At 34.9% G+C, this 141,480-nt stretch overlaps 13 protein-coding genes and 2 long non-coding RNA genes across 26 annotated transcripts in view; 7 read left to right on the top strand and 8 right to left on the bottom strand.

The window, feature by feature from the left end:
- LOC113713487 (ergosterol biosynthetic protein 28-like) overlaps positions 1-360 on the top strand; it is a 3,211-nt gene extending 2,851 nt beyond the window's left edge. The window contains exon 3 of the mRNA XM_027237216.2: positions 1-360. This exon is cut by the window's left edge and continues 98 nt beyond it. The gene's annotated coding sequence lies outside the window, so the exon portion shown is untranslated.
- A 689-nt stretch (positions 361-1,049) lies between these two features.
- On the bottom strand, positions 1,050-3,881 carry LOC113713340 (uncharacterized). Its single transcript, XR_011822480.1, has 2 exons — positions 3,151-3,881; positions 1,050-2,398 (listed from the first exon to the last, which is right to left on the bottom strand). It is a non-coding gene; the product is annotated as an uncharacterized lncRNA (long non-coding RNA).
- Positions 3,882-7,437: 3,556 nt separating this feature from the next.
- Positions 7,438-8,844, bottom strand: LOC113715149 (EPIDERMAL PATTERNING FACTOR-like protein 2). The gene is made up of 3 exons (XM_027239364.2): positions 8,342-8,844; positions 8,190-8,236; positions 7,438-7,945 (listed from the first exon to the last, which is right to left on the bottom strand). Exons 1-3 carry the CDS (start codon positions 8,448-8,450, stop codon positions 7,688-7,690), a joined length of 414 nt encoding a protein of 137 aa, XP_027095165.1. The 5' UTR covers positions 8,451-8,844; the 3' UTR covers positions 7,438-7,687.
- A 2,482-nt stretch (positions 8,845-11,326) lies between these two features.
- Positions 11,327-16,571, bottom strand: LOC113714653 (putative lipase ROG1). Of its 2 annotated transcripts, XM_027238636.2 has the most exons (10): positions 16,065-16,570; positions 15,761-15,828; positions 15,499-15,569; positions 15,138-15,407; positions 14,570-14,730; positions 14,366-14,421; positions 14,133-14,185; positions 13,933-14,056; positions 12,605-12,702; positions 11,327-12,018 (listed from the first exon to the last, which is right to left on the bottom strand). In XM_027238636.2, the coding sequence occupies exons 1-10, from the start codon at positions 16,364-16,366 to the stop codon at positions 11,947-11,949; spliced, it is 1,275 nt and encodes a 424-aa protein (XP_027094437.1). In that variant the 5' UTR covers positions 16,367-16,570; the 3' UTR covers positions 11,327-11,946. The 2 variants fall into 2 exon arrangements, with proteins under 2 accessions (XP_027094437.1, XP_071925856.1); XM_072069755.1 differs by lacking the exon at positions 12,605-12,702 and having other exon boundaries at positions 16,065-16,571.
- Positions 16,572-21,351: 4,780 nt separating this feature from the next.
- On the bottom strand, positions 21,352-27,889 carry LOC113714651 (pentatricopeptide repeat-containing protein At1g03100, mitochondrial-like). Of its 4 annotated transcripts, XM_027238633.2 has the most exons (3): positions 27,703-27,889; positions 27,192-27,399; positions 21,352-24,363 (listed from the first exon to the last, which is right to left on the bottom strand). In XM_027238633.2, the coding sequence occupies exon 3, from the start codon at positions 24,204-24,206 to the stop codon at positions 21,837-21,839; it is 2,370 nt and encodes a 789-aa protein (XP_027094434.1). In that variant the 5' UTR covers positions 24,207-24,363; positions 27,192-27,399; positions 27,703-27,889; the 3' UTR covers positions 21,352-21,836. The 4 variants fall into 4 exon arrangements, with proteins under 4 accessions (XP_027094434.1, XP_027094435.1, XP_027094433.1 ...); XM_027238634.2 differs by lacking the exons at positions 27,192-27,399; positions 27,703-27,889 and adding an exon at positions 24,758-25,325; XM_027238632.2 differs by lacking the exons at positions 27,192-27,399; positions 27,703-27,889 and adding an exon at positions 24,843-25,325.
- On the top strand, positions 26,063-30,302 carry LOC113714654 (uncharacterized). Its single transcript, XR_003453761.2, has 2 exons — positions 26,063-26,543; positions 30,019-30,302. It is a non-coding gene; the product is annotated as an uncharacterized lncRNA (long non-coding RNA).
- An 8,140-nt stretch (positions 30,303-38,442) lies between these two features.
- On the top strand, positions 38,443-44,531 carry LOC113714596 (endo-1,4-beta-xylanase 1-like). The gene is made up of 8 exons (XM_027238518.2): positions 38,443-39,054; positions 39,134-39,196; positions 40,152-40,516; positions 40,599-40,758; positions 40,951-41,303; positions 41,940-42,117; positions 42,286-42,822; positions 43,219-44,531. The coding sequence occupies exons 1-8, from the start codon at positions 38,986-38,988 to the stop codon at positions 44,332-44,334; spliced, it is 2,841 nt and encodes a 946-aa protein (XP_027094319.1). The 5' UTR covers positions 38,443-38,985; the 3' UTR covers positions 44,335-44,531.
- A 16,519-nt stretch (positions 44,532-61,050) lies between these two features.
- On the top strand, positions 61,051-67,428 carry LOC113713519 (homeobox protein knotted-1-like 2). Its single transcript, XM_027237256.2, has 5 exons — positions 61,051-61,991; positions 62,084-62,209; positions 62,318-62,453; positions 66,393-66,646; positions 66,765-67,428. Exons 1-5 carry the CDS (start codon positions 61,569-61,571, stop codon positions 66,966-66,968), a joined length of 1,143 nt encoding a protein of 380 aa, XP_027093057.1. The 5' UTR covers positions 61,051-61,568; the 3' UTR covers positions 66,969-67,428.
- Positions 67,429-73,289: 5,861 nt separating this feature from the next.
- LOC113714334 (homeobox-leucine zipper protein HAT22) lies at positions 73,290-74,775 on the bottom strand. The gene is made up of 3 exons (XM_027238136.2): positions 74,055-74,775; positions 73,861-73,940; positions 73,290-73,713 (listed from the first exon to the last, which is right to left on the bottom strand). The coding sequence occupies exons 1-3, from the start codon at positions 74,505-74,507 to the stop codon at positions 73,416-73,418; spliced, it is 831 nt and encodes a 276-aa protein (XP_027093937.1). The 5' UTR covers positions 74,508-74,775; the 3' UTR covers positions 73,290-73,415.
- Positions 74,776-87,103: 12,328 nt separating this feature from the next.
- LOC113714807 (branched-chain-amino-acid aminotransferase 2, chloroplastic) lies at positions 87,104-92,364 on the top strand. Its single transcript, XM_027238886.2, has 11 exons — positions 87,104-87,158; positions 87,335-87,431; positions 88,671-88,744; positions 89,727-89,898; positions 89,985-90,161; positions 90,282-90,413; positions 90,546-90,644; positions 91,009-91,125; positions 91,396-91,491; positions 91,671-91,783; positions 92,023-92,364. Exons 2-11 carry the CDS (start codon positions 87,363-87,365, stop codon positions 92,135-92,137), a joined length of 1,164 nt encoding a protein of 387 aa, XP_027094687.1. The 5' UTR covers positions 87,104-87,158; positions 87,335-87,362; the 3' UTR covers positions 92,138-92,364.
- A 5,930-nt stretch (positions 92,365-98,294) lies between these two features.
- LOC113714808 (transcription factor RAX3-like) lies at positions 98,295-99,923 on the top strand. Its single transcript, XM_027238887.2, has 3 exons — positions 98,295-98,580; positions 98,726-98,855; positions 99,020-99,923. The coding sequence occupies exons 1-3, from the start codon at positions 98,445-98,447 to the stop codon at positions 99,810-99,812; spliced, it is 1,059 nt and encodes a 352-aa protein (XP_027094688.1). The 5' UTR covers positions 98,295-98,444; the 3' UTR covers positions 99,813-99,923.
- Positions 99,924-105,223: 5,300 nt separating this feature from the next.
- On the top strand, positions 105,224-108,321 carry LOC113713623 (uncharacterized). The gene is made up of 3 exons (XM_027237384.2): positions 105,224-105,507; positions 107,494-107,916; positions 107,999-108,321. The coding sequence occupies exons 1-3, from the start codon at positions 105,466-105,468 to the stop codon at positions 108,233-108,235; spliced, it is 702 nt and encodes a 233-aa protein (XP_027093185.1). The 5' UTR covers positions 105,224-105,465; the 3' UTR covers positions 108,236-108,321.
- Positions 108,322-108,615: 294 nt separating this feature from the next.
- On the bottom strand, positions 108,616-118,767 carry LOC113713622 (CSC1-like protein RXW8). 2 transcript variants are annotated; one of them, XM_072068293.1, is made up of 13 exons: positions 118,534-118,674; positions 117,895-117,979; positions 117,551-117,788; positions 115,083-115,229; positions 114,112-114,175; positions 113,789-113,998; positions 112,822-113,001; positions 111,526-111,824; positions 110,847-111,138; positions 110,170-110,448; positions 109,164-109,397; positions 108,899-109,079; positions 108,616-108,809 (listed from the first exon to the last, which is right to left on the bottom strand). In XM_072068293.1, the coding sequence occupies exons 3-13, from the start codon at positions 117,730-117,732 to the stop codon at positions 108,739-108,741; spliced, it is 2,139 nt and encodes a 712-aa protein (XP_071924394.1). In that variant the 5' UTR covers positions 117,733-117,788; positions 117,895-117,979; positions 118,534-118,674; the 3' UTR covers positions 108,616-108,738. The 2 variants fall into 2 exon arrangements, with proteins under 2 accessions (XP_071924394.1, XP_027093184.2); XM_027237383.2 differs by having other exon boundaries at positions 117,551-117,979; positions 118,534-118,767.
- A 7,246-nt stretch (positions 118,768-126,013) lies between these two features.
- LOC113715069 (1-aminocyclopropane-1-carboxylate synthase 3-like) lies at positions 126,014-128,210 on the bottom strand. Its single transcript, XM_027239222.2, has 4 exons — positions 127,981-128,210; positions 127,442-127,573; positions 127,182-127,342; positions 126,014-127,077 (listed from the first exon to the last, which is right to left on the bottom strand). Exons 1-4 carry the CDS (start codon positions 128,125-128,127, stop codon positions 126,153-126,155), a joined length of 1,365 nt encoding a protein of 454 aa, XP_027095023.2. The 5' UTR covers positions 128,128-128,210; the 3' UTR covers positions 126,014-126,152.
- A 5,747-nt stretch (positions 128,211-133,957) lies between these two features.
- On the bottom strand, positions 133,958-139,102 carry LOC113714769 (probable pectin methylesterase CGR3). 7 transcript variants are annotated; one of them, XM_027238833.2, is made up of 8 exons: positions 138,994-139,067; positions 138,850-138,898; positions 138,578-138,735; positions 138,452-138,491; positions 137,337-137,375; positions 136,264-136,638; positions 135,568-135,623; positions 133,958-134,568 (listed from the first exon to the last, which is right to left on the bottom strand). In XM_027238833.2, the coding sequence occupies exons 3-8, from the start codon at positions 138,713-138,715 to the stop codon at positions 134,416-134,418; spliced, it is 801 nt and encodes a 266-aa protein (XP_027094634.2). In that variant the 5' UTR covers positions 138,716-138,735; positions 138,850-138,898; positions 138,994-139,067; the 3' UTR covers positions 133,958-134,415. The 7 variants fall into 7 exon arrangements, with proteins under 7 accessions (XP_027094634.2, XP_027094632.2, XP_027094635.2 ...); XM_027238834.2 differs by having other exon boundaries at positions 134,203-134,568; positions 138,578-138,727; positions 138,850-138,893; positions 138,994-139,102; XM_027238832.2 differs by having other exon boundaries at positions 134,203-134,568; positions 138,850-138,893; positions 138,994-139,094.
- Between the last annotated feature and the right edge of the window lie 2,378 nt (positions 139,103-141,480).

Raw genomic sequence — 141,480 nt, 5'->3', positions numbered from 1 at the left:
CACATGAAGCAGATGAGTTCAAGTTACTTGCTCTGTGCTTTATCTTAGTTGCTGAAGGAAATACGTCATGGCTATGGCTGGGTAAAGTAGCTTTGATGGTTCAGCTCTCAAAGAATCTTTGATATTGGGTGTTTCTTGGCATTCAGCTTTCAATCTCATCATCTTTTTGCATCCCTTCTTTGGATAACCTTGTTGGCGTTAATTATTCTTTCTGTACTCGTGGTCCTTCAACATTTTTTCTGATATCTTGCGACAATTGGGGGCCATATTGTTCTTTAGTCAAACATTGATGGGCGTTAATCAAGTAGGGAATCATGATTTGTTTTGGTGGTAGTTGATGAATTTGCAGTTTATGAACTCTGTAGATCTCCAATGCCTTCATCATGATTTTATGTCACAAGTCTACCATCAAGTCTGGATCAGATTCTTGGGCTTGGGCTTGTGGTGAAGTGTAATATGTTCAAGCCCAAGTACACTCCCGGCAGCAGGGTAATAATGTTTAAGGGGATAAACTAATCAAAGATCATGATTTTATGCTGCATGAATATATGGAATATAACCAGCACAGGACGTTGCAATTAGTCTAAAAGGATTATAATGATGATCCACTTTAAATTAGCAAGCAATCCTATCTAGAGATGTTTCATTTCTTAAACTGTATATTCAGCCGCTCAAAATTGTTGAGAAAGTTAAAAACGTCAAATCTACTCTTGGGCTTGAAATCAGGAAAATGTCGTTGTTCCATGGATTAACTTTTCAGGCGCTGACCGCGTAGTGAATTTTTTTTTATTTTTTTTATACTAACAAGTTTGGATATATATCATGTGTATAATTTGAATTTATGTTACTAGGTACAATCAAAAGTGATCTGCCATCTTCTTTTCTCCTGATCCACAAATTCTTTTTATATTTTCTTTGGTTTATCCGGTCGGATGAGCCACCTGAAATCAAGACACTTTCTGTCGAGATGACAAATAAGCAAACACAATTTGAAGTCTAAAAAAGACAATTTCATGTCGTTTCAAGGACACAAGGACGCTTTATGTTGGTAACTTGGAATATAATAAATCCTTCATTAAAGTGCTAGAATTCTTGGTTTCAAGGTGCTTATAGATCAGCCAGCCAATACGAAGTTGAGCACTGCTACTTTATTCTTCTCTAAGAACCTCAATTCTAATATTTACTATCTCAAGCCGCCTTCTCTACATTATACAACACCAATGCACTTTTAATAACAAGAAGGTAATCCTAAATACTCAGTAGTGATCCAACAGTAAGATTTCCAAACACCACAGCTCAAAGCCACAAGAGGGTTCAAGAAGTATCTACGCTGAATCTTACCTCCATTTAGGTGCAGGGCTCTGGACTCTGGAGTATTATGATATCTTCTCGTGGAAAGTTCTAAAAGAGATGGTATTATAACACAGTGGACTGGTTGGCAATTGCAAGTTGAAAGAGAGGACGGTGTATCTTCTGGTGCAGTCAGATCTTTTCCCATTCCCACTTGTGTTTTATGATATATCCCTGCTGTTTCTGCTGATATATTAACTGATGAACAGCTGTAAGGATAAATGGATTCTGGATTCCTTCCATTGGCATGTTGTTTGTCAGCAAGTGCAACTTTCACATAGCTCTTTATTCCAAACTTTATATCAGAGCCCGGATCTTGTTGTTGCAATATTTTTCCAGCTAATTATTGATTCTTCCAAATTTTCGTACCTAACTTCTTCCTCTACTAAAGCTACTGTTTCTTTTTTTGATGTTGAACCTCAAAAGATACCTGCATTTGGAACCATTTAATGTTTCTGCTTTATTCTCTAATCAAGCTTTCAAGCATAATCACTTCATTCCAAGATATATAGGTATACTATAATTCCGTTTACATGCAACCTTTTAGTCACTTCCAACACTAACCTATTCCTCCTTGTCATCTTCATCAATCAAATCCTCTAATTGCTCATGCTCTCCTTCTTCAATCTTTTCCTGGCTGGTAACACTCATGTCACCGTTTCCACCTGCAATCTCATCTTCCTCGTTCCCCTGGAACTTGTTTTCTTCATCCTCAAATTCGAGCTCATCATCCTGATTTCTCCGAAACTCTGCAGCTAGTTCGTCTAGTCTAGGATTAAGATTCTTCCTCCCCATCTTCAATAATGGATACCCAATTTTCCCTTCTTCAGCTGCAACTTCGGAGCTCTCCACCAAAGCTACCTTCCTGGCATTGAATTGCTTGGCTTGATAAAGCAACCAAATGCATATGGCAAGCAGTAAACATATCTGAAGAGCTAGCTTCAATTTGGACCCTTTCACTCTTTGGTTCCTACTAGATGATTGCTTCAACATTATCAACTTAATACTTCCACCTTAACCTAGAACATTTGATTTGCCGGAGTTTCCCCTGTATCACCACCCAAATATACTACATCCAGTTAGTGGAAATGTGTCAAGAAAACATATAGACTGTAATCAGAAACTTGCACACAATTATTTTATTTTATTTTTTTTACGATATCTAAGTAGTACGGAATTCATAAAAGTATTGTAAAACATCAAAGAAACTCCCCCGCCCCCCTTTTCTTTGGGTACAAGCACATTCTTCTCAACTAATTGATGCACATCACAAGCAGGGAAGAGGTTGGAGAAAAATTTGTCAATTGCAATGTAAACCTTAGCTGGAAACTGAATTTGACATAGATAGCCACCAACCAGACTTCAGTCAAATTCAGTGCTTGCTGCAGAATCCGGGGGGTGGTTAAATACCAATCACAACAACAACTATCGATTCCTGCATTTATGCAGTAATGCTAAGAGAGAAACAAGGTCCATTGAAATCCTCTTCAAAACAAAATGAACGCAACTCACTGGCAAGGAACAAAAAAGCACACAACTTACACAAACTTCATTGGAGAGATAGAGAAACTAATTGACCAGATCAACAAAGATTTACATTCCTAGCCAGACAACAATCTTATAAAGTTCTTGATAAGCAGATTCCGGAGATGACGCCCTACCTCAAGAAAGATTGCTTCAAAGAATTCCAACCATCCCAAAAAAACAGCAACTAGCCACTAAGGGTTCCATTCCATATATAACAAAGCAAGATTACGATAAACTACTGTAAACCAAATAAACTGCTACGAAAGAACATACCAGTAAAGCAACTAGGCTGTTGCACTTGCAGGCGAGTGAGAATGCGTGTGGAAAATAATGCTACTAATGATACTTAATTAAGTTGCAGTCACATGTACTGCACTGGTTGAATTTATGAGATATTTTGGTAAGGAGTTAATAAGGTGATGGAGGACGGATGTGTCGGTGCCGTTTTTATTGCTATCATTATTATTTATGGTGGCCAAGGTAAAAAACAATATACTAACCACCTAGTTTTTTGGTTCAATGACCACCAAAAAAAGATATTTACGCTGTAGGTGAAACGTTATAACCCCATCTATCCAGGTACTTACTAATTCCTATTTAAAAGAAATGTCGGAACACTCTATGTTTTAGAGTCAGATATATATATATCCGTTAGGCTTTTTTGTAAAAAAAAAAAAGAAAATTAAATTATAAAAATATTATCATTACGACAAAAAAAAAAAATATCTTTTAGATTTGATCGAGTTTGTATGCCTGCTAGCAGCTTCTCTGTGTAGAATAAGATAGGCTTGTTATGGTTCCGACACAAAAAAGGTACAATACAATGCTAGTACCAGTAGCAGCAGGAAGACAAAACCAATGCAGCTCAGCTTTATCCATCCGTGTCGATCATAGAGCACCTACAGTAATCTACGATAGAGAAAGCTCTCAATAAATGTACGTGGAAAAATGGCTTCTTTCTATTTGGCCATTAGCGCATCTTGTAACAAACCGCCCAACAAAATGCTTATGCCGTGGGGTTTATGATTAGGCATTGGGAATCGTAGGATTCTGCTTTACCGACTCACCACCAGTTGCACACACACACACACTTATGGTATAGTTTAGCAAATTAAATTAGGCTGTCTTTTGCTATCCAGCCCAAAGTGTTGTACTGGTGCCAATATTTTGTTGTCGAGTTCATTTCAGTTCTTGTCCCAAGCAATGCGTAGCGACCAAGGTGAGTGACTAGTGACCATATTTTTTTGGTTTAGCGAGTGCTTGGATGGGATGGATTGGTTTGATATAATTTGTTGAACCATAAACATGCCTTACATTTACTTGAATTTAATGTAATTCGTGGTATGAGACTTTGAGGTGTCTTTTTTTTTATATATATAATTTTTGTTTACCTTCCATCCTCTCTGGCGCCTTTCTTACCCCTAATTCGAATCCTAAATCTGGTAGCAAAAAGAATTTTAAAAACCCTCCTCTTATCGTTAAACCAATTCCACTAGACCAACCTCGGTGGCTCTGAGAGACTTTGAGATGTCATTCATTCGTAAATGTGTATAGGTAGTACGGCTTTCTATGATTTTTTTCTCTTTTGGATATTTGGAGACCCTTTTTTTTTTTTAAATCACTTCTCTAGAATTTTGTGGCAAAATGGTTGGTGAGGCGAATTGAGGGATTTATGAAGGATTTTATATCCTTCCAAATATGTTTATACTGTTTGGATTACTTAGGAGGTATTTGAAACTGTAATTCATCAATTATTTTAGTGTTTAAATGTATTTAAATAATTATATAAAAATATATTTAAATAATTGATAAATGATCGAGGCAGATATCTTCCACGTAATCCAAACAACCTAAAGAGATTTGGGATGATTTCAAATATTTCCTCAAATTTCTTAGTCCAAACGTAACCCATATTTGATAATAATGGACAAAGAGAATAAAGGCTGCTCTATTCTTTCAACTAGATATTTTCAATTCAAAGTTAGCAATTTTATGTGCTTTAGAAGAAGAATAAAGACGGTATCATGGTGCAAATGAAAATTTATTTTAAGACAAAGAAAGATCTCTCAGCTATTGCACTTTGGCCTTTTGCATTTTTTTTTTTTTGGGATTGGTTTGCCTTTCAAGTACATCTTCTTCTTCTTCTTCTCTCTCTCTCTTTACATTTTTTTTCAAGTACGTAGACACCCAAAGTGCAAATTGAATCAGGCTGGAACTATCCATAACGGAGTCCAAATCGGAGCAACCCACTTTTGGATCCTGGGCTGACTACTGTTAAGGCTCAGGCAACTGCCCAACGAGTTGAAATTTGGGCCCATCTTTCCTTAACCATCTATTATTCTCTTTCTGTCCAATCCAATTCAACATTTATATTTCTTCAAACCTGTTTCACAACGCTTTCACAAATTTTTTTTTTTTAAAAAGTTTCACTGCCTCGCTTTTGAGAAGGATAACTGGAAAATTAGCAACTTCTACAGTGATAATGGGGTCGATTGTCTACATTTTATATCTTCCCATATTTTTTCCTCAGTCATGAATCATTTATATGAAAAGAACAAACTATCCTTAGAATTTATCGAGTCGATCTTGAGCATGAATATGGTCACAAGGTGCCTAAAATTGATGCGTCAAAAATTACATAGGTAACGATAATTAGTAACATTGATGCGTCAAAAATTGTACTAGGTGCCTAAATTCCCCCACTAATTAGGATCAATAGGATATAATACTTTATAGTACTGTTTTAGAAATACTACGAGTGTAACTAACTTTACTATCCTTTCATATACAAGGGTTGGATTATGTAGTCAGGTGAAAGGAATTGGTGAAAGGAATTGTAACTAAGAGGTATTAGATTTAAAATCTCTCACTTACCTAACATATATATACATTTAGCAATTGGAACTAGCTAAATGTTGTCCCTCCTATCCTTCTTCTTCTTTTTTTTATAAGTTGCAAATGTCCATCTATTTTACTTACAATTTGCGACTAATTTTGTTCGAATCGAATTTAACCCCTTATAGGAGAAGTTCTCCCATTATTCTCTTCATTCTAATAGGTTTCGAACCAAGACACTGTCAAGGACTTAGGCCATGCTTGGATTGTTTGTTTCCGTCGGAAAATATTATCATTTTCTGTAATCACATTTTCCTATCGCCTTTTGCCCTCACATATATCAAATCGCTACAGTAATTTTTTCATGAAAAATGACGAAAAATACAATCCAAACACAACCTTAAATTCCTTCCACTTGCGCCAACATCCATTGGTTTGTCCCTTCTATTCACAAACCAAACTGTGAAATTCACTCTTATAGTAATCATGTAGGGTGTCAAGAAAAACTGTAGTGATAGGAATAATATATCAAAGAAGGAAATGAGGCAGTAGCAGTAAGAGCAGCTAGCGTCCAAGCAGACCCATAGATTTATCCATTCGAGGAGGCCTGCAGGAGAGGACTCAGAACTCAGGAGCTCTTTTTCTGAATTCTGATGCAAAAAATATTTATATATGAAAATCTTGTATGATACGAAAACAGGACTGCAAAACTGACATGGTTGATACTCTCACATCTCTATCGCATTAAAAATAGTACTCCTACCAAATCTCCATTTCAATTCCAATATCCTCACATTCCCATCCATTCTTGATTGTACTAAACATCTTGATTAAGACATTAATAATATATCAAACAAAACTCCCCCTCCAAAAAAAATGCCCCTTCCTCAGTCCTATGCCTCATTCTTTTCCTTTTACAGCTCCCAAAAAGTGGTTCCATTTGTACTGGGACAGTGATCCATTTGGCAATTATCCACTATTAATTACTTGGGGAATCATCAATTCTCTAATCATTCAGAATAATGATCTTGCCATGATGTTTATCGTTCACTTGAGACAAATATTTGAGAATCATCAACTTTTGATCAGGCGTGAATTTGGATGATTCAACGCGTGCATGTGGGATTTACAAATTGGTGATCATGCTTGAAGTTCAAGAATATAAATAGAAATTGCAAGGAAAAAGTGCATTTAATATTTCTTGGATAAGGTAGCAATAGTTCTTGCCATTAATATTTAACAGATAAAAAGGAGATTAATGACTCCTAAAACACTTGCAAAGCTATCTATATATACTAGTACTCCCTCCCTTTTTTTATAACTGACGTTTAAGGTTTTGCACACCAATTAAGAAAAGTTTTTCATTGTTTAAATCTATACACTACTTTCCTTTTGTACCCTCATTAATTATCCAATTCACCCATGTTTTCTCTCACTAGAGTACTAAATGGTGCTGTTTTACTAGGTCAAAAGCAATGCAAACTAACTAGGAGTAGTAATTAAGAACCCTGTATTGGAAAAGAGAGATAAAAGGGTAAAATTGTGAAAAAATAATTAATGCTGCGTGGGGATAGTAAAACGACAAATAAAAGTACTTAAGAGCAAATTTCTTAAACGTCAGTTGTACAAAAAGGGAGGAAGTAATTGATAAGCTGGGGAACAGTACATACTGACTGTCAGGAGCTTGACAAGAATGTAACAACAAAGTGCATTTATGGTTGGATATGTAGGAAATAGATCTTGACATTAATAATTAAAAGATAAATGGGCATTAATGAATCCTAAAACACTTACAAAACTAGATATACAAATTGATATAAGCTTGGGAACAACACATATTAGAGGCCGGAACTAAATATTTTTGCCCAAGACTACATATATAGACAAGTGAAGAAACTTATTTTCTTCATACAAAAGGCTTGACTTGTGGGTCCTTTTTTTTTTTTTTTTTGGGTCTAATAATTGAAAAATACAATCAAGGATTGAAAATGAAGTTGCCACATTTACACTTCCAACACATAGGCTTATAGTTGGAGATATCATCACCTCTTGAATAAGCTATAGTAGGTGTTGCAAAGAACTGATTGCTCCTTGTTTTTTGGTGCTTTAGACTGGGAACAATTGGAACTTGAACTGCTTCACAGTGCCCACAAGACATGCATCTTCTCTCACATCTTGGTGGCCTTGATCCTATCAAAGACCTCACCATGACAACCTTCTCTTCAACTCTCTTCTGCCACCACCATCCACAATTTTCGACAAACACAAGAAAATTGTCAGAATTGTTTAAGACCTTAATGATCACAAAAACAAACAACAAATTACATTCCACTAATTAAGAATCCTCTCTGGATTTTCTTGAATGAAAATTGGATATAGTTTTGTTCTCATTTTTAACAGTTTTAAGACGAGGGTTCGATTCTAAACGTTAATTTCACCCTTCTGCAGAACCAGTAAAAGAAGAAAAAGCTCAGTACCTGATTAGCTTCAAGGCTCTGAACTTGCAATTTAGGAGTTGCTCTGCCTATAAAGTGAATGATAGCAGAGACTTCAGTAATAAATTCACTTGTAAATACTAACGTTGAGAGGGTTTTAAAAGAATTGGAGAAATGATAAAGTAGGAACTTACCTTCAGCAATGATTTTAAAAGGGTTCGATCTTGTAATCAGAAGAAAGAGCACAAAAGTGAGGAGATGTCGATTTCTATAGTGAAAAATGCGGCCAGCTCCTGAACCCATTGAGCTAAAAAGGTGAAAAGAGTTGGGGAAAGAGGGAGAGAGCAAGTCGGGAAGTCAGAAAGATGGAATATATATTGAGGTAAAAGAAGAAAGATTGGTCAATCAGAAGTGACTGCATGGCATCGCTGCCACCTGCTCTCCATTACTCTCAAAAGCTTCTATGCAGTTTGCAACTTTGTACACACCAGTTTTCTACAACAAGCAGTCCTTTTCTTGACAAAATAATAATAGAATGTGGAGTGCAAAGTTTTACCAAATGGAAGAAAAATACTTGAGAGACAAAAGTGTTTTGAAAGGGAAAGATCTCGAACCTCTTTAAATGAGCCCGAGACTCAGAAGCTCTGAGACTCTGATCCAGAAGGGGAAAAAGACCCAATTTTTATTACTAGTCTTATGGGACCAGGGGGAGAGGGGCGAAAAAAAAATTTAAAAACTAAAAAAGGGAACTCCAAACAAAATTAAGGATAGAGAGACTGAAGGTGGGAGAGAATTCAGATTTCAGAATGAGATTACTAGTATTTGCCTATTTGGAATGATGTGCAGTGCCGCTGAAAGGAACAAGGGAAGGTAGTTTACCAATTATTTGCACGCAGCACACGCACACTAAAGCACTCATAGCCGGTATGATACGTGACGATGGATAAAAGGGATTTGGCAAAAAGGACATTTGATATCAGACATGCGAACCACAAAGGATGTGGCTTTATGGGCTTTCCTTTTCCTTCATTTTCACTCATTTTGTCCCCTTCATTTATGCGTATATCGTAGGATCACTGTTTTGCTTGGCTATTGAGCAGTTCATTTATTATTAAATACTACTACTGCTTGTAGTAGATTTTTTGATTATTTAGAGGCCAATCAGCCATGCATGGTAAACTTCAATGGCGATCTCTAGCCTCTACTTTATGTATTTAACACGCAAAATTCTCTCGTCTTCTCCCCTCAGAACAGTATATCGAGTTTCCAAGAAAGATTATAGGTTAGGGCAGGTGGATACTACTATAGAGATGAGTCTTAGTAGATTTGATGTAGCTATGCATATAGCTAGCTTTGTGTCTGTGTCTCTGCAAGTAAACTATGATAATGATTCATGAATTTGATGAGAAAATTTTACCTCCGAATCCACGCAAACTCTTTTGTTTACGGGATCGTTATAGTGTAGGGTGATCCGATCTAGTGGTGGCATTCACGCCTATGGTCATATCACAGCCTCAAATCAATTTCTGTCTAGTCTTGTGATGAAAAAAAGGAAATGTCTAGTGGTGATCAAAAGTAGGAATGATGGAAGTCGTAAACAGACGTTACTGTAGTATTATCAAATTGATTGACCAATTTTTCTTCTCTTCTTATAATTACCATACCAAGAAGTACTCTGAAACAAATTATTATTGTAAATCTTGAAATTTTGAATATATTTTCCCAATTCTCTTATTTGTGTCAACTTGTACGTAGGAATTAGAAAAAGGAACCGACAAGCCATTTTAATGTGACAAAAAGATGGAACAAGAATTACTTCTTTGATCACTTCACCTCAAATGTCTGCAATTCTTTTGGCCTAGATGTATAAAATATGCTGAAACTTGAGTTGCATAAAAACTTTGAGCTTCTTTTTTTTCTTTTTTTAAATACTTATCTGTGTGCTTGAGGGACAATTGATATCCTTTATCATGTATAATTTGAGAAATTCATGAATAAAGAATTGGACTCGTCTGGTTGAAACTGGCTTGCAAATATGTATAGTATCTATCATTGGCGGCATTGGGTATGTCATAGAAAAAAAAAATTTTTTGGGGTGCGGTAAGTGTGGCAGGCACAGAATTATTTTGTACCGATTCTTTTCTTCTTTGATTTTCCTTCTCAGAGAACACAGAGCAATTATTGCACTTCTCCATAGGAGTAGATGAAAAGGTCATTTTCAAAGTTTGATTTTTTGGGCTTTTGTGAAACCACTCGTGTGTCTATGACCCTTTTTTTTTTCCCTCTACTATCTGAAAGGAGTATTTGAAAGCCAGATGCTCCTCGATGTTCCTATTGTATGCAATCTAATAGAGAATCATGTGGGGATTGATCATCTATTATGTTTTGGCACATCAGAGGTAGAAGAAGTGGGGTTCCCATCATCTTTACTGTTTTCTCCACAGAAAGTTGATTGCAATGGGCCAATGCCTCGTTCAGTTTGCTATGGTGTTTTGCTAGCTGTTTTTTTTTTCTCTCTCTCAATGGTAATGTAGTGATTTCAGATCCTTCGAACTTAAAAAGTACTAACAAATACAGGGCATTGGATTTTGTCAAATTTCAATTAAACTCACTCACATATTATGCAAAGGTACAATGATGAAAACTGAAAAGGGCTATTTCTACATTTTATTGAGCTGCTAACTACACCATGGTACTGTAAAACGGGCAGTTTCAGTTTGCCCTGCTGCAGATTCATCTTAGTTACTTCTACTACTAGTAGCATCCTTACGCCATCTTGATTCAACCAACTTCTGCAGAATTTAATTATCAAATCACCGAGTTAATAATGGAGATCCGGGGACAGTGGACACCTACCTACCCATAATTCTGTCAGCAGCGCTTCCTGCTGCAGGTACGTACCCTGCAAGGCTTTGTCCACATTGGCAATCTGGACACAAGTAGTAGATAAGGTCCCATCTCCCCACCATAGGCTTTACCCGTTTTCACCTGCTTTGGGGCACAGAGGACTCCATGTGGTGGGAGCTTCACCTATGCTCAACTGTATGCATTTTCATTTTCTTCCTCGTGCCAACGGTGACAACAGTATCTACTACTATTTAGGTACATATTGTACAGGGTGGCCAGAAAGAAACAATAATTGTACATGATCTACCTGATTATTTTCTCAAACAATCTAGTGAAAAAGAAAGGGATTTATGTAGTATACACGATCAAAAGAGTAGATTACAGTGGAAAATACCACCTCAAAGAATTAATGAAGTATGTACATATCGGACGGGTTAATTCCACTTTGTCCCCCCAAACTTTGGACGATTATCCACTTAAGTCTCTAAACTTCAAAATGGGACACTTAAGTCCCTAAACTTATAAATACCTCCCACTTAAGTCCTTGAACTTATAAAATGGGATACTTAAATCCTTAAACCCTTATAAAATGGGACACTTCGACCACCAACGGCATTCAGGATTTGTTAACAATTTTCCTTAAGTGGGAGGTATTTATAAGTTTAGGGACTTAAGTGTCCCATTTTGAAGTTTAGGGACTTAAGTGGATAATCGTCCAAAGTTTGGGGGGACAAAGTGGAATTAACCCCATATCGGACCTCTGATTTTTTGTTTTTGTTGCTGGCTCTTCTGGAATAAGACAATAAACAGCAAAAATTTGACTCCTCTAAATCCAGTTCCAAAAGCGTACATGGGTTGATAATGGTGCAAGACAGCAGGATTCTCAAGAATACGGTATATATGATGATATATCTAAGATATGTGCAGTGATAACAATACAAAATTTCGACTTCTACAGCTGGAAATTGTCAATCGTATGCTGTATTACATCGGCACCATCAGAATTCGTACAGTAGCTCTGTACCTGGAAAAAAGGTAACCGTAAGTCTTTCAAGTTATTATATGGAGATGAAGAGTAAGACAGAGTACTTGAATCGGCAAATTCTACAACATAAAGAAACTGTAAACCAGGTCTTGTATAACATCGGCACCATCAGAATTGGTGCGCCAATATATTACCCGAACAAGTAGGAAAACAAGAATAGTTTCTTGAACCACAGAACTTGCAGCAGTGGCAGAAAATAATTATATTAGTTGATTGCACCGTAGCAGCATTCAGCGTCATCCTAGATGGTTAACACCTCTAACATCATAAACAAGAAGATAGATGATGCCATTGTCAAGTGTTATCAGTAAGGCAGTAAGCATCTAACTACGGACTCAGAGCAATGGAAGAGATTTGTGTAAACTGGAATTCTAGTGCTTGGATGTTCATTTATTTGGCTGTTCAATGGAGAAACTCAAATTGGTAACTTTCACGCGTCTAACGTAAATGAGACAAAAATGACAGAATAAAAGACCTAAGCAAGCAAAAAACACATGATTTGGAAGTTCCTGCAGCGAGCAAAGGCATTATTGACTCGTTGTGGAGCTAGGGGTTGAATACATGCCTGAATGGTGTTGTGAGCAAAATATCTCTGTTTACTTCCTTTGAAACTGACGTCAACACGTTCCCAGCTCAATTTTGTTAAACTTCTCAGCATGACCTCTAAGATTTCGAAAATAGAGATTAAATGAATGAATCAAACATCACACGAAATCAAAATGGATGAACAATCTGTGAAAAATATTTAAGCAGATGCAAACAGCTCAATGCTAAGAAAATCGACAAGTGAGCGTGTCAATAAAATAATTGGCATATAATTCCAGATGTATATGTTCTCATGACATCATGCCATGTTTTGGGTCCTGATGTCACCAAAAGAAGTGGCTGTAGTTGCAAAGAACTAAAGTAGTTCATATGGTCCTCCACCATAGGATTAATTTCTGAATTTTCGACCATGCGATCGAAAGAAGATAACATGGCCTGTAAAATGGTCCGGTCCAACTTCCCACCAAAAGAATTTAAATTGTCCAACACTTGATAAGCCCACATTTTGACACAGAACTTCATTTTATCCAAGTCTGGTAAAACACGGGATTAAAAATGGAACTCTCAGTTACATGAAGACTACAGCAATCTCTAATCTCTTCTGAAATTTCCAAAATCCTTTCTAAGAATCTTGAATTGCTTTTTCATTCGACATCAATAGCATCATCTACTCTCTCATCAGACTATAATCTTCAGCCCGATTGGCAGTTCGGCACTGCCTAAAGACACATGGAGTTTATTTACCAGCTCAAGAATACAGAGAAGCCACTTAAAACACCATTTTAAACAGTTTAATTTACGGTAACATGAGATGGATTCGATAAATATAAATCACCGATCCGCATATAGGATGCTTTAAACTCAGTTCTCTCAATGTCACTGAGTGTACAGCACACTGTTGAGACGTGTCAAATTACCAAAATCTGGACGTTTTCTCATGCCACTAACATACAGATAGGATTAATGTTCTGGATAGTTTAATAAGAGGGATTATGTTTTCCGCCAAGAGTTCATAAAATTGATTTACTAAGACCAGCTTACACTTCAAAGTCACATTTAATTGCTCATGCAACATTGCATATCATTGGCTCTCAATCCTGGTCTGAAAAGCTACATGGAAACTGCTACTTGTGTATCATCATGATGTGTAACCATAAATTTAACAGTGGTCTCTCCTGGATTTAGACCAAAATCATCAACATATTTCCACCAAAACTTAACTATTTACACTTTGCAGGATCAACACCATTATCTAATGATAAATGGATTGCAGGTCAAACTCCCAATTGAAGACCTCTGATAAAAAAGAGACTTTATCGGTTAAGGGAGTTATAGGAAAAAACAAACCTTCCATGTCCGCAATCCTAAATCCCTCGACTCGAACATCCGTCTCTTCTTGTGAAATGGCTGTTTTTGCAGTCTCTATGTTCACGATATGTGGGTACTTATCATTTTTTAACAGATTGCGCCGCTGAAAATATAATTGAACTGTCAGAAAATCATTTTAGATGAAAACATCTTTCTGACTTTAAATGCTAAATGTTTACCTTTGGAAGCTCATTCCGGCGTCGCAAAGATGATGTACTCCACCCAACAAGATCTGCACTTAGTTAAGTTTTTCAAGTATGGCAGAGATTTTAAAACAAATGAAAGTAATTAAACCTGCAGCAATGTTATACTTCAATATCTGTAACTTGAACAGTTTCTTGACTGCATAAGGTATCTAATAATTTCTACTAACGTGGAAAAGCTCCATCAATTCAAGGGTATAACAGGATACGGTCATGTCGTACATTTGCATAGGCCACGCGTCGCTTAAATGATTGCAATGCGGATCTGCAAATCCAGGAACAAGAAATAAATGGTAAAGAAATAGAAGAAAATTTTCAGATATTCTGTTGGACACATGAAAAAAGAAGTAATAAAAAGTTCATTCTTTTTTGTTTAATTCTTTGGGACAATAAGTTCACTCATGTTTGCTCACATAAATTGAAGATCTTCAGAATCATTGACCATTTGAAACAGAAGTGGAGGTTTCCCATCATGACCGTCAGTCAGAAATAAATGTTTTCCGGTTCTTCCAAGTATCCATGCTGTATGTGATGCTACTTTCTCCAAGGTGTACAATCCACAGAACAAAGGGACCTGCATGTCCATGAAATGATAAAAGAATCATTACTAGAGTACTGGAGTGCAAGAACACACAAAAGCAATGCATGCAGCCTATGAAAGTTCCAATTGTTGGCTACTTGGTGCTGCTACATTACCTTTAAACTAGGAGATATAATTCTAACAACATATGATAGAAATATTAAAGAACAAACTAGCAGATAAATCTCAGATCTTAAACCAGAAACACTGCAGCCATGATGGCACTGCTACATTGTTGGAGTGGTTAAGTAAAACAGAAGGTGCATACAGAAAAGGTTCATACTGTAGTATATGAGCACTTCTCCCTGCTCGTCATTTGTACGCACATATAATGCTTAATCTGTTAGAGGTCATAATCATCAAAATCAAAATCCAGAAAATTGATGCTAGCAATTATTCACCTGTTTATGGCCCCTTGAACCAAGGTGAGGAGTTGCAGAGGTTATAAAATTCACAGGGTCCAGTCCAGCAATTTTGCCTTTATATTTGTCTTCAGATAATGATTCTTTGGATTCGTCAAGCTTACAATCTCCATTTTCTTCGTGGGATTTTCTGGTAAAATCTTTTCCATAAAGCACAGCTATAGCATACCTTGTTACCAGGCCACCAAGCGAATGACCTAGAAATGATATCTTCTGAAGGTTTGGATGCTTTTGAACAACAGATAACACCTGAAAATTTGGATAGATTTTGGTAATTAGCCCAATAATGAATTGCAAAAGCAATAGTTAAGCGCTAAGACAAAAGCCATGAACAACAAACCTCATCAGCCAGCCTCTTTCCCATTACATCAACCCCATCAAATGTCAGCATTGCTGAGTTAGACTCACTGCCTGAAAATAACACGTTAATTCGACATCATTTGTATGATTGTATAATGCATCTACACTGACTTGCTCCAGCTGAATTAAAATCAAATCAGATGGTCGACAAAGTTAAATTCAAGCTCATGTAGCTTAGTAAGTCACCATAACAAACAATGCAAATTTATCTAAGCACTACATTTATTGAAGATACAACTTACAATGCACTAGAACATCCTTGGGATATGCCTTCACAAACTGTTTTGCAACATACCTCCAATTCTGTGCACTGCAATACAAAAGGATCACAAATAAAAATCCAAGTGCTAAACACTAACACTAAGGCGCGCCGCCCGAAAAAAAAAAAAAAGAAGAGAAAAAAGCCAAGAGCTAAACATTAATTTTAGTTAACATTTAATACTTTGCCAATTTAATTTAATTCTTTGAAACTTTTAAACTTATGAATAACAACGTACCAAAAATATGAAAAACTAAAGTACCAAAAAAAAAAAACAAAAAGCTAACCTTCCAATAATACCGTTAACCATAACAATTAAGTGAGTCGGTGTACGATCCGTAACAGCCTGCATATTAAAACTTCCCTCGCCAGTCGGTTCATCAACCGTCGGATATTCATCGTCCATTCTGATACAACTGAATCTTCGCAGAATAAAATTTCGCCTCTGTTTCAACTTCTTCTTCCTTTTATCCTTGTTTCCTTTCTTCTGCATTTCTGCTCTGTTCTCCTTCTTTTCTGAACCCATTTCAAGGTTGCTATCTTCAACAGCTTTAGAATCTTCCTTCATCTCCTCCTCCACAGAACCCATCTCGCAATACCTCAAATATCGATCAACAATCTGTTCAATTAGTTTGATTGTAATAGAAGGTGTTTATGTTCGGAGCTACTGTGTGACTACGTGTAAACGAGAGGACTAATGGAGGAACGAATGAAATGTCAGCAGAAAGGGGCTCATTAAGTCAGGACTCAAGACTTTTGTTTGGAATAAGTATGCTGTCTGTTTCAGTTTGTTTTCGCCGGTGAGTAGTTAAAAAGGTTGGGACCACCCGCCTCGTCCTTCTAGTATTCATTTACCCGCAAAAACTTTTGTTCAGACAACAAATTTAATGCCATAACAAATTTTTTAATACTATCTTTCAATTTTAATTCAAGATGGGAATGATTTATTGAAAAGACAGATTTAATACTAATTGAGGTAAAAATTGCTGTGTCATTATTGAAATTCTAAATACCAATTTCCCAAAAAAAAAAGCAAAATTATACATATTTTTGTGTTTTGTGAGTGATATATTTTTGCCTTTGATATTATTTGAATGCACTAGAACACACCCAGGAATTAGAAGAATTTGTTAAGAATACTAATAATAAATTTTGATTAGGCCAATTAAATTGTTATTTTTTGAAATTTTTGTTAAAAAAGTAACGTAACAAGTTGGTATGCATGAAATAAAAAGATGATTAAAAAAATATATTTATGAAAAACATAAAGTTTGATTCAACCCAGTTTTCCACTAACTACCGGACACGTATAAATTTTTTTTTTGCCAAATGCTAAATTCAGCGCCTTTTGCAGGGTTGTAAAGTTCGAAGATGCTCCCAGATTCAGAATATTTGGGAGCTTGTGCATGGCAACTATTGCCGAATGCTACAATTCGTACAGTCAAAATAATAAGGCGGACAATTCGTAATAATTAGGGTTAATTGCACTTTGTATCCTTTAACTGGACCTGAATTCTCATTTTAGTTCCTAAACTTTAGAATGATTATAAAATTTGTCATACTTTAGTCTCTATAATATAAAACTTGTCCATTTTAGTTCCTAAAATATAAAATTTGTCTCAATCTAGTCCTCAAAATATACTCACTTAGACATAAAATCTGTCTCACTTCCTTAATCATGTTATTTAAGTGAGACAAATTTTATAGTTTAAAAACTAAAGAGTCTCATTTTAAAGTTAAAGGACCAAAGCAAAAATTTGAATATAGTTGAAGGGTGCAAAATGGAATTAATCATAATAATTAAGTACTACTAGATTTATTTTTTTATACTATAACAAGAACAATACTGTGTATATGGAGAGAGACGAGTTAGATGGTCCGAATGAGAGAGTGTAAGACCCTATTTGATAACCTAATTCATCACTTAAATGAATGGATTCAAATTTTAACATGTTCAAACATGTTTAATAATAAAAAAAATTGAACATTTGAATTAATTCAATGACATTGAATTTTCTAAACAAAATTCGCACTTATCACTTAATGTGATATACACTCAAATATATCATATTTAGTATTTAACAATTTAACAGTTTAATGGATTTAAACTTCAGATTTCATATCTCAATTTTCAAATTTCAGTTTTATCAAACTCACATTCCCAGACTCGAGACTTCCTGTTTATTCTTAAAAAAAAAAAAATTAACTACTGTATAATTAAATGCTTAGTTTAGCTTTCCACTTTGGGCTGATCCGTTTTCTTTTTCACCTAATTTTTTGGAGTCTTTCGAAATGCCATGTGGTACATTTGTTCAGATCCAGTTTTTCCTTTAGCAAAAAGGGCAAAAAGGGAAACGTCAATTTTGCAGGGCAGGTGCAAGTTTGGAGATGCTTTGAGATTCAGAAGAATAATGGTCGACAATCTTTTATTTGGTCCAACTAATGAAATGGAGAGTTAAATATAATTAGTACCCTCATTTAATAAATATAATACTGGTAGTAATGTGCTTGGTTTCTAGAATACGACAAAGTCAAAGGTTGGCTATTTTTGGTAGTCCGTTTGAATTGAATTTTCAAACTTCGGAGTCTTTGGAGCTGCCGTCATGGGATTTGACTACTAATCAATTTGTCGGGCATGACGAGGTCGAAATTGCGTTGCTATTCTGCTACCATTTTTTTAATAGTTGTTTTTTTTGTCACATGAGATTAGAGGAAGGAGAAAAAGAAGTGGGCGAGGAGACGAAAATTGCCGGGTTCTGTGGGTTCTCGAGGGGTTTAGGTTTGTCAAAATATTAAAAGTCCTTTGGACTTAGGAAAAAAAGAGGAGACGAAAATTGAATTGCGTACCATGATTTCTTTTAGTCATCTTATTCATTGGACTATGAAAACTTGATTGACACGAGTAGGTTTGCTGTTAATGTACATTGAATAATTGTTTTTTTTTTCATTAATGGAACCAAAAAAATAGAAGCAAATTTATATATGAAATTTTGGAATCCTTATCCTTACCTCAAAATTCCACTGTGGAGTTGATGATGGGAATGTTGTCTCAAAATTCTATTGTTGAATCAATCTAAGGTCTCATTTGGGATTATGACGGCATATAAAGAAGTCTTTCTGACACAAGTGTTTTTAATAAAAAGTACTTTTAAGTTATCAAAATTTGAGCCACTTAAGGTACGGAAAATTAATTACCAAAAACACTACTATAAGAACTTTTAATAGCGTTTATTCTAGCACCTCTAATTGATCAACATCCACAGGCTATTTTATGGGTCATTTGGAAAAGCTATTTTGTTGATCAAATTGATGAATTTGAATCTTAATCGGATTGGATTGAACATTAATCCAAGAGGCTGGTGGTTTCAATTAGTTTTAGCCAAATTCAAGAATGTTATGTTCTATTCATAATTAATTTGTATTTGAATTCGATGTTAAAATAGTTTTATCTCTCGTGACTTTGTCAAGTAAATCGTGACGGATGATTTTCAACTATCTCATTAATAAAATTGCTATTATTCTATCCCCCATAGAGAGAGAGAGAGAGAGAGAGAGAGAGAGAGAGAGAGAGAGGTGGTTTTATCCCCTAATTTTAAGAATTTCAAAATTCACGTTGTTATTGTATAAAAATGAGGGTGAGAATGGGTAAGCAGAACAAAATTATCAAACAATATAAATTGTTGAACTTTGTATATCAGAGTTGCTCTGATAAAGGGAAGAGAGAATAGGTTCCAGGAACATTCAAGAACTCCAACTCAATGGTCTCAGGAATATTGAATTTTTGTATGTTTTCCTGCTCTAGAATTGTTTGCTATTGTTGAAAGTCTATTTTTTACAAAATTTTGTTATTCAGCTTTTCTAAAACATATGCTGTGCAATCTAGTTTTATTTGGCCAAATTTATGTATGTTTGTTATTGATTAACTAATTAATTTGTTTTTGTTGTTGAAAGGAAAAAAAAAAAAAATGGCGCTCTAAGGGATGACTTAAAATTGTAGCGCATAAGTTTGGTCATTATTTCGCGACCCTATTTTTACATTATTGGACGGAAATTTCCATTTGTATAAGCCATCAAATGTTCAAAAAAAATTTTTGTTTTTGTTTTATTTTTGGCTTTGAAAGGAAACGGGTCCAAAAACTACAGTCCTAACTTCTCAAACTTAATTAAAATTGACATATAATTTTATTGTTTTCCTAGTACCTTTCCTTCAAAAATAGAAAAAAAATCTGGGTTTGCATCTAGTTAAGAAGCAAACTCTTTCCTTTGAGTTGTGAGGAATTTGTTTCCTAAAAAGTTTGTGTTTTATTTTTTACAAACACTGGGTTTGTTTGTTTGGATAGAGTATTATTTGAAATAAATACTGTTATACTTTTTGTGATGAGATAAAAATATTGTTGAGAATATAAAAAGGTGGGTTGGGAAATGTGTTTATGATGCAAGCCAAATATTATTTGACAAAATAGAGCTATCCAATATGTTAACTAAGCCAACATAAACCAGGCAGCGGTATGCTTTTCAAATAACATTTGCAATTTGCAAACAATTAATGAGTCAATAACAGGAGACAAGACCAGGTTTATAAAATTGGCAATAACAGATTTTTACCTCTTTCCTATCTTTGTTGTTTTTTTTCGATACAATAATTTTTATTATACATTAAGTAAAAAAGGTGGATCTAAAGGAGTCAATGAGAGATATAGAAAGAATTAAATCGCGACTGGACAAGTCCGAATACTTTCAAAAAAGTCCGAAAAAAATACAAATTAAGAGATTTGATTTCTTGACTCACATCCAGTAAGAGCTTTAAATCTTTTTCTTTGCGACTTACTCGCAATCTTTATTAATCTTCGCTCAAGGAGAGCTTTTAAGTAGTATTTCTTATCTTTGTTCGCTCATTCACAATCCATTTAAAAGTCTTCCATGGGTCAACGTGTGCAGAAATCGTTCCTTCCCTTCCTAGGCTGACTAGACTATTTCGTTAATGCCGACTCGTGTTAGCTCGTTATTGACTATTAGCGACGACTTGTCGCAGTCTAGTTCCCCGGGCTTCAGGTGACTATAGAACATGCAAAAATGAAGAACAACGAATAAATTCTCAAATCGACGGCTTTTTTGAAGCAATCAGATTAAAATTCAAATGGACGCTTCCCAAAATGCCTTTTACATATTCTTCACCCAGAAAAGAAGTTTTTCAATTATACTCCCCTTCGCTTTTTTTCAAATCTCCATAAAGGAGTAAGCCTTAGGTAGCACCTCAAATTTGACGCACAACACCTTGCTATCTTCTTTCGAAAATTTGCGGCAAAAAAGAGTCCCTTAAGTAACATGATTATACGTGTCATCAGAATAAGGAAAAGGAAAGGAGCAAGAGTCTAGCAAATAACAATTTCATCAAGGCACTGCTGCAGGTACAGCTGAGAAATATGAAAATTATTCATGCTTCTAGTGTTCTGGATTATTCTCCACCAAGTTCAGAAGGAAATTGTACTGCACACATAAATTCTCAAATGTATATAAAATGGATGCAGTAAAATGGTTTATCAGCAGATCAGGGCAGTCCTTTAGTTATCCATGTTGATATAAAATCAGATGATGTTATTGTCAATGAGAAGTTCAACAAGCGGTCCCATCATGAACCGAGTTCTACATATGTACAAATTTACATGTAATATGAAATGGAAACCATTGACAAATTAGTAGATCATTCACTACTGTCAAGTCAAATTTTTTAATGAAGAATTTGGAGAACTAAAATAACTGAACTCACAACTAGGTAATACAATTGCGGAGCGGACTCTGCGCAGGCACCAAGATGAGTACTTAGATTACATGGCAAGACTAATGGGAAGTGGTTTCAACCAACTCCACTCCTCCAAATAAGTGGAGTTCAAAGACCACAATCGGCAGTTGGGAACTTGGTATCTGCAAATCTTCTTTTTAAATTGTGGGAGCTTTGTTAACGGTTTTCTTTTCAATGGCCAGCTAAAACAAATTCATCAAAGCAGGAAAGCCTTGATGAAATAGTTAATTCCTAGAATATCACCACATTGATGTCTTCTTCAACTTAGACCAACCCACTTTTTGAAATTCAAAGCTGCTTCTCTTCTTTTCATTTGGTTTTCTGTCTGAAACTTTGGAGCCTTGCCCTTGTATAGTGTTTTATGGTACTTCAGGAACAGGGTTCGGTATCTATATTTGTCGATGAACAAGTTTCCCCTCTCAAGCATGTCAACAACTTCATTGGCTCGAACGAAGAACCCACCCCTCACAAATGTATAAAGCACAGCATCCAATAGTTCCTGATCAAACTTCATCTTGCTGGAAAAGGCAAGAGCCTTCATCTGACCCCATAATTCTGTAACCTCTGTATATTTTGTCCCAATAGCAGCATAGCCCATTACAAGAGAGTGGAAAGTTTGTGCATTCGGGGAGTGACCCAAGCTTTTCATTTTCTTATATGCATTTTCAGCATCCTGCATCAGCCTCTTCTTGCAGAAAAAGTGAATAACATTATTCCAGTCATGAACTCCACAATCAATTTTATGCCCTTCCTTAATTTCCTGCAAGAGTTTTGACATTAGATCAGTTTCACCACTCTCACTACATCCTTTAACCAGCATCTCAAAATCTTGATGACCACCTCTGCGTATTTTAGCCTCTTTCATCTCTTTGAACAGACAAAGGGCCCCTTGGGTATCCTTTTGGAGCACCTGTGACTCGATCAATGCTTCATAGCAGCTTGCATCTAGCTGTATTCCAGCTTTACGGGCATCCCTAAGCAATGATGTTACCTCTCCGGCTCGATTTTCTTTACAATATGCTTTTAGGAGGTCGGCATATACAGAAGAACCAGTTCTAATACCTGCCAAGCGCATTTCATCAAGCAGATCATGAGCCTGGTCTAACCATCCAAGGGATATGCATGATTTTATGACGTGTATTAAGGTAGAATTATCTGCAGAAACTGGAGAACCTTCTTTCTCGGCTTTGATTAGAAACTCTGCCAAATCTTTTGTCCTCTGTGATTCCAAGAAAGCCTTAACCAATTTCACATACAATCTCTCTGTTGGCTGGAGAATACCATGTTCAGTAGTTATTAATTGTACTTGTCTCTGTACCTTGAAAACCAAAACATCAAGTAATTCTTTGGCCTCTGCCTCAAGTTTCAAAAACTTCCTGTCTCTAGAGAAATTTTCAAAAGACAAAAGAGGGCGTAGTGTAGGATATTCCACTCCATCTGGTTCTCTGCAGTCTAAATCCTCTTTAGAAACATGTCCAGAGGATGATCTATTACCATTTGCTACCATTTTGAATGCTGAAGTGGTTGCCCCAAAAGAACTTTGCGCTTTCTTTGCCCTGTGAAGCATTTCCAGCACCATTTGAGATGCAGAATCTAGATCCCCGACTTTTAGATGACTTGAGAGTAAGCAATTATGAAACTGGAGAAACTGTAAGTCACTTACACCATAAGATTCGTCAATTTGCCTCTGAAGCTTCTTCAGCTCTTCTGTTCGTCCGTTATTTTCATACACATGAGCCATAATGATCAACAAGGTAGCATCCACTTTTAAACCGATCCGAGGCACCATGTCAAGTAGTTGCTCGGCTTTCCTAGCAGAATTGAATAGAAGACAACCGGCCACAGCAATGCTAAATGCAGTTGTATTGGGTTTCATGGCTATCAATGGTGCATTGACCTTTTTACGTGGGTCCACCCTTCCATCCTGGAATAAATAACCAATCTCAAGAACCAACTCAGCTGCAATGTATGCTCCAGGAGAGGTCTGTGACATATATGCCAGGATTGTAGCCCAAGCATTAATGGGTGGAAATTGCTCCATCTCAATAAGCTTTCTCAGAATAGTTGATGAAGGAACAGGCAGTCCACATCTAGCAAGTCCCAAAGAGAGATAAATTAGAGTCTCCTTTTCAAAGAGGTTCTGCTTGTGCTCTTCTGAGGCTTGTTCAAACAATGCATAAGCCTTCTCCAGCCATTGAACATCTAAACTTTCTACCAACGTAGCTACAAGCACATTGACAATTGATTTCCTAGGAAATCCCTCCATATGCATGTATTGCTTGTATAAATTCCAAGCATCACTTAGTCTGAGTTCCTCGATTGCAACTTCTAACTCCTGGCACAGTTTGCCTGGGTCTCGAGCCTGGACAAGAATTGTTCCTGCAACAGTAGAAAAAGGTAGTGAAGAACGAGTAAAGCCTGTCTGGAAATCCAAACAATTGCTTTTCTCTATTAAGTTGGTTGATTTGAATTCCCTGAACAGGGTGGAAGGCCTGCAACTCCATTCTGCTCCTGAAAATTTCTCATAAGTCCTCAAACCACCAGTAGCAAGTGATTGAAGTAATGCAGAAGATAGTCTTGGAGTATGGTAGGCCAGTTTCCGGAAAGACATCATATCTCCATGTAGCATAGTTCATCTACTCAAATTGATTAGAAATCAGACCATAATCCTTTCCAAGAATGAGATGATTCAGCAATCCACATAGCATTCTAATTCCAATTCTGGCAGCTATTCAGCAGCAATATTATAACCATGAAACGAGGGATGGCAACCACAGAATGCAAACCTGAAAAAGAATAAAGGTGCAATTTAATCAAAAACTCACCATCACGCAAATACACAAGAGAATTATGACATTGCAGAAGCCAGAGAGGTCTAAGCTGAAAAATGCTAAGCACAAAAAGAAACAATTAATTAGAAGTGATATTTTGTTAAGAAAATGTAATTAACAAATAAAATTCAATACGAACACCCTGTCCATCAGTTCAGTATCAGAATTGGGAGAATCTACTACAAAAACTTAATCCAAGAAAGTATAATTAAATAAAATTTTCTGATTCCTGAATATGTCGAGCTTTCTAGTAACCGTAAGTACCAGAAAGCCATGACCAAGATGTTTTCTTTTTTCCAATTTCAGCTAAATTTCTTCTTCGCTAATAACAAGGTTTTATGAAGCTAACATGAAAAGGATGCATCTAAACGCAGACTAGTTGTTCAGACAAATGCGCAAACACTTCATCGGCATATTCACAAAATCACGAGTACCATCAAACTTGCAACCAAAGACCAGCTCCAAATCACACAACAACAATGCTGACATCCATCTAGTCCTCAAGCGCATATAAAACAAGTTGGTGCTAAGGAAAATAGTGGACATATTCTTGTTGTCAATCCTGAATACTAGTGTATTATTCGTCGAGAATCATATGTTTCGACTGAGCCACAATATTCCAGCTGCGATTGAAAGAATACATGGGAAGAAACGGAGAGATGGCTAGAATCCACTTTCCAGACAGGTGCCAGCGAATTGAAGGAAGGATCTTAAATGACTCAGTATCCTGAAGAAAATTTGAATTAAACTACTTTTCGAGTCCCACAAGGCAAATTTAAACCAACATCTTGGCAAGTGTAGGTTTGTTTTTGACGAATCTCACGCTGTCAATTGGCCAAACAAGGGCTGGCCAATTATCTTATTTAGATTGTATTTTATGGAGAATTTACGAACTTTTCAATAATGTTATTTGGAGCACTTTTACTGGTTAAAGATCAATTACTTCTCATGACAGATTATACAGTTTGAATTAGCTATTTTTGGGGTGTTTTTGAAATATTTTATTATATTTATGTAGATGAAAAACTTTTACTGTAGATGAAGTTGTTTTTTATTTTTTTAGGTTATTTTTTTTTGTGTTTTTGAGGTTATTTTTGATGTTTTTAACGTTGTTTTTGATGTTTTTGATATTGTTTTTATTTGTGTATTACTGTAGTATTGTATATAAAATTGGAGTTTTTAAAAAAAGATCAATCCAAACGGAGCTAAATTTCTCGGCAACGGACCATCTTGAGTTAATTATAAAGAAATTGGGTAAAATCATTAAGAAACTCTCAAATAATAATAGTTAATTTTCGTGGCATTAGCATAGATTATGGAGTTATCTATTAAGTTCAAAAAACATGTAAAGGACTATGCTACAGTGCCTATAGTTATGGTAACGATATTAGGAAAACCTACTATTATAGGTTTCTATTATCTTTAGTGACAAATCAATTTTTTTGGCGACCTTTTTAAATATTATATGTTAATAATTAATATTAACTTTAGTAAGTTTTTAATTAAAACTAGTAAGTATATGTCTGAAAGATAAGTTTTAATCAGAAATAGAAATTTACACTTTGAGTAATTTAATTTACTTACTATTTGACAAAATTTACTTATATTTAAATTAAACTTACTAATACTAAAAGTAAAAAATGTACATATTCTAGTTAAAAAGTTACCAGTTTCTGAAAACGGTTTTGGGTTCCTGAAACACTTTTGGTTCATCTCTTTAAAGTCATCTGCCTTCTTCTTACTTAGTTCTCAGTTCCAACGATACGATTGAATTCCCAGACAAAGATTTTCACTTTGATCTACACTTTCTCTTGGTTACAATTGAATAAATTTTCTCACTTCAAAATTTTCATCTTTAGTTCAAACTTTCCCTATATCCTTTCTCATCGATCGACTGTTTTTGAGTGCTGCCATATGCAGACACAATAAAAGGGAGCATCTGTTACTTCGATTCAACTCATCATTTACGTTGGGAACAGGGTCCTCCGGGTGACCAATTAATAAATTCTCCGAATCTGATTCCGTTTTTTGGGTGTTGATCGGCTGTTTTTGGGTGCTGCCATATGCAGACACAACAAAAGGGTTTGCGACGGTGGTAGCCAATCAAAGAGTATATGAAAAAGAGCAGTGACGAGGTTAGACCATCATGTCCTCTTGAAATCGTTTGATTATATTGCTGTAATTTATTTATATTTTATTTGTTTTGTTTGTCAAGATTTTCTTGCGAAATCAAGGCTGAGAATTTGAAGATTTTATTGCAATTTTGGGGCTGAAAATGTCCACTGAAACATCTAGGAAATGGTTGTAGTTTTGATTGTCTACGGGTAAAATATGCTTAATAGTCATATGAAACATCTAGAAAAGGACTTGAGACTAGGCGTTTAAGTTAAATGTGATTAATTTGTGAATGCATATAAGATGTTTGGTGAAATGTCAAAGAGAAATTTCTGTGTTATGATTGCTACTCTGTGCGGGTGAGAAAATTAAAAGTTCTAATTGCCAAATAGAAATGGCAGTCAAATTGTTAAAAATCTGATGGGAGGCTTCTTAAATTACTCCTTTTTAAGCATATCATTCACTTTCAGCCGGCACATCCTACAAAATATCTGCACTGCAGTCCGCATTTGGGAAATTAATTCAAACCAAGATATCGGAAATATTTCCCCTAAGAATTACTCTGGATGCATATACTAAAACTCTAAACAGAGATGATGTTTATGATTCTTTAACAAGTCAAGAAATAGATGGACCAACCATTTTTATGGATCAGAGTTTGTACTTACCAGTAAGTTCAGCTTGCCGTCGAAGGTGGAAGAGACGTTCTTTATTAGTTCCTCTCTTTCTGTTCTTGAAGCCTTATCGCAAGTTGAACCATAAACTTTGAAACCCTTTGCTCCCCATTCTTGCAGCCTTTCATTAAGTTCCTTTTGGTTTCATGAACATGTGTATGCTATGGCTCCAAATCCTGCCAACTCTTCCACTATGGAATGCCTGAAATTTTGGGTCAAATAGTTAAAATGGGGACACGCATTTTGGATGTTGCATTAAAGCTACTAGGGACATAATCGCACATATATACTAGAACAAGTGAAGGAAGTAAGGATTTATGTATACGAAACGAGATATGACCGTGATTGAGTAGGTTTTTCTGCTCATTAAAAGTTGTCCAATTGGTTGTTAACAGTTAACATACCCTTTTGAGGAGTGAATGAGAAAACTAATGTTGAAATGATTTTACTAATTTTTGGATATAAATATAAATACCAGGAACTATATTTGAAGAAATTTGCTTACCCAATGCCTCTGGTGCCACCAGTAACAAGGGCAGTCATTCTATTAAGAGACCACCTACCACTCAATTGTTCACTGGCACTTGCCATGCTTTCAATGGCTTCCGACTGGGTTGAGAAAAACGCAAGCTGGAGGGAAAGAAATGACCAGATAGATTTCTTATCATGAAAAAGATGCAAGGATAGATGATACCTGCATATGTACGCTACTTGTTAAACCACAAAAAGTACTTTAAGATTTTGTGAGTTGGGAGGTCAGAGTTTTGAATCTTGCCTTCTATCAATTGTCACTTTATGTAATTTTTTTAAATCCAACAGGTGTCATAGGGCATCCGTCTAATTCAAAGGTAATTTAGTCTCTTTCTATTCCTAATAATCCAGTTAGAATTGTCCTTTTCCTCGTTATTTAGGAGCAAGAGTAGGTAAAGACATAGATTATTGACATTTGAAAAAAAATTTTGCCAAAAGTATAATAATCATTGAAATCTACAATCCATCACAATATTGCACTTAAGATAATGGTCAGCCGGCTGCAGCCCAATGGCGTAAATATATCAATGGATAAATGTGGTTTTATTGACTAAGATTCCACTGGGGCCCTCTAACATTGTCCTTCAATTAAACAAAGAAAGTGTATGTATATATGTGGTTTGAAGGTCATATTAATGATTTGGGTTACTTGGCTTGGATGTCTGTGGGAATCGGTCCAAGTTTCATCCATACATATTAATTACCACTGCTTACTTGCTAGGAAGGAGTCTTGCGCCACTCTCAATCATAAGATATGGACAATTAAGATGACTCCAAGCTCCATAATAAGACAAGCATAGTGATTGAAGTATTCATAAATACAATTATGTGTATTCTCTTTTTTTTTGTCCAAAAAATACGACTTTGTGTATTGAAGTCAAAAATTTGGGGGTTTACGCCAATGGGATAGGTAGCAAGTACAATCAAACTCATTTCTTGTAAACTTGTCATTACTAGCTAAAATACTCCAAATGAATGAATCCTGACTCCTGAGCAAGAAAGCACCGTCCTGGAGCTGCATGTTTGGTTCAATTACATTAGCATGTACACATCAATTAGAATGCATAATCTCTTGCCTAAATTAGAAGTATGTATGAATTTCATTAATATATGGAGTCTTCGTGAATCCCTGCCCTGCTGTCTAAAGAGTTTTTTTTTTGTGATGGGGGGGGGATCTCGTGGCTAGGAATCAGTTCTTTTTGGAATCTTCTGAAGGAAAATTCAGATAACATATGGTTAATTAAGGCTCAGCTAAGTGAACTAATCTCTGCTCTATATGTAGTATGATTTCCTTCATAAAATTTTCAGATAGTCTCCCTCAAAGTCAAGGAATTAAGCATCAATTTGTGTAAAAGTGACTTGGGAATACCATTATTTAGACCACTGATCAGTTCCGGTCGATTTATCATATATAGTCAAAAATGTGTAATTGCGTTGCTTATTATTGTAATTATTATTATTTTTATTTTTATTTTTATTGGTAAGCAAAGTTTTCAATTATTGAGGTTGAAGTAAAAACTGAGAATTTACGACTACTTTTCCTGTAGATAGATAGGAGTGACTTGCTTTAGCATTTGCAGGTGTTTATGGTGTGAAACATGTGTTAAATTTGCGCGATTTCAGTTTGGGTGGGCTGACTGGAAAATTAATTTTAAGATTCATAATTATTATGACATGTTAGTTGATGATCAGTCTTTTCCTTTAGGGACAATGCTACAGTGCCTATAGTTACAGTAACGATATTAGGGAAACCTACTATTATAGGTTTCTATTACCTTTAGTGACAGATCAAAATTTTTAGCGACTTTTTTAAATATTATATTAAAATAATTAATATTAACTTTAGTAAGTTTTTAATTAAAACTAGTAAGTATATGCCTGAAAGATAAGTTTTAGTCAGGAATAGAAATTTACACTTTGAATAATTTAATTTACTTATTATTTGACAAAATTTACTTATGGTTGAATCAAACTTACTAATACTAAAAGTAAAAAATGTACATATTTAAGTAAAAAAAAATTACTGGTTTCTCTGAGTTGTTCTTGTGGCTTACAGCCGTATTCTTGATTTTTATTCTTATGTTCTCAAATAAATGAATTATCTACTTCGATTGTTTCGAGCATTAAAATTGGTACAGGTGGTTTACTATAGAAATGTTTCTCACATGGCTTGTTCTGCTGCTAAAGCTTAGGGGCTTGAAGCACGCATACGTTTTACTGTTATTCTTGTCATCATTTGGTTATTTCCGCTTCCAGATATGCTAAAACTGAAAGTCATGTTTTTTTTCAGGACTGGATATCTCAACGGGATGGAATAAGTGAAAGGAAGCAGGGAAGATTAGCATTAATCATGAAATTCCATATGGATGGTTCTAGTCAAACATGGGGTGCATCGGACACAGTCTCTCTTTTTGTCTTAGTTGTTATAGGTGTTTTCTGATTGCGCTACTACTTTTGTAGTTGTGACCCTGTCACATTTTGTTCAGCTTAGTCAGGGACTATTATGCAGTAGTTGTTCTAATGCTTAACCACTTCTAAACCTCGGTAGTTTTATATAAGCAGCTACTTACTACATGCTACATTTTGCTATAAAGTACTATGGAGGATGCCCTTACCACATTAATAGCGGTGTAACATCCATTCTGTCGTAGGAGCACGTACTCTTATTTATTTCTGCGAGCATTAGAAGTTTTTACTCCGAAACGAATGTATCGTTTCGTTCCGACCCAAAAAAAAGTGTGTTGCTTTCCTATGTAGACTGACGGCACTTTTATGAGAGAGCATCGGCCTTTGTGAATTTAAGTGCCGCGATTTCCACCGTAAGCCATTAGCAGAGGTCCAAACAAATAGTATCTTCCCACGTCCTCTATAAATAAACAACTAATCCACCTTTCTATTTAATGACAATCTGCCATTAGGAATAATGGGACAAACTTTTAGCTCGGCTGCTGCATCATATTAACAGTTAATTCCTGCATCCATGGACATAGAAGAACCAAGCAGCTCAACTGTCCAATCCCGCCAAAAAAATGACAATGGATGGATCACTTTTCCTTTTATCACAGGTATATCCCATTAGTCTCGCAGCAAATTAGTGTTTGTCATATGCACTCAGGAGAATACCGCTTCTCTCTTCAAATATAAAGCACATTTAGTAAGATAGGAGAATAGCAAATATAAAGCACATTCTTCTGCCTTATAAAGTACTTGGCATTCAGCTAGAAATAGCCAAGATGAATTAGAATTTTTCCCAACTATGAATACTTTTATTGTTCATCTTCTCTGCAAATGATCTTGTAGAAGAAATCCCCATGCATTCTTACGGTGTAGGACCAATTCCATTGCAATGTTAAAACGTTCAGTCTCGGATTGAAACTGAAAATTCATGACACCATAATAGAATTAGTGAGTTAACCATGCAAGTAAAGATAACAGTTACACTGACATTTATAATTATTCACCACAAAAAATTACCATTATGGGGTGCATTACCATGAACGACCTGAAAACACGATATGAACCTAACACGAAATTAATTGATTCGGATTGAAGTTTCACGGGTTCGGGTCAGAATCGAGTCGAATCCGACAAACCCGAAAAGAAAACGGGTCGAATTCGGGTTAGACCGTGGGTGATCCGATACGACCCGAACACCTGTTTATGAATTAAAAATTATTTTACCTAACTAAACTAAGTTATTCTTTTTTTTTCAAATGCATTAATCACTTAATCCTAAATGAATTTATTTAACTTATTTGAAATTGAAATTATTATATTTGGACAAATAATGTATTATATTATTTTTTACTTTTATACTGCTTTTATTTATTTTATATTTGGTTTGGAATAAAACACTTTTACAGTGTTTTTAATTTATTTTAGATTTGGTTTGGGATTATTTATTTAAATTTTTATTACTTGATTATGTAATTAGTCTTGTGCGAATTAGAAATTACAGTGGTAAATAAATAAATTAAAATTAAGTTTTGGGTCATTCGGGTCGTCCCGCCAGTCCGACAACCTGGAATTTTCAGATTCTGGTTAGATATCCTGACCCGTTTTGGGTTGGGGGGTCAAGTTCGGGTCAACCACTTTTCTATTATACCTGGATCTCAACCTGACCCGCCACTCCGATTTGGACCCGATTGCCACCCGTAATTATATTGTTAAAAAAATAACATATTTTACAAATTATTCCAATTTATTTAGAAAATGTTACTAATTTCATTAGAAATTATGAAATGTAATCATGGTTTATTAATTTTTTACTAAATATAAATACTACATACAAAAGGAAAAGATATTTGACTTTGTTTTACTTTGATTAGAAAAACTTGTGGTAGAAATAACAAAATAGTGACGGGGGTGCAAATTTCAAATCAACAACCAACGTACACTTAATTACGATAATTTTTTAGTTGACCAAACTAATATATGCCATAAAGTAGTAAGATTTGATCATTTATAAATTGGCAATTTTAGCAGTTTATATACCATTCACCTATAAAAATTATGATTATTATAAAATGACATTTTATAATAATTTACATACTATTTGCCAATTAAAAGTAAGTTTGATAAAAAAAAATGTGCATATAAATCCATATTGTAAATGATACAAAATATATTTGAATCTCACAAAACTTAATATGTGGGTAAATTTACTATAGTTTTCAAAGATTATGCTACATTAGTACAAATTTAACTTTTATACTTGTGACCTAAAAAATAAATTTATTAGAACACATAACCTTTGTAAATGATACATACATTTATTAAAATGCTTAAAACACATAACATTGATGAATGATACATACAATCATATATTATACATTTACGTTACCAACAATTACTAACTATAATATTAAGTTGATTGTTATCAGAGCTGGGGGCCGATCTTAGCCACGTCTTTCGACAAGCCAATATGGTAGCGGATGCTTTAGCCGCATTGCAGCTGGGCCACGGTGTGGTATACACCGGAGAAGAGTCACTTCCACGCAAGATTAAAACTCTCCTTAGGATAGATCAGCTAGAGATGCCATATATTAGGCCTTAAACTGCGCAGGGCGCATTTTTGTAATTTTTACTTTTGGATAAATAAAAAAGTATAAGGTAAAAAAAAAAACTATAATATTAAGTTTCAATCATTAATAAAAAAATCTTTGCATTATTTTAAATAAACTTCCTAATACTTGTTTCATATAAGTTTCTTTAAGTAAAATAGTAAATTTATGCTACAAACTAGTAAGTCTTGATGATTAACCAAATTTACTATTCTATCAACAGGATTTACTATTAATCCGTGAAAACTTACTATTATTTGAACTAAACTTACTCTCTAAAAAGTAAGTTTTGAATATAGAGTAGTAATTTATTTTTTTTAAAAAAGTAACTTTCATTTTTATTTCAATTTACTTTTTTAGACATAAATAGGATAACACTTAGATGACCATTTTCGAATTATTTTTTATTTGCTTTTAGCGACCATTTGATTATTTGATAGGTTTATCCACCTAAATAGGATAACACTTAAAAATAAGAAAGTAAGTTTTCTATCTAAAATAATAAGGTAACAGTAATAAATTAGTAACTTTTATACTTCAAAAGGTAAGTTGGAATAAATATTAAGCTTACTTTTTAAATAAATAAATTACTACTTTATATCCCAAATTTACTTTTTAGAGAGTAAGTTTAATTCAAGTAATAGTAAGTTTTTATACATAAATAGTAACTCTTACTAATAACATGGTAAATTGATTAATAATCAAAACTTACTGATTTATGGGACACATGTACTATTTGATTAAAACATATTTCAAACTAGTATTAGGAAATTTATTTGAAATAACTATAAGATGTTTTATTAATGATTAATTCTTAATACCTTAGTTAGTAAGTACTCATAATATACCTGTATAATACATGATTATAGGTTTAATTTAAAAAAAATTATTTATATAGTTTAAAATACTATGAAAAATAGTTTGACTTTTCACATAATCTTGTGAAATATGTAAAAAAAATTTGTCATATTATAAGCTTTTAATCATTTTCAATTTTTTAAAACTTTGAAAGTTCGAATAACAATAACAACAAATCTTCCTAGTTATATATAGAATATTACTTGTTTATATATCAAAATTTTATAATTTAACACCTATGAATATAATAAGATGATAAAGTTTTAATAAATTTACATCTGAGACACAAGAAATAATAAGAGTAAAAGCCTAAACAAAATGAGAAATAATATAATAATAAAAATGACAAAATTAGTATAACAATTAATATAAGAAAATCAGTATGATCTGGATTTTTTCCCTTGGGAGATTGTTCATAAGAATAGGATCCAATAATTATAAATGAAAATCACATGCATGTATAATCTATTGTATAATTTAAATTAAATTTAGTTCACCTATAAAATGGTCCTAAAATAATTAGTACACTATGATATATGTTATTTTAACAACAAAATTTTTTTTTACTATAAGTCTGAAATATCCATGACATATGTATGAGGAATATTTTATCATATTTGTATCTCACATCTAATCATGAAGTTAATTTGAGAAAAACTATTTCTGACAATAGAATTATTTTGAATATAACCAACAAGTTGACATTTTTTAAACAATAAAAGTGAAATATTTTGGGAACTTAGTTGTTTATTTTCCCATAATTAAAAATTTAAAATATGACAAATTATTCTTACATATTTTATAAGGTCATATGCAAAAAAAAAAGTTTTCATAGTATATTTAAAATGCTTCGAACATATAACATTTATAAATGATACGTACAATTGTAAGTTTCTTTAAGTAAAATAGTAAATTTATGCCACAAACTATTAAGTTTTGATGATTAACCAAATTTACTATTCTATCAACAATATTTACTATTAATCTATAAAAACTTACTATTACTTGAACTAAATTAACTCTCCAAAAACTAAGTATCAGATATAGAGTAGTATTTTACTTCAAAAAAAAAGGTTAGTTCCATATTTATTCAAGTTTACTTTTTGAGACATAAAAGTTACTAATTTATAAGGATAACTTACTATTTTTAATGCGAAACTTACTACCCAAAATTTTAGGCATTATCTTGTTTAGATGACCAGTACAACAGGTAATCAAATGGTCGCTAAAAGTATTTTTACCTGTTATATCAGGTAAAAATAGTTTCGTTACCATAACTATCGTTACTTCAGACTTTTCCACATGTAAAATGTACAAGAAGTAAGCATATAAAATCCTGTGCAAAAGTGCAAAAACTGCCTTGTAGCCTAATGTACTTTTGCAATTATTTTAGTTTTATCTAAATTGGTATAACTAAAATTTTCCGTTTGGATTATAAGTTTTTGAAGTTTATATAAAAAATACAATGATGAGACGATGTATGTAATTTGAAAAAATAATTAAGAATGCGTGATAGGAATGTTCCCAAAATTTTTTGGCGAAAATTCATAATCCAAACCCCTTAGATTCTCCTTCCTTGGTTTACTTTTTACCATATTGAAGGTCATGACCACGTCTAGAAACCTTGGAATCCCAATCCTAAATTTGCCACATCAGGCTCAAGCCAATAACAGCCGTCACAAAGAAGAAAAATACTACACATATTCTTTTTTTTTTTAATTAATACTAAACATTTTCTTAATAATATATAGATTATGAAAGAATTTATCTTCTCAAGGCTGATTCGACTCCTTGAAATATGCTCATTGGTTGATTTAACTTCAAACAATGGCAAACTATCATAGGCTTCTTTACGGCACCGTAGCACTGCACTAAGCTAACTATTCAGAAATCATCTGCTACATCCAAAACCAAGCCAAAGTAATGCTATCAAAGGATCCCAAAAGTTAATGAATTTTTCAGTCCAATTTAAGCCCAAGTGGAAGAGATGAAGGGAAAAAAAAAACCAATTTTGGAAACTAAATTTGCAAATTTGCAAGTCAGGAGAACCAAAGAAACAAAAATGCTAGGTTTGTGAGTAAGATATTTGTCCCGCATTAGTTTGGGAAAGGAAAAACGAGTACTTAATACATAGGTAAAGATTCAAGACCTCTTATAACTTAAAATTTTGAAGTGAAATATGAGTTTGGACTTATCTATTGGGTCTCAACTTTCTTGTGTTTTGTCCTCGCAAGATCTTGGACAAAAGATATTTGTACTAAAAATATATGCTGTGATGGATGCTCCGTCTTTGGATTACCAAGATAAAAACAGCAAAGAGTTGCATGCAAGATCTTCATCCAAGGGCATTGTAGAATCAATGGATAACATATTTGTATAAAGAATAAACCTACTGCTGTCATGCACGGTTCTTGGATTTCCGAGACAAAATGTCGAAAACAGCAAAGAGTTGCATGTGACATCCCGCGCTTGGCGTCTAGTTAACTTGCAAAACTTCCAAACCCTCCAACAATCTTCATCACGGCTAGCTATAAATGAATCGCCCTCCTGCATGTTGCTTCTTACGCCGAGTCTTAGATTCTTCGAGCACTTTTCACAGCAGAGTCATTGATTTGCAGGTATGTGCGAGTCTTCAGAGTTTGTAGTATTAAGGCTGCTTGTTTATCTTATTATCCAAATTTTCGGGAGGGCATATGGAGAACCCATCAACGAGCAATGTCCACCGTGATGGCTTTGATCAACCTGATCAGACATCGGAGATTTTCCTTGTGAGTTTTCCTCCGGCTGGGATTTTCTATTGGCCTGATTTTCATCTTATACTGAACAAAGAAACAATGTGGTTGATTATCAGATGGTTTGCTTACATTGTTTTAGCATTCAGGCTTACAGTCCATATTCTAGCAAAGTTCATTGAAATAGTCCAACAGCTGGAGAAATGCTACATTTAATTTGTAAAGCAAATGGTACATATGGTCACTAAAGTATTTAAAATTTTATATCTCGGTCACTGACGAAATAGTCATTCGGCTAATTAAAAGCATATATCGATTAGCCGTTCAACCAAACAATGTACAGTTTTATTAGTTGAGTGACAAAAAAAATTACGTTTTTAAGTTGAAGAATGACGGTGACCATTTTGATTAACGAAAAAGTTTAGTTACCAAAATGAGGAATTTTAAATAGTTTAACCACCATAGACAATAACTACTGTATGCTCTAATTTGGAGCAATTGTCACCATTCTAGTGTACAATCAGGAGATATCAATATGTTACTCGGGCTGTACAGTACTAAGCACCTATTCAGCTTGTCAAAAAAACAAGACAACTTACTAGTACAGTGGATGGAAAATCAGCCCATATTAATGACAAGGACTTATTACTTGACAGAGCCAGAGCAAAGAACCTGCTTTCTCTGAAGATGAGAACATCATATCCAATCCCAACTTTGACGATGGCCTTAACAATTGGTCTGGAAGAGGCTGCCAGATTGTTTTGCATGAAGCCAAAATTGTTCCTCCGTCTGGCAAGTTCTTTGCATCTGCTACGAATCGCACTGGTAGCTGGAACGGCATTCAGCGGGACATTACAGGCAAAGTACAGCGAAAGCTTGCTTATCAGGTTGTAGCTGTAGTTTCTGTATTTGGTAACAATGGGGCTGATGCAGAGGTTCGTGCAACATTGTTAATTCAGGCTGCAGATGATCAGCGCGAGCATTACATTGGGCTTGCGAGGTAAGTTATCGCCTGCCATGTCTGATACTTTTTCTTGTAGTTTGAAATGCAGCATACAAGAGGTCTGTATAATGTATAGCACGAGTTGCAATCGTTAAATATGAATTTGAAAAGCTAATGGTCTCATCCAAGAGTCAAGGCATGCTTAATTACTTGGAGGAAAAAGTCTTCCTTTGTTAAGGCTCAATCATTTGGAGGAAGATCCTTAATTAGCTTCATTTTTTTTTTGTTTCTCTTTAATACAGGTTATACACCATATTCACCCAATTGACAATCTCCTTCATGTGAAGTAGACCTGTTTCGTGGGTTTATTCACATGAAAATAGATAAGGAGTTGACTGGTTAAAATAAAAAATTTTGTTGGCAATTCTTTGACATGCTCATGCACATTAAAACAAAAAAAACCCGTTCATTTGCATGAAGAAAGTGATATACAGTGGTCTTCAATTACTTGGCATGTGCTTTGAGTTTTCATCCTATGTCTTCTCATATAGATGCAACAAAGTGACTTGCAAGTGCATTATCTTTAATCAGGCTTATTCATCTTTATCTGTGTCAATTTTTGATTGTCTGGTCTAGGTAACATAAAATTGCGCTCTTTCACTGTCTTGTATTTTCTACTATTCATCATGACATGTTTTATATTTAAAATTTAAAATTTTATTTTTAGTGAAAGATGCAAGTTAGATGGATTGGTAGAATTTTAACGTCAGGTATGAGACCTAAAACTTGAAAAAACAAAGTTCAGTGGTTATAAAAAAGGGACTAAATCCCTCTTTGGACTGTGAGCCAAAGGTTCGAACTCCAACTGCAGTGAAAAAAATCTAAAAGAAGTGTCAGAATAACTCTTTAATTTAGTCAGATCTGTATACTTGCTAACCCACTATACAACCTCTTTAGATTCCCATTCCGGTAGAATATGATATATTATATTATATTATATAAATGCTATAGAATACACATTGTTATCGAAAAAAATGAGACTTAAAACTTGAAAGATGTGGACTCTAGGATAGACTAGTAAATGTTTTCATTACCCAAAAAAAAGCTTAAAGACCTAAAACTTGAAACTTGAAAGATGTGGGCTCTTAATAATCAGTTAAAGGAACAGACTCAACAGCACGCATCGCAAGAAAAGCCAGATTTCACCTAACCTGCAACTTGTTAAGAATGAAATCTGACTTGTAATCAAAGACCTAGAGACCCGTTGACAAAGAAAGGTATCGATGATATGATTTTACTTATAGAACACAGCATCCCTAAAACCGGTAATCTTCTATTTCAATTCAAGCATTCAAAATTGCAATTGGCCAACCCAGTCTGCAAGACAAAGAAATCCCCCGCCAACTCCAACTTGTACACAATTTAATGAAAAAATCTGGAAAATCAAGAGGAACAAGAGAAACCCATTTTTAAAATGCAGAAAGAAAATGTCCTAGAACAAATGTTCCTGCAATGCTGGCTGTCTAGATTATTGGGACAAGATATCAAACAGTTAGAAGGCAGAAGACTTCTGATTGGTCGGTAGGTTTAGTTGGTCCCGCCATATCCGATGACTTCACTTATAAAACTTCCGAACATACAGTAGTTTGTATCTGTATATAATGAAGCGGCTGTGTTGCTGCTTCAGACGTCGAATTCCGAAGCAATTTTCGGAGAACAGTCCCTCGCAGGTACTGAAATTTTTCTTAGAAGTCTATCTTTGTCTGATATTTTTGGTGTGGTTTAGTGATCTTGCTTAATGGGTTTTAGAGTTCGAAAGTAGATATGGAGAACCCATCAGAGGGCAATGCCAATAATGCGTTCCAATCTGAGGTATGCATTGCTTACCTTAAAGCTTTTCTCTTGTTCCTTCGTTTATTAAATTTTCTGCCGACCTCATTTCAATTTTGAAGGATCGCTCTGGACCGATGGGCATTATTAATTGTTTAAGTAATTGTTGTTTGTTAGTAGCTCCTAATTCTCAGACTTGGATCAATTGATGAGTCTCCCTTTGACACACAAAGAAAGTCACATTCTTATGTTGTACATCAATCCAAATTTTGCTTATGTATGTACATCTATCCACAATAGTGTATGTACTGTTAGTGTACATATGATAAACTCATATTCTTAATAAACAAACTTTGTGCACTATTATTATACTTATTTGGTGGATTTTGGAGAGCTTGGTGACCGGGGCGTGGGAGCTGGTGGCCAGAGAGTTGTACACTTGAGAACTGAATTGTTGAGTATTATGCTGACTAAAAACTCAATTTGTTATAAGAACGTCAGCTGCTAATTTTGAGTGAATGGCTACAGAGTGCCATTTTTTAGCTAATGTTGTCAATGATATCCGTGACAATGCATCATATTTGTTTTGATAAGTAGTGCAAGAATTGAGCAACTACAGAGTGCTAGTTTTGAGCTAATGTTGTCAATGACTCCAAGAACTATTAGGGGTACCAGGTAGGTAAGGAACATTTCCTGAACATTCATTTATTCTAAATTATTCGTGGTTTACATGGCCACCTTGTTTTGCTTCAAGAGGCATTATGAATTTGGATGCAAAAGGAGCTGCTGCCTTGGTGGTTAATAATCATCTGGATGTAACACCCTGTACTTGTGTAGTCAAACAAAGTTATATGTTAAGAGAGTTACCCTTTCGTTTTCCTTCTTTTGTGAGATCATATGACAGTGAATTGCGATGGAACCTTTTTATCTGTTGAGTTTTATGTATTAGCTTGCACAAATACATCCTAATATATACATTATGAATTTCTGACTGCAGAATTTAGAGGAAAATGTGAGGACTATGAGGAACAGTTCTGATATTAATATCATCCATAACCATGACTTCTCTAGGGGGCTTCATTCATGGCATCCGAATTGTTGTGAGGCCTATGTGATCTCAGCTTACTCAAGTAGCATTGAAGGAAACTCGCCCAAACCTGGCACTTATGCTGTCATTACAAACCGGAAGGAACCTTGGCAAGGCTTGGAGCAAGATATAACAAGCCAAGTCTCTACTGGTTCCACATATATGGTGTCTGCACGTGTTGGTGTATCAGGTGCTCTTCAGGGATATGCTGATGTCCTAGCAACATTAAAACTGGAATACAGGAACATGGATACTAGCTACTTGTTCATTGGAAGGCAATACATTTCTCTTTCTCATAGATTAGTTGCCCTGTTTTATTTTTAGAGCCATTGCTCTGATGGCAGTGTCCTTGTGCAGAAGGTCTGTTTCGAAAGATTGCTGGGAGAATTTAGAAGGCACATTCTTGCTGTCGACAATGCCTGATAGGGTGATATTTTATCTGGAAGGGCCTTTACCCGGTGTGGACCTGCTTATAGAATCAGTAGTAGTCTCTTGTTCTAGCTCCAGTTGGTGTAATGTAAGTTTATCTGATTCTCCCACGACACTTCTTCTAGGAATTTTGCATTTCATTGAGAACTAGCCAATAGTAGGATAAATGATTAGTATGATGGCGTGAAGGACAGCTGTATTTGTGTGTTTAAGGATAGTAAATGTGTCCATTGCTTCTGCAATCAGCTCAAGTTACTGACAAGGACTTGTTACTTGACAGAGCCAGAGCAAAGGATCTCCATTGTTTGAAGAAGAGAACATCATAACAAATTGGAAGTTTGACGATGGTCTTAATGGTTGGTCTGGTAGAGGCTGCAAGGTTGTTTTGCATGACACAATGGCAGATGGCAAAATTGTTCCACAATCTGGGAAATTGTTTGCATCTGCTACAGAACGTACTCAGAGCTGGAATGGCATTCAGCAGGAGATAACAGGGAAAGTAAACCGGAAGCTTGCTTATGAGGTTAGTGCAGTAGTTCGCATATATGGTAACAATATAACCAATGCAGATGTTCAGGCGACATTGTGGGTTCAGGCTGCAGACATGCGCGAGCAGTACATAGGCATTGCAAAGTAAGTTTGTGCTTGCCATATCTGATTTCTTTTGTTCCATGGTAAAGTGGAGCAGAGGATGTCATTATACTTAGCAAATAATCAGCTGAAGTTTATCTTTAAAAGCTAGTGATCTTTGTTGAAGATGTGCTTTTCTGGGAGAAGATTATCCTTTTGTGAGGATCAATCCTTAAAAAGAAGTTTTCCCTTCTTATTTTTATTTTGCAGCTATATGGGTTATACACCATATCATGTTAAAACAACCAGTGAGGCGGGATGTCTTACTAGTGTACTTAAAAGATACTGCTGCAATGGACATATTACTACCGAAAACTTTAATTTAGTATTTTGACTGATCATATTTAAAAATGTGTTGGTGCACATACAGTATGCTTGACAAAGCAATGAGATGAGCATCAATTACTTCAATAGTTATTATAGAATGGAACTTCATCTTCCTTGATATGTTATTTTAGGTCTCATATTGATACAACGAATTGATCTGAAGGGCATTATCCTGCATGAGGCCTAATGTTCTTGGTTGTGTGAACATTTTTAGTATATGCTTGAACATTTTTAGTAGACTTGTAGTATTCATCAGAAAAGATATCATGTATGGACATTATCCGAAAAATATGCTAAATGAATGACCTGCAGAGTGAAGGCAACAGACAAGGATTGGGTGCAGATGCAAGGAAAATTTCTTCTTAATGGTTCGCCATCGAGAGTAGTGATTTACTTAGAAGGTCCACCTCCGGGCACTGATATCCTTCTTAATAGCTTGGTGGTAAAACATGCGGCTAAAGTACCTCCTTCACCTCCTCCGGTAATCGAGGTTGGTTGAATAGGTCCTGTGATGTGGTGTTTCCAGTTCACATCCATGATGCGAAAATATTTCATATTTTACATCCTTTTTCTTGAATTATGTTAGTCAAGAAGAAATCTTCTGCATGCCTTCTCAATTGTGTTATGTTTTGCATGCTAATTTCATTAATGTTTTCAGGATGTAGCTTTCGGTGTTAATATCATTGCCAACAGTGACCTTAATGATGGCACAAATGGGTGGTTTCCACTTGGCAACTGCACTCTTAGCGTTGGAACTGGCTCACCACATATAATTCCTCCCATGGCTAGAGATTCTCTTGGAGCTCATCAGCCACTAAGTGGTCGCTACATCCTTGTGACAAAACGCACCCAAACATGGATGGGTCCTGCTCAGATGATTACTGACAAAGTAAAACTCTACGTGACATATCAAGTATCCGGGTGGATTCGAATTGCTCCTGGCCCTACTAGCCCCCAGAGTGTGAACGTTGCTCTTGGTGTGGATGACCAATGGGTTAACGGCGGACAAGTTGAGATTCGTGATGATAGATGGCATGAAATTGGTGGGTCATTTAGAATTGAAAAACAACCTGCTAAGGTGATGGTTTATGTTCAGGGTCCTGCTTCGGGCATTGACTTCATGGTTGCTGGACTGCAAATATTTCCAGTTGACAGGCATGCCAGGTTTAAATCCTTGAGGAGACAAACAGATAAGGTACATTTTTCTTCTGCTTTTCTTTATTTTCTACATGTATTGATGTATAGTAGCCACAGGGTGATCACTACGTGTCTAATCAGACATATCTCCATATGTTCTTTCCTTAAAATGCATTTTACAAGCTTTCTGAGATAAAGCTTTCTTCTTATGAGCAAATGATTTTACTGAATTTTTGTCATATATTCAATGAATCGTTTGGCCAAACTTATTGGGTCACACTAACACAAGCAAAAGATACTTGGTTCTTGTTCTGACATCGTGTTGTCTCACATCTTAATTTGCTTTATGCTTTACCTTACTGCATTAAAATACCAATGGTTATGTTGAATTTGGTGAATGTGTTATTATCAGATCCCTTAAAGACTACCAACTAAATCTTTTGCTAAAATGCAGATACGAAAGCGTGACATCATCTTGAAATTATCAGGATCAGATTCTGGCAGTTTGCTTGGTACCTTAATCAGAGTAAAACAAACTCAAAACAGCTTTCCCTTGGGATCATGTTTGATGAGAACAAATATGGACAATGAAGACTTTGTTGATTTCTTTGTCAAACATTTTAATTGGGCAGTCTTTGGAAATGAACTGAAGTGGTATTGGACGGAAGCACAGCAAGGAAACTTTAATTATAAGGATGCCGATGAACTCTTGAACCTCTGTACCAGCCACAACATTCAAGTCCGTGGGCATTGCATCTTCTGGGAGGTTGAGAACACAGTTCAGCAATGGATACGCAATTTGAGTCAAAGTGACTTGAAGACTGCCGTTCAAAACCGTCTTACAGGGCTTCTTACACGCTACAAGGGTAAATTCCGACACTATGATGTGAACAATGAGATGATGCATGGCTCATTCTATCAAGACCGGTTGGGCAAAGACATCCGGGCAGACATGTTCAAGACTGCAAACCAACTAGACCCATCTGCTATCCTATTTGTGAATGATTACCATGTCGAGGATGGTTGCGACACCCGGTCATCGCCAGAAAAGTACATAGAGCACATACTTGACCTCCAGGAGCAGGGTGCACCTGTTGGAGGAATAGGTATTCAGGGGCATATAGATAGTCCAGTGGGACCTGTTGTCTGCTCTGCACTTAATGATTTAGGTATTCTTGGGCTTCCAATCTGGTTCACGGAACTTGATGTGTCTTCTGACAACGAGCACATTAGGGCCGACGATTTGGAAGTAATGCTTCGGGAAGCTTTTGCTCATCCAGCAGTAGATGGTGTTATGTTGTGGGGATTCTGGGAACTGTTCACGAGCAGGGAAAACTCTCATCTAGTGAATGCAGAAGGTGACCTAAATGAAGCGGGTCGGAGATATCTTGCCCTTAAGGAGGAGTGGTTGTCCCATGCTCACGGCCATATTGATGAACAGGGACAATTCTCCTTCAGAGGATTTCAGGGATCATATCAAGTGGAAATTTTCAGCACCAAAGGAAAAGTCATCAAGACATTTGCTGTTGACAAGGGCGAGGAACCGCTGATAATATCCATAGACCTATAGTTTACTAATTCAGACAATTAAGATAACGACTGCTTGTGTTTGTAATACTGTAATACTGTGGTGTAAAGTACAAAAATGTGGTGGTGGTCTTGCTGTCTGTAAATGGTTGTAAATGTTCCTTTTGCAAAGGTTTGACATGTTGCTTCTGTTCCTACTTTTTACAGTCAAATAAATGAGTAAAGATCTATCTTTTCCTCTTTCTTTTTTAGCACGATCACAGTTTCATTCCATCAAAATTACTTAGCTAGTTCTCGTCGAGAATATCAAGTAGACTAGGCAAGGATCTGGGGGTCACATTTTGCCAGAATCGCGTGCCTGTTGTAAAGAAGAACATCTCCTGCCTAATCAAGAATCATTTTAAGAGACTAAATCTTAAATCCATCCTCAACGCTGCAATATGTTTTCATGGCTCTCAAAGTACCAGGAACAGCAGAAGCCACCTCATTAAGTGCTAACTGTGGAATTTCTGTTGGTTAATAGTAAATGGTATTGACAGGTTAAGCTAATACATTTTTGCTGGAGCAGGCTATACCTTCAGCTTAATTATTTTGTTGCAGGAGGTATTGTTCCGACCCTGGACCTGGTCCAGTACATAACCGAAAGGAAACCTTGGATAAAGATATTGGCAGTGTCCTCCAATCCATGTAACCCGTTCTCCTATATAATGATTATGGGCGTCTGTTGGGCCAAGAAGTGCAGTATTTCTCTATGATGGAGACATAACTATCCCGAAATTGTCTTGAAAGTTGAAAGCGATGGATGGTTGATGCTTACAACATTTGCAAGAATTCATTACAAACATGGGACTAGGGCCACAAAGCTCAGGCCCAGAATTTGCCGAACGTCTCATTAATCATATATCTAATTGTAGCGTCATCTCCTGATCTCCACCGAATACTTGATCCATGCATGAGGCTTAACAAAATTTTCTTGCTGTATAGGAAAAATACTTGGACTGTATGGGGAGAAGGGTCATATCTGCCAACATTCTAGCCAGTTCAGGTCAGATGAAGGATTACCAAACTGACCCGAAACCTTATAATCCACAATATGACTTCATTAGAACACGTCAAAGATGGGGTTTAGTTTATTCGTGATTAATGTAAGAAGGGTGTGTAATGTAATCTCTAGAATATGCTTTCTTCTGAGCGTTTGGTCAAATCGTGGATATAATAATGCGAGGGTGCACCACTTAAAAACTTAGCTCGAAAATTCAAGAAACTAGCTGTACAGTAGCGTCGTTCAATAATTACACCATGAACTTGTACAAATCATATGCTTCGAAGGTGTGAACAGCGGCATTTGTTTGTCGACCATCTTAGTATCTAGTGACAGTACACAAATGAGCGAGCAAGATTAGACGCTTGTGGTCTGATTATCTGAAGATTCTGCTTGGGTTTAGGTGGTCCAAAGACGTGGTTTAAAAATAAACGGACCGAAGAAGCTATCCATCTAATCAGTCCCCTTAAAGGCTGAACTACTGTGATCAAGTAAGAGAGCTTCATGGCGAATCAATTAACACTGCCTTCTTAATTGCTAACAGCTAGTATTTTTTACAATCATGATCTGATGGCGTTTGGAGGCTGCAAAATATAGTATTGGGACAAATGTGATGAGTGATTAAGCAGCTCCAAAAAGCAAAGGTATTATTAAGGATTTAACTAAAAACAGTATGGGAAATGGGGAGATGGACAGAGTTGGATCTCCAGCCTAAGTTCCCCACACGGAGCATATTATGTTATATTGTTATCAACAATCATTTGACACCTTTGCAATTTGCAAGGGTCCCATGGACTCCTGAGAAAGACATGGGAAGGACCTACAAATCACATCCATTGATAGACTCCCACCATCTGCTGGTATGATAGGACCCCATTTTACCTTGTCCAGGCACAGTCTCATCCGTGTCTCTTGTACCCTGGTTCCTCTGACCCTACTCTCACATGGCTACATGGCATCCTTGCCTGCCGGACCTCCTCCGCACTAGCACCAACTGGCTTGGATCAAAAGTTTTTAATTTTCACAACTCCTATTGGATATTAATTAAAGTTATATACTTTTAGTTTTTTTTTTAAATAAATAAATAAATTTTCATGTGTCCTATTGGATTAATAAAAGTTACGTACTTTTATTGATAAGCCCACCAAATTTTATTTTTTTAGTATAATTTATAATTTTCACATTTGAGTACTCAATTCAATTGACAGAGACATTAATCAAATGATCATGATGTTTTTGGTTCGATTATCAAACTTTTCTTTTTCATGTAAAGCTTGAAATCTTCTTGAAAAGGGGGGAAAAAGAGATTTCACGTGAACTCTGTTGTCAATAGAATTACGGGCATGCGTAGATTTGTATTTTATAATTGAGGGAAGTAGTACGTTTATGCATGTCAACTTAGATAGGTTACACTAACATTTTAGTATCCCGATGAAATTATTCAGCAACATACCAAGCTTGATTTTAGTTAATTGTGAAACGATTCCTAATTGATTAAGCAACTTAGTTACTTCCCTTGTATTTCACATGAGAGTTGTAATCAAATGAGTAAAAGAATATATGTATGAAGAATCAAAGGAAGATTCGAGTTAATTAATGTGTTATTGGTTGGGACGACGGAGATGGAATCCATTATATACAAATATAGAATCAATAATATCTCAAAAAGTTTAAAATAAAAGAATAAATACTAGAGATGGTATGTACATCTGTTCTCAAGACTCAACTTAAAGAGACATTAATCAGGAGGACTCGAGACTTCTCATTGGACCCTCAAACATTTCCCTTTCCCTCTTCTCTACGTCAAAGTTTGGAGTCTTCTTTGGATAAAAAAATACATACACAGGAATAAAGATCACTTCGCACCTCTAAGCTTGTGCTGTATACATATTACAATTCATCATTTTGTTCTAGTTGTGATCCTTTTGCTCATTCTGATCACTTTTAAAAAATTATTATCATACATTTGTACGGTCCTCTAGTTTGCTAACAATTAATACTGCTGATATTATCAGTTGGATTTGAGTGGGATAAATCTAAGAAGTCGGAACATAAATTATCTAAAATATAGAGTGCGAAATAAAAATGTGATACAAGTTCAGGGGCGCAAAATGAAACTGGTTCACACAAATCTCTGTGTGTGTGTGTAAGAGAGAGAGAGAGAAACAGAGAGATAAGACTCATAAGAGTGGTGGTGGTGACTGATGACAAAGTTAAAAGGACAGTGAGTGAGTATTGAGCGTGAGGAGGAGGAGGAGGAGGAGGATGATGAATGATGTGTCTATGTTCTGCGCATCGGGAAACAGCTCCCGCGCTGTTTTCGCGCGCCCTGAACCATACGACACCCTTCATTTGGGTCCCTCCTTTTAAAACCCCTCCAACCAATCTCAGATTTCTCTGGTCTCAGACCATGCGTCCCTCCTTCTCCAACACTCTGCCTTTTGCCATTGGGTTGGATGCGCAGTATTTCTATCTACTACTGTTAGCGTATGATATGACACAGATGTGTGATTACTAATAAATTATAGTATAACTTTCCATGCAGCATTCATTCATTAACAGTTAGTTTCTAACACCTACTACTGCTCTTTTGCCCATGTTAGATATATACTAGGACTAGGATACCCTCTCAACAAGTCTGATCAGTCATATTATTATTATCAAAAAAAAAAAAAAAAGTCTGATCATTCATGGCCTCGTGGGGCTTTGGGAGTGGATGCAGGCTGAACAATCAACCAATAAACCATGCTGCATAAGTCACCGCCAATATCAACCTTAGAAAGGGGCTTCCAATAATTGTTTACCGAGTAGTAGACTAAAGATCGACTTGCTTTATATTACTTACTTGGTAGGATATTAATTAATAAGGTGATTGCAGAATCTTTGATTTCATTCTTTACACTCTTTTATTGCCCATTGTTTTTTTTTTTATATAAAAAAAAAAATAAGAATCTCTCATAAAAACAAAACAAAAGGGATTTTTCTTAGTTATCAGCATGCAATTCCAGGGTCTAGCAAGTAGTGGTGGATGGTAGTATACAGCTGCTTTAGCTCTCTCTCGGTAGTGATACCATTGCACCGCTATACCTGGTACGTAGTAATATTTTTGTTGATGCTGGAAACAGAGGTTGAATTTTATCAGCTTCCAATTTTGGAACCACTTGACTTGACTGACACCAGTTTTAATACTTTTAACTTGAGATTACAGATGCCGGATGAAGAGAAAAATTTAAGAATCAAGACAAACGCTGTCACGTAGAACCTAACAACTTTTGACTCAATGAAAGCCTTTTGTTTTCTCAATTTGGATCAATGAAACTTCTTTCTTTTTCGAATGGATCAAGGAAATTCAATGGGAGTAGGATGTCAAGTGTCAACACCGTATCCCAAGTGAAAAAAAAAAAAAGAGATCAAATATTATGATGTGAAATTGAATATCGAATCATCGGGGGACTGACATTCCAATCAGGTGCACCGCCTTCAAGATAATCTTTGAACATCAGTCCATCAATTTCACGTGTAAACATTCCATTTGAGGCTATGATATTTGACATTTTTTTAAACAAAAGAATATTGTAATAAAACCGAAAAAGGACAAAAAAGTAGATTACCATCCCCTTTAACTTGCTTTGCGACATACCAACATTATTTTTTTTAAAAAAAAATTATGGTAAATAAAATAAAATTTGAGGCACATCACACTTAGTACAAGAATTGACATCTAAAAGTCATTGGCCAAAAATAATCTACACTACTGTTACCATGACTTGGAATTGGGGGAAAAGCCAGACAATTCTTCGTCGGACTAAGTGTCTATATGTACTTAAAATATGACTCAATTTGTATATTTAAATCATACAACGCTACTTATTAAGATTCTCTTGGTTGAGATATTGGCCGTCATTAGGGCCAATTGGTTCTAATTACGCACTTTCCAAGTGTTGAGTTGGATGGCGAACAGATTATCAAAAAGTTAAGTGGAGCATTATGGATTAGTAGTAATAATATAATCTCATCTAATTCAATTTCTTCGTGATCCTTGTTTCATTCAGCACACTGCATGCCCAATTGGTTGCCTTGAGTTTACAAAGATTTTCATGCAGTTCCAAAAGAATCATTGCTTAAGCTTTTGCTTCATTTCACAAAGATTCGTATATTTAATAAAGGATACTCGGGATTCAGTTCATCCATCCAAACCACGAATTTCTCTGGGATGAGAGGATAGGATCATTTTGAGGATCCGATCTCTTGCCATGACCTGCTCCCAAGAAAGTCAAATTGTGGGTGCCTCACGTCACTCAACATCCACAGAGGTCGATGCATTGATAATCAGGTTAATCTTTGTATATATATATATATATACAATGCACGATTGATTGCGTGTCATTTAATTCTAATTTGAATTTTGATTTTGTGTGTATATAACATGCATTTATGTTCAGTAATTATACACTGTCGATATATAAAAAATTAATTGAAATTAATAACCTCAGTTCGAAATAAGACAATAATTCTTTGCTCTTATGTAACATATAGCTGCAGAAGAAGAAGATAAACATGATGAATTTTGTCAAGAAAAAAAAAATAAAAAGAAGAAGAAGAAGGAACGAACTGCACTGCAGAAGATAGACAGATAGATATAATGCACAAAATAGATTTCAATAATATATGTGATTCTATACCACGAGGACTGACCCCTCAATTTTCTGTTGACTAAGGGGGCAGCAACAAATTGATGGTGAATGTCTTGAAATTACTGGTCCTAACTGTGTAACAAACAGGAAGATAAAACATTTTAATTCTTACTTTTGGAGCCAATTTTTTCCACAAACGATAAACTTTCCTGTCAAGACCTGATGTGATTAACAAATCTTCCTTCCTTAGGCAAAGGCAAAGGCTACTTTTTTGACTGACTTATATGATTCTGTAACTTTCTTAATTACTGTGTCACCAAATTATCTTAAAGCGAATGACAGTTGTCCTCGCTTTAGCTTTGATACGTAGTAATAATAATGCTTGGCAGCTGGAAGGAGGATTATCGTCAATTACTATATAATTAGTGGAAGAAGATAATCATATGAACCATGATAATCCACGTAGCTCCTCTTACCTTATAGACTAGTATTATTGATCTTCAATACAGCATCATAGATTTCCTTGGATTCTTGCTGTTATGACTGCTTGCCACGTCGCTTAAACCATCATTATTTAAGAGACAAAAATTAAACTATATCTAAATAAAAAGGTTGCGACTAGGTAGGTTTAATTATCTAACTGAATCGAGTTGACCAAAAATTACAGTGGATTAAAAAATAAAAATTTTTAAAAAAAAGGGTTCCACTTTATTCTGTGTTAAACATTTGAATATTCTTGCATGGCTTGGCTGCAGCAAAAGACTTTTTGGAGGTATCGCCAATAATCTTCCACGGTGGTGGTTCATTGCATTCCCATGAGATAAAAAAAATGTAATTTAACGACTAACCCTCTTTTATTATCTTGACTAGTAAAAGGTGATAATGATTGCAATCAGATAGATTATTGCTAATGAAGTGGCATTTTGTGGACGCAAATTAGGTAAGTAATTTGTTTGGCTGTGCCTCTCTGTCACGATAAGAAACTACGCACTGTTTTATTTTCAGTTTCCACCTACTAACTTCGTTGCTGCATGCACATGCAAATTAACAGCAACGCGATTTCCTGCCTATCTTTGTTGGAAATTCTCCCCAAGAACTAGAAGTAGCCGGCCGGCCGTAGGGTTTGATTTTCCACAAAAAAAAAAAAAAAAAAAAAAAAACTGGAGGCAGACCACACCACACGCTAGTTTGATTTGCCAGTCTGAATATGGACTTTGGGGAAAATATGTGCAGGCAGATGATTAGTCAGCTAGATTTGTACTATCAGATTCGTCAACTTTTTGGAACGTTGTTGGATACTTAAATAAATGAGAGCGGTGCGGAAGGCTTTTGTTCACTTTGGGTATTTGTATTGCGGAGTTTACAAAGAAGTATCCAGTTTCAAATGTATTCTAAAGAATCTAAAGATAATGCTCTCTTTTCAAACACTTTCATTCTCTTTTTAGTTCTTGCTTTCTTTTAATTAGTTCTTTTTCGAATTTGGTGGGTTTACTGTCTCGTCAAATCATCAAATCAATCAAATTTGGGAATGAAATGAGACTGCTGCGCACGTTGCTTTTCATGGGACTTGTTATAATTTGAACTTTGGAGGTTCGTTTTGTTATTGATATTTTTCGATTCAACAACACAACTTTTAGACAAAATGCCAAACTTGCTGTTTTCGAATGGACTTTAAAAGAGTAATTTATCATTTTAATGGAAATTGCTGCTGAAAATAAAATCTAATCTTGGCAATATCAATTTCCGTGAAAAAAATCAGTTCCCTTCTTTTTTTTAATCTAGGTTTTAGGCATTACTTGCATCAACTGTAATGACGGTAGAAACATATAGCACCAAAGGTAAACGCTGTTAAATTTGTTATACGTTGGATTGTTATGATCAGGAATTAATGAATTTAAAGGGAAGCAGTAAGGTAGACTAATTTAAAACTTGAAAAAATGCTAGATAATGTTACGATCGTATAATAAATATGTACACATTTATATTTGAGCTAATGTTCTATACACTATCACAATTGCATGAATGACATTATATATTAAAGATTAAAACTTGAAAAATGCTAAATAATGTGATAGATTTTACCATCGTATAATAAATTTTGTACATATTTATATTTGAACTAATCTTATATACACTGATAGTTTATATATTATCACAATTGTATGCTGAAGATTAAAATTGAAAAATGCTAAACATGTGATATATTTTACGATTGTATAATAAACATATGCACATTTATATTTAGATTAATTTTTAATATATTGACACTACAGAAGTGTCTTTCATCTGTGTCAATACACATAAGATTAACTTTGGATATATTTATTTATTAATCTTTACACACTCTGCCTAAGATTAGAATTAGCAGTAACTGAGGCACAATACGGAGAGAAAGATTGGAATAGTGTTTTGTCAGACGGACAGTGAGTGACAAGTGAATGTGGGCATAAGTGAGGCTGGGGCTACATAAGTTGTAGAAGTACCTGTTGGTCTGCGTTGGAAACGTCCAATCTCTCTTTCAACAGAACTTGCTTTGATAGACAGTCCTAAATAATAAAAATAAATTCACTGGAAAACCCACAGGACACCCCACCCCACAACCGTTTGTAGCGCGGGTATCCCGGGCGTATTCAGAGTTTGTAGGGTCCCCCTTCTCCTTGGCCCTTCGGCTCCTTATCGTGTCATCTCATGAATGATATGGGCCTCATCAATTTATCAGTCCAAAAAATGAATATTCAATGAATCAACTTATTAAAGCTATGTTAAGGTCTCAAATTCGCGTTCTGCGAATAGTAAAAGAGTAAAAATTGTGGGGAGCCACTAAATTATCGCCGTTATCCACTTTTGACTCTTTTATCTAAATTTTATTTTTAATTGATCATTAAACAATTAAAACTGTATATTTTAAGGATTTTTGATGACTTTAAGTATAATTTGACCTGATTTAAAGGGCATTTGTGTCCGTTCGTAAGAAAAAATCCTTGTACCATGCCTTGCATGTGGTGTTTTTTTCAATCATTTAAAAGTTTCACTATCAAAATCCTTTGGATAAAACTCAATTTTTAAATGATTTATGAAGAAAAATCTATTGGTGTGCTTAAAAAAATTGAAGAGTTACCTCTTTTAGGGTTTCTTATACTTGTCTCGATGCTTCAATTATGAATAGACAAAAATGTCCTTTAAATCCAGCTATATTTAAGTCTAAAGTCATCAAAGGTCCTTAAAGTATGCAGTTTTAATTGTTCAAACATCAATCGAAAACAAAATTTAGATAAATAACCAAAAGTTGCAATGGCGATAGTTTAGGAGTACCCCAAGTTTTTTACCCATTGCAAAAATAAAATGTTAGGAGAGCCACCTATGAAAGAGGTCCAATTATGAGTGATACTTAATGAAGCAACTTGACTAGAACTCACGAGCAGTTAGGTCAATTGCTCGACTCGAATTTGGTATTGATCAAATTTGAGGACAGATTTTGCAGATTCCACGGCTCAACGAGCTCCATTGAGTTTTTCATTAAATGTTTAATTCTTATATTCTTATTTCCCAATTTGCTAATTTAGATTTATTTTTTACGGTATTTAGCTATCATATATTTCATAACTCTTTATTAAATTTGAGTTCTCAAGTCTGGTATAATTTGAAAATCTTTCGAACTGTAACGAGTCAAGCTCAATCTCGACTTGGAATATTCATCGAGCTTGAGCATATCAATAGAGCATCAAGTTCGAGTTTGAGTATGATAATACCCGAATTCGATTTGGCTCGATATTATCTCTAGATCTAATAATGCTCAATATTCTGGAAAAGTTGAGACTCAATGCAATCATCAAATATCGGAAAATTTACATTGGGAGTTTGAATCTCGTGTTAGGTGATTAAAAAATTCAAATAAACTTGATAGATTGATTTTAAAAAATCACTAATACGTGCATATTTGCAAAGGATGGTAGGGGATAATTTGCACCAAAATTGCCGCAATAATACAAGAAAATTCACAACTTCATTCTTTTTGCATAAAAAAAATTTTAAATCTAGTTTAGAAATTTATAAAAGAAATTTGCCAAGTTTTATTTGGACCTACAGAAAGGACCAGCAAAACAAAAAATCCTGTCTTTATTGCATCTTTATAAATCGAAAAATTGAACATATGTGACGCTCATTGTGCTCTCTCACTCCCTCTGTCACTCGTTATTTTTTGAGATTGGGTTTGAACAGTTAGACTCTTGGCCATGATGAAGCCATACACCTATTTTTCCTTCAAAAAATCAATCATAATGTGAAATGAGTACCCTGTATACACCTCCAAAGATGTGTCTCAGTCTAAATTGTAGAAACTGTGCATTTGCAATCAAAGTATAATTTACGGCTTTAATCAGATAACATAAACTCGACTGGATCTTAGCTGCTAAATTTAAATTTTTTGCCGTACCAAAACCCCACCCGATACAGCCTTTCCTTACCTGGGGGCAGCTACATGCGGAAGTACTTGTTGCCATGATCGAAAAACATTGTGGGGGAAAGTTTGGTAATGGTCATCGCCGCCAGCTATATATCCTTTCTTGATTCAAAAAGCCGGGAGAGAGCCACAGAGGGCATGTCATCCAGCTTCATATGTCATTCTTGTCTCTCTTTTGAAACAAACAGGGCCTGGGGACTAGCACTAAACAAGTACTATTAGCCTGGCACTATTGCTACTGCCACTGGCTCTGATCTTAGTCTGTGCGCACGTGGTTGTTCTGTAACATGGGCTATCCTCAACAGTGACTGAGTGAAGTGTTGATATCAATACATGAACTTTACACTTAACGAGCAAAGTCTCAAGCACACCAAACAAAAAGTGTACTCTTGACACTGAGAATTAATCCATTTCTCCTCATGATGTATGCCAAAATCATAATTACTTATCAAATTACTTCCACTTGACTAATGCCTTGTTTGGATTGCTTGTTTTCGTCGGAAAATATTGTCGTTTTCCGTGATCACATTTTCCTATCACCTTTTTCCCTCACATATATCAAATCACTACAGTAATTTTTCCATGAAAAATGACGAAAAATGCAATCCAAACACAACCTAAATTTTCGTTGGTGGCCAGACAAAATGAGCATTTTTTTTTTTTATTACAATGAGCATTTCTGAAACAACAAGCTCAAACGTGAATGTCTTCAATCTGAGTAGATAATCTGAAGTCCCTGGTCTTCCTCGCTTTTTTTTTTTTTGTTTGGAGGTGGTCTTCCTAGCAGTTTGAGTGAAGGACTTGTACAGTTTTTTGTATAATAAGGTCTGGAGATAATTTCAGAAACCTCTCCCCTGAGGTTTCTAATAATTTCGTTGATCTTCTCTGAAGTTTGACAAATTACATTAACCTCCTTTGAGGTTATGATTTGGTAACAAAATTAGTCTAGTATAATAAAAAAATTTACTTTCGGGAGAGAGATGGAAATTTTGTTCCACAAATGTCCCTTTTATGCATCTGGTCAAGATGTATTAGCAAAAACAATTATCAGTCAAGGTGTGTTACAGTTATGATTGTCTCAAAAAATTTCATGATTTTCAATTTAAAGTATAACTTTTAAATATTAAACTGATAACAGTAGAGATTATTTACCTAATTTAGGCTATGTTTTTTGTGATTTTGCATAGAAAAGAATTTCTAATTTTGCCTTTTTTCTACCTCATTTCTTGGCCATTTCCACGAAAGTACTTTAATACAAAGGCTATTTGTTTGGTTTCTAAATTAAGGGGGAAAATGCTATAAAAAAAACTTGTTTTTTTATTTCTTTTCTCTGTACTTCCTTTGCTCTACTGGAGCCTTTCTTGAATATGATTGAAATATGGTCATGTCAAGTTCTGTCAATCATAAAATGACACCAATTGCTAACAAATTTGCGCCATTTTGTATATTCCACATTAATGTTCATGCTATTAACACAGATAATACCATTAATTAATTGATTTGTGCCATAATTACTTAATTCTCAAATTTTAGTTTCTAGTCTCAGATTATGTGTTGGGATACATGAGTAATTTCATGTTAGGTGATGTTAGCAAATGGGTCCTTTATTCTGTCAGGGAAGATCAACATAATTTTTCAAATTTTAAGGGAGGTCATTGAAATTATGAAAAACCTCAAGGGGGTTTTTGAAATTATACCCAAGGTCAGTCTGGATCTTTCCTTTTTTCACTGTTAACCGTTGAAATTGTCGTACTAATACCACGTATAATTGCATGCCCCATTGCCACTGGTTGTCTCCACTTCTTATTCAATAGTACCGCTAGCTTTTCACACTTACGTACAAGGTACCACCACGTTTTAGGTCTTACAATTTCTTTTCACTTACCGTGAGATTTGGGCTTTAAAAAGGCAGATAATTAGATAAGATGTTTCATAAAAATCCGATACTTATTAAATATCAACTAATTATATAAATTTTAATCAACAAATTGATGATCAAAGTTGAGAAGAAACTTGAAACTCTTCCAAAATTCAGAAGTTCCTGCAGTACTCTTTTTTGGTATTTTTTTAAAGATATGATGTATATGAGGTACAAAAGTAATTAAAAAATAAATAGAAAGAATATTTATAGAATGAGCAAAAAATTTTCTTCAAAAAATTACAATCCAAACAAGGTCGTAAAATGTATAGGTTAATAAACCACAAAGCTGTGAGGTTTTTCTTAATCATTGTATTACTTGTGAGGTTTTATAATTCTTTTTTTTCCATTTTCTCGTTGCAACAAACCGAATTAATCTGAGTCTCAAACTTCTCTATATTATTTGGGGCGTTTGAGAGCATTGGATTGCCTTGGGGCATTTCAAGTATGACTGTCTCAAGACGAAGCCTTCGACAAAGGTTTTTAAAACACTACTGCCTCCGAGAGTCAGTCCTCTTTCACAGTAACATATCTCTTCTTTCTTTCTTTCTGATCTTATTTTGCGGGTTGAAAATCTTAGAACCAACCCCCTTTGGGATAATAAATATTTGACAAGAAAAAAAAGATTTTAAGAAATAATTCTACCTCCAGAATTAGCTTATTTCTTAATTGCTTCTTTGCATTGTTACTCTCCACCTTACAACTCCCTGTCCATACTTTGTTTGCAATTAGGGGTACAAATGATTCGAGTCAAATCAAACTTTGGTTTAATCAAATTAAGTGTTAACTTAATTTTACCAAATTCGGATTTGATCTCGAATTCGACGAGCTCTTAATGTAAATCTCGAGCTTGAATTCAACCTCAAATTAAAGCTGAGTTGAGGTCGAACTCAAGTTTAAAAGAAATAATTAATTTTATTTCAAAAAATGAATAAAGTAGTATTTTTCTTAACAAATAATAAAATATTATGAATATATATATGTAATTTCACTATTAAAATAAAAAAAATCAAAATGCCGGATTTCTAAATTCTCATAAAGGCCTCATGAAATTCCTTATAGAGACTCGCGAGCTAACGAATTGAATATTTTTGAATTCGAATTTGATCTGATCAGTTAGAACTCGATTCGAAGTCGATATTGGTCGAACTTGAGTTGCTTGCAATCGATTTGCTAATGGCTCGACTCGTATGCAGTCTTACTTGCAATAACACGAATGAATGGCACGAGAAAGTGATGCATTTTATTGTATATTAGGTTGTCGGGTAGACGGGTGTAGGACATATGTATCGTTAAAATTGATTAGTGCAAGTGATTGTATAGAGTTTGTGCAGTGCTCATATAAAACAGAAGACTCCAATCTATATTGATTATTAAAATCGACCCGCCTATACCCTGTTCAAAAAACATCAAAAAATACATGTATGGAAGCTAAATTCTGTTTTTCTTTTAATTATTAGTAAAGACTATTTAAAATGGTTTCTTATGTAATTATATACAAAAATATTTGGACTGACTTCGTAACCAAAATATTAGTACTTGAGAGCTGCGAATTTTATATGTTTCCGTTGGGGGACACCATGATCAGGTTCTAGTTTTTAAAATCTTGAAACAAATGATTGATAGTTGATACTCCAATCCGAAACTCTGAAACAATGCGATGAGATGAAAGTGCGATATTGCGATCAATAGCGTGTAACCGTCTTTTTAGCTAAGGCTAGGCTTGCAAGATGAGACGGATAATTCCACTAGAAATGAAATGATAATAAAATGATGGAGTTGCATGAACAGAAACTCTGGTTGGGATTGATGAGGATCTAGATGCTTCAAGCTTCTTCGAGCATGTTGTCTGTCACAGTCCGAATGAATTATTTCAATGAGAATCAACCAGCGAGCTAGATGTTAATAGTCGTACCAGTGCAAATTTGGATTTAGAGTGTTTAATTACACTAATGATACGTCAAATTCCAGAAAGAAAATTTCGGCTTTAAACAATTTTAGAACCACTGGCATCCTGACATAACTTGCAATTTAATTTTACACTTTTAAAATATACTTACTTTTGTATCTTCAAAATAAAAGAACAACGTTTAAATGTTGTGATATAAATTTGGACTGAATGGTGTCAAAAAGTTTATAGTTGATTCCTATTCATCCTCTAAATTGAAAGGTGAAATTTGAAGCAAGAGAAAAGAAAAACGCATAACTCGCAATTTGGTTTAACATTTTTAGAATATTATTTAACTCTACCTTTCACAATATAAAAACTATATAAAACCAAGAATTGACCACAATGGTTGCAAGTACTAGCATTTGAAAGTACAAATAAAAAATTGATAATATCTTATAATACATTCGATAATCGCAAAATATAATAAAAATATACAAAATAATCATTAATGCTGAAGGTTAATATTAGTGGTTGGGTCAAATTTAAATCAGATATGTACAAATTGATTTAGATCTTTATCTTAAATTATATTGTTACTTATTTTTTTTTATTTTTGGCGAGGTTGGTGTTGTTTTTATTATTTGTTTATCAAAAATAATTTTTTTTCCCTTGAAGGGCTAGTAGGACTTTGTTTTCAATTTAGTGATTTCATAATTTAGGTTTCAAGAATAGTACCATTATTTATTTTTTTCATTTTTATATAATTTGCCTTTTTAATTAGTATTGCTGAGTTGAAGAGTAAAATATTTGTTCTTTACCGTTTTACTTTTAGTAGGACTTAGGATGCTTCATCTTTATTTATCCTCCGATGAATAAATTTCAAACTAAAAATTTCTATATTAGTGGAGTCATTTCTTAGTTTTTAAATTTAAAAGGCATGAAGGGATATTTAATAATTAAAAAAATCAAAATTTTATTGAAATAATAAATAGTTGGAAGCACGATCACTTGATCATTCTAAAAACCCCTTTTGCAATTTACATAGAGATAGATTTGAATGAAATAAATTTCAGAAAATCAAATTCCAACTTGAGTAAAGTAAACGTGTTAATCATTTACTCTTTAATTAAAACACTAAAAGGGTACTCAGTCATAGAGAGGTTTGCTAAACCTTAGATTGCTCCTCGTTAATGGATGGATTTAATAATGAATTTTTTTGGTTTAGACAAAAGCAAAGGAGGAAAAATGGATACATCACACGTCTGGAGTCTTGACAAGGGCCCGGTAAAATGGAATGCCAATTGGTTCAAGTCAAAATCAAAGATTCTAAAGGGCTGCTAATTGGGACGACATTTGCTACGACCTTTGGTTATATGTTTAAATAAAAAAAATTTGTGGTACTTTTCCTAGTAATATGGAAGGTCGTAAAGGTACCCCGTAAAACAAACTACCCAAAGCACTTGACGAAGCCAAACTTCATCTTGGCCCTTTCAATTCACTCATCTAAAGTTATTAGTTTTAGAGCTTGCTTAATAAATTGGAGTTTTGGGAGGTTTCGCATAAAAATATACTATACTATAATATATATATATGAAACAAAAAAATTAATTAAAAAATATATCAAGAAAGTATTTCTAGAAATTTTGTAAAAATTCACAAAAATTAGTTAGGTTGTCCAACTAGAATGTTTATACACTAAGCATGATTTTTTAATAATGGAGTCAGTGTTATAAAAAAATTGCAAAAGACAAAATTTTGAGGAATAAATGGAATGGAATGGAATGCTACTTTGGTGTAGGACTTGTTTGGATTGCTTGTTTCCGTCGGAAAATATTATCATTTTCCGTGATTACATTTTCCTATCACTTTTTTCCCTCACATATATCAAATCGCTACAGTAATTTTTCCATAAAAAATGACGAAAAATGCAATCCAAACACAAGTTGTCAACATAAGAATTGCTCGTGATGGCTTCCATCTGACATAGATGTGCTTAGTGATGTTAGAATATTCTTATGTTAAAGTAGCTGTGATCAAACAAAACTGTAAAAGCATGAATGTTGTCAACAGTCTGATAGATATCTCAAACGTAAGTGAAAAAAGAAGTAAAATCTTCCAACTTTTAAGTTTTTTTAATCAATAAAAACTTTTAAGTTTCTTTTGCTGTCTCACAAATCAAAGTGAATATTATTCAAAATTCTTTTTATGTTATTTAATATAGCACTTTTTTTTTTTATGTGATACTACAGAATGGAAATGTGGTTGAAATAAAATATAAAAAAAATTAAACAATAATATGTTTAGGGAAAGAATAAAAAAATTTTTAATGTTGAAATATTTGACCAGATCAAAACTACATGTCATGATGATAATCATGTCCAAATTGAACTTTATGTCAAAGGTTGTAGATTCATAACCACATTACCTATGGTTTGTCTATCACACAATTAATCTTTTTTTTTAATCCACAATTAATATCAATAGCGTGTGTTAAGAGTATCGATTCAAGTTTACCCCATGATGCTGGTAGATTCTTCATTATCCTCCACTGAATTTAACTACAATTCATGTGGTAGAAAATTATTTTTAAACAATTCAATAAAATAATTCAAGGAAAGAGAGTCAGAGAGACCGAGGGAATGAACAATCAGAAAAAGGAAGTAATTAAACAGACCTGAGGTGAAAGATGTAAAGCCCCATTAAAGTAATGGGAGGAAAGGGAAGAGAACAAAAAGGCCGCAAGAAAAGAAATTGGAAAAATCTACTCCGACTCCGACTGGTTTCCTTATCATCTTGTGGTCTTCTTTGCTTTTTTATACTATTCAGGAGTACGATACCCTGAAAATTTATTTCTTTAATTCTTCGACAACAAACAACGTCTTGTCACTCATTCAAGCCTCAGAGGCCTCCACAGTTTCCGGCCTAGAGCCACCCCCAAAGCCAACGCCGCCAGTCCCTTCTCAGCCCCCCTCTTGCCACCCATGTAACTATTATCCCTACCATGGAACAGACAATTCTATTAGTGCCTCAGGATCCTTTTTATGATGGTAAAGTTCAAGTGCAACAAGCTCAGCTCAAGGCCTCCTTGACCTCAACAGAAGAGATCATCATCGACTTTTTACCTGAAATTCAAATATAAACATCCACTCGCTACTCATGAGTGTATTAAACCTTCTTATCATTTGATAGTAAAAAGAAAAAAGAAACTTGTTCCTTCTTCACTCTTTAGGGTTTTTAACTTTTCCAACTCTTTTTTGAGTTCTTGATTCAGGGTTCAGGGGGTTTTCTCTATATTTGTAGCTTATTTTCAGCTTCAAACTTTGCTGCGAGAAAATGGAAGAATATAATCATCATCTGGGAGAAAACACTGGTCCAAGGGGAAGTTTCTTGTATGGAGGCCCAGTCCTAGCAGCACCAAGCTCATCAGTGTATGCAAGAGCCAGCAGCGGCTCTAACAATCAGTTACCAATCAGTAGCTTTCATCTTCAATCAAGTGCTGAATGTTATCAGCAATCCGAAGGCCAAGACCATCCCATCGTAAAAACAGAAGCTGGAGCCTCTTCTCATCACCAACACGGACAACACAAGTTTCAATATCCTTCCATAATCAGGAGCCATCAAACTGTCCAAGATCATCATCAGCAACCACACCATCAAGAGAGCGAAATTTCTGGTGAAGCAGAAGCTATAAAAGCAAAGATTATTGCTCATCCTCAGTATTCTAACCTCTTGGAAGCTTACATGGATTGTCAAAAGGTAGTACAACTTTACTGAAACAATAATGTCATTCCAATATTCATTCTTGTAATTTATTTTTTCAATCGATTTTCTACTTTTGTTTACCTTAGGTGGGAGCTCCGCCCGAGGTGGTTGCACGGCTCACGGCAGCCAGGCAGGAGTTTGAAGCAAGGCAACGCGCTTCCTTGGTGACCGGTAGAGATGTTAATAAGGATCCAGAACTAGACCAATTCATGGTGTGATCATTATTTTTAACTTTTTGCTAATTTAATTCGATAATATTCTCTAAATTTTGTAAAGGGTTTTCATGGGTTTGATCTCATAATCAGTGATTTGAAATTTAGGAAGCTTACTATGACATGTTGGTGAAGTATCGAGAGGAGCTAACTCGACCGTTACAAGAAGCTATGGAGTTCATGCGAAGAGTCGAAACACAGCTAAATATGCTTGGAAATGGTCCCGTCCGGATCTTCAACTCTGGTAGTACTTTCATTCATTCTTCATCAATTTAGAGTCTTTGAAATGGATAGAAGACGAGTGTTTCCATTTTATCGTCCAGCCTAGCAAGGAAAGAAATCAAAGGGATTGCACGGGATATTAGGAGAATAAATGTTCACCAGTATTGTTTATAGAGTAGCTGGGGGGCTCGGCTGGTCTGATATATAGGTGCGGTTTAACTTTCATTGTGCAGTATGGAACTGATAGTTCAGCTGTCGAGAGACTACGAATGTGGTGAGTGTCTTTAACTCTTTTGATGGTCTTACCACTTTGTTAGCTAGGCCTGCCCAGATTTTTGTGCAATCAATGCTGTCCCGTGCCATTTTTCCAATTTCCAGGGATAGTTTGACCGATATTAACAACACATTATCCTTTGCTAATGCTTCTTCCAAGCAAGAGAGGAGGACTTTTGTTAGAGTGGGAAAAACCCTAATCACGAGTCTACAGTAAGAAGATACTTGTGATGTTATTCCTTTTTGGCAATAAAGATTGCGAGGAGGGATCAGAGACAAATAATAGATCTTCTAGTGTAAAAAGAACGATGAAATCGCACGTTTGGGTTTGCTTCTATTATCAGTTAGCTTTTGTGTATTGCTTCTGAGTCTTCTGACAAAATCATTCTTAATGAGGTTTATTCCCAATGCTAATAATCCTTTACACAACCACTTCTCTCTCTCTCTCTCTCTCTCTCTCTCTCTCTCTGTCTGGTGGTCAGTGATGTGTATGTGTATAGATACCTCGAGTAAATATCAAATTATTGTTGTCATTTCCGATTCTGCTTTGCTTTTTCGGTGGGAACAATTTATATTTGGTTTTGGGTACCTTTTAGGCCTTGGAAATATGAAGCACATAGGATGCTGTTCATATCAGTGCCACTTCATGTAGCTCTGTATGGACACTGTCAGATTTCTGTTCACATTTATTTCTTACTGTTTAATTTTTTATGGCCTTTGTTTTCATTTGATTTTCTTATGAACAGTAGATTTGTAAAGGTGCATTTTCCTTCCAACTATTTTTGTTCTTGTTGTACTAATGAATTTTTTAATGTAATCTTACTTGCTTGACCCTTAAGATGCTAGAGGAATATGAAAATTGCTGATATTTAACCAAACCAAACAGAAAAAACAGAATGAACCATTCCAAACCACCAAACAGAAAAAACACCTTCCCATGATCATCTGATTTGTTTCCACTATATATTTTATAGGGCTTCATTATAAATTTTTTTGATCTGTGCAATGGCAGTCTACTTTGGCCATGAATGTGTTTGGTAAGGTTTTGTTACAATATTTAATGTAAGACTTAAGTCTAGTAACGTGTAAGATTATTTCTTCGGATTAAAAAAAAATTCTTCTCCCATTGCTTGATTTGATAGAAGAGATTTAATCATATGTCAATGTAGATTAGCTTCAGCAGTACTTTTAAGGCTGAATGCATGAACTGAAAATTTCCTAATATTTTGGGGTTTCTGGTTAGTTTGCTTTTGCATTTTTATGGCATTGAGAATTCTAGCGTACAGGATTAGTTGCCATTCATCCAATTGTAATTGACCCATGGATGTAAATCTTGGCTACTCTACCGTTCTAGTTTGCTGTCTTGTGAATGTGAAGTCATCTTTTGCTGTTCTAAATTGCATGGTCATTTTTTTGGTTGTGATTTCTTTTTGGCCCTTTGTCGTCCCCTTCTAGTTTATCAAGAAGAAACTTTTATTTTATCACATGATGTCGTTGCTCACAAGATTCTTAGCTTTTGATGAAAATGGGAAAGAAAGTAGTGTACATTCTATGACACTGCATAATTGCATATGGTTCACTAATAATTGTCGACATTTAGTTGTTACAACATGCAAGAAATTGAGAAGAAAAACGATGTTTCAGCATTTTTTTTTATAATCTAAAAAGAACTAAACTTCAAAAAGGACTCTACAAGCAGAGTTAACTGGGTATCATGAGTAATAGTGCCATCCATGCAGTACAAATGTAGCTTACATAAATTGTACGTGAGCAAATATGATATGTCCTATACTTTTCTCTGTATATTTTTCCTAAATTATTCAACAATGACTGAAATGATTTTGTTGAATTTGATATGACGTTTCATGGGGGTTCCTCCTAAATTGGACCTTAATCTAAAGGGATAACTCACAGATATGCTCTCTTCTTGCCAACTTGATGTTAGAGAGAAACACCTCGAGAGAACCTATCAAAGAGCACGCTTGGTGTTAGGCAGAAACACGTCGAAAGAACCCATCAAAGAGCCCAACATGTAAGGCAGGATCCCAACTCTAACCCAAAATCTTAAACTATTAGGTCTTGGGTCGAGAGAACCCATCAAAGAGCCCACTTGGTGCTAGAGAGAAACATGTCGAAAGAACCCTTCAAAGAATCCAACATGTAAAGTAGGAATCCAACTCTGATCCAAAAGATTAAACTATTAGGTTTCGGCTCCTTACTTACATATTAACAAATCTCCCCTTCATGAGTAACCTTTTACATTGAACCCAAGTTTACAAGCTTTTCTGCGAATCCACATTAACACTTAAGGTCATCTCTTCTTTCAATCATCGACCCACTCTTCTTCAACATCCAAACTAGATTTTGGACCCCTGCCGACACTTTGGTCCATCACCAAGAAGAGAATTTTCTCTGAGAAGAATCGACTTGCTCACGAGTAGCCTAGTGTCGCAACCAATAGTTTTGATACCACTTGTTAGGTAGCCACTTGTTAGGGAAAAAAACCTTGAGAGAGCCCACTAAAGAGCCCAATATGTAAGTCAAGAACCCAATTTTGACCTGAAAGTTGAAGCTACTGGGTTTTGAGTCCTTACTTACATATTAACCGCTCTTTTTTCGTCTCTCAAACTAATGTGGGACATAGTTATTTACTCATGAATCTAACAGTTTGGTTATAGCGGTGCGTTTGCTTAATGCTTGCTCAATCTTTTGTATTTCCTTTGTCTAATGATCGATATCATATGCAACACAATGGTTTAAAGTAAATCAAAGTAGAGATTATACTTTATTTACTGTGATTTGTGTGAAGGAATTAATATTGATGTGAGCTAATTACAATCTTCACTGAGTTTAGTTAGCTAATTTCAGATTTGTAGAAATTTTGGTCTCTTATATATGTAAAAATAGTGGTAGAGGACGAGATGGCCCTCCTTTTTTTCTTTTCCAATTATTCTGGCCAAATACATTGAGAAATTGATTGACTAATTCGGTATAATTTGCTTGAGACTGCTATCTTCATATAGCTATCTTCTTGTGCATAGATTCAACCTTTTACTTGTTCTACTATTATCACTTAAGGAATCTACTTAAGATGAAAGTCTAGAAAGACATAATAAAAGCCAAACTACTAATCCATATTTGAGAAGTGTTGGTGCTGTACACGTCTATCATTATGGTATGGTTTATAAGGCATTATTATTTCTTGCATCATAGTTTAAAAAGCAGTTGTATACCACGTATTTGTCAACCTAGCTAATGAATTTCCACACGACATTAAAGCTGTGCCTATGAGTGAAGAGGTCATTTCTGTGATGGATTATGTGTGTCTTGAACCAGTTGCAAAATTCTTACACAATTGCATAATGTTCTTTGTCTACTTCCTTTCTTGTTATACTTGTATATCTCTCTGTTGAGTAAAGAATTAGTTCTCCTTTGCTCTTGTTGGCTAGGTATGTAATGAAGGAGTTGCTCTTTTTGCATATATGTGTAGAATGCAAAGAATAGGCTTCAATTTTTTAACACAAATACTGTCCCTTATCACTGTTGTTTTGTCTTTGGAAAGTAATACAACTACACTGTTCTTCTTTCACCTTATGCAATTGTGCTATGCATTCATCTTTTGAATATTAAGTACCACTCGCTTGCACTCTTTTGCTAGTCTGTGTTTTCTAAACTAAGAAATTGGCAGATGAGAAATGTGAGGGTGTTGGATCATCTGAAGAGGACCAAGACAATAGTGGTGGAGAAACAGAACTGCCTGAGATTGATCCACGTGCAGAAGACCGGGAACTAAAGAACCACTTGTTGAGGAAGTATAGTGGCTACTTAAGCAGTCTCAAGCAAGAGCTTTCCAAGAAAAAAAAGAAAGGGAAACTTCCTAAAGATGCTCGGCAAAAGCTTCTTAGTTGGTGGGAGTTGCACTATAAATGGCCATATCCTTCGGTATGCTTATTTTACATTACTATCATCCCGTCTACTTAAAAGGAGTAGGAAATTCTATTGGATAGGTTAGTTATACTCACTTCTTGTTCTTATTTCCCGAATGTTTAACAAAAATCAGGAGACAGAGAAGGTGGCCTTGGCTGAATCGACTGGATTGGACCAAAAACAGATTAATAACTGGTTCATTAACCAAAGGAAAAGACATTGGAAGCCTTCTGAAGATATGCAATTTATGGTTATGGATGGCCTCCATGCACAGAATACAGCACTCTATATGGAAGGCCACTACATGGGCGAAGGCCCTTACAGATTGGGGCCGTGATGCATGTGCAGAATATGTTTCCAAGGTTGCAGAAATTCAGGTTGGTTAAGCTCTCAGTATAGAATGCAAGTTCTTAGTTACACTGTCTGATTCCTCGTTACAAGATTCAGTAAAGCCCTCTTGACAGCAAGAGCTCTTTTTATTAGTATGAAAGAGGTAATTTGTGTGTGTGTTTTTTCAAATCAACCAACATTTGGTAGTTTCTTTAAAGTCATATCTAGGCGCATTTAGAATGTGCCCATTCTGCCTGATCTTTAGAGGGTCTGGAATGCATTATCTATGCGCTTGACGCGTCTGCATCCAGGAAATTGCTTATGGTGGCTAGCCTCCACTGTTGTAATATATAGGTCCCTGCAAGCTATCATCTAGTTGTCAAGTGTATATGGTTAAGAGTGATTATGACTTGTAAACATGGATTTTGGTCCTTTGTTTTATATTCCTCCATCGCTATTGGCTGTTATTGTTGTTTTCTCGTTGTCTGGAGGAGGGTTTTTGAAGTTCTTGGCAATAAGTACTAGTACGAAATAAGCTACGCACAGTTTCAACGTGTGGCTGGAATATTTGAATAGCATCTCAAGGCATTGTGTCGATTAGGGAAAATGTTCAGATTAAAATGGCTCATTTCTCTGCTGTATGATTGGTGTTGATGCTATGACAAATTTTTGCCAAACGTTGCTGAGAAATGAGCGAAATCGAGGGCGTGTTTGCTCGGATTGACTAAATTCTCTATAAATAAGTGATAAAGATAAAATAGGTGCTACAAAACCATCATCTGATAATTTTGTCTTGGTACGGAAAGGCATACTTATAGAGCATGAGGTTGGTGCAGTTTGAATGATCCGACAAGGCATTGGCCTGCTATCTGTTTTGCAAATGGAAAAGTTGGTTTCATGTTTCAATACTATGATATTGCAGACTATTACTAGATTGGATTTGATAATTACTTTAAGCATCAAGTGGTCAAACTTGAGGATAATTTGGTCTTGCAAGAAGTTAAATGGATTCTTGGACTCTTAAACCTTTCTATCGCTTTTGCTTTGTCAGTAGAATTAGCATCTGACAGAAATTAATTTAATAGCAAGAAAGTTCATGCAAATTAAATGTTAAGCATCTATTTCTTCAATTTTAGATTGAAATCACTGAACTGAAAGTGTAGTCCAGAGCAAAACTGAAACTGGATTACCGCTTAAATGTCATAGTTCAAGTATTAACCTATGAAATTTTACAATGTGTTATGGTCTTTAATTCTTTTTCTTTATTTCCATTCACTGAAATCTATTACCTGAGTCTTGCCATTGATGCTCCTACAAAAATCCTGGCCTACTACTGCCTGCATTCTCCTCATTGAGACTATTCGCAGAACCTTGGAACGAAACTCCATAGATTCTGAACTTAGGAAATCAAATTCGTAGCTGAGAAGGTGCGACCAGTTTCCACAATTGCATGCACATTAAAGTCCGCTTCATATTTTCTCGACCATCCTCAAAGCTGCTTGCTATTTACCAAACGCTCGCGGATTTATAGCTATTCCTCAATGATTTCCAGTTGATTTTGTGTCCTCATTGACTAACGCCTAACTCAATTCAACTGGTAGGGATATTAACGGTTAATTTTGCAATTCTTGGTTCCAATGTTAATTTTGTGCCCTTTTTTTCTTCTCCTCATGAATTTTGGAGTCTCTTTCCAAAACACTAGAGGGGGAGGAGGTAGTGTTGCAAATGAGTTAAGTTTTGCTCAATCGAGTTAAGTCTTGACTCAATTTTATCAAACTCGAACTCGACGAACTTTCAATGTAAAATTTGAGTTCGACCTCAAATTCGAGTTTAGTCAAATTCAAGTTCGATCCTACTTGAGCTTAAAAAAATAACAAATAATTATTTTATTTTAAAAATAAATAAAATAGTAATTTTTTCTTAACAAATAATAAAATATTAAAAATATATATGTAATTTTACTCTATATATACATACATATATATATATTCAAATGATTCGCGATTTAACGAGTTAAGTTTTTTTGCGGTTGACCTTGAATCCGATTCGAGTTCGATGTTAACTGAACTCAAATTAAGTTTTGATCAAATCGAATCAAGAGCGCTCGCGAGCGGTTTGATTGGTTTGCGGCCTTGGAGAGAGAGAGGAAAGTTGAAAACCTACTCCATAGCGGGCAGCTCATAAGTCTAAAACCTCTGAGGATGCGCAGCAACCAGAGGTTGAAAGTAAGCCAGAAACAAGCCTGCCATAATTTTGGGTCCAGCTTCAAATTTCTAGGCCTCCAACATATTTTATGGCTAGTAAAAGACTGGAAGTTGAAAACTGTAAACGTTTCATTTTAAAAGGTCAAGAACAAAATCACAAAATTAATGGCAACGTTTGGATGGATGTCTAGAACTTGATTTTTCTGTGCAGAAAATTAGAAATGAGATTAGCCCTGATATGATACCTCACACCAGGATAGATACATGATTGATTCCCAAACAAAGAATCTGAGGTTTTCTAAATTACAAGGAAATTTATCCCAAAAAAATTACAAGGAAAATGCCATAATGCCTCACGCTGCATAAAGAAGTAAATAAACAATTAATTAGCAGATTTGGAGAAATAATGATCCAAATTGAATCAGATTTTTTTTCGCTAAAAAACCAATGAAGGTTATGAGTTGTACAAATATTTAAATTATTGACTAGTATACTTAGTATTAGCTTGCAATGGATCTTCTGTCCCATTTTTTTGTACCATTCTCTATCCCACTTTTTATTATATTATTATTTCTCCTTCATAAACATCATGCTTTATTTCTTTTTTGTTTCCTTAATATCCAATAGCTATTAACTAAGTAATGCACAAAATTTAACAAATTCAAAAAACCAAAATGCATAAAAAATGAGATTTTTTCTACTGTATTTTTAAATTTTCTATTATATATTGCTTTTTGAGGCTGTTGTATTTATTTTTAACTATGTTAATAGTTATTGGATTTTAAGGGAAAAAAATGAAATAAAACATGATATTTATGAAGGAGAAATAGCAATATAATAAAAATGGGACAGAAAGTGACACAGGAAATGGGATAGAAAATCAATTGCGATCCCCAACGCATGAAGTAGGAAGTAACGTTTTTCTTTTCTTTCTTTTTTGGTAAAAAGGTAAAGATACAACTATAATAGAATTAAAAATTGCAAGATTAATATGACTTTTGTACACTTCGTTTTTGGGCTATATATATATATATATATATAAAATAAGTAAAAAGTTTTGAATTTAGAATTTTCTCCGTACAATTCCTCCCCCTTACTATCCAACCTGACTCTCCCACGGCCGGACAAAATGTTCATCGTTTCTATACATAATACCAAACTAATGCTAAGCCGGGACAACACAAGCAGAGAGAATCAACCCTTTTTTATATAGTAATTAGAAAAAAAAACATTCTTCTTGATAGAAGTATCAGATGTTAACAATAGGATTATCTTTTGTGTTTAAAAATAACTTGCGTGGTGTTGGTATGTGGCCGGGCAGCCGACAATTATTTGTAAACTCGAACTTATTTATTGAATTCCGAGAGACTGATGCTTCGTGATTTAGATTTACTCAATTAACTTAGTACGCAATTATTACATTCTGATGTGGTTTACATATTAAATGTTTGAAATCCAATCCTAATAACTTTTCCAATTTTTTAATGGAAATTATCAACATAGCGGTCAAACCACGTTTGTCGCTAATTGAGTCACGTGCCTTTCATGTTACAGTTAATTATGTTCAAGTGGGATGTCAATTTATATAAGCACACGTTAGGTGCGTTTGATAAAATTGAAATTGCAAAATTTGAATCCATTCTGAATTGTTAAGTATTAAAAAATTTAATATATTTGAGTGTATATCATATTAAGTGATAAGTGAATATATTTATTACTTAGTTTTTGGAATAAATTTGACCTAGAGAATTCAGTGTTACATTAATTCAGATGTTCTATTTTTGATTAACAAATACTTTTAAATAAGATTTGAAATTTAAGTATTGGATTATCAAACAAGGCTTTTGTGTTCATCAACTTTTTTTTTAATGAACGTCATAATTTCATTAATATCCGCTTTTGTGTTTATCAAACAAGACTTTTGTGTTCATCAACTTTTTTTTTAATGAACATCATAATTTCATTAATATCCGCACTAATGGCCAAAGTTACATCATGAATCATACACAGATAACAAAGAACATATCTAAGAAGATTTTTATTACTTCTTTATGGATTATTTTTTGTCTTCATCAACTAGCACCATAAAACTTAATCATTTCCCTAATACACAAGTAAGAATTGAGAACAAAAACATTTATGTGATTAAAGTTAAGGTTTTTTCAGTTTACTTGAGAAATTTGTTTTATATTGAGGCGTGCAATTGCCGGATGTAAACAGACACATTTGGACGTGGATGATGACGAAAAGTTTGGTGATAAAATGATAATGATCACCTAAAAAGACAGGCTCTATGATTGTTAACAATGTTAGTTTGGTGCTAACACGATATGACGACTTAGATGGACATTTGCTAGAAAAATAGTACATTATTTGAGAGCATGAATGAGGAGGTACTAGATAGGAATATCATCTCCATCAAGTTGTAGATTGAATTAATTCTCAACATCCAAGCATATGCTACCAAGTTGCATGATTATCATATTGGATTTTCTACACAACTTGCCCCAAAAAATTCAAGTGTTTGGATTCCCACTTTTTTTATGTAAAAATTATTTTATTTGTATCATAAATATAATTTTCAATAATTTTTTTATGTTCAAAATTACTATTTTATCTCACATATATCATATTACAAAAAGTACTGCAATGTTATTTCAAAAAAAAAAAAATTTCCAAACATTCTTATACAATAATCAGTTGGAAATTGGGAGCTATTCAGGTATTCCACTAAATCACCACATAACTTTAGAGTTCAAATTAATCCAAAGACAAATTAGGAATTTGATTTTTTTTTTTTTGCCAATTAACTTCTCGAGGGCAACAAAATTTTGGAATACTAGTTCCTAGGTTCCAAGAAAGAAAACTTGGAGAGGTGATATCTTGCAGACAGTAGTACTGAAATCATATCTTTTGTTATTGCCTATTGGTATTATAGTTCCTCGTCAGGGTCTCATCTGTTTACTATTAATTAGATATTTAGTAGCGGTGCAGAAGAGATTTCCAAATAAAACACCAAAAGCATTTGTCAAAGATTTTCCACTGCAGGATATGACTTAAAATCTGGATGCTTCTGAATTGTGATAAATCACATGTATCTTTTAGGCATGCAGTTGTGGACGGTAAAAAAAAAAATGTCTCATCGTCAGATAATTAAACAATCTGCAAAGCAAAATAATTGCAGATGACATCTATACATCCTGAGATCAAATCAGAAGCAAGTACTAATTACCACACTTAAAGTTGTAAATCCATTATGAGGACCTCTATTTCTATTATTCGATACAGCAAATAATTAAGTTTTCGAATATTAAAGACAGGTTAGAGAAGGACAAAGATTTAGAAAAGATAGGTAGCCTCACGATATAATTTCAACAACCCTAGCAATCCACAAACCACTATGTGCATGCTCAAAAAGATGGTAGCCTAAAGATCGATGCTTTGAACAAAATCATACCGACATCTTTGAGCCAAAAATGCTACCCCAAGAAAATAAGGGATTTCTCTAGCATAGAAGAAGTGTGGATTTGCTTGAAACATTAGTGTTGTTGACATGTTGTTCCCATAGGAGGGCTGTTGCATATATAGATTTCCTGACCAATGTCCATCTTCAAATTCCGCGACAGGAGATTATTTGGAAAAAATAATTTTGAAATAATTTTGTGATGTAATGTATTTGAAATGAAAAAGGATTTAAAAAAACTTAATTATTATACAAGCGAAAAAAAATGTTTTGCAGATAATCCTCAATCCAACAAATTGCTACGTAGATACGGCCAAATGCAAATAAATTGAAAAAGAAGCACATGATAATCTTTATAAATTGGGAAAATTCATTCCCGAGGCATGATTACATCGAGAATCATCTTAAAAATTACTCGCATATTTAATGAAGTTGCAGTTGCAAATCCGCCTGATGAAAAATTCTCCCGTACGTCTTGATCCGGAATTACAATTGTTTTAGTCCTAATATTTCTTAAGAAAGAAAAACCCCATTTATACGTAAAAAAATGAATTGGAATCCTGATCTAATCCATCATGGTTAAAGGAACCATAACCATAAGTAAACTACTAATGGAAAAAAAATTCACAAATATATGTTATGTACAAAAGCTCCGGTAAGGTTGAAGGGAAAGAGACAACTCAATTTTCACACATTTTCACATAGGCACAAAGGATATACAATCTATTTAATATATGAGTATTGGCCAAATAATATTGGAGCCTAAGTGACTAATTAACTGAGTTGTCTAGCAAGCTGCAGAGGGATGATTGGCAAAGGGGCTATAATAGCGAGGCTTCGCTCCGATGGAGAAAGAAATTTTAGAAGACTTCTCACCAACATGACCACCACTGCTTATCCTCTCACAAGATGGGCACATGCTAAGAGTGGCTGCCGGTATCTGCATGTACAACGGCGGTGGCGCCGCCAGCTTCATTGCTTTTAGCTCTTGCAATTCTTTGTTTAGTCTTCTATTCTCTTCTTTTAGTGTCTCACAACATTTCTTTAATAACTCACAGTCCACTTCCGTTTGTTTCAGCTTCGTCCTGTTTGCAGATTAAACAGAAAAAAGAAAATCCGGTCAAGGGATTTTTTTCTCTCTTTGGTAAAATTCATCTCAACCATTTTTCTTTCATTTAACAAAAAAAAAAAAAATGAAATGATTAGATTAGAGGAAGTTAACGAGGAAATACCTGGCTCTTCTGTTCTGGAACCACACTTCTACCTGTCGTGGCCGTAAATTCAACCTATTTGCTAAGGCTTGCTTTTGTTTCTGGTTAAAAAATGTAAAGATGGTTCCATATCAGAAGGTTTCACCTTTAAAGACTAATCCCAAATATAAATACCGATAAATGGAGAAAAAGGAGAGAGTTCGAAAGAAAATTACAGGATTGAGAGTGCTGTGCTCTTTGAAACTGTCTTCTAAAATAAGAGACTGTTCTTTTGTCAATCTAAGTTTTTTCCTCGGACCCTCTTCGTCTTGATCTTCACAAATCTTTGGAGAAACTCGTTCTTCCTCTACTTCTTCAACGCTAGCCTCCCTTTCCCTTTTGACACTGGAATTGGAAAATGATGAAACCGCACTAACTGATGAGGCCTGCTGTCCATGTATATTACAAGATTGATCACCTTTGGCACCAGCATCAACACTAATGGTTTCAAGCTCTGATGGCAAGCCTAAAGTCAGAGAAAAGTGATCAATTTTGGGTGATGATTTATTCTTGAACTCTTCATGATGATCAAACTGAGGAAGATGATTTTGATCATTATTTCTGGTAGTAAAGGTGGAGCCTAGGCCAAGACTAAGTCTGGTGTTGCAAATATTGATATCAAATACCATGGTTTATTGAAAGATATTTGAGGTCAAATTGCAACACGGGGGTGAGATATATAAACAAGGGGGGTGGTTTGGTTGCTGATATCAGTGGAGGAGAATCGAATATATGAAGTTTTTTTATGGAGGGCAGTGGAGGGATAGCCTTATTTGCTTATTAATCAAAGGAAGGAATGAGTAGAGAAAACGAATCTAGACTCTGACATTATGAAAATCACCATCTCCCTTTGTCTTCTTAGGTTGACTAAATAAGAGAACCATATCCTCCCCACCTCCTCTTTCCCCTTTCCCCCTCTCTTGCGCTCTCTGTTGAAGTCTGCATCAAACCAATCTATCTTGTAATAAGATGATGTATGTAGAGAAGATGACATTCGTGGTACGTGGAATCACGTAAAAAAGTGGGTGCACACAAGAACACAAGGGAAGAGAATGGTTCGCCACCTTTACCTTTAGTGTTTACATTTAATACTGGTAATGGAAGAATAGGAGACAATTGAAGTAGGGCATACAACTTTTCCCTTTGCTTGTGAATTATATATGTTTGCAGCAACTTTAGTACACATTCTAGACTTCTTGTCGTTGGTATATCCTGTGCAGTTCCTGTTCCAAAATGTGTAATCCTACTCAAACAAGAAAGTTCCGTTTCATTATATTTTTAACTGAGAAGGGCTAAATTCACACCCCTCATTTTAAATTCACAAACGTTTTAATACTAATCGTAGAAGTTGCATGTTGATACGTTAAAGGTGTGAAATTAAAATGGAGTAGTGTGAATTTAGTCCAATAATCACTACTGATATGTAAATTAGTTATAAGTTGGCTTGAAATTAATTATATGCTTTTACCTTGTGCAATTAATAGGACCCAAATGAATTGGTCTGGCAAATGTCCATCTTTAAGTACTACTAATTAATAGTAAATTATTTGATTTCCGGCATTAATTATTATTATTATTAGTATAAAAATCCAGCTTCATCAGATTGAATTGGATGTGAATCATAGTGACATCCCATCCCATGCATAGGTTGTTATAATTTTCTAACTTTGATTCGAGTAGGTTGCTTCCCGGAGCTATATGTAGCATACCCTACATGCACTATTATAGCTAATTATCTTTATTCAATTATTGATTAAACAAATCAATCGACCGATTCAAGGACCGTGCCCCATTAATAAATCTCTGTTTGAACAAACATGGCGTCTATTGAATAGCAGATTTGTATTGTTCTTATGCGATGAGATTATCCTCCAGGACTGAATCCCACGTAACAGCTGAAGTACCCTAATTCGTTTTTTTTTTTTATTGTTCAGCTCAGGCAACGGCAGCTTTCTAAAGGTTAATTTAATTAGCCACTTTTCATGTACTTCTCCTTTTCTGCTTTAAGTTTTCGGGTACACCAACTGACAGGTTTGGACAGAACCAGTTTACTCTAATCATAAGTTTTAGGGTAAATCCTTTCAATGTATACACTAGTAGATCTACATGCTTGTGACTTTTATAAATTTTAGAATTCAAAATTCGAACTAATATGATATGGTATTCATTTAATCTTGTCAGTGATCAGACTTGTGCGTAAGAAAGATTAATCAATTCATCGAGTTTTACGACTTTATAACCCTTTTTCTTTAAGACCATACTATCTTATTCTTAGGTCGTGTTTGATTGATTACATATATACCAATTTCTACCTATTGAATGCAAGCCAAAAAAGATTTACTAAATATGTATATTTTTAATTAAATAACCTGTAGTTCTACGCTTGATATATCTCAGTTCTTGTAGCCCGCCCACCCTTTCATTAAATCCAAGATCAATTACTTCGCTGAGACGTAAGTAGATCTTGAGATTAAATGCGGTGCAACATTTGTCTTTGTCACATACTCTTTTAACAAAGCATATTTCTGAATGGCAAGTTACAAGAGAACCTGAATTTTCACGAACATCTTTTGCCATGAAGATAATTACCGAATGAGGTATATGCTTAATCTGTCACGGCTTATCCATCACCGACGATTTATTTCCATCCACTAGTTATAATTCAGCATTGATCGGGATAATGCAATCATGGTCATGTCTTGGAGGCTTTTGCAACCATTGATCTATACAGAATTGCAGAATCATATATTTTGTCTTGACAATAATTGTTCTTTTTCAAATGGTTTAACAGTAAAAAAAAAATTGTAAAGAACGCGGACAAGATGAAAAGTAGAAGAGATGAGGTCAGGACATTAGGCCATGAAAAGCTGTCGAGCACCATTAAATTAAGGTAAATAGAGTTATCCAGAGCTTAACTAACAAGTTTGCCTTACGTGGTCAATAGATAGACATTTGACTTCGACAAGAGTGGATAAAATCGAACGTTTGTAAGTGATTTCAGAATAATCAAATACCAAAGCTAATCATCATGCTTGTAATGTAAACCCATCTTTCCTTAATCCCACCTTAGCCAAGCCAAATTAAGGACAATTAATTTAAACAAACAGCAAAAGCAGCAGAAATCTGATTACTCCTTTATAGTAAGTATATATCCCTAACTTCAAAAAGATGTTCTTCTGTAATCTCCTCCTCATAATGCATGCCATTATGTGCATGCAAATTCTTTTCCCATTTATGTTGTGTATGGGCGGTGGGCCTGCGTATACGTGTCAAGCCTCTCTGCTTGACACGTGGACAGCAAATGCTGATGCTGAGAGGACAAGCCTCAGAGCAGCATGTAGAGCCCACCAATGATTTGGCATCATGGGCATTTGATTCTTGAGGAATCAGGAGGACGATTATTGAGCGTACAAGTTGGCAATGATGGGTGGGGATGATGTTGGAGATAAGGTTTCAAATTGTGTTCCGGGCTTTACGGCCAGACGACCACTGCTACTGCTGGTGTGATTTTGTGCTCTTTGTTTGGCTTTTGTGCATCCCACTTTCCGCTTTATACAAGTTAATAATAATAATGCTGTAACTTAGCCTATAGCCAATCGCACCATGCAATGCTAATGTCCCGTTTGGATTGGAGTTTATGGGAGTTTTTTATTTTAAAGAAAATCATAATGCATCGATGCGATGCGATGTATGTGAGATGAAGAAGAGAATTGAAATATACATGTTAAGAAAATATTTCAGAAACTAAAAAATCATACAGTAGCAGCAGTGCCAAACTCCAAGGTTTTTTCTTATTTTTTCTGCCTTACTAATAGCTAAGATGAAAATTGAATATTTTAATGTAACATGAAGTGTCGAGAGATATATTATTAATTCGTGAAGCTTGAATCGGAAATCATTTACTTGAAATAGGGTTTTTCTATTTTGTATGCTTAGAGCTCAGGATAAGTGCACAAAATATAGAGGGTGTGCCCACAATAAATTTTAAACATTATCATTCACCCCTTGAATTGAGAGAGCTTTAGCCAAAAAAAAAAAAATTAAGTTTTAGCAGACAACTAAATACTGGATCCATCTCTTATCCTGAGTAAATAACAGAAGAACCCTTTGAACTAAATATTGAGGCAGCCATTTTTGCAAGCTCTTTAGGTTTTTGAAGGCATTATGCATACAAGTTCTAATTTTTGCTTTGTCGGCATCTTAATTTATATTATTGAGCGTCAATTTATGCACGTGAGTGTATCACGAATCAATAAAAATGACAGCCATTTTCGCAATTTTTCAATGTGAAAGTTTATACCTTAATCACCATGGATTTAACTCCACTGACTAGATGTAAAGAAAGAATTAGTGAAACAAATTTCTCTCCACAATCATAGAAATGCTGAATGTAAGACTCACAAAAGATGGAATAAGCTCCATCTAGACAAAAAATGTCTAGTCAGAGCTACATTCTATCTGATATGAGAAATGAGATACCTTCCTTGATTTCATTATTATTTCCAAGAGAAAGCATCAGCAAGACACCGACTTTGTGAAAAAGTAAAACCTACTCTACCCCACAGAGATTGTCTTCCACTCTATGGAGACATCATAACACAAATTTAAAAAAGTTGAACTCCATGAAAGTTCGTGGGAAATTCATGAATAAACCTCCTCGTGATTGAGTGTCAGCTCACTCTTCATTGAAAGGCTAAAAAAATAGTGATTAATTATTTAAGTGGATTTGGCCCACAACCAATACGGATGAGAAAAATCAGTGACAATCATATCCTCACTAAGTATGGTGTAATGTAATATATGTAGCAAGCTTAGGGTGACATGTCCTGTTGGTCCTGGAGAGAGCAAAGGGTTATTGTGCTGCTGCCAAATCGGGTGGTTTAGTGTCTCGAAGATATGGCACAGGGGCCCCAACCTTCCATAAACCCCATATTTGATTGCTGGAACTTGGAATTCGGAAGCCAGAAACTACATGTCCTGTGGGATGATACGTGCATGATAGCAGTCTTGTATGGGTAAAGCATGCTTCAACCCTTTTGGTTTCACCCCTTAGTCCGAAGATCAAAGATACAAGGAAGAAGAAAGAAATTAAAGCAAAAGGTTTCGGGACCATATTTTGATGTGAATATTTGGATATTGATATGTTTGGAGTTAGGGCAGCAGGTACGACTATGGTTTCATGACCTAGTTATGTGCGATATGTATGTAGATGATGTATGTATAACACTGAACCAGAAGACACAAGACAGCCATACCTACCTCAAGTCCGATATATTCCTTTGGCCTGTTCTGTCTTTATGTGTATCTCTGGATCTGATAATTATGTACGTACGTCTAGAAGCTTTGCTCTAAAGCAAAAGGGATTAATGTATGCAGTGTGAAGTGTGAACGCAGCTTGAGGATACATTACTGAGGAATGAAGAATATGTTTGCTTTAGCTACTAGACAATGCGCCTTTTTGATTTTGACCTCCTCATGATATGATTTGATGATGATAAAGAAATCAGCCACACTCGGTTAATCAGACTGACTTCAGAGAATCATTCGGCACACAAGTGGATTCGAGCCACATATCTATATGATTGGAAAATCACGAGTATCTAGAATCTTTGATGTTCCACGTTTCAAGTTAAGCAGACATTGTGAGAGGATCCAGAATACTGTATCAGCTCTTGGCATCTTTTAGATTCTTGAGAAAAATTGAACCGTCTACACCTGCACTTATCAACTCGCAACTTGAAATTCGGTTGATTGAATGCAATATACTATTACAAAGTCAAACTTTCATAAAGAATTTTGCGAAAGATAGATGCACCACTAATCCACCTCTTGATTGAGCATGCATGCAATTGCAGCCGTTTATGATTTCTTAAACATCTAGAGACATGTATTAAAAGTTTTTCTTAAGGTACTTAATTTCCTGTTTCATGAGTTTTTGATGTGCCGGCTAGCTTGTGGAATAATTGATGTCATTTCAGTGTATATATAGAAGTAACTTTTTATACACTGACAGTGTAGTGTAGTGATCTTTTTACAATGACAGTTATGAATGTATGTCAACGTGCATGATTTGAATTTCGAATTTGAATTGATATTATGTGATATGATCTAAATCTATTTATATATTAAAAAAATTATATAGTGACATTACATTAAAAAAAAAAAAAAAAAACTTACTCATCTATATGTGAAACGAACTTTTGCCACAACAATACGATACGTGGTAAAATATTTGTTTTCTAGAGTGTCGCACCTAATTAATAGTTGATTAGCCTTTCCCCTTGACAAGATAAGATAATACTCTTCCCAAAAAGGCTCTCACGACGCAATAACATGTATACATAATTAACCACTTTTCTAGAAGAGATATAGATGCCCCTACTAATCATCAGCAGAGAGAATATGTTATCGTTTGATAGAAGTCATGACTGTGGGATAATTCATAATGTTTGATTCTCAGAAACCAAAATGCCAATTCATATTACCTACCCAAAATTCCAACTAATTCATGTCATTGTACAAAACATGTACTATTTGGCTATTATTGATTATTCTTGGCCGTCATCTTAGGTTCGAAATTCTTATTCAACATTTATCTTCAACGATTTGCACTGGTCATCACCAAGCCGACATCTAAAAGTTGCCGAAACTTTGGAATCACAACTCCCATATATGATATGACTTTAGCATTTACTTTACTGTAAAACCCAATTGAATAGCCTGATAAATGCATGCTCCCCACAACACATAGGCCGTTATTCTAAAACTTTCAATGTATTGTCATGTTGAGAGGTTTAGGCTATGTCGTTGGTGTTCCTTTTTATAACATAAGATACTTCAAAATTAATTGAGGTGAGGTTGACAAATTGAAAACAATAGCAGGTCCTCCATTAAAGAGTAGTGGTTTTACTAACATTAATTGCTTAAGTGATTAAAATTAAGTATAAATAGGAACAAAAATATATATATATATATATAAAAACTCTAGATATGTTCTTAATATATATATATATTGAAGTGATTTTTTATATAAAAACTCTAGATATATATATATACATTGATTAATGTACTTACCACACTTTCGATATACTTATTACAATGTTCTTAATGTAGATATGTTCTTAATGCTATATATATATATATATATATATATATATATATAGCATTGATTTTATATATATATATAAATAAAAAATATCTAACAGTCGAACTCTCTCATTTTTTTTCCTACTAATTTTTCTATGTTGAAGTGGCCCGTGGGGTCGTATCAAAAGTCAGTCGGATCAAGTTGTTGATCATTATTTTTTTCGGTTCAAAGAGACACTCTAAACCTATTTTCCCTCTTTGGACTCGAAACCTTAAATTATTATTATTCTCCATTAAATGTTTGAGGGGAAGAGAGATAGGGAAACATATGAGATCGGGGCATATATACACATATACAGTCCTATACAAATTGGGCATTGGCATACGATCCATTACTCTGACATGCTGGCCCAATTCACCCGTGCTTCTTGAAATCGGAGGCCCAGACTGACGAAAGTTGCTCCAGGGCGTATGATAATGACGCCTTCAAACTTGATCACGAGGCATTCTTAGTTATCGTCGTAGGTTTGTACCAAAGTTGGAATATCTTTTGGAATAATAATAATATTGTCAGTCACGAAATGTCGAATGATTGTCGGTGGCATCGACGGGAAATGTTTTCCTAGCTACCATCTCGTTATGTTCTAGGATGGATGGATGGATGGATGATTTTAAAAGTACCAATTACTCTATAAATTAAATCATTGCTTCATAAGCAAACTTGCACTACATATTAACACCGAAAACAAAAGAGCAAAGGGGCAGGCAGATTTGATTTGATTGATTGATTACGAAGGCCGAAAAGAAGAAGAAAATGTGCTACGAAGACAAGTGCTCGAGATGTGGTAAGACCACTTGGGTTGGCTGCGGGAAGCATGTAGCATCTGTGTATGCAAGAATTCCGCAAGGCAAACACTGTCAGTGCAAGGATTGGCCGGGAGTTAAAGCCAATGGTGGTTCTGAAAATTCCTCCTCCTCCTCCTCCTCCTCCTATTGTACTATTCTTTGAGAAAATCCTCTCGTCTTTGGCTTTTCCTGGTCACCAATTTGCATTTCACTTGGCCTTTCAAAATCCGCATCCAAAAAAGTCTGTACCTAATTGGCAGAGCTATGAGAATAAAGCCACCGTTATTTCGGTATTGTTCTTTTGAGAGCAATTTCTGCTTCACACCTCCTTGTTGACTTAATATACTACTATGTTGCATGCAGAAGTCCCCGTTACAAAACTATATGGATGGGATATTGTAACCTTTTATACCTGTGTACTTGTTTGCATTCCAGGTTGTAGGTTTTGGACTAAAACATTTTCCATTCAACGAAGCATGATGCCCTATTCTAGTAAAAGTTTCGAGGCACAAAAATTCGCCAAGAAGTGAAATGAAATTTATTGGGAAAAAAAAGTTTAACAAAATATAAATGAGTTCGAAGATACTAGTTTAATCAGACATGCGCTGCAGAAGAGTCGAGATTAATTTACGAGTCTACTTTATCAAAATTCGATCTCGAACTTTGCATTGATGGAGTTCGAGTTGAGTGTCTCAAAATAAGAATTACCATTTCAAATTCAATACATGCTTTCCAATCTTCTCATTTGAACAAAGCAACTTTTTAAAATCTCAATACACATTTAACATGGAAATATTTTAAATTCAATAGATGCATGTGTAGACTTCAATATTGGGATGGAGGGAGCATGTATTTTTAATTTTAAAAAAATTTCAGTAGGGGAAGGGTGGGATTTAAGAAGTAGGGAAAGGTAGGGGATTTGTCTATCTTGTTCCTTATTTAAAATTATATAAAACATTATTATAACATTTAAACTCGATTGACCTTGATTTAATTAGATCTATTTGAGTTTGAGTTAGATTAAGGTAAAATTGAATAGTTCAACGAGTTCGACCTCGAGTTCAAGCATTTTAACTCAAAATGAGGTTGAGTGGTCCACTAGAACTATTTGAATTCAACTTGGACTCATAAATTTAGGCTTAATCTTACCTAAAGACCATTATTGTCACAACATATATGGTTTGCAAGAGTTTTGTGGTGGAATTCACTAATTACACAAATAAGGTTGCCAATTGGGTTTCTTGAATTGAGTTTTGATAAACATATAATTTCGACTCAAAAAACAAATAGAATCTTTTGGCACGAGCTAGAGGCCATTTTGTAAGTTCCATACTCGACTTATAAAGACCTGTAGGTTCTGGATCTATTTCCGACTTAACCTATAATATAATATAATATATATTAACATTATACACCATTCTACAATTATCTATTAATTTTAAAATTTAAACATAATAATTCCAAACCAGGGTTTAATCAAAACTTAGCCTATTGAAGCCCAGACACAGATGACGACTGAATTGTGGTGTATATTTGGGTTTCAGCTCTGTTGGTCCAATAATAGAGCCGCTCGGTCCCAATTTTGTCAGACCAGTCTCCACCAGGAGTGGTCCACTGACAATCCATCATACAGTTGAATGTTGGGCCTGAGGCTAACATAGGGTAACTCTGTGGACCAACACTGCCTCATGTAAATTCGCTCTTTTAACGGATGAGGACTAACATCAAAATTTGGGTAGCAGCTGCTACCCTGCGGATTGGCAGAAATCTATTATTAACGACCCAAAAAAAAAAGGATGCTTGCATAGAAGGAGCACGGTTGTGCCTTGGACTGAATTGTACATCTTGTTGGAGGAGTGAAAACGAAAATGAGGAAAGAAGTTATTTTCATAACTTTAAGCTGATAAAAATTCTACAAAATTTTCTTTGTAGATCCCAATTTTTATTTTCATGACAATCAACCATTTCATTTGTTTTATGTAGTTGATTGTCTTTGGTTATATTAGAGGTGATGCTGAATCAACTAGCTCAATTCGAAGTCACAATCTACTCAGTCAACAGGTTGGTTCGAGGTCGCTTTGATTGAACTCGAACTTGAGTTCAAGCTGCTCGTTTGAGTTCATGAGTCGAGTTCAAGTTCCAAATTCTTGTACTCGGAGGCTCAACAAGCCTAATCAAGTTTTTTTATAGTATATTTTTTTTTAATCTTATATATTTATTATTGTGAAATATCAATTATATCCTTTATTTAAAATTATATGTAAAGTATTAATTTTTATTAGGTGAGTTTGATTAGACTTAGATTGGATTTAATTAAACTCAAATCCAATTAAGATACATTGAAGTCGAGTTTGAGGTTGAGTTTCAACTCAATTATTTTATCTCGAATCGAGCTCAAGTAATGCATTACTCGAAGTCTCAACTCCTCTCAAATGCATCCTTGGTTGTACAATTTTTGGGTATGATAGACTTGCACGCCTACAAAAGATTGTTTACTTGATTAAATTGATTATAATCAGCGCCACTAACTACCATTGATGCGTTGTTGTTTGAAAGCGAACAACCTGCTGACAGAAATCAATAAGTGCAGAACCATTTGTACGTTCTGTAATATTGTAATTGTAGATTGTTTGTATTGCACCTACCGTTAACAGATCTTTCTAATTCTATTTAAACAAGAAAAAAAATCCAATGAAATAGTGTATTTTATGCCTCATTTAAAATAGTAGTGGGGCATACTTTCTCTCAATTAAGTTGGTATCGTTTGGCAGGATGAGGGGGAAAATTTAATTTTTTTTTAAAAAATCGACTTGGTACACCTTCCCAACCTCCAGGCCATGTTCTCGAGTAGATTTGACCAAAATTGTTCCTTGATTTTTTGAAAATTCAAAAATCAATTTCATAGATTGATATTTTTTTAGGGCAAATGACTCAAATAGTCTTCCATCCAAATTTTTTCTTTAAAAAAAAAAATTTGAACTACATTTGGTCCTACCACTTTAATTTGGGACAACCTTATCTCTTAACTTTAATTATTAAATTGATTTAGTCCTATCACTTTAATTTGGAGCAAGGGCGTCGGTTAACTTTGAACAAGGAAAAAAAAATCACGTTCCCGAAGACTGGTCTCATGTCATTTTAGCTGAGGAGAAATTCTGTGAGTAGACTGCCATAACTATCAAAATCGTGCAGATTTGGCCCCACAATGTTAGCTGGCACATTTAAATTCCCGTTTGAATTGCTATTTTCTGAAATTTTTATAGAAATATGAACAGTAGCAATTTGTTTATGTGAAATAAAAAAAAATTTAAAAATTTAAAAAAAAATTAAAAAAAAAATGGTAATCCAAATTACATGGGATCCTCGGTGCTACTTTTGTGGTGATAATTCTGCGTCACTTCTATATTTATATCAAGTGACCTATTTATTTAACTTGTCATATGTTATTTATTTAAGTTTCTTCTATCCTTAGCGTGATAAATGGGATTGACATTAAATTTGGTATGGAACAGTGACACAGAGGATCTCAACTGAATCCAAATAAGGCAGCATACAATGGGTTAATCCAACAAGTATTGTCTCATAGGATAGTTTTTTGGAAAACATAAATCAGGAACATGAATAAATCCAAGGAGCACGATACAATGATTAATTGGATATACTTGTTACCACACTATGAGAGCCTATCTGATAGAATCCAAATTCAATGCTACTCCCTCCGTCCCACTTTGATAGTCCTGATTCTTTTTTCACACAGTTTAATAAAAAGTAGTTAACTTTGTTGGAACAATCAATTTAGGTAGCCATTTTCCTAAAATAACTCACATTAATTAGAGTACAACCTTATGAGAACTTGAATTGATGATAAAAAAAGAATCAATTCTCATTAAATGGGATTGGTTTATAGTAACAACAACTTACATTGAATAAGGGTATTTTAGGAAAATTAAAATACAACTACATTTTTCAATTGGAAAGTGGACTACAATTTGGGACAGACGAAAAAGGAAAACAGAACTATCAAAGTGGGACGGAGGGAGTATAAAAAGTTAAAAAGTTTATTTGTGTCTTTCATGAACCAAAGCCTTCACAACATAACACAAGTAATTAAACTATGACTAATTATTGTAGAAAATCATGAATCGCATTCCAGTCTTTATTAATCGCACTTCAGTAATTTCTTTTATCATATAGTCTAATAAATAAAAAATTGCATTATAAAATTGATCGTGAATGTGCGATTAACAAGCATTTCTCTTATTTTATAGTAATACATATGTTTCTTTCCTTTTTTGTCACGAAAGGAAAATGAAGGGTAGGTGAGAAGGAATCATCATCGCTCGGAGGTGACTGACGTGGAATTGTCGGCCTGGATTCACTCATGCTACGCATGTGCACTCACACACTATGCCTCTCCGTTTAAAATCAAAACTAGATGGTATTAAATTTTCTTGGGAGTTTTGCACAAATCAAACCCTCCATTCACAAAATATCATCGTCTAGTCCTTCACATTTAAATTATACATTTTGAACCCTAACCTATTCAAAGTGTATCTCAATTATAAGCCCGAATTCTATTTCCGGTCAAATTTCTTTAGGGACAAAAACAGGAAGTGTGTAACTTCTTATCCCATGCTTGGTGTAATTGTTGTGGCTTCTTCCTTCTTCACCAAACAGGATTTGTTAACTTAGGATGCGTTTGATAAAACTGAAGTTTGAAAACTAAATTCTGAAATTTGAAATCTAAATTCTGAATTCAGTAATATATTTGAATATATATCACATTTAGTGACAAGTGAATAGTTTATTCCTTAATCTTGGAGGCAAGTTTTGTCTAGAAAATTCGGTGCCACTTAATTAATTCAGATGTTTTATTTTTGGTTATCAAACGCGTCTGAACATATTAAAATCTGAATTCATTAAGTTTAAGTGAGTTATCAAATGGGGCCTTAATATGAAATACTATATTTTACGTAATAATTGTCTATTTTCAATTTTGTCCCTCAATATAAGGAATCATCTATTTTAAATTTTTCCCTTCAATATACATCATAATGTACAGAAAATCAAAGAAAAATTTTCAAGAACAAAAGCAAGTGAAAATGAAATTTGGGATCAAAATATCACCATTTCCAATATGTTGCAGATGAAAATGTGTCAATTTAAATATAAGGGACTAGAACAGAATAACTTGAAATGTAAAGGAGTTCTTGTACAATTGTTCCTATTCTTTATCTGTCCAATTGCTTTGATGCATATCCTAGCAGTCGAAGTGCTCATGGTTCCGTGTTCAACCTCTCCAATTCTTTGGCCTTTTCTTGCCAGTTCCCATTTGCATGCCTGCATATGTGAGCACCGCTGCTTGTGATCATTATGAAACATTAATATATGCAATTCTTCGATCATCTTCATTTTTCTGTCCCTGTTCTTTCTTTCTGTTCTTCCTCTTCTGAATAGTCACTTGTAATCTTTACCCGTTTTCTAAACGTTTGCCGGAAATACAACTGACGGGTTTTCTTTGAAGTTCTGCACTGAGCAAAAAGAAGAGCAAGATGATTCATAAAACCACCAGCATTCGTAATTTGATTCAACCTTCGGCTTTAAGCTCTCTTATATCAAAGGTTAGAGTCAAAGAACTTCTTTGTCTTCTGTTTTCTGTTTTGTTTGGAATTCATTTCTCTTTCTGCTGTCTTTGATTTTGTCTACTTATTTTGATCCATTTGAATTCTGAGGGAAAAAAAAAAATTAAATCTGGCTAGCTTCAGAAACTAGAGCAGTTGTCCTGTTCTCTCTTGAACATAGAATTGAATCTGAGGTTGAAGAAGACGGACCCAAAAAAAAAAAAAAAAAAAAAGAGGTTTAGGAGTTTGATCCTCCAAATATTTGGAAGAGCAGCATGCAATGTTGATAACAGCCGTTATTTTTCTTGATATAAAAAGATATCAAATATACATTATTATTTTGTTTTTGTCTGGAAAACTCACGAATTTATTCTAACAGCAAAAGAATGCTGATGCTAGTAATAGATGAAATGATTTTCATATCCACAATTGTTTAGGCCCTTTATCGTAAATTAGGTTGAGCTGGTGGATTATGAAAGAAATTTTCAAAACCAGCGTGAATCACACATTTTTTCAGGCTAATTGGTTCAGCATTGATATCATTGTAAAAAGCAAGGACAAAATGTCACTATTGCTTAAAACTTAGCAAAACTTCTCACTAAAATGTGGTCATATATATATATATACAGTGACAGTTAGACGCTCGAATGGGGATAATGCTGTGTGGTCAATTTTATCGCTTTTTATTATTTTAAATTCAATCCCTTCCTAATTTTGGTGGATAGCAGATCCAAACCCACTAGGAAAAAAAGTCAGCAATTTCTATCTTATACAGTTCATCCATTTTAATTAAAGACGAGCAAAAACTATAGGATTAGTAGAATAATTTCACGTGTTCCATTGTTTACAAATCTTACTTACCCCCAAAAAAAAATTATTTAGGAGATTTAAATAGAATAATTAAATATATATATGTTAGGTGGTTATGGATTCAAATATTGATAATCCAACAAAGGATGTTGAATAAATAGTAATGAAACAGATTTGCATAGATATACACTTCATCCAAAGAAAAGAATAATATATTTGAAATATTTTTTTTTATTTTTGGCGACTAAACAAGATCTTAATTAAGGAAATTTTATATTTTGCTACTATACATAATCTGGATTTTTTTTTAATAAAAAAAAGTAGGATGGATTGATGAATTTTAGCTAAAAACAACAAATCGTGATCTACATGCATCATGATAATTTACTCGACCAAAAAATAAACTGTTTGTTTTGTTTTGTTTTGTAGTTGGGAGCTAGCAGCTATGCAACTCAGGCTGCATCTTCTTTACAGCAAGCCTGTGAACCACCATCTGCCTATAGGTAAATGTTAATCGACTTTCATCTGCTTAACTAAATTCCCTGATGCATGCAAGTCAAATCATTTGGTTCTGCAAGATTTTGTAGTTTGCTCCATGGATTTTATACATCAAGAATCTTCATGCAAAAATATCATATCCCCTTCTGCAGGTTGCTTTAGTTGTTCGATTAATTTTGTCAATGAATTGTACATTGTACTGTGTTTACTTGGATCCTAGCAAGGTGCAATGTAAGAAGTACATTGTACATTGTACTTATGTTATTTGAATGGATTTATTTGTCCTTTACATTCACCACCAGAAACCATGCTGATCCCAGAATGTGCCATTCCATTGTTGATCTTCCCTCATCGACCTGAGAAAATAACAAAATGTCATTTAGTTTTTGTCAATGGTCCATCTTTGTGTTTGCCTTGTCGTATGTCTTCTATGATTGCTTCATATGCGCTTTGGGTGAGAGCTACATATGCTTTGCGTCTCTTCATTTGTGAACTCCATGATTCAGTGGTATTTGTGTTAGTAAATCCAATTATTGAGAAAGCCACTTAAAGCATACACAGATCAAAGGAAAAATAAACGAAAGAGATTACACTACCTGGATTCAAAATGTCTACAAAAAATGAAGAGCTTCTGTTCATAAAACGCTCGGCATCATCAAAGGCATGGAAGTATTGTGGAAACAAGCCACCTGCCCAACCAGAGCAGCCATCCCTGGACAATCCCACACTTTTATGTAGCAAGCTCACTGCTAAACCCATGTAGCTGTCTTAGTGGAAGCCGTGAAGTATAAGGAGCTGCCTGCATCGAAAACTCATTGCTAAACATGTCCTTTTGGAAAATGAGGACAGTTGAATATGTTTTGTATGGGTATCATAAGCATTTACTATTTCTTCGTTGCAATGGTAATAAGAGCGATGGGGACAAATTATCATGCCCGACTCTAATTTGTTCTTCCACACTTCTTTGTCCATGTTGATAATTGACAGCAATGACGAGTATGCTGATATTGATTGGAATGGTCTCGGATTCAGTGTTATGCCAACTGACTATATGTACATCATGAAGTGTCCCAGTGATGGATATTTCCAGCAAGGCCAACTTTGCCGATATGGGAACATTGAGTTAAGCCCTTCAGCAGGGGTATTAAATTATGGACAGGTACGTTCCGTTCCTCATCACATCTGGACTACAGGTCGTCTCACATAAACTGTAAGTTAATTCTCTGTCTGTGAAAATTGAAACAGGGATTGTTTGAGGGTACGAAAGTCTACAGGAAAAAAGATGGAGGCCTCTATCTATTCCGCCCAGATCAGAACGCCATCCGAATGCAAATTGGTGCTGAAAGAATGTGCATGCCCTCTCCATCCATTGAGCACTTCATCAATGCAGTGAAGCAAACTGCCTTGGCTAACAGGCGTTGGGTAATTATTTTTAGTCCCCAAATTCTTGCAGTACAATTGTGTTGTCAGTCGGTAACAAAATTTTTGTTTTGTGTGTTTTCTTTCTTTCGTGTAACCTATTTTTCTTTTGAGTTTGCGCAGATCCCACCTCCAGGAAAAGGATCACTTTATGTTAGGCCTCTGCTCATAGGAACAGGACCTGTACTTGGTTTGGCTCCATCACCTGAATATACATTTCTTGTCTATGCTTCGCCTGTTGGAAACTACTTCAAGGTTCAGATCTTTTTCTTTATATGCTTCTTTCCTGTCATTATAAACACTTCATGTTCTTCTTTCTTATTCCTAAGTTGTCCATTTCTCTGTCATTAAAGAAGAATGTGTTTATTTTGAGTTGTGGTTATACAGGAAGGAACTGCAGCGTTAAACTTATATGTGGAGGGTGAGTTTCATCGCGCTTCACGTGGAGGAGCCGGAGGAGTCAAAAGCATAACAAATTATGCTCCAGTAAGCTAAATGATCCTTCATGTTACTATTCAGCCCAATCTCCAAACCCCAGAAAATGCAAAGAAATGGATTAAACCGCAATATTGGCCCTATCTAAACTTGCATTTGATGGCAAAGGAAGTCAAAGAAGACCAATTAAAGGCTTTTGTTTACATATTTTATTTTCTAAATTTTCTTATTAACCTTTGATATCATAAAGCTACTGTTTGTTGAATAAACTCGTAAATTGATTATGTTGCCTAAAAATTTGGAACTTGTTAGCCAGTTAATCTTTCTATGCATTTCCTCCAACCAGAAATGCTCTGTTTTTTGCTTACCTTCTTGTTGTTTCCTTTCAGATTCACATTTACTTTGTGTTGCGTAGGTCTTAAAAGCAATACATAGAGCAAAGGATAGAGGATTCTCTGATGTCTTGTACCTAGATTCACTGAACAAGAAAAACATTGAGGAGGTCTCTTCTTGTAACATTTTCATTGTCAAGGTATTCTACTCCATTACCTCATCAAACTATTTCAGTAGCTGATATGTTAATACAAATAACAACTCTATACAACCCGGACATATTGGGTTACAATATGGACGTAAGGTCAAAAGCTTTAACAAAAAGAAAAATCTTGTTCATGTGAGAGTATAAGTAGAAACTATAGATATAGGGCTCTATAATGTTCTTAGTGCAGCCTGCGCAATCTGCAGCTAGATTTTGAAGGGTTTGGACCATTAAACTTATTACTACTCCAATGCATATATCCAGGGAAATATTCTTTCAACTCCAGCAACTAATGGCACCATCCTTGAAGGTGTAACACGAAAAAGCATGATGGAAATTGCAAAGGATCTTGGATACCAGGTAAGCAAAAAACCTGTATTAGCTGCTAATTAAGCAGGCAGTTGAAAAAATGATAAGAGAATTCGTGGTATTGGCTCACATAATTGCCATCATGCTAAGGTTTGGAAGTGTTCTATTGCTACTCTAATGTGACTGAAGCAGTCTATGGGCTATCTGAGCCTTTTCTATGATGTTGCCAGGTTGAAGAACGTACCATTCCGGTGGACGAACTAATCGATGCTGATGAAGTATTCTGCACAGGAACTGCGGTTGGTGTTGCCGCTGTGGGAAGCATCACATACAATGGTAAAAGGTAATAAGTAGCATGCATGCTTATTCTAGTGTTATCCCAACACTGTTTCATCCCAGCGTATGATCTTGTGAAAAGGTCGTGCTGTGCAGAAGATTAAGCAGGACTAACCCCCCATGAAGTTACTCAAGAGTTATAGGAACATTTTCTGAACTTTAATTTGCTTTCTCAAGGTTCACAACTTTGTCTGGATGAATAAGGTATAGAGAGTCATCAGTAATTGGTTTCTTCCGTTTATGCAGGACTGAATACGAGATCAGCCCCGATCTTGTCTGCAAGAAACTTTACTCGAGGCTCGTAGGAATTCAAAGTGGTGCTGTCGAGGATAATAGGGGCTGGGTTGTCGAAATTGATTAAAAGATATGTTCAACTCTGGTTGCTTTATTGACATATTCTGCTGTAAATAATCGAATCAGCAGATATTAGTCTTTATTTAATTTGTAAAAATGTCTGTTTCATACTTGAACAGTCTCTAGTAACTCTGCAGCTTTGAGCTGAGTTATTCAAGTGGCTAAAAGGATAAGACTGCCCTGTTAAACTTCTTTCCTAATCTATGCAGAAAGCCCAGAAAGGGATTTAAAACCCTTTTCGCTGGCCATTCCAAATCTGTAGGAAAATTAGATGTAGCCCAATATTCAACCATCTTTGTTTACTCTAGAATAATTGTCCAATTATCATTTATTCAATTCACCATTCCTTTTTCTTTTTAGGTTGATTTGAGGCCAAATGTCACATCTCACAGCAACAATTTTAAGCTGAGCTACACAAGAAATCTGGTGGATCCCGGAGAAAATGCGTCACCAATCTCCCTTTTTGCTCCCATTTCTTCCCCTTGGAGTATTTTTTTTTTTGAAAATCTACAAAAGAAAAGTTTTAAATAAATTGCTACAAAATATTAATCAGCACTCCATGCCCGAAGGATAAACGTCTAGCATAGGACTGTCAACAGATTAGGTTTAATTTGGATTGGATGTAGACCCTATTTATTTTTTTTATTTTGTATTCGGAATAGGTAATAGGTTCATTTACTTAGACTATAAATGGATCGGAAATGGATTTACATGTTTCGATCCATTTTGGACTCGATTAATAGAAATTTTTTCATTAAAATTTATTGCAAACCCACTTATCTTCTACTAGAAAAAGATCTGTAAAATGGTAATATTTTATTTATACATTTTATGTTCAACTAAAATTTTAAAACTATTGGAAAATAATTCTATTAAATTAATTTCAAAGTCCATATATTCTTGACCGGATTTGGATCCAGACGGGCCCTGACATGTAACTACGAATTGAGAATCTGCAGATCTGACCTGTTTACACTTTACACCCGTACTCTTGCTAAGCTTCAAACTTTTAGGCCCATGGACTCTGGAATATTTCATGAATGATCTACAGAAATTGGCCATCCTTTTAAAAGCAGGATCCGTCGTTCTCAATAGTAATAGTTTTTGAGATTGAATCCAGATGGAAATTGGAGATTTAAGATTGGACGCGCCAAAATTCATTGGTTCAGCTGCTAAAAATCAAACCATGATAGTTTGTGAAAACTCTTACACAAGGCTGGAGCCCAAAGTTTTGCCAATAGACTAAAACCAAAAATTGGCCGACACCCCAGATTTTTTGTGTCCGCCTCAAAAGATAATGAAAGTCATCAGCCACAAAAGTTAAGAATTGTTACTTATAAAGGTGCAGTAAAAAAATCATGAACCAAAATCATCCTCCACAAAAACACTAACCCGGAGAGAATTAGTGGTTAAGAGCAAGGATTAATTTTCTATACAGTGACAGTGTTTACACTTTCACAGTTAAATGCATGATACATAATTTGAATTTGAATTTGAAGTTTCAATTTTGCATATGGGTCAAGAATCTAACTGTAATAATGTGTACAGAGTCAGTGCGTATAAGATTAACTCAAAAAACAATTGTAACTTTCAAACTCTCAAGAGTGCGTAACTTCTTGGTTTTTCTTTTATATTTTAGGTGGATCCAAATTTGGTGTAAGAGAATAATATGGTACAAGGGTTGTTTTTTCTTGAAATCATCATGATGAACACCAAGTTGCGAAAGCCACTAAAAATAATTTTGGAGAAAGAAGGAAATTTACGTGTAGAAAAAAGTGCAGCAGAAAACTTGACGTGCATGTTTAGTTTTGGAGTTTAATTACATCATCTCCCAGCACAAGGAGAGCGATTAATGACGACGTAAAGGAAGAAAATGCGTGATTTTTGCAGCATTAGCTTATCTTTTTATCGTTGAAAAAGAAAGAAAACAGGGATCAAATACTCAATTAGCAACCGTCTCCATCATAATCCATCAATCAGAAAATTGTCACTGCTAATAGTCCCAATCGACCGAACTTACACCAACCATAAGAAAAATGGCTGAGAAACTGGTGATGTATGATCTGTTCTCAATATGGCAAAGATGCATCCACAACATCGTGGCATTCTTTGATAAGCTCAAAAATTAGATGATTGATTGCAGTACTCCCACATACATGATCCCTCACTACAGCTGGTAAGAATGTGACTGCTATGAAGAACCATAACAGAAATCTTGACAGTTTTGGAACAAACTTAGACTCTCAGATTCCAGTAATTTGTACTCGACTACAAGTGATGTGCTTTTCTTTTCTTGTTTTTTTTTTTCCTTTCTTGGTTTTCGTTTCATTTAAAATCTTTTCATGTTTTCCTACTCTTCTGATAATATACTACGTAGTACTTCCATTTTTCTCCCCCTTATTTGTCTGTTGGTGACGCTAGCTGACGCACCACAGATATTATTTACATATTGAATTTTTTTTCCTTTGTACGCGGAAGGTCTTAAATTCAGTATCTCTTACTTACCATTCCTTCTGCCTTATCATTTAATTCAGTCCTCCCTCGTTACATACTGGATTTGTGTATGATACCTGCAAAACTCAGAAACGCTTATACATAGAGTTCAAGCCTTCAATATGTATAATTTCTCTTCAGTCAAATTGACCCAATATTTTGTCAAATACACGATTTAGGGCATAATAAAGGTAAAACTTGCTAATCAAGTTCTATTAATCTTTTTTTTTTTTAAAAAAATAATCTTGGATATCAATCCAAGTACTACTTTTAACTTTTGATGAGGTCCACGCAGCAGGGCACACAGGGTGTGAGCATGATGACATATGTATCTGTTTAAAAGTAGTGGTAGTCATCGAAAGTTTTTACTAGTAGATATTGCACGGAAAATGCAGTGTTGATCAGCTTTGAAAAACAAAAAAAGACTGGTAAAAGATTTGCTCATGTAAACAACTTACAAAAAGCTGATAAAAGTTAAAACTGCCTGGAGATGGAAATCGTCATGGACGATTAACTCGGTCAATTTGATAGATATATTTCAAACGTATAGGTCCATAAAGAAAAGCGAACGACTTTAGCATTGTCGTTGAAAGATGCTCTCTCGTAATCCTGTTTCTCTCTCGTCAATTTCAATCATCAAGTGATAAACAACATTATTAATGCTACAAGTCTTGATTGGTTGTTAAATATTTAATGTACATGTCTTGACAGCTAACTTGACTACGTTTGTCAAAATTTATAGCAGTCTGGAAACGGTAAGAACAGTTTCAGAATCATGGATGTTATATAGTCATCAAGAACCAATATAATTAGTAGGGACATTAATTAGCCAAGATGATAATTAGTGGGGACATTAGCCAGGATGACTTCAACCTCTTTAATTCTAAGTCTTAAATCTTCTTCTTCCCCCTTTCTTTTTATTATAAGGTTCCGAGACATATGACGCTATAAGCAGAGAGAAATCGCAAAGGGAGAAAAACTGGAGTACTACCAAAACAGAACTTGACTTTGAACTCTTTAGCTTGCCGACCAAGTCCCCGTGCCTTTATGAAGGTACGTAGGATTAAGTTGCTCGAAAGGACTCGTACAAAAATGAGCATTAGCAATTAGCATCAGTTGACTTCAATATTAATTAGTCTTCAACAGCAGTTGTAAGAGAGGCACAATGCCCATTCAAGGGGAAAAAGTGTATAATATTAGAAAGATGTGTTGATTATTGGGCATTCAATTATATTATGTATCACGTTATGTCTAACTGAGATACTGAGGCCACTTTTAAATATAAAAAAAAAAAGGTCTAGATATATTTGATGCAGTTTTTTTGGTTAGAGGGCGGTTCCTAAGGTCATAGAAGAAAGGAGAGATTAAAGAGTCAGTCAGTGATATCACTAAACGTACTAATGTTTCTTCTAGTGGATGATTAGATAGGATATAATTTACATTTTACCATTTAAGTTGCTAAATAATGTAATTAATTCCTTACCATGTATGTCCCATTTTACAAATCATATGGGGGATAGTCATCTTAAAAGATTAAATGATTCCAGCAATCGAGGCAATGAAAAAGGAAAAGAAAAGAGAAAAGAACCAAGAAAAAGAAAGCCTTCAGCCTGAAGGTTAGGAGACCAACCAACGAAAAGAAAGCAAAAAAAAAAAAACATCCATTTTGTGAAGCTCTACGTTGATGGTTGCAGATTTTTCTGGCATGACAAGAATTGGAGACCATATGTAACACCCACGTTAAAGTCAATTATGTAATGCATCGATGTGACAATAAGCTCCTCAAAACGGCTAAGTTCACCGCACCCCTACTCCCTGAGTGCCCGTGTGGGACTTCACTTGGCCCTTCATTATTTCACTTCATCTGCAAGTCGATTATTTATTTTAAACTTTCCTCCTCGATATATAACCAGGAGATTCTACAGTGCCTTTTAGGTATCATGTTCATAAGTGAAATTCAGCATTAGATGATGATGAAAAAAGTGTTATTGACTCTTAGATTAAACATTGTTAATATATTTAAAGTTTAAACTATTATCTTTGATGAGAGATAAAAGTTGAGAGCATGATATCTAAAAGGGACCATAGAATTTTCCTAAATAATCAATTGGGAAAGGAAAAAGACCTTGTTCAAATGGCTTGTTTTGGGTGGATTTTGCCATTCGATATAGGGGGTTTTGCAGCCTTTAACAACTAAAATTCGAACGTTGCGAACAAACTATTTTTTCACCAAAGACAATTTGTTCATCAGAGCATACTAAATAAAAGAATCTGATTGTATGATTTTTCGCCAAGACATCTGAACAGAGTCAGCTACTAACTCCAGGCTCTGTTGCTCAGAAAGAACAAATATGAACCGTATCAAGATGTGGCATTGATTGTATGATTTTCCGTCAACACACATTCTCAACAGTGATAACTACTAACTTTAGGCTTGGTGTTTAATTGGGTACAAGAAAGAAGAAATATGAACCATATCAAGATATGGCATCAATGCGTCCTCTACTTTTGACTTAGCCAACTTTTCTAATAGGGTAATATTCCATTTTCGCAGGTCATCTCTGGTCACCTACTCAATTGGCAATTTCTTCTTGCTTCATGTTTTGGTTTCCACTTGTTCAAGTCTCGTCCTTTTGGTTCTAGAACATTTTTTTGACTCTTGGAGAAAAGTTTCATTGGCATGCTTTTTCTCACATTTCCGATGGAGTTTGAAATATGTTGTTATGATCAAGAATAAATTATCAATGTTTGACTATCATTAACCAAGTCGCAATGTGGTACAATCCCTTTTCCCAGTTTTTCCTCTAAAAAACTAGCTAGGGAGGATGGAAGGTGGGTAATACCGTAATTACCTTGATGACTTGGCCTATCACGCAACCATGTAAACTTTTACTACGTAAGAGATTCACATTTACATTGAATAATCCCGCATTTCTGCAGATTTCTGTGCGTTGAGGAAGAATATATACCAGCAGCTATGATTATCTGATCCCAAAGATACAAAGTACTTATTTTAAGTACTATGTTTGATTAATTATTGCATAAATCGTACATGTCAAGGCTTAATTTGTTTTTTTTTTTTTAAAAAAAAAAGAATATTTTTATGTACTTCTTATTTTACCATCTACAAATTGGTGCACTATATGTAGATAACAGCAAAATACAAAACAATCCAGCTTTAAGCTCTTGTAAAATTTATCATCCGCAGATCTGCAGCTGGATATATCTTTCCGCATCCAATTTGGACCATCCATCATGAAACTGTTAGGAAGCCCTCGTCAACCTTAATTATTGTGGTAAATCTACACAAGCCAGAAGAGTTAAGATCGCTGTAAAATTGACTAGAATGAGAGCATTACTGTTCCATTTGGAAGGATTATGCAATTGTAAACATCATGCTGTTATTAGATGTGGATACACCATATCTCCTTAAAGCTATAAATATAACGTGGTTAGGACCATGACACACATCCTATAACGTGTAAATTATTTTCCAACGCAAGTAATTAAGGTTATGGGGCGCACATTCCCACTGGTTTTTACAGTCAATGTATATAATGATTCTTGAATGAGAAAGACAAGAAGAAAAACCCTGGTTTCCTATCCGGGCATATACTTTTCTATCCATCTTTTCATCCTTTTTGCTACCTCATTTTCTGAATGATATTCGCTGCTCCAGGAAACATGTATATCCTTTTCCAGCTATTATAGTCTCTCTCTTCGCTCTCTTTCTCTCTTACAGACACACACAAACACAAAAACTAGTATTCCAAGAAGGAAGAAGGGAGAAGGGTTACGCTTAGAAGCAGAAGTGAAAAGAAATGGGAAGAGCTCCATGCTGTGACAAAGCCAACGTGAAGAAAGGGCCATGGTCGCCCGAAGAAGATGCTAAGCTGAAGTCCTATATTGAGCAGCATGGAACTGGAGGCAACTGGATTGCTTTGCCTCAGAAAATCGGTTCGTAGCTAGCAAAGATCTTCAATGATTTTCAAGTTTAATTTCTTGGACCTAAGTACAGTACAGTAATATGCTTAACTGGATTTTCTAATTTCTAATGCATATGATGATCTTCTTGATGTACGAGTTTTGTGTCTAAAATTAGGCCTCAAGAGATGCGGAAAGAGCTGTCGCCTTCGATGGCTCAACTACCTTCGTCCCAACATTAAGCACGGAGGATTCTCTGAAGAAGAAGACAACATCATATGCAGCCTCTATATTAGTATTGGAAGCAGGTAAGTCGCATATTTCCTAACAATTTTCAACCTCTTAACTACTCCAAATTGGACATAGTTAAGGTTCCGTAGTCTTCCTCCTCTTAATTAGGACAAGGGTTGAGTAAAGCAAGTAGTATCTTCCATTACCGAATTAAACATTTCTTTTTGATTTGCACAAACAGGTGGTCAATTATTGCTGCACAATTACCTGGAAGAACTGATAATGACATAAAGAACTACTGGAACACAAGGCTGAAGAAGAAGCTCCTTGGGAAGCAGCGAAAGGATCAACATGCTCGAAAAAGTACCAGCCAAAAGCAAGAAATCCTGCGAAAGGGGATGAGGGAAAATATTAATCATATGGTTTCTTCTTCTTCCTCTGATTATAACAGTAACCAAAGTCCCTATTGGCCTGAGCTGCCTGTACTGCCTCCAGTACCCTACTCAAACGAAGAACCACGCTTTAATGACCATGCTTCTATTAGAAAGTTGTTGATAAAACTTGGAGGAAGGTTTTCTGACGATGATGATCAACCAACAAATGGCACCATGAATACCAATCTTCAGTATCCTTTGGTTAGTACCAATTCGTTGGTGCAAGTTCAACCACTTTATGATCAACAGATTAATATGCTATCTTCTGCCCCCCTGGATGTCTTGAATACAACTTCATCTTTGCCAGAAACGCTATACACCATTGATGCAGCAGATTTGTCAACTTTACAAGGACAAAACAGCTTTCAAGCTGGGCTCGAGCAAATGATCTGTAACAATCCTCAGAGATTAGATGGTCTTGAGTTCTTATGCGGGGATATTTTGGTCAATCATAGGACCGGGAATACTTGTGGAGGGAGTTCAGATTGGGGGGACATGAATTCTCTGGTACTTCCTGCTGTTGCTTCCGGCTATGAGGGTCTTCAACAAGGGACGCTGCAAGAATGTGCAATTGATCAATTGAGGTACCTTGGACCATGATAAAGTTCGTGCATATTTCATTTGTAAATTTGTGTTATTAGACGAGAGATTGAATTTGGATTATTTGTCTCGGAAACCCTAATAAACTTCTTTTTCCTTTCATTTACTCCATTTGGACTAAAATTATCTAGTTGTCTTGATGTTGAAATGGGAGAACTTAGGACTTGGAAGCTAGGATCGTTTTATCAGGATGCATAATTGATTTTTATTTGGTTCTCCAGCTGAAGTATCTTAATTATGGAAAAGTTGCTTGGGAGTATATTTTTTCTGCTGAACTATATGGTGAAGCTAGCAGTGCAAATTAATTAGTGCTGGTTTTTCCTTCGACATAAATGTGCTGAAAAATCCCACAAACTTCCATTGTGGCCTCCACAAAATGAACCTAACTAGTAAAGTAAATTCCTTTGACATTTTGGCAACAACTTGGTTGAGCTTTGTGGAGTAGGCTATTTTTCAAACTTCTTTCATTATTTTAGTGCCATTTGTTTCTATGATATCTTAGAAGAAATTTAATGATTGTGATCATTTGAAATCATTGGAACTTGGAAAAGATGTTGTAGAATTAATTGGAATATTACCTGATTCTAATGTCTATACGTTGATTACTTGTAACTTCAGAGAGTATGTAGTAGAGTTGCACTATGAAAGTAGCCCTCTCAGTCTTTAAATTCACTTTGCCTTTCTTTTGTATGACACTAAATCATTCTTGTATTACTCAGGTGATTCAATTATTATCAGATTATCGGGACTCATTCACATAAATTTGTTATTTTTTCTCACAAGAAAAATGGTCATGTATCTATATATATATATATATATATATATATATATATATATATATATATATATAACCTAGCAATCCCTTAAGAAGAACAAAGATATCTGAGAATCTTGAGGTTAATTATTATCTTCAACCTGTCTTAATTAAATAAGCAGGCAGGAATTCTAACATGTTAATGGAGTCTGATAAGTGCTAGACTACCAAGTAAATTATGTTTTTTGTCCTTTAGGCTAACATAGAGTTAGGAGGTACTACCTAGAATCCTATGTTAGATACTAGGACCATAACACTAATCCAGCTTCAACCCTAAGGTCAACAATGTCGCGTTGCTTTGCTTTGCCTTATCCTCTCCCTCTCTCCCTGAGTGTAATTCCGTACATATCCTAATGACTCCGAATAATCCCTTCATTGACCAGCTCCGGAGAACATTATGATTCAGAGATGGAGAAGAAATTCACCAGCTAGCTTAAACTTAGGTTGACATATAGTTGTTACTTGCTAGTTGTCCGTATCAAGCCAGCGCAATGAAACTGTGCATATTCGTCTCCAGATTTATTTGATGTTGCTAAAATCCTAATTTGTACAACCCTCGAGTTACTTGCATGTTGTATAATTCCTTTCTACAATACACAGCTAGGAATACTGGATTTTGTGTGTAGCAGGTCTTGCATGGCATGAACATGTATGTATATCCAGCCAGCCATGCATTCGCGAGGCTGAAATGGAGACATGATGGCTTTATATAGTTTTCTCATACAAATGCATACAGGACGCCAGTAACGTGCTTATCAATTAAGATTTAGACGAGTATAATTGTGCACCAATTGAGCTATGTCCAGAAGGTTATCATACGTGTTTGCGACTTGCAATATCCAGAAGAAGAACACGGTGTGTAATAAAGTAACGAGGGGTAAACATAACAAGGAGTATGAATAAGTAGAATATATAATAAGAAGCAGAAGCTCTACCAACATTAAACTGCTTCAATGAAACATGTTTTCCCATTATGCTTGAGAGCATGGTCAATATATGTGTTTGTTTCCAAATTGCAAATTACATTGCAGTTATTAACGAGAATTGATATTGAAATGAAGCATGTTGGAGATTTTTTACACGTCTTAACAAACAAGTCAGAATCTATGCCTAATCCCACCACTTTCACATAGTTTTTTATTATTTTGTTTTTAACGCAAAAAAAAAAAATCTCAAGTTGTAGGCCTAAATTTTCTCCTCGTTTGTGCGTTACGGCTATCGTGGTTTTTTTTTTTATTTTAAATCTTTGTTAAAAAGTGTAAGATGCGACAGATTCAACCTTTGCAGGAAGAAGGAAAAAAAATTCTTCACAATCTTGAACAGAACTATATATCATCTAATTCCCCTTTCACTCAAAGTTCAACATGTATTAGATCCTTTAGCGAGTGAGGGATTTCAATCGATTGCTAGATTTCATGATCACATAATATTGCTTTCGGTCTTAATCCCCAACACTAGCATGCGTTCTAGAATCTGTATAAAGTTGCACTTGTTTTAAAGCAGCATCTCTTTCCTAGTTCAGCTCTCCCATTTTCCTCTTCAAAATACCTCCTATTCCTTTTATTTCATTCTTGCCATACAAAGACTGAGAAGAGATCCAAGCATGAAATAAAGGCATCACACAGTAGCTCATTTCACATTGATCATTTCGCATTCAAAAGGCAATTAGATTCTTCATGATAATCAATTCTAGAAAATATCCTGTGCATTCATCTTGATCTAAACTTTAGGAGGTCTTAAAAGCGAACTTTTACATGGATTCTTTGTATGGCTGACAAAACAATCAAGAAAATTGCTTACAGTTGTAACACTTTAGACCAAATATGTATTTCCTGCGCTGACCTTTGCTGCTGCTACTAACCTTTGTTTGGTAAGCAATTGTCACGGTTTGTTAGAAACTTGTTGACATAATTTAGAACTGGTAGGTAATTTACACTTCTAGCTTCCATGAACACTGACCCCATACATAATGAGACACAATTCCTCGTAGCAAAGGCTATGATATTTTGCTGCCAATGTTTTTATGGCTCTTTCTTCAGTAGCGGTCTCTTGGAAAAAAAAAAAAATTTTCAAAGAAAGAATCAAGCTAGAGGAAGCCCTAGAATGTGTCCTAGGTGTCCCCGTGTCACGTTCCAATAAATCCAGGAATATTGAGCATATTCAGCAGGTTCATATTCTGCAATTCCACCGTACATTCCTATCTTCAAGAAAGTCATGTGCCTTGTTTTTATTGCTTAAAATACTGAGCAAATAGAATTTTTCCAGACAAGAAACCCCAAGGAATACAGATAAGCTGCCATAAACATCCAAGAAAAAAGCATTGCTTATGCAAGTAACCAGAAAAATAAGTTCTTTACAATTAACTATATATATGCAAACAAAACACACTTATTTCCGTAAAGTGACAAGGAATATCCCTTGGTAAGAAGGAACAGAACAGAAAGAGCCTTAAACAAAAGACCAAATTTTCAAAATTTGACGTTACTGATGGGCACATTCTGGCAACTTGGTGACGGTAATAAAAACCAAATTAAGGCTCTTGATAGAGGTATATGAGCAGGGTTACCCTAGCAATGACAAGAGGCAAACGACGACTATGCCCACCACCTTTCTAGTTTTAAATTAGTGGATGCTAAGCAATGTATCTTTGTAGAATTTTAGTTTATTTTATGATAATGACACTCACTAAGATGAGAAATTCCTTGAGATTTGTCCTATTCTTGGACCTGATAAAGTGGTTCATCAAATAAAAATGCAGTGAAAGGACCTAAAACGGATTAAAGAATTGGCCTATATTCTCTCTCCAAGGAGAAGAAGATATCCGTCAATGGCCTTCACTCAATTTCAAACGAAGGGTACTGAGATTTCCATAGTTTATAGGTGTAAAGCACTGCTTATGCAATCATGCATTTCCAATACAGTTCCGTGACGGCCTGTCTGGCTAATAAACTTTTCATCCCCTCAAAAGCAAGTAGCATATAGTATTGAACAATGTAGATGATACATTGTTGTCTTGTAGATTGTGTTTTTTTTTTAATAAAGCAATTTAAGGGCTATGCTAAAATAATGAATAGGGGTAATGATACAAGCAAAACAAAACAAGAGCGATGAGGTAAAGGAGGATTTGCTTGAGGAACATGCAAGGGTAGTGGCAAGCATTGGAATCCTCTGTGCCACTACTCGGTGTCAAATCCAGTGCCAATCCCACTTATCACGTGATGGTAGAAGAATTTTAAATAAATAGCACATGACAAATTAAATAAACAGAATATTTGGCATAAATATAGAAGTGACACTGAATTGCTACTGAAAAAGTGGCACTGAGGATCTCGTGTGGTGGCATAAGTGCCGGTACTAGTCAAAATTGTAAGAGCTCAATTTGTTTCTTTTTTAAGCTTAAAAATACTTAATTTTAGGGAAAATTCTGAATTCTATTTAGAGAAAACTACTATTCTATTGCTAGACTCAGATTATTTAATTAGGAATTGAAAGTGCGCTGTTGGTTGATAATTCTGTCCAGTATTCTCACGGATGTTTTCTTTTTCGTTTCATTATCCTTAATTTGAAAAAATAAAAAAGATTAATCTTTCTTAGATGACTGATTTAAAGATTCTTTTTATTCCAATATCAAATCATTTTCTTTTCAGATGTTGTGTATATTCAAACTAGCTAGCCTAATAAAAACCCTTATCCGTATGGTGTCAGACAGAGTAATCCAAGCAGTAGATCCAGACCTATACACTGCACATCAGATTTGAAAGAAATGGATAGGGCTATATTGCACTAGGGTTTGAGATATTTTCTTGTGTTAAAAATTTGGGCTAATTTCAAAAACCACCCTTGAGGGTTTTGACAATTGAAGTCTCTGCACTTAATTTCAATAATTATAGAAACCTACGTTAAAATATATGGCTAGGTAACAATTGATGATATAAACACAAATAATCTAATGAATACCTTATGTTACTCCCATCTCATTTCTTAAAGAAATTAAATAGGTTAATATTTTGTAAAAAGAAAAAATACCCCTATTTAAGAGAAAAAAATTGATGGGATTTGACGATTGGATTATTGGGAATAAAAATCAATTGTGCAGATTTGAGGTTTAATGAAATCATAATAGGCTGGTTAAATTTAACAGGATGAGCACATGGTTGGGATTTGAAAGTTGCTTGTTGTAGATAAAAATCACTAGATGATCAATGTAAAATTATTCTTTTTTTTGCATCTTATAACGAGGTGTTTAGTATACTAAAAAAAAAAGTGCGTAGGAGATATTGTTTTTGTTTTTAATTTTCTATAAAAATCTTGGTCGTGATTTTATGAAGGTTAATAATATAGCCCTTTAATAATATTTAGAGAGGTTAATGTAATTCTACAAACTTTAGCAGGGATGATTCAAATTGTTAGAAACCTGAGGGAGGTTTCTGAAATTATCCCTAAAAAATATAGACTTTCAGGTCACAATTTTGTAACCTAGCATCTACAAATTTTGCCCGGTGCCGTATTTTAGATGAACCCCAATCCAATGTTCATGGTCCGCAAAAAGCAAAAGCCGGGCCTTTTAAGAATGGCCTGTTCGTAAGGTACCAAGCCCAGACTTTTGTCGGGTCGAAGATTACAGAGTGGTCAAGGCCAACAACTGTAAAGATAAAAATGGACCCGACCAATCTCATCATGTAAACAGAACACCTTTTGGGTCAAAGATGAGGGAACAACTTCTGGCCCACATAAAAAAGGCAAGATGTGGTAGTTGCAATAGACAAATACTCCACAATACCGTGTGAGAACGATGCCGCTAATGAATCCTGATCAACACCGGCGGAGATAGCAGCAAAAATGGCGTTATCGACGGCGGCAATCTCTCCGTCAAGTTGCCCGGTAAAACTAGTTTGTTCCCTTATGAGTGCTTTTGGTTTTTATTCTTTTTCAGTTACTTATTTTTAGCATTTTTAATTTTTCGGGCTAGACAGACTAGGTAGTCAAAAAGACATGTATTTTATAACAGCTGGAAATGGTGCACTATCTGCTGAAGTTCTACTGGTTGAGCATTTCTTTGTATGCTACAATTTTCAATTTCGGAAAACAAGCTCAAATATTTCGTGGGTTCTTTCAGTTTTCTGTCCAACTTTGTGTGTGTGTGTGTGTGTTGGAGGAAATTGAATAAATTCCTGACTTGCATTCTTATCTTGAGTTCTGGTATGTAATTTCTATGTTTTTCTTGATACTTGGTAGCTTGTGATGCTTTTCTTGTGAAGAGAAAGCGTGGTTCTTTAGAATGTGGAGTGAAAAAAAATATTGACATTGCTGTTTTCTGTGAGGCTTTTGACCATTTTCATGCTCTGTAGTTCTTTCTGACACGTTTATTATTGTTAGTCATGTTGAGATTGAACTCTCGTTCACCTTAATTTGCTCCTACCTTCGGATAGCTTGCTGAATTCATGTTATGTTGCTTTTCAGGGTTCTTTATGAAAATACTTTGTGTATAATTCGAGATTAAATAAATATTGAAAGTTTATTTGATTTCTTAATATATAGAAGGAGATGTGAAAATCGACTTTAAAGTCAATATTAATATTGACTTCTTCTTAAACAAAACACCAGACAGGTCCATAGACACTAATTTTCACTTGTAAAATTTGAGGCTTCTCTTATTTATTAATTCTCCATAACAAATCAGCTGCTGTTATCACCTATTCATTGTTAACAGCGTCAGAGTGCCGCTGCCATATATATATATATATATATATATATATATATATATATATATATATATATGTATATCTTAACATTTTAGTTTGTAGCGTCTATTCAGCCCAATAGTGTATTCTTGATCATTGGTCTTGGTTTGATCTTAGTTTGATGATTGAATTGTATCTACGGATGCTTTCTACAATAAATATTTTGAGCATGTGGTTATTGAACTGGGTGGAGGAACTTAGGCTCTGGTTGAATTTTGGTATTAAATCTGGGAGCGTGGGAGAAGAAGATGATTTTTGAGGAATGGGAAGCGTATTTGTTCAGATGATAGAGGGAGAAATGAGGGTTCTGTTGTTGAGGGATATGGTCGAGAGAGGGAGAGAGACGAGGATATGGGAATCAATTGAAAAGTTGAGATCAATTTCTCTATTTTTGTGGAACGCAAGTAAAAGGATAAATTTACATGCTTTTGGTTAGAATAATAACATTATGTAAATGAGTCTAGCTTTACATCTGTTAGAAAAGAAATTTAAGGAGATTGTATACATGTGTGTTGGCGTGTCCTTGTGCGTGGTTGTGTAGTATGTCTAAACCAAGTAAGAATTAGTAATGGTACTTGTATATTGGTTTTGGTGAAACTAGTTAGCATAGATGTAGTTTTCTACTAAACTGGGAATGTTTCATGACACACAATACTTTTGAAACTCTCTTAGCTTTAAGACTTTTGCTCCCCAAAAAAAATTATTGTGCCAAAAATTGAGCATCAATGATGCTGTAGATATCTGCTTCAGATGTTTTGACTATAAGTGAGTAATGACCAAAATAGTCTAGTTGTAAATTTGTTAAGAAGATAAAGCTACTAGTGGATCCTGCATTCCCACTCTGATACCTTAATAGGATAATGACTTGTCCAAATGCAACCTCAGAATTGAGAAAGTATTCACATAATGCAATCTGTATGTCATTTGGGATGGAATTCCTACATTTATATAATGAAAAAGGTAAGAGAGCCTTCAAGTGAATGTGTGCTTTTAATGTGTTCTTTTGGTAGTATCAAGTGGTTTTCATTTACAATTAGGATCTTTGTATTTGAATCCTTTAGGTGTTGAATCAAATATTTTTTTTGAATGAGCTGAACTACATAATGCATCTTCTTCTTTGAATCAGATTATGTTGTTTAAAAGCCTGCCCTGTCAACTTCAAGGCCCATTAGTCAGACAAGTATCCATTTGCCGAACTTCAGCTTGTAATCCAGTGAAATCGTTCAGAATGGAATGGTTCAATGAGCCTGCCAAGTTCAAGGTGCACATTGATTATGCTATGAAGAAACTATCTGAGTTCATCCCTCCCTCGGTCCAAAATTTTCCATGGGCAAAAGCAGAGAATGCTGCTCTGCAGCATCTGCTAGCTTTAGGGCAGTTGGCATTGAAGTGGTCTCTTACGGCTTTAATCATCTTAAGTTCTGCGTCTGACTTCATATACTCTATCTCTAAAAACAAGGAGCTAGTCATTCCCTTTGGTCTTTTCTGTGGTTGTGTAGTGGCTGACTTTTTAAACGAAACATCTCACGAGCTTATTCGGTCCACCCAGGTAATGGATTCACAACTCATAACTTTATCATTTCTCTGCCTGTTTTGATATGCTGCTTATTATTTGACTATCTGCTTGACAGGAGAGGGGCAAGAATTGGCAGCTTTTGGTTATAGGTTGCTTCTTTGTTCTAGTTAGGATCTTTGCCATATGTATCGCAGTTGAGCCGCAGTCATTTCTGTTGCATGCTGCAAATGGTGGGTTGATGCAAATCCTATGGCAATGGAGAACTTCATTGCAGCCTGAGGGAAATGATGCAAACAATGTTCCTTTGGAAGATGGTTGTTCTTCCGAGGTGCAGATTACTAGATCGGATTGATCAAATGGTTGTTCAATTCCTAAATTCTTATACACTAAGTCTACACTTCTGAATGGAAATATCGGGCTCTACATATGGATGATCTACATCTCAGTTCTGCTTTTGCACCCAACCATCGAGCGTGGTAGATCTTTGCCTTGTAAAACTACTGATAATTTTTCATTGAGTTTCAGTTATAACAAACTGCTTGACTGATACGCTGGAACTTGATGTTATAATAGGAGTTAACAAGTAGGATTTATTATCAATAGTAGCTTCTTGATAAGCTTTGTGACAACTAGTAGTAGAACCCAAGGAAGTGAGGTATCTTCTCGAGGACGAGTTTGCTAATTGAGAAATGGTGCTAGTTTCTTGGTTGTAATGTATAGTAGAACTTCGAGTACCTGATGTTGCTCTTTACAGCAGAAACACCTATATTTTTTGCCTTACATTGTATAGATCTTCCAATGAACATCATTTTGTACATGACAAACAACTAATGTACACACAAGAAATACGTCTATCTACATCGCATGAAGCTCTTTGATTTCTGGTGAGGAATGCCCAGCCCATAATCCAGATGTCTGAGTCTTTCCTGCAAGACGAACAGGACAACGATAAATACCTTTCCAGAGCCACTCAAATGACTTGATTGTGGTATGGTGCTAATTAAGCTAACCAAACCTGAATCTAAGTTTTCTAGGTCTTGCAACCCGCTAGCAACTGTTTCGCCGGGATGCTCGTGCAAGGTTGCATCCTGGTGAAGAGTAGTCAATGTCAATTGACAATATGCTGATTGCAGTTTCTGATGAGTCTCTTCCATTATTCCACTCTGCTCATCTTGCCAATCCATCTCAATGAGAACCTTTGGATTAACCACATATTAGCAGACACAACACTAATAGGACACGAGCATCTCTAAAAATGAACTTCAACCACTACAAGTTACCTTTGCAGCATTCCTCTTAAATACCGGGAGGAACCTTTGCCGGCAATATTCATTGAACAGTAGTGTAAGGATGATCAGCGGAAAGGTGAAGCTGGATGCAACAGTGGATTTTTTAATTCCAAAGACTCCGGAAGCTATTATTTGCGTCAGCACCAATGAGAATATTGTAGCATTGTGCACAGTTGGCCAATAGAGTCCTCCAGTTTGATATTTAGTGACATACACGTTAAGAATCTGAGAGGTACATCATTACAGCATTTTACTAATTAGATGGTCATAATGCAAGCATGAAATGGTAAAGGCAACAACGAAAAAGATCACAAAGCAATTGAGCTAAAACGAGTAGCTCTATGCCCATCACACAAATTCATGAATTAATGCATTTTATAAAACCTAAACAATCATTGGTACTTGATATCAAAGCTCAATAAACATATCCATCTGTAACGCACATCCAACTACATACAGATTCACCAGAGAAGTTGATTATACTGCTAAACATGCCCATCCATGAACATTTTTTTGACAAACCAAAAATTTGTAGCTCAGAATAACGTTGACTAGCTGCTTCTACAGAAACATAATGAACTTCAGGTTAAAAAAAGGCTGTTATTCTAAAGAATGAATTACAGCTTAAGTTTCAACACTCTTTTGTGACCATAGTCCTACTACATTACCCAAATCAGTGATTTGATAACTTGAATTTGCATTAAACATTAGAAAACAGCTCTATGTGCAATAGTTGGGCAGGCGGCAAGCATGTAATGACAACTGCTAAATAACTTGCATTGGAAGCTGCAAAGAAATTGACAGAAAGCATGCACACTACAAAAATCTTAGATTAATATCTATACAAGTATCAATTTACTAACTGATAACAAAAGAATAAATAGAGAAAACAACTTCCACGTATAAATCATTCACACACGAGTGTAGACCTGAAAATTCACACAAAGTGAAAACCGGAGACAGCCTACTCCTTAGTCCACTAAGAGGGAAAGCTAACCTGATTGCGATACACAAGGTAAGCAAGGAAGAAGTAGACTAGCAAAAATGGTAAGATCAAAGGTGCCATTATGGAACAGGTGAAGCCCATAACTCCAAAAAGGATAACTCTTGGAATTTCTGTGTGGTAAGGAAAAGTCCAGGTCCCATAGGTTGATTCGTCTTTGTTTCTGAGAGCATATCTGTAGAAAAGGTTGCATATCAGGGCCAATGGTTGTAGAATCTCAAATGACAAACTTGCCCAACCGGATGTCAAAATGTAAGTCATGAAAAAGGTAGCCTGCAATATGTCAAATCTCATATTGTTAAGATGATTATCAATGATCACAATCTATAGATATCTCTTTAAGGTGATTATATATATTCTTAGGATTGATTTAAATTTCTGAACAAAGATGACAAAAGCTATTATATCAATTCAATTTCCACAAACTAAATAGTTCTAGAAAGAGAAGTCGATCTGTGCAAGCAAATACTTTCATCAAGACCAATCTCAATTACATCATGAGAAGCATTAAGAAAAGCACTCATCTCCAAGGCCCAAAAGTGCATAAACAAATATACAAATCAATTACTCTTTTAATTGCATAAGATAATGATTTTCCAAGACCAAGGTAAATTACTTGACCTTTACAAAGGCCAGAAAATTTAAGAAACAGAGAAACAATGGAAAATCACCGTTGTTGGGATGGCAGTGGCAAGCTCGTTTGGAATATTTTTTGGATCTTGCAATCTCCGAGCAACTTCGCCGACCAAATTCTTAATAATGGTTCCCGTTAAAATGTTTGCAAAGAAAACATTCCATATCATGAAGTACAGAAGCTTGATGCAAGCACTCAATTTCCTGCCACTGCGAGAGACAGCACCCTCCATGGTAGAGAAAAAAAGCATAAGTGGTGGAGCCATGTACAGAAATAACATCAATATGACACTTGGTAAATATCCAGTAGCAAGCTGGCTCATAAACTTCCTGCAAAAGCAAGTGAAGGATAAGAAGTCACATCCGTTATATGTTCTAGGAATCCTTTAAATTAAACCCTTCTTCTAACATTTAAATGAGAAATATAACAGCTAACATTATCTATATCCAAGTAAAAGGCCAAAAAATAAACACTAAAAGCACAAATTGCTGGTTCAATGATGTCACGTCCATATTTCCACTGACTGATCATCTCCAGTCAACCTGCATTTTCATTTTCATATATCTTCCAGCCATACACAGCCTATCACAAATTTCAGATTCCAAACAACAAACAGACATTATATGTCTACTAGCTGTACTAAAAGAATTTCAACAACGGTCATGCACAGCTGGTAACTTGAGTATACGAAAACCAAATCCAAGTCCAAATCCTACCTCTTTAAAATTCCTTTCAGAAATGGAAATGTATTCTGCAGCTTATCAAGGTTCACAAGGCTTTGTGTTAGTGTAACAGGCACGAGGAAAAATGCAACAAAAAGAATGGAGACCACAAAAATAGCTATTCGTCGAATCCAAAGGATTCTATAAGGCAGACCAAGGTTCGTCCAATAGACATCTTTTGGATCTGGAGCCCTCTCAGTCACCCATTTCATGGGATTTTGTGATTGAAGAGATTGTGCGGCAACCAAGGCAGCATAGCGGGTCCTGAAGAAAACAAATGCAGCACCACATTCCTGCAGGAAAGATAGAGATACTTCAGACTACGATGTAGTTCTAACCAAACTATTGGTAGTTAAGTTTCAACAAGAAAACAAGGACTAAAAAGCATGTCATGGCATAAATTACAAAATACTACACATAGTAGAAAGCAGCACAATAAGAAAAAAAAAAACCATAGAATGAGGTTGACATGAAAGCAAAGTCCTACTGAGAGGGAAGAGGAATACTTCCGGCCAGGCTAAATTCTTAGCCCAGTAGATTTAAGACCAGGCCCACGACAAGGACCAAATTCTACATGAATGAAGCATCATTAAACCCTAGAATCCTAAGCAGGGAAGACAGGATAAACAACTCGGTTTCCTTCTATTTTATGGAGCCCCAAATGGATTCTAGGAATAGATAAACAGGGGCTTATTCAAAGTAGAGAGGTAGACTAGCAAATCCTTCAGGCATAAAGAACAAAGCTGGATGCACATCATGCAATGTATCATTTCTGTTCTCTATTCATCAACATAGAGAAAGTACATTAAGCAAGAATCTTCCAGGAAATCTCTACCTATGCTTCAAAACCAAACTGTTCAAGATAGAATTCTCAAACATTTTGGTTAATGCAAACTAAGTTTATGCCAGGTTTCAGACCGCCTGAAATTAGTTCCACATGTACAAACTCTTCTTATCTTCCTCGTTGTAAATAGACAAGCCCACACAGTTGCAGGTTCGCTTGATCTCTGTCTATGGTTAAAACAAAATCTTTCAAGATTTGGTAGTTGCAAGCTATATTTCTGTTAGGTTTCAAACTGAACTAAGTTAGAAATGTATGAATGTATACTTTCTACCAGGAGTCTTGAAACTACTCAGGAAAGCGAAAGGGTAAAAAAAATGGAAATGAGGTATCACCACACTGAAAGATTATTCAAAACTAAAGGTCTTCTTTCCTTCTATTTCTGTCTTAACCATATATCTACAGGCGCAAAGCACCAAGGATATCCGTTTAAAGTACAATTTTTGGACCTTTCTTCTCAAATCTGCTGCATCAGAGTCACTTCTCCCCTTGTCATTTTGAGACTCTATGGCAAGCATCTTAAAAGATGATGTAGTCCCTCCACAAAGACCACATCTCATCAAATTTGGGCCACATTGTTGTTCTCTGGTACAAGTCTTGAGCATCTTGTACATCTTCCCTGCATCACTCTGCAGGTAAAAAGGGCAAAGAACAAAACTGAGCATTGAATAGAGAAGTATAGAATAATACAAGTGCAGATGTAAGTGACTGACACGAGCCTGCATCATCAGCACCACTAATGCATGTTAAAAATGCCAATATAAATATAATATTGTAGGATTACGAAACAAATTTCCAAATCTTAATAGCATTTTCTTTCTTGTTGGTATCCTACTTATATGTCTTCCTGCAACAACAGCTTCTTCCACACACCCCCCCCCCCCAAAAAAAAAACAATATTATACTGATCCATTTGTTTTATTTATACTTTTGGTCCAATATTTTCTTTGTGCTGAAGTTTACATTCGTGAAAAATGTGTTCCAACTGTGTGGTTTCTAAATGCACATTCTACTTCTCTCTTGCTAATTAAAGGTCAAAAACAGTAAGGGAAAGAACTTGCATGGACATATCAAAAGGTACAAAATCAAACCCTCTAAAATGCTAAGAAATATAAGGATGGGAGACTAGAGTTTGTAACACAAAAAAGTGCACTTGTGGAATTCGTTATCAACTGTTTGGAAGAACCATAGAAGGCCAATTTGCATTATGAATTTTTGGCATTATCTAGTTCAGAAGTTACAGTATATATATACATACGAGCAAATAAAACATTTTGGTGACTCCAAAACAGCTAAGTTATTAATCAACATTCCATATTCCTTTTGCACCAACCAAATGATATGAAAGCCCGGTATGTATTTCAAAAGCTACAAACAATATTCAAATTTTCAGTATACTGAAGCTTTTTATCTCACCATCAGTTTCTGAACTGTACCAGATTGATAAACCATTTTATGCGATAAATAACTTGAGGCATAGTATGTGCTAAAAAATTTGGCCACTGTCTCACTATATGATTCAGTTTGAGACGACGGAATGCCACGAACAAGAACTGTGAAGTGACTCGGGTTAGAAAGAGCTTCAGTAATGTGTAAGAGCCTCAACTTTGTGATGCTTTTATACTCCTGGAAGTAAAACATGGAAGCTTTTGATTAAAAGCTAGAATTTCAAGGAAACAATTGAACAAACTTTTAAGTAATCCCACAAATAACTAGTTACTTATGTTGTTCAGCCTTACATGGTAAAGAAGAGCACAAGTGCAGCAAGAAATGACATATAGTGCAAGACAGGGGGCCCAAAGCCTGAAAATGGATATATACTTGAAATCAGATACTCCACATTAGGATAAAATGCAACACACATTTCTTAAACATAAAATTACAGCACAAAAAACATGATTGTGATGTATAGCACAACATAGTGGGCCCAAGTGCTGTGAATGGATATAAACTAGAAGTCAGAAGCTCTGTATCGAAATAAAAAGCAACAAAAGTTTCATAAGCAAACAAAAACAGTACAAATCATAATTGGGTGAAGAACACCATTGAGAATAACTCTGAAGCATGAAAAAGTTACGTGTATCTCTTTCTCTGCGTATAGATAAATTAGTCAGGAACACCATTGAGAATAACTCTGAAGCATGAAAAATTTATGTGTATCTCTTTCTCTGCGTATAGATAAATTAGTCAGGAAACTAAGTGTATCATGGATCAAGAAAAGGTCATATTCAATCAAGGTCCAAAATTCCAATTAAGACAAGCTGCTTATCCAGTGCAATCCCTTAATATGACCAAAGTTTTACAAAAGAACTTTCTGCCAAGCAAATGCGAAGAAAATCCTATTCAGAAAAAATATGGACGAAAAGCAAGCCTTCTGGATGCAGGCTCCAGCATCAAGTAGGCAATTTCATATAACTGCAAGAACACAAGTTTTGAGCTAAAGTTGGTACATATGCAATTTCCCCAATAGTGACCATCAATCTCTAAGAATCATCAAGAGAAGAAGGATAACAATAAAGTGAGCATTACTCCGTCTATAATCAAGCATCAGTATTGACTGTATCGAAGCATGAACATTTCTGCTTTCTGGATCACTGTCAACTACTGATGAATAATGGTAACATTATGGAATGCAATATCATGAACTTGGCATCTGTATTAATACGAGCAAGCAATCCTAATTGCATAAAAATTGAAGTATCTTTTGTACCTTTTTGATCCTTTCTGAACATTTGCAATGGAAAAGACTTCAAGCGACTCCGATGGAATGACTTTGTGCTCCATGTCGTGTCCATAATAGTTAAGTGGAAGCACAAGAGAGATGCATATGGTAGCAGCTATGGAGAATATCCTGATACTGGAAAATAAATAAGCACATATAAGCACATAATCCAAGAAAACAAAACCAAATTCTCCATGCGAAGAATGACAAAGTCTAAAATCACAAACCACTAGGAAGTTGATCTCTACCCTGAGAATAGAAGAATATCCCATATTTTTTATGATATTCAAAACAGTTTTATTAAAATTTAACAATTTTTCAAATATAAACTGGAATTAAGAAAACAGGGATATTATACTTGTCATTCCCCGACACATCATGATCAAAATGATTCATCACGTATATTGAACTTTTTTCCTTCATCAATGAATGCCTTGCGGTGACAGATTGGTTGTACTGTAAAAGCACAAAACTGCAAAAAGGCTAATTCCTCATTTTTTTAATTCAAAAGAAAAACATGTGGCAGTGATACCAATTAGCCGTCATCGCACATAGAACTTAGACTGCAATGACCCAACCCATTTAAACATCCATAGCTGACTAGCTTTTGGACATTTAAAACACAAAAAAAGAGGCAAAAAAACACACAATTAATAAAAAGAAGATAATCACCTACTTTTTCAGGCATGATTGTAGAATAATGGTTCCTAAATGAAGAGCCAAAATCTTAAAAGATGTTATAGTTTTCACAACCCATTTGTCACCATAGATAGGCAATTGACGGACCTAACCTTTCAGAAATCACATTGTAAACAGCATTCTCCAGAAACAGTTTCAGAAATCACATTGTAAACAGCATTCTCCAGAAACAGTCAAAAGTTTACTGCAGCAAAAACAAGTATGTTTGGCATATATTCAGTTTCATGAATTGCCAAAACATTAACTTGACTTAGTTATTGGCTATTCTACGAAGGAAATACTCTGTCCTACCATTTCAAGCATTGAAGTGAAAGTCCACCAAAAACTAAATTTATCCAGGTTCATTGTTGCATCTTACATCTTATCCTCAACATGAGATTACCATCAGCAATAACATCCATTTGGTTCAAGTGATGACACGTGATAGGATTACTAACCCTAGTCCTCCCTCGTTGGGTTGAAATTTACACATGGATAAGTTATCCTCTTTAATCCAAGTAATAATATAATAATCCCAGGGCAAGGTGGTACTATTTATCCTTGGATGACAAATTGATGGGATAAACAAATGCAATGCTATGAATGCTTTTAGTTTTATCGAATTCATTTCTACCATATACTTAGCAAACACAATATTGGGCTACCCATGGGATATCCCCTGAATAATCCACGATTTTTCAATATAAAATGACTACTTTAGATGAAATAATCTCAAAAAAGCTAATCTTGGTATAAATGATCCCATCACACCCTGTCTATGAACCAAATAGTATTGCTTCAAGGTATTAAACAATGACATCTAAGCAAAAAAAAAAGAAAAAAAAAACCAACCACAAAATATCAGAAGACCACTTATTGTGCACAAAATTCAAAAAACCGGCCTTCAGTTCAAATCACCATGACAATGTACTACATAAAAAGTCATATTATCCTACTTTCTCATGGCCCAAGCCTGAAGCGCATAAAGTTTATTTGAAATGTCAATCATTCTGAGATAAATATGGCCAACTCTACTTACTATTGACTCGTGACCATGTAAATCTGTGCTGCCCAATTGAGGCATATAATGTTAAGGGGCACATTCATCACTTGTCCTCCTTCATAAAGCTGGACATCCATTATTCCAGTCTACCACTTACCTCTAATCCTTCAGTTAACCATGTTCATAAAATCAAGAGAATGATTGGATCAAAGCACAAATATGCAGCAAGAAGCTAAATTCTTAGCAAAAAAGATGTAAGTATCTCCAAGTAATACAATTGTACAGATGAAGTATAGAAGTTCTTTTCCAATATAGGGCTCAGGCATCCCAAAGAACACGTGCGGTTAACAAGTGAAACAAATATTCTATGTGCAAATTACAAAAGTAGTTAAGTTGCATAAATTTAACATTGAAGTCCAAATCCTCATCATTATATATGAAGCAGTGCTAATTCCTTGTCTTCCATCAAATTTATTTGAGATCTGAAAGTTCTTTTGCCATCAGATCAGGAGTACAGTGTTATTTCAAGTCATGTTCATTTACACTGATCAACAAACTTTGGACTTTTCACATTCATAGATACATTTGAAACAAGAAGCGTGCTCATAAAATTACTTAAGACAAATCTGAATCCACGTTTTCAATGTAGCTTAAGCAAATACTGATTTGAATGAATCAATCAAACAAAAATGCTGACAAGAATTCAGCATATGTCATCCATAAAGTAATCTTATGAACTTCAAACACAACAAATTATGTGGGAACATGTGCTCACCTGAAAACAATCAACCGGATGAATACTAGAGCATCTAATCCTCCAGCAGCACAAATTTGATCTTCAGATGCTTCCCAGGCTTTCACTATCCAACTAGCGGAAGGAACTAGCCTTTCAAAACAAAATGGATCTTGGCGTCTTGATTTTGCATGAGCGAGCTTTTGACCAAAGTAGACATTCATAAACCGCGGTTGTTTTCTTAGAATAGAATACAGTGAGAAAATCACCACGCAAACTGCTATATTAATTCCAGCAGAAGTCAATAGAGCAGCTAAGTACATCTTCAGTCAATAAAACCAAATACAGAAACGTGTCTCATTTCCCAGATTCAATAAAATGGATACCATCTCTTAGGCTCCAAAATGTTCCCACAGAACAAAATTGCCACAAATAAGGTCATCAAAGCAATTCCTGACACTCGTCTCCAAACTGCAAATAAGAGAAAAAGTGCTAATCTCATCACAATTTTACACGACAATTCTACTTATGATTTCAATTAAATGAATAACTACCAAGCAAAAAAAGGAAAGCATTGTGCTTCAAATTCATACTCACATGCCAATATCACAATTTTGCACGATAACAACTAATGGCGGTTTCAGAATACGCATAAATTATATAATTAACGTCACATTAATAAAAACGCACAAAACAGAGTAAGTTCTGCTTCTGCTTTACATTCATGCAGAAAAGAAAAATTCATTCCTGAGCAAATTTCAAGCAAAGTTCCTCAACTCTACTTTAAACTCTAACATAACTGTGTAGAACCAAAAAAAAACATTTTACACAAAAAGCAGTTTTCGATTCTAATACATAGAATTTACATTACCTGATAAATAAATTAAAAGAATTCAAAAAAGCAGTGCAAACGGCATAACCAAAAATTCAGTAGAAAAAGCTACCAAAAATGAAAAACGCTCAAATCGTGATGAAGTTGCCGACTAAAACGAAGAAAAAGATACAAAGATTTAAACAACTATTACCTGTAAGCGGAATTGGACAGGAAATTTAGCCGTGCAGGAGAAGAACGAGAGACTTGGCTTGAACTTCAACAAATGCGTGAATGATTGGAGAAATGGAAACCCTAGAATCAAATTTACGCACAATATCCGAATTAATTTTTCTTTTCCAATAAACTTTTCGAGAAAGCCAGGATAGAGAGAGAGAGAGAGAATGTGGGTCTCGGCGCGGGATGAAAATCATGCAGTACGAACAATGAAATGCGTCGATTTGTCTACTGAATATTTATTTTGGGTAGAGGATTTGCGGGCCCAACGGAGGCGCCACGTGGAAGCCAATGAATAAGCGAGTGGACTGCCGAAATCGATTGAAGTGAAAGAAACTGCCCTCTCCAACTGTCTCTTTTTATTTACTCTTTTTTTTCTGTGTTTTTCCTTTCTTCCCCAAGAAAAAATTTTGATGATAAGTTCAGTTTTTGTTTTTTTAAAAAATCATGCCAAATGCTGCTTTTATAGTCCTACCTCTCTGAAATTTATACATAACTTATCACAGTATCACTAGTTTAGTTAGAATGCATTTCCATTGAAGATTATTCGAAAGTAATTTTTTTTTATTTTTAGATGAAAAAAATGCTTGGAGATATAAAAGTATAATTAAAAAAATGTGTTCAGAAACCAAAATTAGAGTTGAAGTTGTATAAGGTTATAGTATGATGAGAACAAGTATCCGTTTATCAACTAAGAATCACAATATCTGATGAATCCTTAACACGTCTAAGTAAAAAAATAAAAAAAAATTAGAAAAGATCAAACAACTGAGATTATTGAGAGTTTAAGTGCCTTTCAACGGCCTTATTTGGATTACAATTTTTCATTCAAAAATTTTAATATTTTTTAATCATCTTTTTAATTTACATCCATCAAATCGTTACAATACATTTTTATCATAAAAATTCCAAAAAAAACCATCCAAATTGGAGATATTGAAAATATACCAAGATACCAGAACCATGTTGAACGAGTTTTAAGAACGAATCACTTCAAACTAAATCTGAATATCAAGATACAGTCGTCTTTTGTTGCTAAAGACTGATCTTTTGTCTGTCTCATATATTCGGTCGGTTGAACTATGCTCTTGTATTTGCTGATTTTTTGAATATGAAAAACAATTTAAACCCTAGTGAGTTATTTACTTACTTAAGGAAGTCATCAACACACTACTGTACTGTTTAATACATCAAGTCTGTGATGTTGCGTAGGAGACTCACAGAACAGATGGATAAATCTCAATTGCAGAATTAATTAATTATAAGTGCACTCTTAAATGAATCAATCAATCAATCAATTTATGTAGTATAAAAGATAAAGATGTTTTAGAGAAACAAGTAGCACACATGTGTACGCCTTTACGTGGATTTTGCAACCGACAAAGCGGTGTCCATCAAGCATAATGACGGAAAGGCTTGCTACGAATTCTGCTTTAGCACGCAAATTATCATTTCCGTTGGTACCTTCTCGATCTACTTCATGAAAGATATGCTACATTAGAAAGCCCGTCTAGTTCATTTCCATAGATCGTTAATAAACTAAAACATTAAAAAGAGAGAGAGAGAGAGAGAGAGAAAAAAAGAGAAAAAAGATAAATTATCGATGAATTGAAACAATGCAAAAAAATTCGATTCCACGCCTAAGAGAATGAAAATTATGTTGAAAACGGAATTTTTCTCGTGATCACTCATTTATATGTTTGAATTGTACCTAATTTATTATGTGAATACACGCATTTTTATTTATAGCTTTTCCTCATTTAAATACTTTGTCAAATTGATTTTATATTTTATAAAACTAGCATCGGAAATCTTTGTTAATAAGTGTCCATTGAAGAAAATAAGTACTCCTTCCGTCCCATGTCATACTTTCCTTTTTTTACTATTCCAAAATATTTGTCATGTTTGACATTTCTAACTACTTTATATTCTGAAATTTCCCTTATACCCTTCATTAATGATACATAAATACAAATATGATGAGATTGTTTTCTACTTTTTACTTCGACCAATACACGATAAAGGGTAAAAATGAAATAAAAAGAAAAACTTTTTTAAACAGTGTACCATATATAAAAAGCACATATCCCTAAACATCACTAAATACACGGGAGTAAGGGAGTATGATTTTGATTATGTGCGTAATGCCGGTCGTTGCATTATTATTTGTTGAACCTACAAGGTCCCTTAGGTAGGAAGACTATGGGGATTGTAGCACGTGGCTTGCGGCATCACAATTTAGTAGTATATCATTAATGTGTTAGGGTGCAAATTATAGACCATTCAATCCTATGTCAGTCAAATGAGATCTATGAAAAGATTTCATCACGAGATTGCTGTAAATCATCCAACACGATTTAATTTATATTATTATCCTAATAATAAATTAAACATGTATTAAGAATTAGAAATCTGCAATTTAATAAACACAACCTACTAGTTGAACTCCTAGTTCAATTTCTATCCATGGTACCTTAAGATGTAGGCGATAATATGGTGAATTTGATGTTATGGCACATATTATTAGATTGTTTTTGCCAGAATATATCATGATGGTTTCAATATGAAAATGAACGATAGTGACTGACACATTCTTCTGATGCGTCACGTAGTCAAATTGTCGTGTCTAACAAGACAGAAAACACTGGAAACTTGGACCATCCTAAACAAACCTAAAACTACACCACACTCCAGAATATTTTAGTCCCTCTAAAGCGGAAACATATTCATGATATACACTCCATAATATTTAAATTTTGAGATTATTCACTTTTTTAGTCTCTAATATTTAAAATGATTTATTTCAGTCCTTTACAAATTTAAAAGTGGTCCAACTCTCATTTTTGACCTCTCACATTTTTTTTAACCTCTTTATAATACATGATATCTATTTAAGGGCAGAAAAAGAAAAACACCTTCGTATTTGACCAAAAAAAGAAGAAAACTGAGGAAAAAAAATGTGTCAATCATACACTATTTACTTCTTCTCTGTGTTAACAAAAATTCTTTATCACAACCACAGCGCTGCAAACTATCTAATTAAATTAAAAATAAAAACTATCTAATTAAATCTAAGCAATTTGCTCTCTCGGTCACTTTCCCAAATACTAGAGTTTGGATTAATGTGCATAAATCTATTGTGATGAGGATAGGACTATTCAGATCTCTAATACAAGGAATAGATGTTTAGCATGTCTGAGGAAATTATGGGTTTTCGGTTGTAATTCTTATTTTGCTTTGAATATCTCTATAATTTCTTTTAATTTAAATTTTAGAGATTGGAAATCTATCTATATACGTATTCACTGGTTAAGATATTTTTTCAATACTCTGGCATGTGTCATTTTCTAAGATTATTTAATTATTTTATTCTTTAATAATTTTTTATAAATTCATGCTGTCCAGTGATAATTATATATTACTTAAGTTCAAATGTTTGAATCTCTACGTAGCACGAGACATGAGTTTAAATGTACAAAATTCTACTTTATTCTAAAATTTAAATTATTTTAATCATTCTTAGACATAAAGCTTGCTAGTTGCATGTAACTGGCACGTGCTTGTTTTGTTGTCGTGAAGACTTGTTATACTTAAATCCCGTTTAATAATTAAATTCAACACTTAAATTTAATAAATTTAAATCTTAATATGTTTAGACGTGTTTGATAATAAAAAAATTAAACATTTGAATTAATGAAGTGGCAATGAATTTCCTAAACAAAACTTACTCCCAAAAATGAGTGATAAGTTATTCATTTATCATTGAATGTGATGTACATTCAACTTTATTAGATATAATACTTAGCCATTCAATAATGTAATGAATTCAAATTTTAAATTTCAATTTTCAGATTTAGTTTTATCAAACACAGAGTCACTTGACTTTGGATTACTATCTCTACGTAGCGGCTATAGTTCTTCTGTCAAGGGCGGAGCTATTTGCGACCCAAAGGTGGCACTGGCCAAATGAAATTACTATTTTAGGTATAGTGTTTGCAAGAAAATTTGATTTCACTCGTATAATTTGTGCTTTTGTCCCCACGAGGTAAAGAAAAATTTGTTTTTTACTCTCAATCAATTTCAATATCTCCTCATAAGTAATTTGATAATTTTTCCAATGGAAATAATTCATTTAGTCCAACAATGAGATTTTTTATGCAGTAAAGCATGTGGTTCGTCCTATTATTTTATGTACTAAATATATATAGAGTAAAAAATCTCGGTAGCCATTAAACTATTGCTCGCATCGACTTTTGACCATAAAATAAATTTTCATCATAAATTGGCCATTGAAATAACTAATCAATATAACCATGGCCGTTTTATGAATTTTGCCTCTTAATCTGCAAAATAATCAAAACACCCAAGGGTATTTTTGTCCACCACTAACTCGATCCTATACCCTTGCTCTATTAAGTTCTAGCAAAATAGCTTTTTTTAAAAAAATTTTTTGGGGACAACAGTTGCACCCTTCCTCTTTCCAAATAAACAGTACTAAATGTATCTAATCCTATTTCTTGCAGTTTCTTCAAGATTAGTGCATGTGGTATTTTCAGCAAATTCAAAATTCATTCAATATAATTAACACTTAGTTGTGGATAAAACTACCCCTAGGCGTTTTGATTATTTTGTAGGCTAAGAGCCAAAATCCATGAAATGGCCACGGTTGTGCTAATTAGTTAGTTTAATTGCCAATTTGATACGAAAAATTGTTTGATGATCAAAAGTCGATACGAGCAATAATTCAATGGCAGTTGAGGTTTTTTGCCCAATGTGTATATTGTTACTTGCTACATGAATAGGAATGGTAGCGGGGTTGGATACTCCGGTAAAAGTCTTTTATTAATCCCTATCTACTCATCTAAGTCTATTACCAAATCCTATCAACCTTACCGCTTTTGATTTCCATTATCAAACTCTCTTGCTCACGGGGTCGGATTATATATTTGCTACTCTCTATTCCCTTATTTGAATTGTTCAAGAAAAGGAAATTAACTTTTATCCAACTAAATTGACACATATTTCATGTTAAATCAACATGCAATGTTGAGTCTTAAACTTAAATGGAGCCATAGAACTTGTATGATAAATATTCAACATTTTAAAGGATTAAATCAACATTCTTTCATTTTTACTAATAATTATCTCCATTTGAGACTTTTAATTAAAATATATCTTTGGCTATTAGCAATTTTAGCAAATATCCAGAAGAAGAATCAAACTATATATATATATATATATATATATATATATAAAATTAGGTATCAGGTATTGAGTTTTGAAATCCTTTTACCAAATTTTATTTGCCTACTTATTGGTAATCCCTCATCAATAGCAAATTCTAATGGATAATTCATTGGTTGTCTAATCGGATTAACTATTGGATTGGATATCCTTGGGTAATGTATTTTACTTGATCACCCACTGCTATTCCTATTGATGAACATTAATGTGAGCGTTGGAGTTAACATTATTTGGATTTTTATTTTTATTTTTGCATTCTTCGTTGTAACACTATTTGTTGTATAATGTATGTGATATGAAAGGATTGTTTGAAAACATGTTTAGGATTAATACAATTTTTTTCCAATAGGTTATAGAAAATTGTATGCATCTATTTACAAAAGTAAAAAGGTTTTTCTTTTATTTGTGCCTCCACTGAAAATGTGTCTGGGTTCCACTTTTATATTCTATTATATCTAAAAGTCTCTCATACATCCCAGTAATTGTAGATAATAATTAATCTAATTTTTTTTAGTGGAATGGGGTCTAACTCGAAACTTATCACTTACACTTCTTTTTCTAAACCACTCAGTTCATCCCTCCTCTCAATGTAATAATTAATCTTCTTTCCCTAAACCACCCAATCCATCGGTCCTCCTAGTGTAACACACCGATATGTACCTGGTTCTAATGTTTTTTTTCTTTAAGGATTATAATTATGGTTCTTTAAGGGATAGATTTACTTATTTTTCTTACAAAGTCATATGCTGTCGTGGCGTAGTTGAATTTGTATTTGACTTGTAACAAACAAAGAGTTGTGCAGTTCACTTTCTTCCTAAAAGAAGAAGATATATACCCAAGAGAATAAATTGCAATCGTGACACACATGGAAACGAGATGCCCAATAGGAATCATCCACCGCGAAGTTCTTCTGATATCTTCAATTATTCTTGTACATAAGAAACATGAAGTCACCAAGTAGAAATTGCTACTCGGATCTCATGGCTGTACTATTACCAACAAGTCATGGTCCATCATAATCATTGAGTCGAACAAGGCAGCTTCTTCTGCTATTTTCTTATGTACATTATTGATAACTACTAGAAAATAAAATTTAGGGATAATTTCAGAAACCTCCTCTAAAATTTTAATAATTTCATTTGGCTCCCTTGATATTTACATAATTATGAAAATCTCCTTTGGTGTGATAAAAAGATAATAATGCCCTTCATTAATTGTCAGCTCATTGAAAAACTCTTTTAAATATTAAAGCTCTCTCATCTATTATCAACCAATAATTCAAACTACAATTTTTCTTATTTAACTATCTATTATCTTCCTCCTGCATTTATTTTTCTTTCAAACCCATTCGTTTATTATTATCAACCAAATGTGTACTATCACCGGCAGTAAAATTACCATTCACACCAAACCATCAATACTTACATGTCTTGGTATCTATTCCGAGAATTTTCCATTATCATTAAATAGTTTCCTTGCCTCCATTTTTGTTGCCAATTTTTTATAGGCATTAACAAATTGAAATTGTCAAATGACAAATTGAGTACTAATTTCATTACCAAACTAGATAGAGATGAAGATAGTGACAATGATAAAAAATAAAAATTAAAGATACGAAGTGAAATAGGAACTAAATATAGGTTATACTGTTATGGTTGCCATGAAAAAAAAATTGTTCTTGGTATATATTTATAACTGTATTATGTTTCTATTTTTGATTTACAATTATTGATATTATTCCTATAGAGAGAATTTGATTGATTTTGAACTCTGTGCCAATGGAATATATTGGATATTGATATTAGTAGTGATGGTTTAAATTATTTTGTGTTAAAAAGGTGGCAGTCATGGAATTGAAATTTAGTGATATTGATGAATATTATTATGTATTAAGTAAAATCTAATATTGATATGAGATTGTAGGTAAGTTTTTGGGTATCTGATGTAGCGTTTATAGTTGATATAATAGCTTGCATATAAAAATTTTAGGTAAAAGAGGAACATTAGAGCAAAGATAAATATTTATTTAATGGTGATTTAGATGTTGATGGGTAGGTAATAGTGATAGCAAGTAAAGATAAATGAAATAGAGACTGTGAATCATTTGGTTGTGAATTATAACTCAAGGGTATTATAGGAATTTTGAAAAAAGTATAGTCTTTTGGGCCTAGAATGTTACTTAAATAGTGAAAATAGAGGATGTAGGTGTAATTTTTAAAACTTGAGGGGAGCTTTCTGCAATTGTGAAAAACCTCAGGGGAGGTATGTGAAATTAACCCAGAAATTTACAAAAAATACAAGCATGTAACATGTTCATGCAGTATTACCAAGACCCCAACTGACGAAAAATGATCAGCTAACCACTAGTGAATTTCTTCTAGAGATTCTTGTGGACAGCTTCTGATTCTGATAATTTCCATCTCCATTGGAAGTGACAAATGCCTGGAGTCGATGAATCGAAAGGTTTAATGTTTCTTGTGACATGTTTGCAAAGCAAACACGAAACCAACCAGGTTCAGTACAGTGGCAAGAAGATCCAGGAGAGATGTTTAAGCCAACCTCATAAAGAATCTTCTTCCAAAGCTCCATCTCAGCCTCGAATGCATTTGAACTCAGTAAATTTCTCATGTCTACCCAACAAAATAATCCAGCATTGCTTTTTAGGCATGGGATCCCATAACTTTGAAGGCCGGAGACCAGCACCTGTTGTCTCTTTTTAAGCCGCCTCTGATTCTCCTGGATGTAGTGCCTGGTAAACTTTTTGTCTCCAAGAAGTTTGGAAAGTAGGTATTGAGTTTGGGAGGAAACAAGTCCAAAGCTTGACATTTTTGTAGCAGCAGCTATTAGCGTTTCATTATTGGAATAAATCATACCAATTCTGAATCCAGGCAGGCCTAAATCCTTTGACAGGCTAGAAACTACATGAATTCGGCTCCAGATATCGGTTTTTTCCAGGGTCCGGTCCATTATAGCTTCTATGATGCTTGTGAATTTTGAGGAATCAAAAACTGTTCCAGCATATATTTCATCACTAACTATATGAATATTTTTGGACACCGCAAAGCTGATGACATGATTAAATTCGTCTTGATTCATGGTCGTGCCCAATGGATTCGAAGGGTTAGTGATAAACACCCCTTTCACTCTTAAATTAAGTTTTAGCGCTTCATCATAGGCTTCGTCCAGGGCAGCCTTGGTAATTCTGAAACCATTCAAGCTAGAGCAATGTATAGGAACAATTTTGACCCCGGTTCGCCATTTAAGATCTCTATCGAACCTGACCATAAGGAAAAAAGGAAGGGGTTAAAAAAACAGTTGATAGGTGGAACTGGCTGAATCATTTTCCTGCAAAAAAGCTCTTGGCTTGTTTGACGACATTACCCGGGATAGTAAGGCGTAGGGATAAGAAAAGCTTCGCCAGGTTCGGCAAGGCAAAACATGAGAGTCTCATTTGCTGAAGTTGCACCAGCTGTGAGTACGAGTTTTTGCGGGTCAAATCTTACCTTATTCCGTCTGATCTCGGCCATAAATTCAACCAACTCCTGAGAATGGCGGAGCCTAGTTTTAGACAAACAATCTGGTACAGTGGAACAAAGTACATAGCACATTAATCATAAATGTGGTGAAATGATAATCATTACAGTCTTGAAAGTTTGCAAGCCATGATAATCTTGAAAAAGCGCCAGTTCTTTGAATATGGATCCTCCATTGCTTCCAAACATTGTAGCATCTGGATTTCTTGCCAACCATGATTCAAGAAGGTCGAAAGAGAGCTGCAATTAGAGACAGAGAAAGAAAAAGGGAATTAAGTACGACATGTCACATGCATGGAAAATTGCTCTCAATTAACATTGGTTCTCAAAGAAAATTCATATTTTAACATTTTGTGGTCAGACATTTCCGAAGAGTATATTCCATTTGTGTGCTGGTAAGGTTGGAAATTTAGCAGATTCCACATACAACAGATGGCACTCGGAAGCATGCATGGTTGGAATGTATTTCGTACGTCATACTGTGCTTAAATTCCATTCCTTTTTATTCAACGAATTCAGAACTGTAGTTATATAATACTTCACCAAAATAATTAAAAGGAAAAAAAATTGGCCATATAATACACATGAAATTTTCTATTTTTTAGTCTCCTTTCCAGTAATTGTGACAGAATTATGGTTTTACATACCTGATTTTCTGCTAGTCCCATCTGAATGATCCCCAATGGATTTGTATCCTCATTGAACGGATTTTTCTCGTACTCCTGCCATCCCAGGAAGTAGGAAGAGTCTTGCCCATGCGATTTGCATGTAGCTTTCTTGGACAACATTTCCATGCTCGTTTATCAAAGTCTACCAGTTTGTTTTGAACTCAAGTGAAGAAACAAATGCAGAGCTAGAAGAGAAACGATTGTGAGTCGAGTAGGGTTTGATTGCAACATTGGCACTCATTTATAGGATCCATCCGTGAGAATAAACAAAGAATAACATGGTATTGTGGATGTAGTGGACGGTGTTCATTATTTCTTTGACCAAACAGATCAAAATTGTTGTCCGACCAATAAATGGTTCAGTTTTGGTATTTTACGATAAAATGATATATAAAAAATCAGAAAAAATATATATATAGATCACTTCTCGGGTCCATGGTGATTAAATGATATGAAGACTCAAGTCCTTCATTCCTCCCTGCGGGTCCCTAAACGGAAAGAGATGGAAATTTGCAGTCTGCAAATTTAATTTCTTCTTCCTTTTTCACTTTTCTTTTTTCTGGGTTGTTGGGGGCCGGGGGGGGGGGGGGGGGGGTGGCGATGGATTCAGTCTATTCTCCTAGCATATCATGTATCTTTTTTTTTTTTTTTGGGTTGTTGTGGGGGAAGGAGATTGGGATGGATTCAGCCTATTCTCCTAGCATATCATGTATCCCTTCAAACTAATACATAGGTACACAATGAGAGGAAATTCTTTGGATCTGATTTCTGTGCATGGTGCGATGGTACTAAAGAAGACATAAATTCATCTACCAAGAAACAACGTGCATACCACACATTTTCTAACTTAATTACTTTTTTATATTTCTAATCACCACTTTATCTCACATATATCACATCATAAAAAAGTGCTATAGTAATTATTCCAAATAATATTTTAAATAATATTCTATCCAAACAAACCCGTAATTTTTTTACTTACAAATCTGGACCGGATTATGAACTTGAGAAAGTTTCTGCAAACTCGTATGCGTCTTCAATACAGCAAAGAATCTTTATATATATCAGGTAGAATTCGTTATCGATCTAAAACTGAATATCCGCCAGTACTAAGCCAAATTAAAGCAATAATATCCTAAGTATATTGACAAAGTCGGGTGTATGAACATCTGCGCAGTACCATGTTACCCGAGTACATAACTTTCATGAAATGAGCTGTCCGGTAACATCAGTGGAAGGAATTTTTGCAGTTTAAGGTAACCTGTTAAATGCGTGAATTTTGTGTGAATACACCAGATCTTATAAAACGTCTATGCATAAGTAAATTCCATATTAATAAAGTACAATAATCAAACATGATTGCTTCAGACCATCATCATACCTGCCTAGGTCCTTTGCCATCAACTTAAGTTCTCAAGGTCACCTGGTTTATGGCGTTAGCTTGCACGTTTGTACCAACAGGATGTCAAGTCAGGACTTGAAAAAGTTTCTGCAACAATACAATTCCTCCTTTTGGAATTTGAATGGTATCTAAATTCCATGCAGTACAATGGTAACTCTTTCTAATATCAATCATTTAGTACTTGTTTCACACTGCCACAGCCAGCTTAGTAATTGCCCTGATACACAGCTGTATACCCTCTAGAAATATTTTTGATTGATTGATATATAATGGGTAGCGTCCCATTTAAATTTTTAATGCAATGAATCTCTTGTTAGTTTTAAGATGAAATGTGAACAGTAGCTTGGTGACTTCATAAGAGATTAAGAAACTACGGAATTTAGACTCTATATTTTTCCGTAAGTGGACACTTAAAGAAAAACAGTTTCTTCATTTGGAATGAAGAAATTGATGTTCCAACCAAAGGAACCTATTTTCGTCCCTGATCCTTACTACTTTCAACTACTCGTATTGGATCCGATCCTCAACCACAAATTCTGAGAAGAACAAGAAAGAGAGAAATAAAACAAATAGACATCATCATTGCTTGCAGTGAATTTGAAAGGCATACAACAACAACAACAAAAAGAAAAATCTTTTTGGGGGGTAGAAAAGCCATGCAAATTTTCAAGAGTACAGGAAGGAGAGACAGCGCTCATATTATGCATTTCCTGTCTGTTGATGTAGCAATTGTTCTACTACGTGTCCTGCCAAAACCCAAACCAAGGTGGTCCATGACCACAACCTGGGTAGTCTTGTTTGGCTTTCCATACATTGGAAGAGACTTCAAAAAAAAAAAAAAAAAGAAAATCCTTTCGAAAAGCATTTGCTAGAGCGTAGAACTGCAACCCTTATGAGAGTCACTTTGTCCCATACAACTATCCATTCCTCTTCTGGTTCTAAAGTTTTATGTCAGTTGCATGTCTGCCATTTCTCATATGCACTTTTGTGTCTGAAAGACAGGAAAAATAGCCACTGATAGATGTGGCAAGTCTCAACTTGTGAAATTCAATTCCATCTTTTTTTTTTCTTTTGTGGTCAATTTATTTCCAGCTTTACCTAGCCAAACCAAAAGGTTACACCCCGCAAAAGATTTACAACTGCATGCTGCCTTATGGCTATACATTGTAAAATCTTTAGTCATTCAGCAGTAGTACAAATTCGTAATCATGTGAGTACTGGAATAAGAGAGAGCAGGAAAACCTATTGATATTTCTCCTTTCCCCCTATATATTTGTAACACCTAATGCATATTGATGGCATATATAATATAGCACTGCATAATTTCCTTGCTTTTCAGAAAGAAAACGTCCTTTTTCCTCTTTGCAACTGTAGAACATCATTTTCTGGAAACTAGCCAAAAAAAAAAATCTACTAGAAAATCTTCAGATTCTTGTGCTCTATCATATTTGAGTCAAAGAACATCCATATATGAGTATTGATGGCCGGTGGATTGGATTCCATGTTGCTAAATTCTTTTCTTTCGCTTTGCTACATTTGAAAATACGCATACTATTCATTCAAATATCAATAGGTCTATCCCACCAAATTAAAAAAAGAAAAAAGAAAAATATATAACATTATGATGCAATATTTGAAATTATTTTTTGTATATAGTGATGAAAAGCAAATTAAATTGTAGATATAGTAATGTTTTCCGCGTTTAAGGTTATCCTCCACTAATTTTGAACAAATCAGTTGGATCCTTTTGGGGACCTGCAAGATATTGTATAATGTAACATACGACATGATATGCATGTTAGGCCATGATTCGTGCTTCACCAAAAAGGCCGGCACCCCATCCCTGAAGATGAAGCTTTGGGAGCACATTGCTTATTCCATTGACATCTAATCCCCCTCTCCCCCCTGCCTCCTTACCCCACCCCTAAGCTCTCTGTATTTTGGGTAGGTGGGTGTGACTAAGTTAAGGAAAGGATGGAAACTACCTTTCGGTAGTCGCTAACTTAAAATACTACTCCTCTAGTCCTCTTCTCAAATTATTTGTTGCATTTCGAAATTTTGACTTTTTTAAAAAAATTATGGCGTGCTCATGATGTTAAAGGTGCTGATGACATTAGAGAGAAAAAAAAAAAGATTAAAAGTAATTTTGATTTTAAAAAAATGATAAATATTTTGGGACATTCCAAAAAATATAGGACGGAAGAAGTAGTAATATATACTTGTCGGCGAGGAGAAAGAACAAAGAGAAAAAAAATAACATTGGCCTACTAAATTTGTAACAGATAAAATTTCCAAGTTAAGAAAGTCTGGATAGGAACGGATGGGTGTCTTTAGAATGGCCACGAAATGCTTTAAGCCCACGTTTCAATCCCAAGAACAAAATTTGCCATTTGAGTGCAAACATGATAACCCGCAGATAACTTTTGAGATCGTTTTTCGGATAATAACAACAACTGCTTTTCACCCGCGATCGACAATGCAAGCCAATCCAATTTTGTCTCCAAAAATCTTGCCTCTGCAACAGTTTTGAGAACTCTCACAACCACTAAATTTTCAAGTTACGAATCTTGATTGTATACGGAAATTGTGTCGGAATATGTGCACATATTTATTTATTTCAATGAAAAAGCAGAGGCAAATAATCATAGTCCCCAAAAAAAAAAATGAAAGAAAAAACGAGCACTAAATCTCCAATGATGGAATGAAAAAAATAAAAATAATAATCTGCAAGTGGAACGCATGACTGGTCACAGCTTCAACCAGGACAATCAGGAAAACGCAAAGTCAAAAAAGATGAAAGACACACACTATATAGTAGGACTTTGGTGGTATTCAATCCGTCCAAAAGTACATTTCAGTCAATTTGCTGCAGCATCCATGTGTGAGAACAGAAAAATCGCAATAGAAGACTTGATGATGAACTTGAACTGGGACTGGGAGTAGTAGGCAGAGGAGGCTGTCAATTCCAGTTCTTCTTTTTCACCAGCTTACAAGTCGACCATCATCATGCATGGAAATGTGATAAAAAGAAAGCATATATCTAGAAGTTAATAATGAAACTCAAAAATTCTCTCTAGCTATCCAAAATTTAATGCGTTGCATGTTTCACTTGACTTCCATCGCCCTCCACGCAACCCTTCACCAAAATGGCAAACACGGAAGCAGAAGTACAAAAGATCAGCTGTGCTTTGTGTAATTTCAGTTTAAAGCAAAAGGGGTGAGTGGCCTATCAGAGATTCAATAATATTGGCGGTAAGTGGATAAAATTTCTGCTGCTCAAATGGAACCAATAATTGGATCCTGTCTTTCATCTACATGGCAGTAATGAAGCGTAAACTTGACTAGCTGAACTTACAGCTCAAACATCTTTTTCTTGATGGCTTGATGGCTCCATTGCATTGGTGTTCTTTCTTCAACCATCAGTATATGAAAAGTAAGGAAAATGGGAGAGGAATGATGAAACCGGGAAAGGAAAATGGAGAATATGACAATCAAATACTCGTACGTACTCGATGAGTAAGACTAACCATTTCCCTACTCTTATTAAACTGACAGTATTCGCTTCGTTCCTAAAGCATTAAAAGTTGCATGCATCAAATGTACTACTAAATTAAGGCTCACTCACAAATTCTAAACTATACTATTCTTTTTTTCTCTCTCTCTCTCTCTGGGTAGGTCAAAGATATCATAACTAGCATAAACACAAGAACTCAGTTGTTTACTTTAGTCACAATAATCACCCCATCTTTTTAATTTGGAGTTGACGGATAATTTAGTCCATGATGTGAGGGACAAATGTGTTGAATTTTAGCTTAGTGGTGTTTCTTGCTGACAATTGCGATGCCTGTCCACCCCACCGAAGCATAATCAACACATCAGACCCAACAACGGCTGCAAGGTCCAGCCTCTGTGGCTCATCAACGTGAAAAGTCATATCAGTGTGAAAGTCATCCATGGAGGGCACTTCAATCCATTCAATGTTAGCATAAAAGAGAGCAGTAGCACAAGAAGAACAGTAACATGGGTTGACAATATGGTCGCTCATCATTTAAAGAGGAGACAGTCATTTATCTGGAATTTAAAGATAATTTCTCTGAATTGCAACGAGAGAGAAGAAATGGCCGGATCCATTTACCCTTTCTCCCAAGCATAAACTGTTTAGAGCCTTTTCGGATTAGTTATCAATGTTCCTGAGTATATGTCATAAGCTTTTTGGAGCCCTTTCGGGTCAGTTATCAATGTCCCTAACCATATGTCCTGTGCTATGATAACACTCATGTTAATCTTTTTTTTTTTTTTAGTTATAACATTATTGTTAATCAAGAACTACAGGAATCCAAATGAGGATTACAACCAAATTCAGGCAGTAATATCAATAGGCTCTCTAGCATTTCTAATAGAACTGCCGAAGAAAATATTTTTACCATATGTGTGTGTGTGTGTTTCTGCTAGATTATAGACAAGATGGATGCTGTAAAACATGTTAGATGTCCCTCCCGTACGTAAACAAATACTGACTTCACAATGGCTCGTATTTTGTAGTAGATTCCGGCAAAAGAGAATCCATGAAAGGAAGAACATTGTAAAAAAATCAACATCCTTTACACCGTTTCAGGACCAGAAAGAAAAGAGATTCTGTCAATTTTCAGTTAATATTACTGCAGTAACATTTGATTATGCTTTGAACAATGACCGTGATGTTCTCATCCGACCATTGCCCATTGTAATGAGAAGCTATAGGAAGCTGCTTTAATCATCGAAATCTAGTAATAGGTACGCATTACCAGATGTTAGCTACATTTCCCGCTTACAATTGATCAATAATCCGCCGAAATCCAACCTCTTCATCACGAAGCAGAGGCCTATTTTGTCCATAAATGCCCCAAAGATCTCAACCGTTTAAATCGATTCTAAGAGTTACTGGTCCAATGGCCTTTTGGAACTAAATAAATGTTGTAACTTAAGGGTCGAGGAAACTGGAAAGGCACTTCAGCTGACAAAACTCCAAAACTTTATTGATATGACTTCAAGTGAAATATTTGGCAACTTGGCTTGTAAGATCTTCTCAACGCAGCTTGTTCAAACTTTTTCACGGCAGCTTCATTTTCTTCCAAACTTGTCTGAACAAAATGTCGAACCCACCAGGTTGCGCTCCTTAGTTTAGCCTATTAACCACCCCATGCCCAACAGCCCCCAAAAAAAAAATCATAAGAGTGGGGGAAAAATTCTTTCAGCCCTAAGTTGATGATTCAACATCACGAGGTATAAAATATTTTCTCAGTAAGAAGATAAAATATATTGGAGTATGTTATGTCCCTAATTTTAAACATAAATCATCACACAAAATTTGAAAACAAATCATGAATTGTGATACTTATTTCTCCATAAGAGAAAGTAAGCGTTGTGCCAGCAAAAGAGAAGAACTAGTAAGTATGTTATGTTTGAAATTTCAATGATACATGCCTGCGTTCTTCAAGCGTAACAAGATTGAAGAAGCTTTCAATTGTTTCTGTAATCCTCAAAGGGAGGGAATTAGGTGGCTCAAAGTCACTGTCTTTAGTTTCTCTTTTTGATGCCCTTGTATAATCACATCGTTTTTCACTGTTTTATATTTGCTATTGTCCAGCGATTCAGCACCTTAGTGGTTCCCCCAGGAAATTAATAATCCATTTAGATATGTCAAGCCCAGAAGACCATTTTCCAGACTTAACTCTCTACTCATATTCAGTTTTACTCTTACACACATTTTGTATGCTTCTATCTGTGTTGCGACAACATTATTTAAACCTGAAGCCTTAACCAGCAATCATAACAAACAAAAAGACTTGTACAGATGGTGCCGTTTCTGAAAATCTACCTGAATTTGCACAGATGAACATTATGGCCAACATACTATAAAACCCTGAGAAATCAGGATATGACTCGGAATAATTTGCATGAGAGAAAAAAATAACACAACCAAAAATTGATAACAATGATATTAATTGAAAAAAGCTTCAAGTGTGAGACGATATTAACATGCTCAAACATTGATCAGAAAGAATATGACCTTCTGTTGTGTAAACTTTAGACACTATGGATTTTATTTCCAAAAGGTGAACATAAGCAAAATAGACAACAATGAATACTAAAACAAATGTAGCATAGGATACAAAGATACTTACAGATCGCCCTAATTTGGATTTATCCGTGGGCTTTGCTTTGTGATGCTGTGGAAAACCTGATATGTTGTAAAATCAGATTATATAAGAAATAGGGAATACTGATGCAGCCAGGTGGAGAGTTAGATAATATGTGTCATCATAAAATGTCTCACAGCCTGCTTTCTCTTTTCCAATCCCAAATAATTGCATGCACTTTGCCGGAACTGATGTAATGTTTCTTTAATTCCATAAAACATAATGGCAATTATGCTCCACTGACAGTGGCAATGAGACTGTTTTCTGCATCTTTCTAAACAACGATCAACATAGGAGGAAAGACAGCAATAGCAACAATCCCAACCAACGACCAGCAAAGGCAACAAAATATTTGCAGAAAACTTCTTGAAAAGAAATACTGACTTCGATTTCAGCAAAAAATCTCAAAATAAATTAAAAGATAGCAGATTTTGTATTCATCTAATAAGCACAATATCGCAGCATTTGGTTTCTATCCCAATTATTCCCAAGGATCACAAAATTCTCACCTAAAAGGATTAAGATTTCTTACAATCTAAAAGGAAAGGTAAAAAGTAAAGCATAATAAAGGTAGATGAAAAACAATATAAGGGGAACTTAGTAGAAAAGTAAAAAAGGACCTTTCCCAGAACATTTAACAATTCTATGGAACTAGCGAAATCTAGCAGAACCTCAACTTACCAGTGAAAATAACAAGTCCATCAGCTGAAACCCTTGCCAATTCAGGAAGGGTTTTATTCAGATACTTTGGGGACAAATAATCCAGTGCATCTGAGACAATCACAACAGAAAATGATTTTGCCCTGTATGGAAGAGAAAACTTGATATCAGCCACACGAACAAGACCCTTATGTACAAGACTCTTGCAACTGTGATCAGCATCCTCTATATCATATGGCTCCAGTCCCCAAGCTTCAGTATCCTCCTCTCTTAATAGTGCGGAAACTACCGAACAAGTATCTGGACCAATATGCAACACCTTGCGCATGCTGTCACCATATGCTTTCTTCAGAAAAGGAATCGCCTGTTGAACCTCTGTAGTACATGAGAAATCCCCTGCACATAATAAAGAAGTCCAAGATTTTTAAATGGAAGACTGCATGTCAAACACTGACATCTATATTAATTTCAGATAGGGGTCTCCACCTCTAAGCATCAAAAATAAAATTTAATCAGTCAACATGCTAAATAGTGTGAATCACAAGAGAATTGCATAAGTGATAAAATGATTAACTGTTATGATAGCTCAACAACTTAGGCAGTTTTTATATTATGCAAAGCTCAGATCTCCACTATGGCTACAGTTTTCGTAGTTAATGAACCAATCTTGCATATTTTCTGTTGTTGAAGAGCATCACTCCCAATATCATTTCACATGTTTAATTGTATAAATGTTTACCCAAAATAAAGACGGCCCATCATCTAGTTAGTTACCAACAAGAAGCAGGTCTAGAACTCAAAATTTTCATGGTTCATGATTTAACATCAGATGACAACTCAAGGACCTCAAGCACAAAACAAGGAGCCATTTACATATTTTAGATCCATTTCATAACCCCGAGATCTTCTAGGAATTAGGAGACAGACAATTCAAAATTCTAGTCTCAACCAAAGCTTTCAACTCTCGTCAATAATGTAAGCCAAGTCTACATTTAACTTCCATGTATCAACCAGCAAGACTGGCAAATTGAAAAAGTTATACAGGACACACAAATAAAGCCAGAACTCAAGTGAATGAATCAGAGATGAATTACCTTGAACCCTGCTGACAGCTCCTATATGACCAAAGCCACCTGTCAGGCAAAATAGGTTCTCAGTGAATAGACAAGTGGGTAGTAAATGCAGCAAGTCAAAATAACTTTGCAAACCAAGTACCAACTTAGATAGTTGTGCCTTCCATAGTCTACATCATAGTAGATACTCCAAGTAACTATCGAAACCCATCAAATCAGACACAATTTCTCATAGTGGAAACAAATAACTTTGCAAAGTCAAAATAACTTTGCAAACCAAGTACCAACTTAGATAGTTGCACCTTCCATAGTCTACATCAGAGTAGATACTCCAGCTTACTATCGAAACCCATAAAATCAGGCACAATTTCTTATAGTGGAAACAAATTAATGTTCCACATTTAAATAAAGGAGAAAAACAAAACATACGTTGTGTTTGTATCAGGGGCATGCTTAGCAATATAGTTAAAATTCAATAAGGAAATAGGATGCAACATACAATTAATTTCAAATGTTAGACAAGAAATGGATGAGGGAGAGCTCTCAGGAATAATATGGATACATAAAGAAGAAAAGATGCTCATTGACTCTAACACAGTACTTTTGTGTCCAAGCATTTAGGAAGAGGAAAACTGAAGTGTGTGATGAAAAGTGATTAGCATTGACTTTTGTGTCCAAGGTATAGTGCCCTTAACAAAGGTCACTTATTCACTTATTCTAAGAAACCCCTGATTGATTTGAATTTGTATTAATCATCTCCAGGTTTAGTACTACGACAGACTCATGAATTCCAATTAGGGTATAGGCATTTCACTCTGCCTTTAGAGGAAATCACAAAATACCACATTTTAACAGTCACTGATATCAGAAAGGTCAGAAACCACACTTGTTTATTTGATAGTAATAACGCTTAATTATATTGATTCCTTACTCTATCAAGATTTTCAATCAGCATAAGTTCCAGCTACTGGCTAGGGAAGTATAATCTGGCCTGCCAAAGTCTGCACCATTCTCCATATTTTTTCTTTCCAAATAAAACTTAGCTACTTTGGCTATGGGATGGTGAATTTATACGCAAAAATTATCAACTAAAGAAAATACCAAGTAGTTACAAATGGAAACTGAGTCGAACGGACCTGAGCCACGATAAAAATAGCCAATAAGAAGGATTGCTCCCTGAAAATAAAAATCAAATTTAACAAGAAATGAGACTAAGTAAAGTATTTATGGAGAATTAACAATGAATCTAGCATAAACATTACCACGACAATAAGTCCAAGAGATAGAAATGGTGAAGATCGAGATTTCGAATGAAGTGAGGTTGGAACTGGAGAAGCTCCTCCAATATCTGCAACTCGTCTAGATGGATTTATCGGCCTCCTTGACATTGCCATTGCCATAATTCTTAAACCCTAAACACCTAAACCAATTAGCTACTATTATTCAGGAATTCTTCATATTCAGCATGCATAAATTTTATTCAACCAATCCGAAAGATTTATATCTGGGTCGAAAATGATTAATTAATTGGTACCTGATAAAAGCAACTAAATCAACCTCATCCGCATTTGTTTAGATCTGCCCTGACAACGATGGCGTTGGACTTGATTTCTTGTTCAGTAGAAAAATGAATGAAATTGGGGGAGGATGGAAGAAATTGGGAGGAGAAATGACTTACTTTTTGTGGAAAGATGGGATTAGCTGTAAATGGCGCGGTTTTGCCTGTTATTTGACGGTTGTGTAGTTGTGTATAGTGTACGCCGACACCCTTACGCTGAGAGTTATATCTATAGTATATGAAAAGGCTTTGAAGTTAACATTGCGGCTTTATAAACTCTCTCTTTTATTCTTATAAAAATTATTTTTATTTTAATTATCTATAATTATTCATAATTATTTTTACTTTTAACTATTTAAATATATGTTCAACATAACTACCCCTAAACATTATAAGTTATAATTTATAACTATCAATATAAAATTATTTTATGAAAAATATTTAAAAGATTAAAATTTGCTTCAGTAATAAAAATTTTATTTAAAACATATGACTGTAAATATATTTTTTTGATTGCACACATATTGGGTATGCATTAGGCACCGGTAATTTAAGAGAAACCATCGACTGAGTTATATATTTAACTTAAAGTACTCAATTTTAATTTTTCAATTACTACACAAAAATAGAAATTGCTGGTTTAGATGGCATGATTTTTTTTTAATATAAATTTTAAGAAATTTTATCCATATCTACTAGAAAAATGAGTTTTCTGATAGCTTGAAGATTTTTTTTATAATGCATACTCCAAAGTTTTACTAGGAAAAAGGGTAAACGAAAAATCTTGAGGTAAAACCTCATGATCATTCGTTAATCTTTCGGCAAGTTGAGTTGGATACCAATTTATGGGTTTGTTTGCCAAATGAGTTTTTGTCCAAGTCTTGTTTTCTACTAGTTTTTTTAACAACTTTAACTACATAATCTCAAAAATTTTCTCAAAAGTTTTTAAACTACACATTTTAAAATACACATTTCCCTTATTCCTTTCTTCTTCTTTCTTCCCCACTTCAATCCACCACCACCTCCGCCGCTGGCCAACACTGATCGACACCTTTTCTAGCGCCGATAGAGAGAAACTTTTCTTTCCCTCTTCTCCCTCTCCCTCTCCGTCTCCCTCCTCCTTTCCCCTCCCCGCCCCTCTCCCCTGCCACCTCTCTTCTCCCCTCTCTCTCCCCGCCATGCTCCCCCTTCTCCGGTCGCACAACCAAATTGTGACTGGGGAAGGGGGAGGGGGAGGGGGAAGAGAGATGGCGGGGGAGAAGGGAAGGGAAGAGAGGGAGAAGGAGAAAAGAAAGAAAGAAAGAATAAAGCAAAAAAAAAAAATTGTTTCTACTGCAATTTCTTGCCGGGAGAAGGGAGAGGTGGCGGGGGAGGAGGAAGGGAGAAGGGAGAAGAAGAAGAGAGAAAAGAAAAAAAAAAGTTTTCCATTTAAAAAAAAATTTCTACAATTTCTGCAGTAAGTTACAGTAAAATTTTAAACAAATATAAAAAAAACTCATTTGTCAAACGAGACTAAATTTTGGAGACAAAGGCTTTTGTTTGTTCTTATTATTGCCAATTTAAGTATAAATCTTGGGACAAAGATTGTCATTTGCTCTTGATATAGCCAATTAACGTATATATAAAACTAGTTACCTAATTAATCACCAAGCTGACTCTTGAAAACAAGGACTTTCATTTGCTTTTACTAGGATTTTTTACATGGGTGCTCCAAATCAATCACTTAAATTACGTTCAATCTATTTTTTAAATGCATACACTAATAGTTATTACACTGCCTTATATTTATATACTTTACTTACTTTATTTATTTTATTTATTTTTTTAATTATCAACGAGTGCTCATTCAAGGATCAATAAAAGCTAATTACCTAAACAAGTACCGAAGTGTGCATTTTCATATGAGTAAGTTGACTTTCATTAGTTTTGTTCTTCTAAATGGAATGAGATTTAGTTGTTGACTTTTTTTAATACTATAGATGAAGAAATCCACACCACATAATTTTTGTTTACTATCTTATGCTACCAATACTATCTTGGGCTACAAGGGAGGGGATTAAACTAGTTATCTAATCGATCCTTATAGTATTGCAATTTTTTAATTATAGGGATTAAATCCCTTTAAGTGGCTAATTTACCTTTGATAAGTTGGGTTTTTTTTAAAATGTAAGTGGAAGGTCTCGAATTTAAGATATTTCACTTATATTTTCTCCTCCGCACCACCCAATTCATTTTTGACCATTAGTTAGTTGCCACGTACTATTGATCGAAAATATGTATATGCAATCACGACCTAATTTCATGGATGGAATGCTAACAGTGAGATAAAACAATGAACGCAAACTATAGGACAAAATTTTAGCTTCAAAAAACTATAAGATAAAATTATGATTTTCGTTTAATTAATAAATGAAACTAACCCTAATAAAAAGAAAAGTAAATTTTTTTTAACAAAAAGAAAAGTAACAACAATGAAAGGCAGGCCCATGCATCGTGTTAGCCTAAATCACGCTTTGAAATTGGCAGAATCGACACGGCCCAAAACATGTAGACTACCCTGTTTAATGCCCAAAATGCCCTTTTCATAAACAAAGAAAAAAGAAGGAT

The sequence above is a fragment of the Coffea arabica genome, chromosome 10c (assembly GCF_036785885.1).
Source record: "Coffea arabica cultivar ET-39 chromosome 10c, Coffea Arabica ET-39 HiFi, whole genome shotgun sequence".
NCBI lineage: Eukaryota > Viridiplantae > Streptophyta > Magnoliopsida > Gentianales > Rubiaceae > Coffea > Coffea arabica.
This window is presented reverse-complemented; position numbering and strand designations above follow the sequence as displayed.

What these genes read in the sequence shown, in the direction of transcription:
- LOC113714334 (XM_027238136.2), bottom strand. Translation starts at nt 74,507, where the DNA reads ATGGTATTTGATATCAATATTTGCAACACCAGACTTAGTCTTGGCCTA. An exon ending in AGCACAGCACTCTCAATCCT is followed by an intron (nt 73,941 to 74,054) that starts GTAATTTTCTTT and finishes TTTTTTAACCAG; the next exon opens with AAACAAAAGCAAGCCTTAGC. An exon ending in TTCCAGAACAGAAGAGCCAG is followed by an intron (nt 73,714 to 73,860) that starts GTATTTCCTCGT and finishes ATCTGCAAACAG; the next exon opens with GACGAAGCTGAAACAAACGG.
- LOC113714651 (XM_027238633.2), bottom strand. Translation starts at nt 24,206, where the DNA reads ATGCTACATGGAGATATGATGTCTTTCCGGAAACTGGCCTACCATACT.
- LOC113713623 (XM_027237384.2), top strand. Translation starts at nt 105,466, where the DNA reads ATGGCGTTATCGACGGCGGCAATCTCTCCGTCAAGTTGCCCG. An exon ending in TCTCTCCGTCAAGTTGCCCG is followed by an intron (nt 105,508 to 107,493) that starts GTAAAACTAGTT and finishes TCTTTGAATCAG; the next exon opens with ATTATGTTGTTTAAAAGCCT. An exon ending in AGCTTATTCGGTCCACCCAG is followed by an intron (nt 107,917 to 107,998) that starts GTAATGGATTCA and finishes TCTGCTTGACAG; the next exon opens with GAGAGGGGCAAGAATTGGCA.
- LOC113713519 (XM_027237256.2), top strand. Translation starts at nt 61,569, where the DNA reads ATGGAAGAATATAATCATCATCTGGGAGAAAACACTGGTCCAAGGGGA. An exon ending in CGTCCGGATCTTCAACTCTG is followed by an intron (nt 62,454 to 66,392) that starts GTAGTACTTTCA and finishes AGAAATTGGCAG; the next exon opens with ATGAGAAATGTGAGGGTGTT. An exon ending in ATAAATGGCCATATCCTTCG is followed by an intron (nt 66,647 to 66,764) that starts GTATGCTTATTT and finishes AACAAAAATCAG; the next exon opens with GAGACAGAGAAGGTGGCCTT.
- LOC113714653 (XM_027238636.2), bottom strand. Translation starts at nt 16,366, where the DNA reads ATGGGTTCTGTGGAGGAGGAGATGAAGGAAGATTCTAAAGCTGTTGAA. An exon ending in GCCGGAATGAGCTTCCAAAG is followed by an intron (nt 14,057 to 14,132) that starts GTAAACATTTAG and finishes TTATATTTTCAG; the next exon opens with CGGCGCAATCTGTTAAAAAA. An exon ending in TTGCTCACAACACCATTCAG is followed by an intron (nt 12,019 to 12,604) that starts GCATGTATTCAA and finishes CCTTTTTTCCAG; the next exon opens with GTACAGAGCTACTGTACGAA.
- LOC113715149 (XM_027239364.2), bottom strand. Translation starts at nt 8,450, where the DNA reads ATGGGTTCAGGAGCTGGCCGCATTTTTCACTATAGAAATCGACATCTC. An exon ending in TTTTAAAATCATTGCTGAAG is followed by an intron (nt 8,237 to 8,341) that starts GTAAGTTCCTAC and finishes TTCACTTTATAG; the next exon opens with GCAGAGCAACTCCTAAATTG. An exon ending in AGAGCCTTGAAGCTAATCAG is followed by an intron (nt 7,946 to 8,189) that starts GTACTGAGCTTT and finishes TGGTGGTGGCAG; the next exon opens with AAGAGAGTTGAAGAGAAGGT.
- LOC113715069 (XM_027239222.2), bottom strand. Translation starts at nt 128,127, where the DNA reads ATGGAAATGTTGTCCAAGAAAGCTACATGCAAATCGCATGGGCAAGAC. An exon ending in TGGGACTAGCAGAAAATCAG is followed by an intron (nt 127,574 to 127,980) that starts GTATGTAAAACC and finishes CTCTAATTGCAG; the next exon opens with CTCTCTTTCGACCTTCTTGA. An exon ending in GCTTGCAAACTTTCAAGACT is followed by an intron (nt 127,343 to 127,441) that starts GTAATGATTATC and finishes CGCCATTCTCAG; the next exon opens with GAGTTGGTTGAATTTATGGC.
- LOC113714808 (XM_027238887.2), top strand. Translation starts at nt 98,445, where the DNA reads ATGGGAAGAGCTCCATGCTGTGACAAAGCCAACGTGAAGAAAGGGCCA. An exon ending in TGCTTTGCCTCAGAAAATCG is followed by an intron (nt 98,581 to 98,725) that starts GTTCGTAGCTAG and finishes GTCTAAAATTAG; the next exon opens with GCCTCAAGAGATGCGGAAAG. An exon ending in TATATTAGTATTGGAAGCAG is followed by an intron (nt 98,856 to 99,019) that starts GTAAGTCGCATA and finishes TTGCACAAACAG; the next exon opens with GTGGTCAATTATTGCTGCAC.
- LOC113714596 (XM_027238518.2), top strand. Translation starts at nt 38,986, where the DNA reads ATGAAGCGGCTGTGTTGCTGCTTCAGACGTCGAATTCCGAAGCAATTT. An exon ending in ATAATGCGTTCCAATCTGAG is followed by an intron (nt 39,197 to 40,151) that starts GTATGCATTGCT and finishes TTCTGACTGCAG; the next exon opens with AATTTAGAGGAAAATGTGAG. An exon ending in CTAGCTCCAGTTGGTGTAAT is followed by an intron (nt 40,759 to 40,950) that starts GTAAGTTTATCT and finishes GTTACTTGACAG; the next exon opens with AGCCAGAGCAAAGGATCTCC.
- LOC113714807 (XM_027238886.2), top strand. Translation starts at nt 87,363, where the DNA reads ATGATTCATAAAACCACCAGCATTCGTAATTTGATTCAACCTTCGGCT. An exon ending in CTGTTGGAAACTACTTCAAG is followed by an intron (nt 90,414 to 90,545) that starts GTTCAGATCTTT and finishes GTGGTTATACAG; the next exon opens with GAAGGAACTGCAGCGTTAAA. An exon ending in GTAACATTTTCATTGTCAAG is followed by an intron (nt 91,126 to 91,395) that starts GTATTCTACTCC and finishes GCATATATCCAG; the next exon opens with GGAAATATTCTTTCAACTCC.
- LOC113714769 (XM_027238834.2), bottom strand. Translation starts at nt 138,715, where the DNA reads ATGGCAATGGCAATGTCAAGGAGGCCGATAAATCCATCTAGACGAGTT. An exon ending in CTCTTGGACTTATTGTCGTG is followed by an intron (nt 138,492 to 138,577) that starts GTAATGTTTATG and finishes TTTTATTTTCAG; the next exon opens with GGAGCAATCCTTCTTATTGG. An exon ending in AGCTGTCAGCAGGGTTCAAG is followed by an intron (nt 136,639 to 137,336) that starts GTAATTCATCTC and finishes TATTATGTGCAG; the next exon opens with GGGATTTCTCATGTACTACA.
- LOC113713622 (XM_027237383.2), bottom strand. Translation starts at nt 117,831, where the DNA reads ATGTACTTAGCTGCTCTATTGACTTCTGCTGGAATTAATATAGCAGTT. An exon ending in CTTGTGCTCTTCTTTACCAT is followed by an intron (nt 113,999 to 114,111) that starts GTAAGGCTGAAC and finishes TTTTACTTCCAG; the next exon opens with GAGTATAAAAGCATCACAAA. An exon ending in GTACAGTTCAGAAACTGATG is followed by an intron (nt 113,002 to 113,788) that starts GTGAGATAAAAA and finishes TTTTACCTGCAG; the next exon opens with AGTGATGCAGGGAAGATGTA.